General features: G+C 32.2%; 2 protein-coding genes across 3 annotated transcripts; both read right to left on the reverse strand.

The window, feature by feature from the left end:
• Positions 1–8,889: 8,889 nt before the first annotated feature.
• Positions 8,890–94,541, reverse strand: LOC143249210 (enhancer of polycomb homolog 1-like). Of its 2 annotated transcripts, XR_013027632.1 has the most exons (15): positions 93,811–94,541; positions 73,964–74,123; positions 63,181–63,326; positions 47,252–47,347; positions 44,959–45,066; positions 42,606–42,673; positions 38,806–38,886; positions 35,135–35,279; positions 31,226–31,384; positions 30,243–30,329; positions 28,806–28,957; positions 27,641–27,766; positions 24,208–24,632; positions 21,479–21,649; positions 8,890–9,266 (listed from the first exon to the last, which is right to left on the reverse strand). XR_013027632.1 is itself a non-coding variant. In XM_076498690.1 (14 exons), the coding sequence occupies exons 1-14, from the start codon at positions 93,961–93,963 to the stop codon at positions 9,010–9,012; spliced, it is 2,163 nt and encodes a 720-aa protein (XP_076354805.1). In that variant the 5' UTR covers positions 93,964–94,541; the 3' UTR covers positions 8,890–9,009. The 2 variants fall into 2 exon arrangements, 1 of the variants encoding a protein (XP_076354805.1); XM_076498690.1 differs by lacking the exon at positions 21,479–21,649.
• A 6,827-nt stretch (positions 94,542–101,368) lies between these two features.
• Positions 101,369–111,952, reverse strand: LOC143249212 (leucine-rich melanocyte differentiation-associated protein-like). Its single transcript, XM_076498693.1, has 4 exons — positions 111,670–111,952; positions 104,701–104,961; positions 103,900–104,020; positions 101,369–103,736 (listed from the first exon to the last, which is right to left on the reverse strand). The coding sequence occupies exons 1-4, from the start codon at positions 111,825–111,827 to the stop codon at positions 103,662–103,664; spliced, it is 615 nt and encodes a 204-aa protein (XP_076354808.1). The 5' UTR covers positions 111,828–111,952; the 3' UTR covers positions 101,369–103,661.
• Between the last annotated feature and the right edge of the window lie 32,227 nt (positions 111,953–144,179).

A 144,179-nucleotide genomic window follows, 5' to 3' on the forward strand; every position in this document is an offset into this window, starting at 1 on the left:
ACACTAAATATCAAAATATGTCAACAAATGACAAATAAGCCTGAAATTTACTACCTCCATACTAATTTTTCCAATTGTCACATTATTTATGTACCATTGAAGAGTTTGCTTGATAAAGATTTCATGTAACAAAATGAGTGTGTAGTTTAATGTGAAACATTGTATACTGAAACTACTTAAAAATAGAACAAATAATAATAGTATGAATGAGGCTTTCAATTTGAGCTGAATGTATTTTTTATTGATGAAAATATGTAAATAGTAAGTTCAACAGTTCAGTTGAATAACTTTAAAATAATCAACCTAGAGCTATTCATGTAACACTTTATTACCAGATACCTCTAACTAATAGTCTTGATAATTTATTTGTAACTTTCTCTGTAAGTGATCCTAGATCTGCAACATCTGCCACTATTATTTATTCCAAAAAATAATAATTTTAAAGCTTCCCAGTGGCATGTCAGTATATCTGCAGATTTACAACTCTAGAATCTGGGTTTCAATACCCATGATGAACATAGCACATTGTGTAACTTTGTGATTAATTAAAACAACAATAATTATAAAGAATAAAGTCATCCTTAACTTTAAAATGCAGAGTTGTGATGTTATAATTTTTTGTTATTATTTGAAGCTAATGACTCTACACAAACAGCTGATTAAAATATGAAAACTAGATTTTAAATGTTTTTGACTAGTAAATTTTGAAGAACATTCAGATTTGTTATTACAGCTGCTTTTTCTCTTTAGCTTGCACTGAAAGTTCAAAACCACTTAAGAAATCTACAAAAATAGAAAATACGAATCAGTGAGAATACTTGAGATAAATATTGTGAAATATGAATTGCATAATGCATTACCATAGAAAATGTGGGTTGAAATATTTTATCAGCTCTGAAATACAAGTGACATCTGTTTAAACCAACTGAGCCAAAGATCAGCACATATTACCATTCCATTAGTTTAAATTATTTTATTCAACTTTCAGTATACCTTGAAAATAATAGTATTAGCTATGTTGTGAGATGTTAATAAACTCAATACAACTCTCGAATTGTAGTATGTCAGAGCTGTGTTATCAGAACAATTATTTAAACTTTCAAATAAAAATTAAGAGTAATGATGTATTTTGTAGATGTAAGAGCAAGAAAACAATACATTGCCACCACAAAAAAACACATGGACACCTTTTAAACATGAGGCATGATTTATCCAGTATGCCTTATAGAAAAAATGTGGTAAGTATAATAAATACAAAAAAACAATTAGTAGCTAACTGGTGTTGAAGTGTGTACAGAGTATGCCAAACATTTGAGAGGGAAGAGATGATAGGCTGCTTAAAGTGTAGAAAATCCAATGTGTAAATTACTTGCAATACTCATACAAGTGCAATATATTAAAATTGTGCATAAGGTTATTCAAGTGTATCCAGAACTTACATTACAACTAAAAATAATGACAAAATATGTTGTAGCAGTATGACTGAGGTAATGGAAGTGTTAGAAATCATCTGTGCAACAAATGGACATTGATTATTCCATGAATATAACCATATATGAAAACACGCCATCTCTGAAGATTCTGCATTTTTTAGTTAATTAGTGTTCATTGACATTAAGAGGTCATACAGTATTTCTTTGTTAGTAGTCAGTAGGACAATGTGCAGTTCTTGCCATGCAATACTCGACACAAAACTTACTTGAGTGTGTGTTTTCTTGTAGCAAAGCTACAGGGGAATATCTACTGAGCCCACCGAGGGAAATGAACCCCTGATTTCAGCATTGTAAATCTGTAGACGTACCGCTGTGCTAGTGGGGGGCCAAAACATGTACAACTGATTTAAAGTAGGAATGTCAACATGTTATAACCAGCCTGAAAAGATTAAACTGACTAAATCTGTTACTCTATGTTAGAACACTGATCACTAGATCTTTCTGCTGTGAACACATTTGGCAAGGCAGTAAGTGTATGTATAGCAGCTCTAAGCCAAAAGGAAGTTTGTTAAACTTAAATGGTGTTTTAATTAAAACTGCAATAATTAATAAACAGTCAACCTTCATTCATATAAGTTTCTAGCTCTTAAAATGGAACTTTTCATTAAAAGACATCTAGTTACAAATAAAATTTTCTAAAGGTAGATGCCTAGGTGCAGTAATGAAGTATACTGATAACTAACAGATAAATCTATAAAGTATGCAAAATACAGATTCAGGAAATATGATGCATAGTAATATTTCAAAAATGAACAGCAAGGAAAATTGAAAGTCACAGATAATTCTTTATTCACTAATATTTATTTGGTGAGCACCTACTATCAATTTGAAAGCTTTTTGTACGTAAATGTACCTTACAGTTCTGTCTTCTTGCACTAAAGCTGTATTTATTTTAATTATCCTTCATTTTGTTATACATATAGTTTTCTGTAGCATGTGCTTGAGAAATCTGTTACCCTCATCTCATTCTAAATATTTCATTCCTTGGAGATAATAACTGTTTTGCCTGCTGTAATACTGTATTGTCTTCCAATGGTAAGTCATGTGATACTTCAAGCTTTCAATGTCATTGTGAGATTAACCAACACTTGATATATGTAGCAGATATGTCCCAAAAATACAGCATTATAATTTTTTCTTAAATAATTCTAAGATCTCCTAGCTAGCTCTCTCTCTTTCTTTCAAGCTGGAAATAAGAACAATATGGTAAAATTTGGAAACTGGTCTTTACTAGACATGTTTAATCAGCATCTAGCTATCAACACTTAAGTGGATTTGGGAGAAATGGGTGTAAGAAACCTTTTATTTTGTCACACAGAGATTGTCATTAAAACCAGTGGTTATTAAAACTTTGATCTTCAAAATCGTGGAAACTCATTTTATTACCACAGTATTAATGAAGAAGTATCCTCACTCTGATAATTAGGAAGAAAGGATTGCACTGTTCAAAACTGAGGCAGCCGATGAGGTCAAAGTTTATCAAAGATGCACTTACTGTCTGGGAATGTTTAGCATTAACGTTTTATAATGAAAACTACAGAAATGTGAGGTATTTTCTGTTTTGAATTTGATTTGGCTCTTGAATTTTGACTTTCAATCTTTTTCTATTATGTACTGAGCTCCCAGTTCCAGATCTATACTTTAACCATTGGATTTAGTTAACAAAAATGTCATGACTAACAGAACACCTGCATGAAAAATTTATACTTTACGTAAACCATACTAGATATGTTCTAATCTGTTTATTGAATGATAAATTTACCAGTTATTTCAAATGCAACAGTCACATAGCTACGTACAAAGAACCAAAGTACAATATGGATTCAGTATACCTACTCTGCAATCATTTCAGAACACAAAATTATTATGAATAGATTCAGGTTTAAAACAAACACAAAAACTTAAATATGGAAAGGCATTAAGAAGGATCAATGGAATAGAATAAATTGCTTTTTATATAAAGACAAACAATGAAGCACTATTATTTACTGATGGATGAAAATCCAATAGCAACACAATGTAGAGAGCATGTTTCTAGGCAACCTTGACTCACATAATGCATATTTCAAGATGAACATAATTATATCGGCGACAAGTACACATTAAAATTGTGAAAGTCACAGCCTTTATGAAATTACTATTTTCCTCATAGAATTTTATCTTTCCCTCCCATTCCTTAAATTTTGTTTATGAGATTTAGAAAGTTATAAGGTAATATGTGCTTCACAGTTGAGGCTAATTTATACAGAAGCCCTGTATGGCAAAGTGAAAAATAAAAATCATTTGACATGTTTTCACTAATAGAAAGATTGGCACTTCAAGTATTTTGATGTTCTTTGAAATGTTTAATGCTTGTGTAGATGAGGATAAGGGTGTATCTTTATTTTCAGAAAGCATTTTTACAAAGCACCATATAAAAGGCTTGTAAAGAAACTTATTTCCATTGGTGTGGGAGATAAGTTAAATAATTGGATAGAAGAGTGACTTGATGGAAGAAAGCAAGGGTTGTTATAAATGGGAGTTCAGTCAAACTAAATTAATGTTTAAGTGGTGTACCTCATGGCTTAGTCTTAGGACATTACTATTTCTGATTTACATTAATGGCACAGATGAGGGAATAATCAATAAATTATTTGAATTTGCTATTGGTATAAAGGTCTTAGGTGTTGGTAGCTGTAAGGAGAATGCTACTGCTTTATAAAAGGATTTAGATCATTTAGTTGGTTGGGCAAATGGGTTTTAATTGTGATTAATGCAAGATACTGCATGTGGGTTATCATAAGTTGAATTACAAGTATAATTTGAATGAGAATAACCTTAAGAGTGTCACGAAAGAAAAGGATCTTAATGTAATGGTTGATTAATATTAAGCCATCCAAGAGAAGTGCTGTTGCTAGCAGTTAGGACAAACAGGAATCTACAGAAATACTGAATACAAGTCTAAAAATATTACAACATCACTGTGTAGGCAACTGGTTAGGCTATATTTGGAATATTGTGTTCTGCTTTTGGTTACTTATCTTAGGAAAGGCATTGGATAGTTGGAAAGGGTTCAGAGGAGGGTTACAAAAACTTTACCTGAGAAGGAAGAGTTTTTGTGTGGAGAGAGATTAAGATTCTTAAAGTTGTTTTCTCTTGAGAAAAGAAGTGATAATCTAACTTAAGTGTTTAAAACTGTTTAATCAACATTTTTCATACATAACAGATGTAATAATGACAGTCTTGTAATTTGATAAGTACAAACATTGACATTTACAATATTATATATTCACTAAATCCTTCACAAAATATAAATACTATGCCACTGAATTTGAATAGTTTAATTTCCCCTATCAAGAGTATTTGAATACAAGCACAAATATTCTCAAAGGTGAATTTGAATGCATTCAAATATGAATACTCTATGTTTGGAAGCTACTAATTATATTGTGAATTTTTTAATAAAATTTGTGTTTAAAGAAATGATATATGCTGTGATACAATACCTGGAACATACAGTAAATCCTTAGCTTGTAGTTTTCAGTATGCTCCACATACTACGGATCCATGCTGTCACATATGGAGTAGTATTAACAATTGTTGCAAACTCCTCAAAAGTGCTTTTGTCATAATTTCACCATAAAAGCATTGTTCTCCAAAGTTTTTTATACAGAACTTTTATGTTTGATGGATATGACTAAACTATATTATGTTGAATAATTATACTACTGTTGATGTTTGTTATTAAACACAAAACCACAATATATGCCCTGCCCATCAGATATTATAATTACTTACTGTGTTATATTTCTTTTTAACATTTGAAGAAGAGGATAAAGTGTAACAGTAATAAAAAAACCAAACAATCAATATTACTATAAAAACTGTATTGATGGTCACTAACTATAAAAGGGTTGTAAAACAAGATATTAAAAATATTGGGAGAAAATACATTTAATGCTAAGTGTATTTGTTACACATATTTGCAACACTGTTTTCACAGTTTTCCCATATCTTTTACTGTCAAAAATTCCATTCAGCATTGTTATTTGCATTCCTCATGGGAAAATTTTATAAATGTTACAAATATTGTTAACATGCTATAAGAAACTGTCAATTTACAAGAACAAAACATGTTAACAATGTAACTATGACATTATTGTCTACTTACATGGTATATAATGAAAGTGGAATTATTTGAGAAGGAAGACAGCTAAGGATGTGAGTAAACTAAAAATAAATGCACTTGAGAAGAAAGCTAGAAAAGCTTTTGAGCAGTTGGCAGACCATTATTGTCATAAATTTGGATAAAGTTAGTTACTTGTAACACAAAAATAGTATTAACAAGGTAAACTCAATAGTTTCTCTGCAGTTTCAACATAAACAGGTGGTCCAGAAAACTGTTAAACTTACCTTGTTCTAGTTTCTTTTCTTTTTCTATGACACAATGTAACAAAATTTTTATTATTCTTGTTCCTACGGTAAAAGTGTTTTTTTCCAATTGCTTATGCCTAAAGTAAATGAAAAATACCTATTTTTCTCTTCAAACTTTGCTTTTGTGACCTGAGTAATAAAATTTTCAAATTTACCCATTTTCCAGAACATTCCAGGTAGATTCAGTGCTGAGTAACTGATAGAGAATTTTCTCAAATTTTCAAGAATGTTGTAAAACTTATGAGAATTTTCAAGAACCTTTTAGAATTTTCTAGAACTTTCCATAGTAATATATATATACAGGGGCTCACCACTTCAGTTTAGTTCTAGCTGCCTAAGTGAACACATAGACCTATTTGATTTTATTAAAGATGGCATCAAGAAGTTGCAAGCATTCTCCAGACCCATTCTGCTATGCACATGGCCAATTTATCAAGACAAGAGCAAAAAAGTACTCTGTGACAGCATCTTCTAAAATATGTGAAGCCTACAAGGCATATTTCAGCATGCCTGTCGGGGATCAAGACAAACCCTGGGCACCTCATTTTACCTGCAAGCACTGCAAACATACTCTAGAATAGTAAGATTTTATATTATACAAATTTTAGACCTTTTAAAATTTAAATATCTTTTAATTATTTTTTTTTTAATTTTCAATAGTATAGAAAAAATATCACATAAAATATTTTGCATGAACCTCTTACACATTAGTTGTGGATAAGACAAATTTATTCTTCATAATAATTTTATTTTGCTCTTTTGCAGGATGGTACAGAGGGGAAAAAAGAGAGCCATGAAGTTTGCTATTCCAAGAATTTAGCATGCACCCTTCCAACTGTTGGGCTGGCAAGAATTCATTTGCTATTACATATCTGGACCTTCCATCATCCATCATCCCAGTACCCCACTGCCCTGAACTCCCTGTACCCACTCTGCCAGAGAGAAAGCAGCCATTCTCAGAAGAGAGAAGCAAATCAGAAGAGGAGGTAGACATTGAAGATCCTGATTACAATTTCAGAGCTGCAGCTGGTGAGAGAAACCCATACTATCCCACAAAAGAGACTTCAATGACTTTATCAGAGATCTTGGTCTAACAAAGTCGAATGCTGAGCTTTTGACATCTAGGCTCAAGGAGTGGGACTTGTTAGATGAAAGTGTGCAAGTTGCAAGTCAGAGGAAGCATCACTGACATTTTATAAGCTTCTTCCCTTGTCAAGATGGGCTCTGTTTCTCCCACAATGTATTCGATCTGTGCAAGGCAATTGGAATTGCCTGTAACCTGAAAGAGTGGTGCCTATTCATTGATAGCTCATCCAGAAGCCTCGAAGCTGTCCTGCTCCATAACTGGAATAAGTATCTGTCTCTTCCCCTGGCTCATTCGGTGTACCTCAAAGAGGAATACAACAGCATCAAGACCTTGCTAAAAGCCTTGAAGTATGATGAGTATGGCTGGGAGGTTATTGAAGACTTCAAAATAGTGGCATTTCTGATGGGTCTCCAAGAAGGCTTTACCAAGTTATAACATTTTTGTATAACTTTAGTATAAATGCTTGTAAATGTTGATTTATATGTTGTTTTGTTCAGACCTTATGTAAATGAAAATGTGCAAATTTGCCTGTTTTTACATAGAAAATAGGTTAACTTCTAAACTTCATTATCTAGGTCACAAAATTCAAAGTTTGAAGGGAATAATGGCCATTTTATGTACGTTTACAACATAAGCAATTAAAAAATGACACATACTATCCAGGAACAAAATCTGTGTTACATACTGTAATAGATAATATCCACTCTGGCCAAGGAAGGGAATGTTGTAGTATATTTCACTTAAGTGTTAAAAGGTTCAATAACTACATTGTTCTTTGCTAGCCAAGAGGATAGTATCTATATGTTAGAGTCAGCAAATGCTGTAAGAGAACAAAAGTCATGTGGTGACAACCTCATAAAAGAGCATGAGCTGTCTTGCAGGATTGAAGCATTTATTTTTTGTCAGTTCTACCATTTCTGGTCACAAATAGTACATCAGAGATTTGTCTAGAGAGATAAAACCTGGTAATATATCTAGGAATCCCATAGAAATAACTGTCAACTTATTTGTACAAGTATGCATTCTGCATTTTCTTTATATTTGATTTAGATAAAGTTGATGTTCATTTTCTTTCAAGCTTTTCAAGTCTTTATTTTTTTAAATAAGGTTAAATCTCAGTTAACACTTGAAATGCAGAATACCCCTCAGATTTCATGTTCAATCCTGTTGATAAAACAAACATATCTAACACTAAAGAGGAAAATAAGTTTTACCTAAGAATTCCATAGTTATCATTACTAGTACATTACTTAAGATCACTCAAGGATTTAATTCTGTTAAGCTTTTTTTGATAGTTTAATCTGTGCATAATACTAAATGTGGGATTATTTGTAGTAGTTGGATTTGGTGACATTCAATCATGCTGAATGTGCATATTCAAATAAGGTTTTCAAATACAAGTTATAAATTTGAAACATATTTTTGGTTAACACTCCCCTGCTGTTACCAACTAAACCTTTTATATAGTTTATTCTTTTCCATGTTATTTACATGATGTTCTAAGTTATGTCTCATATCATAAATGAGACAAAGAAATATAACTGATTTGGTTACCTAGGCAGGGTTGCAATTAGGGATAATTGTGGTTGATTCTTGCTGATTTTGGTGAACTTGTATAACCAACAATCTGAGTTTTGTGTGTGTGTAATAATTTGTTTTATACCATAACGATACCAAGTCCTTGCTAAACATTACACAATACAATGCTTTAAAACATCTTTGGTAAGTTATGAATGTAGCACAATCTTAATTAAAAACTTTATAACTAATATATTATAGTTTCGACTAAACTGAATAAAAATAAGATAAATTCAAAGTTTTAGTTTATTACTACAACAGATTTTTTTCAAGAACTAATATTTCTTGTGTATTTATTGGAATAAAACTAAAAACTAATTTGTTTTCATAACACCATTTTTTATTTCGTTCACTTATTTTACACGATATACACTAACCACCAATATTTAACAACTCTACCTTCATTCCACATTTTAAACACTTGCTTGGAATGCTTATCTAACTGACTTGGTGATCAATATTACTAGAAAAACTGTGTTGACTTTCACTAACTATAGAAGGGTTGTAAAACGAACTTGGGTCTTCATCACCAATGTCAGAAGATGGCAGCACCTGGAAACACTGTGAATCTGAAGAAGTTAATGCTGGAAAAGTCAGTTCAATGACTGAATCTGTTGATGGGTTATGAGAGGACCCTTCGTCATAGCTTCCATTTATGACAGCACAGGTTGTGCCATTCATTACATCATCATATCCTGCATGAAAGCAAAAAAATATATAGAGCATGTGATGTCAGTGTTAATATTTATATAATTTAAAGCTATTGCTAAACATTCTATGTCAGTATTTCTCAACCTTTTTGCCATAGCACCCCCTGCAGCAAACAATGATGCCCCATGTGTTGCTGATTGTTATCAAATTTTAGATCTGGGAGAGTCAGGCTCTTCTAATAAATTTTTAAGACAAGTATAGAAAATGGTGCTAAATTAGGTATGTTTAATGAATAGGCAATATTTACCACAGACACATCCACACAAAGATTTTTGCTCAAATGTGTGGAAAGAAAATACCCCTATTTCTAATGATTTAATTTCAATAAAAAGAGCTCTGAAACCCTCAAACAGTTTCTGTCCATACCCTCATAGCTTACAGCCCTCTTGAATTTTAAAAACATACACTAAATGTTAGTACCATCTAGGTTGAGAAACACTACTTTATCTGAAAACAATTAAGCAACCTGTAGCATATTCAGAATTAAAAATGTTGGGTTCTTTTATGAGCAAGATACATCTTCTTTAATAGACTGTATGTCTTAACAACACTCAAGTCATATTATTTCCCACTTTGTCCACAACTTGTATTTTATTCACAATTACAGACGATTAGTGTACAATAACAATACTAACATACACTTCAAAATCCTGCAGAATAACTACCCAAATATTCACTTCTTGGTTATTTATCTGGATATATTTTTAAAATACCCTTTCAGCTTGGTTTTGTTCAACTACATAACTTGTTTGAACAAGACTAAATAATTTTGTGAACTGAATTCTGACAAAATGTTAAAACAAAAATAGTAGTTTAAGTAAATAAGCCTTAGCAGTATATGAACACTAGAGTCTAAAAAAAGAAATATATACCAAGACTTGATTCACTCTGGTATTCTCATAAATTTTATAACATCGTCCCAAAAACAGTTTCATCATTTATATTTTATAAAACATAAGTTATTTCAAAAACATATTACAATGTTCACAATGGTTTACCCAACTTGGGAGTAATAGTACTATCTTATTGCATAAATATTTTGGTTTATCATTCAAAATAATGCTTGTATCAAATTAAAAGTAAATTTTGATGTTAATCTCAAAGGTTTTCTAGTTTATGTTTTAACAACTATTAACCTTTTATACTGTATTGTTTTAATCAGCTGAACTGTTTGCAAGAAATGTTTAGAAAGAGCATTAATTTGTGTGAAACACTTCTATAGCAAGTGATTTCAAGATGTACATAAATATAGCTAATAAAAATTAAAGTGAATTATATAAATTCTAATATTTCATAAACTTTCTCACTTTAACAAATCAAATTTAGACTTCAGTAATCCAGATATTTACTATCACTACTAAACTATGACCTCTTAAGAGTTGAGGAAAGCTAACTGAAAAAAAACAACAAACATATTCCTTTTGTCTAGACTGCATACTAGAAAAGTGAGACTCCCATACAGGTGAGTAAATAACAAGGATAAAATCTTGTTCATTATTAAAAGTATAAAGAATTAGTGAGTATCCAGTTTGTTAGTTGTTTGCCTAAGTCTTGCATTAAATGAACAAGATTTTATCTTATCATTTAGCTGTAATATGGTAAATGATAAGGCCATATTATTAAATGACAACTTAATAATAAATATACTGCAACAAAAGATGAAAGAAATTGATATAAAAACCACATAAAACATCCTATATTTCTTGGTTGATCATGTTTAGTGTTTACGATATTTCTTAACGGGAAGAAAGTGAAGTAAATTTTACTTCTAAGATATTTTAAATTCTTGTAATTTATATATTCTGTTCTATCTAAGCACATTACTACATAGTAAGTGCTTTGAAAAATTCCAATGCTTGGTTAGTTATAGCTAAAAATCAGATGGCCACATATGAAAAGAGTAATCAACTCTTAACAACATCCCATCATTTTACATTAAAACATTTATGTTGTAAATTTGGAAATGATGAGGAAACTGTCAGAAATTTGTAGGATTCATAGTAAGACAGTCTCATCACTGTTAATATATTTAAGTTTTAAAAAGGTAAAGACAAATGGGGTGAGGCAGTTCTCAGCACACCATATCTCTAGTATTAAAAACACAAACAACAACAGAGAGAGAGAGAGAGAGAGTGACAGAGACCTAAGGCTGGGACAGTGACTATCATAACACTAAACCTAAAATATACCAGAAACTATTATATTTGTATTCAATATTTTGCCATGACAGCTTTGAATAGAAAAATACTTAGCTTTGTGTGCATGATAGATCAATGTGTATGTCTCAAAACCTTTTACAGAGTTACCTTCACATTCTATTTAAATGATTTTATTACCAATGTATTTACTAAGCTTGGTATCAAAACATATTTCATAATTCATTTCATTTCTATATTATCCAAGTTCTAATATCTCAGTTTCAAAAAAGTTCAACCTTCACTTCTTGGTGTAATGCAACACTTGTGCTCTGAATTCTCCATCTGTAGATTTTATATTTTCCTAATATGGCTTTCAGTGTCCAGCCAATAAGAAATAAAAATTCAAAATAATTACAAAAAGGAATATAGGATTTGAATCTCCTACCTTCTCAAGATAGTGATTTATCAATATATTTGTCAAACCCACCCGAGTAGCCCCTCCTATCTTTCCAGTTTTCAGGGCAATTAGCAAATCATGTCCTTATCTGATCAACACATTTAAACCTATATAAAGAGCATTTTATCCTTTAAAAAGGCCTTATTACAGTTACTTCTATTTAATGGATATATATAAATAGTTGATCTTAGATTCTTTGTCTGTAATCATTTTTGTTTAACTTTAAGTAGCGAATGGAATTTTTAACTTAATCATATTCATAGTTTAGTTAGAAATTTAATTAAATTATAGTAGTTTTTAGACATTCTGTTCTAGTGCCTGATGTATTTTGTGAATTCTAACCTATATTGAGTCACATGAACTTTTATTTAAATAAGTAACTTAATGAAGTAACAAAAAATAATGAGGCTTAGCACAATCACTCTATGAGTGTAAACACCACGTGGGTAACTCACTTTGATTATTCATATGTGATAGTTATTGTTCAACTCTGAACAGCTTATGAAATTAAAATAGCTTTGAGACATTCTGTTCCAGTGTCTAATGACCTATACAGATCAGAACTGGGTATAGACGAGAAACAGAGGGAAGGGAAATAGGCAAAAAGGAGGAGTTACCCTCACAAGTCACTGAGGTTTTAGGAAGAAAGAAACAAATCAGATAGGGAAGAAGTTATCTATGGTGGTAAAGTGTGCATGTACTGTTGATGGCAAAAAGTCAGACCATTAATTTCTCTAGGCCGAGAGGAGAAGGAAATACATTTTGAGTGACAAGTGACACAAAGAACAGGAGAAAATACATTTGAGCAGAGGCAAAGTAAGGAAATGGAGGAGCACATTAACATCTAGAGGAACAGGTTGCTAAATCAGGAAAGAACTGATTAACATGGTAAATATTGGTGAAAGAAAAAATCCAGCAGTAACAGGAAAGATGAAAGAAAAGAGAGAAATCTGCATGCTAATCTGCAATCAAGGAGACTGAAGTCCCTTAGTTGAAAAACCAGTTCAGTAACTTGGGAACACCAGCAACATTAAAATAAACAGAAGGTAATACCCACCAAGCCTTGGCCCATGTGCAAAAGATCTTCCATTTGCACTGATACACTTCTCTAGAGGAAGGGAAGATGAATTGAACCAAATGAAAAGCTAAACAGCTGAAGAAATCAGAGCACCTCACCAAGGACTGGATAAAAACTAGGTGTGAAGAAGGAGGTCATGAAGTTTGGAATACAGGACTGGTGACTGTGGTTGATGAATTAAGTCAGGTAATAAAGAAAATGGTTCAAGAGAGAATAATTATAGATGGAGAAAATCAGCTGAGTAGTAGGGCACAATCAGAAAGATGCAGCATGGATAAGGGAAATTACCCAATAAAGCAATCAGATAAGAGTTGGTTGGTTAGTTTGGTGTTTTTATGGCGCAAAGCAACTACGCCAAACGTCTGGTAAAATGTTAAAATCAAAGTAAAATTGTTAAAATTCATAAAACAAAATTAAGGTAAAACAAGACAATGTTTAATTTTTGAATTAAAAACATAAATGGCATTAAATCCAATTTTTACATCTAGTCTACAGTGGTAAGAAGAAAAACTACAGAAACACAAGTTGAAAAGGACTTTCTGTAGCATAACTGTAATTATCATAACTTGCCAGGAAGACTAACAGGTAAGTTCAAAAATCACCGTTAGTCACCTGGAGTTGGCCTTTCCAGTCCTGGTTTTGACTTATTAGACATTATGGCCATTTTCTAATTTCAAATCGAACTAGATGTACTTTGATTGCTAAAAGAGAATCATATTAAAAAAGGTGTAATGTATAAGTTAAAAAAACTTAAATAGCATTAAAAAGGTTAAATGCCTTTACAAAACTAAAAACATTTCTTAGGTGGACAATGTCACCAACTCCAATAACACTGTCTAATGTTACGGAAAAACCTTGGGACAGAACATGTTTAAAATGGTGCCGTCCTTCAGAGTCATAACCACAACAAGACAATAAAATCTGGCTTATTGAGACCTAATAAAATAAAACAATGAGTTAAAAAACTATGACCAATGCACAGTCTGGTTAGAACAACTTTCTCTTTCCAATCCTTTTATTTGGAAAAGCTTGTTTTCATGTTACTCACTCCAAGTCGACTGCCAACTAGCACAGAGCTGAGCCTTGAATACAAGACTACAGTCCACAGCAGTGACAGTGCCAGAGCAGATAGATTTAGTTGTGGTGTCGGTGAGCTCCTTCCTACGAATACCAGCATGGTCCAGTATGCAGAAACACTGGATAGAAATAGATGTTAAAGAGAAATTGGCCAGTCAGTTTTGAATAACGGCAAGAACAGGGTGAGAACTAATGTGAAGCTATTCCAGGGCCAGTAGAAAACTAACCAAGTCAGTATAAGTAATGTTTAGCTTCTATGTGATCCAGGGCAAGAAAAATGGCATACAGTTCAGCAGTGAACACAGAAGTTGTAGAGGGGGTTCTGCTCGCAATTACCAAACCATGGCAGAGCCCACAGAGTCCTCTGATTTCAAACTATTTGTATAAATAGGAATGGAAGGATGGTTTGAAAGATGTTCAGCAAATAACAGACCGAATTTCCAATCAGGAGTGTCTGCTTTTCTCAGATGACTTAAAGATTAGTCACATTTGGGAACTGTATCAAGCCATAGTGAGATGGGCTGACCAGTGGATACAGCAATGTTATCCAAGGACAGAACTAATTCATCCAACTACTACTGAATACGAAGGCCAAAAGGAGCAATGACAGACTCTCTGTTCTCAAAAAGCATGGCCCACTGAGGAAGGAAAACACAACCCCAAGTGGAATGTTTTGGTAAGGAACAAAGTTTCGAAGCATATAGTAAAGACAGTTTCCTCTGGTAGAGGTGCAAAGAAGGTTCATAAGACTATCTATAAGCTTTGAACTGGGAAAGTGTGGAAAGAAGCAGTGCAGAGCCAAAGTTCTTGATGATGAATGGGGTCCAGCATCTTTAAGGTCAAGGTCCTGGCAGAGCCATAGACCAGTGATCCATAGTCGAGTTTTGATCAAATAAGAGTACAATATATCTTTAGCATAGAACAGTGATATGCTCCCCAAGGGGTAGAAGAGAGGACATGTAGGATGTTTAGTGCTCTTGCACATTTGAAACATAGCTGCTTGATGTGTAGTACAAAGGTCAGCTTACGGTCAAAGATAAGCCTCAATAACTTTGTCTCAGGGACTACAGGCAGCACAATTTCACAAATACAGAGTTCAGGATCAGAGTGAATACCATGTTGGCAGCAAAAGTGCATGCAAATGGTTTTCGAGAGTGAAAAGTTAAAGTCTGTAGCTGCCACTCAATATATCTCATGTTCGACAACTGACATGAGATGTGAAAGTCATCAACATAGAGAACTTTCGCAACAGTAAGAGGAAGTGATGCCATTAATCTTTATACTGAAAAGTCTGACACTCAAAACCACAGCCATGAGGGACTCCAAGTTCCTGTAGAGAACAGGAAAATGTTGAACCCACAAAAACTTGGAATCACCTGTCCATTATAAACTTTTTAATAAAAATGGGCAAATGGCCACAAAACCCACATAAATGGAGGTCTCACAGAATGCCATACCTCCATGTTGTGTCATAAGCCTTCTTAATGTCAAAGAATATTGATACAAGATGTTGTCATTTGAGAAAGGCTTCTCTGGTTGGCATTTAAAGTTACATCAGGTGGTCCATGGTGGAATACTGTCATTAGAACCCACACTAAGTGGGAGAGAGAGGGTTGTTTGATTTGAAGAACCAAACAAGATGAGCAATAACCATCCTTTCTAAGTTCTTACAGAGACAACTCGTCAAAGCTATTGGACAGTAGTTTGAAGGAATCTTGGGATCCTTGCCGATGAAGGGTCAGTTTGAGTTCTACCAGTGTAAAGGGATGACTATAGTCATAGAGACAATCAGCTCAAAAGGAAAGAGGTGATCCCTTTGTCTGAGTCTTGATGGCTGTGAAGGTGGAAAATGAAGCAGAAGTGATAGGTACTTGGCAAAAGCTTTCACCTAGAGTATTGGCAATGCTCTGGGTATCAGTTACTTCCTGGCCATCAGAGAGCAAGATCGAGAGGAAGACAAAATTATATTGCCCACTAACCTTTCGAATCTTGTCCCATATGACTTTGGAACTGGTAGTAGAAGATATGCTGGTTGTGAACTTAATCCAAAAATCCTTCTGGCTTTGAAGTCTCACCACCAAGCTTATGCATAAGTCTGCTGAAAAGCAATGCATTATGAGAGTGTGGGATAGCTACGAAAAGTATCCCAAGTCCATTTTGTAGCCTTCCATGCCACATGGCAGGCAGGATTCCACCACAGACGAGGATATTGTGGAAAACGTGTCAAGGTTTTAGAAATACACTGAGCAGCTGCCTGTATAATACAGTCAGTTACTCTGCCACACAGTCATCTATTGATGACTTACAGATGATGGCAGGATAAAGTTCTGTGAGAGCAATGAAAGAAGGCCAGTTTGTTTGATCCAGCTTCCATCGGGACACACAGGTCTGGTGGCATTGACTGTGGGCAGTCTCTCTCAAAATTATAGGAAAATGATCACAGCCTTGTGGGTTATTGTCAACCCTCCATGAAAAGTGGGAGAATAGTAAAGGTGAGCAAATTGAGAGATTAATAGCAATAAAGGACTGACTAGGTGCATGAAAATGAGTAAAAGAACCACTAATGAAAAGAGAAAGGTTGTGATCAGAGAGCATATGCTCTTCAGAGGGACTCCTCCCATCAATATAATTTCCACTGTAGTAGTGAAACAAAGTGCATCAGCATACTTCTGAGACGAAGTGGTGGACAGCAACTTTTGAGCCTCAGGGTAAGTAATGTTTTGAATCACTTTCAAATGCTGCACCTCTTTTTCTTCCAACAATGAAGGTTTGTTTCACAGTCATAAATATTGTGGTCTTTGCCATCGCAACAAGCACGTCAAGGAACCACAACATGATGTCTTCGAGTGACCGAACCACTGACATTGGAAACATCTGAGAGGATTTGGAATGTATGGCTGTACCTAGCAATTATCATAACCTGCCTTGATGGTGGCAGGTGGATGTGGTGATGTAAATGTCAGAATGAGGACATTTGCCAGTATTATAATTCTATCTTTGTGAGTGGAGATACGCCTTACTGCAAAAATACCTTGGGTGGAGAAACCAGCGAGAATCCCTGACTCGAGATGTACTTCATATCCATCTCAACAATAACTCCTCATGACGAATTCAAAGTAGCATGAGGTATAATCTCAATAGGTATATTCCCAATTGCCTTTGAATGCAGGAGGAATTCACTTGTTGAGGTGTGGATGTTTCCACCAAGATGTCACCGGAGTGAAGCTGCTTTACTAACTGTGGAGAGCCAGCACGTTCCTCTGGTCCCTCCTGAAGGAAAAAGGGAGTCATCTCCTCTGTAGGTTTGTCTCAAAGAGAATGTAGTATAAGAAAATGAGGTACAGATGTTGAATATTGCTGCTCAGAATCTTTAAGACATGGTGGTTTACCTATGGACTGTTTTTTTCACTATTTAAGTTTTTATTTAGAGTATCCATGAGGAAAAAAGAATATTTTGGTGCCCACTGACCCTACCCACCATGGAGCCCTATGAGGGGATGCACTACAATGCCAAAAAAGGACACTGCATCAATGCCAGGGTTTCAGCATCAGATACAGTGTCCACAACACCTGTTGAGAATATGCAACACTGATACTTGGTTGACCCTAACCCAAGTGGACCAGCCCATCTACAGGAATTCAAGGTCAAAGTGGTGTGTTATGGTTAGACCCCTCAACTCCCTTTCATGGGTCACCATGCATAGCAAACACGTGAGTGGATGTTTAGATCCCAGAGGAGATAAGCTGAAAGAACAGTACCTTTCCTGGGAGGTCCCCTCACCACGTACAGGAATCTATACCAAGGGAACAGATAAGAGAATAAGCACAGCTGAAGAAATCCATAGCGAAAGTTTGAAGATGAGATCCAATGTAATAAAACGATGTAATCTGACCAAATGCTTCCTTGGTGGTTGATATAAGGCAACCCCATCTAATTGTAAGAATGGACCATTACCAGATGATGGGAAGAAAGTGCTCTAAAGCCCAACAAACAGCAAGATGCTCTAGAATGATTGCATGTACAGACCATTCATCAAAAGACCAATAGTACAAAGCCTCCTGATGATTGATCTACGTACCCCAGCTTTGATGGAATGAGTTGGTAAAAAGATGTAAACTTGGATGAGGAGGAAGATTGTTTGTTTGTTTGCTTTTGAATTTTGCAGAAAGCTATACAAGGGCTATCCATGATAACCCTCCATAATTTAATAGTGTAAGACAAGAGGGCAGGCAGCTAGTAATCACCACCCACTGCTAACTCTTGGGCTACTCTTTTACCAATTAATAGTGGGATAGACCATATTATAGTGCCCCACGACTGAAAGAACAAGCATGTTTGGTGTGATGGGGACGCAAACCCGTGGCCCTCAGATTATGAGTCAAGCACCTTAACCACCTAGCTATGCCAGGTCAAGGAAAATAGTACTGAAATACTTTATGTTATGATGGTTGTGCACTGAGTTAAGTAAAAATGGCATCAGTTGAAATTTCTTAAAACAATGGGAGCTTGGGCAAGGTTTCATTGATTGTGCACAGTCCACTACAGGAAGTGTATACATACATGACTGAGGGGATTAGTGGGGTATTAGAAGACCATATCTCCAAAAGCAACAGAACCTCATGAAAGTGAGAGAGCAGACAGGGTGTGGTGAACTGACAGTTCCATAGAAATGAGTTAGAGAAAGAAAGTTGGGCTCTACTGAGGCAAGCAAAGACATAAAAGACACCTAATTGCACAAGGTATTGAGAAGGATGTAGCAGCAACATCAGCTTTGAGAAGGAGCTGATGAGTATGATTGGCTGACACTTTTCGAAATGGGCCAGAGGTAGCCAGTCAACCATGTGAAAAGAGAAATGTAGTCTCAGTGCATAAATATGAAGAGCAAAAGCTCTCATCACTTGACAAAATATATAAGGAGCTAATGCCAGCCATCTGAGACTCCAAAGGCTAGAAGACCAAACCAAATATCAAATGTCTTAAAAACAGATCCAGATGCAAATCTTGGAGATGAGAAAGTAAATGTGTTCAAGATAAAATAGCATCAAGATCTAAAAGGTCCCAACAACAAATAAACCATGTTTGCAAAACCATGGCTGATGATGATAAATGAGTCAAGATAGAAGTAAAAAAGGGAGAGGATGCCCATAAAAAAATCCCTCAAGATTTCTGTGGAGAGCCTGAGGTATGAGATGAACTGTGGAAAGGGATCACAAAAGAGTTATAAGGGTAAGATGGTGGCAGAAAAATTGGTCATGTGTGATACTAATGGGAGACTTAGGGCCCACCTTTCAAATGGCTAATATCTCACCCAATAGATGTTTGCTGAGATATGGATAGTCAGTCCTTTGACATGTGAGGGTAGACTGATCCAAATCCCTAAGGGGTAAGGCGTAACAACAACAACACCCAATTGGCAGGTAAAATATTCAGCATGAATCTAAATGTCAGAAACCTTGGAAAAAAAACACTTAGGATTGGGAAGTATATTCCTGAAAAAATGAAGGACTCAGGTCATAAGATATAGAAGCAAGGGGTAAAATATCACATACCTGAGAAATGAAGTACAAAAATCCATGAAAGGCTGAACAGAATCCTCAGAAAAAGTATATGAAGGTATGGCAAATTTAGGAAGTGGAAACAGATAATCAAATTCCTTATTAACCTGTTCAGGTTTCACACATAAGGAGGAACTGGGGCAATGTCTGGAGATAAAGATTAAGCCTTACAATATTCAATCTCCCTGCAAATAAATGTAGATAAATCTCTTGATGGGTCAGCAGCACCTGAAGCTTGTGGTAAGGCATTTGTCAAATGTGAGACACCGAAAATGGTTACATCAACTTCAGAATTTAATTTGTGTTGTATCAGTTTCAAAACTGTTTGAAGTAAGAAATATATGTGACTAGAACAAAGATAATGGAATATGAATGCTTTAAGAAAAATGAGCATATTATATTAAACCAATTCAAGAATGAATTCAATACAAAACACTAATCAAGAAAAAAAAAAGAAACATGGTGAGGTGCAAGAGCTGCCAAACAAAAAGAGATAGTTTGGTAGAGGTGCATGGAGGGACTCACATACATCAAGTGAGTGTGCCATGCTCCTACTGATGGAGATGTGACACATGATGATTTACATGAGAGACACACTGGAATCATTTTATTCCAGTGGAAGGTGCAGAAGTATTGTGACATATGTAATAAAAAACATAGAAGTTAACAACAAATGAGAATAACTAGTCTTGTGAGTGGAGGAAAGTACTGTACCATAAATTCCAATGTTTTGATCCATGTACAAATATCTGCTTTAAATTATTTGAAAAACACCAATGATATTAATGCTAAGGTACCTAACAAAATGAAATATTTTGGCATTTTCTATAGTGTCACAAACAAAAACAAATTTAATTAAAGAGGTTAACATTCTGAGCAAATGCAACATGTCTCCACCATACAATTCAAGATGGCCAAGTTTGGTCAAAAACTGTGCCATTGCAAGGGACCTGCAAAAAGCTATCTTTCTTACCAAATCCCATGCAAGTTAGTTGACATACACAAGTGGTTTACAAAAACATAAAACTGTGCTCTCCTTTCTCAGAAATTAAGCAAAAAACAAAAATTCCAAAATGATTACTTCGTACTTGTTTTAGAAAGCTGAATTTCTGGATACACCATAAATATACTCCCTATTACCCATTTTAGATAATATGTAAAAGCTCTACAAAAAATATCACTTTGTTTAAAAAATTTAATAAATCTGCCTAGCTTTCTGCTTATGCAGATTCCCATCTTATGAGTGTTACTAATTTCTTAAGTAGACTTGGGGTTATAACTCTTTTGTTAATACAGACTCTTTAGTTTTGATGTGCAAAACTATTCATATGTCATTTGAAATAAAAGAATAGAAGTTCTTATGGGTATTATTTATGACCATCATAATAAGTTGAATACCATCCACTACTTTAAAGAGCAATGTTGAGTTGATTTATACAAACACATTATACATGTACCTATGAGAAAAAATATAGTGGTTCAGTTTGCTATGGTTTTATAGATAAAGCACAATATAAAAGCAAGCATATATGATTAAAGGCTGATGGCAAACAATGAGAAATATGTTACCATTTTACTGATGATATTTTTGGAGTATATAACTAATATCAAACTTTTGAGTAAATTTCATTCCTTTCTAAATCCTTTCAAGTATAAGTAGATGATAACGAGCAATAGATGATGTCTAATGCTTCAGATATCTTAAATTTATCTCTTAAAATAGATTTATTCAAAGCATGCCACAGTAGAGGCTTACAATCAATAGAATGAATCAATATCCAACACTCAATTTTGTGAACATGCACAATTTACCACGAACATATAAATCATGCATCATATTACTGTAAGGGAAACTATATTTACTTTTTCAATAGTTTTTACAGTACTCACAAGTTATCATACGCAATCATTCAGTGAAAAAATGAGAAAATTGTAGAACACTCCTACAACCAAGAATAAGACCACCAAGAATGATCTTGTAGCTTATAGATTTCTTTTGACTACTGTGCTTTTAGACATCAAACAGATGCAGGAAATACTGTAACTTGCAAGTTCAAATATCTGTGGAACATAATACAAATTATTCAATGTGAAGAAGTAAGCATGACAGTAGTGTTAAAAAAGAATTTCCATTAATAAAGAAACTAGGAGAAAAACTGGAAACATTCAGTTATAGGTAATGTAAGAAAATGTATGTTTTAAATGTTACCAGAATGAGAAACCACATGAAAAACTGCAAAAAAAATGTCCTAACAAAATTAAGACATTTTCATTATGAAAGATAATAGACTCAAACATTACCAGACCAAATAACAGATACAGGCTTACTATATATCACAATCAGAAAATTTCAGTTAAAATTAAGATGAAATTACAAACATGAATTTGTTCTATGCAGCTAATATTATGTGTCAAGGCAACACAACACCTTTCCATTGCTAAGTAACTTTTTCTTGCCAATCCTTCACTGTTCAAGCTCCAAAATGGAAAAGTTTGCTGACTTTGTGACAAGAGAGAGAATTAAAATCATGCAGTGCAAGCCACAGGTTCACCAATGAACGTAACAAACAGTACACATAATTTACTATTAACCTAGTCATCTCTTCCATTAAAATATGGAATTCCAGAGTTAATTGTAAAGTAAAGTTGAATGTATAAAAGTGTGCACTCTGTAGCTTCAGTATGATAACTGGAATAACTTACTTAATGAACTAGTGAACTTTATAATTAGTACACCAATGTCATTTGTCTATAGGTCAAGCTGTACAACTGTAAAGAAACACAAGAATGAATATTTAGCTCTTAAAATAATGTGGTCATGGAAGAAAATAGTGTTCCAAGGTTTATTGGATTATAACATACACTAATACTAACATGAAGTATGCTGATTGTTATTTTAAGAGAAATATCCTGTTCATGTCTTAGCATTGTACAGCTGTGCTTTTTTTTACACCATTACCAATGACATCATAGAGATAAATCATGTTCTACACAATCAAGCTGTAAAACAAAGATACTGTAAAGCCTATCAAATATTCACAGCTTCTGGATATGTTGTTCAATGGCATGTAGAAGAAGAAAAAATCAAGTATTTTTTTGAGACTTTCAATGAAAACATAATGAGCTCCATTGTACCCTGCCTAACAAGTCTGGTCTAAATTAAATTTAATCTCCAAGCTCTGGCAAGAAGCTATGACTAAAATGGACAAAGCAATCAAAGTCAAAATTCTGGAAAACAACTTCTTCAGGGTCAGATTTGAGAAAATGGTTGAATTTCAGAAAACTGTCACTAAGTGGATTACCATTTTCAAACCAAATTACAAAAAAAAAGCCTTTGTACATTTTCAGAAATCTTGAAAAGCACTTGATAGCTATCTTCTTCATTAGTCATTAATGCTGAAGAGTTGTTAATCCATGACAGCTTTAAAGGTTTAAAAAAGCTTTCACATCACCAAATTCACATGGTCACAACAAATCTGGATGTTGCATACATCAGAAAGTCTCTCCCCCAAGAGACCTGGTGATTTGAGAGTATTACTGTACTAAAAGAAAAAAAAAAGACATGGAAAGAAATACTTGTGTGGAAATGACTGATGATTTAGTTTTCTAATGACACTGCTGTACTCAAATAAAAAAAAAATCAGTAGCCTCAAGAGATGAGTTAAAATGGAAACAGTACTTAGAAGATAAAGAACTATGCAACAAAAACGAAAATTCCTACTATATTCTCGAAAGAAATTTGTTCTTTAATATAAAAAAATTATTTTTGTTTAAAAAATACTGCTACCTGTGATTATGACTGATTAAAAAACATGCACAATGTTTAACAAGTTTTAATCTGTTTAGGATTGATATACATAAAACATCACAAGGTACTGCCCTTTATTAACAATATTTAAGAAGACAATTGAAGAGTAAAAAGTGACCATTTTGTAAAATAACAGTTCATGAATATTGTACATAGTAACAGAACAAATGATATGCTGCTTTGTATTAAATATTCTATAACTATTGAAATCCAAATAAAATGTTTAATTATGGAGTTAAATTATGGAGGAAAATTCAATTGTTTTGAACAAATATCTAACTATATACAATACTTTCTGTTTAGAATTACACTAACTTTTATTACTGTCACAACAATGCTAAAATAAAAAAATTAAAGGAGTAAGAACTCTTATGAGAGAATGAAACTACTGCATTCCAATGAAGATCACTCTTGATAAAATCCCAGCTTAACTACCATATACAGTTCTTTTAAGGATATGTAAATGGTAGTCATGTATAATAGCACATCATTGATATTCTTTGTTTAATTAAACTTATCAGGATTAAAAACAAATTATAATATAAACTTGTTTTTCTTATATTAAGAAATATAACCAATGATTACCTGCTGCATTCAGATCTACAATATGCAAAGCAACTTTATTTTATACAGATGACACTAGTATAATTTTTAATTGTATTATAATAACTGTATAAATATTCAATTTAAGGGTTTAGTTGACACCTCTGGAAACAGATAAAAATAAGATTATATTACTTTCTTGTATGAACAAAATCACAGTTCTTTACGTTATCAATAGAATGCTCCTGAAAACACAACAGATCCCTACCTTCACGAGTGATCCCATTACAGGATGGCAGAATGCATCCGTCTGGTCCTAAGTGAGCACCACCTGAATTTACTGAAGAAACTACAGAGTTCACTATCCCAGATACCTCTGACACACTGAGTAATGCTGATACAGCAAACTGAACACTTGCAGAGTCTAGTGTGAAACGAGAAGTGGGTTGAGATGAAAAGGAATGATCAACACATTGTGAGATTTCTGTACTAAGTTCTTCCTGTTTTAACCTTTCAAGTTGCTTTCGTTGCATTTCAAACAGTTCTTCCTGGTGATTTTGAAAACTTTCAAAGTCTGTTTCAGAAGGCAGTTTTTTTATTGAGCTATAAACCTGAGTTGATGAATCACCATCTAATAACACAGTATCCTCTTTCAGATTCAAAAGTGGCGGTGTTTGAGGTCGAAAAAATGGCCTGATAAAATTAAAAACAAAATTACTTACAATGTTCATCTTGAACAATGGTTTCATTAACACAAGCAAAAATAAAAAGGCATAATACTGTTCATACCTTGCAATCAATTTAACCAAGAAAGATACTGACAACTTTCATAGATCAACAAAATCTGTATAAACAGTTATGGGTACATAATACTGATTGAACTGAAAATGAAAAAAGTACCACAATATCAAGATAAAAGTGTATGTGTGATAAACCATGGGATATTAAGAAAAAGTTGAATCAATCTTCTCAATACTGAATACCATAAATTAATAAATGTGATGAGCAGCATGAGACATGCCAATAAAAGTATATTTAAAGAGGAACTATACTTCTGGATCTAACGATTTAGGGAACATAATTAACCATTAAACTAACTTTAAAAATAGTTGTATTTATGAATAAGCTAATAAGGCCATCTGCCACTATCCTAAGTTTGAAATACTGAAATCTAGAAATTTTTATTTTATTTCAACCTCTTCATGGTCATAATTAACCAAAATATAAGTATATAGTTGATCTGGCAACTTAAACCACATATTAAAACAATTTTGTTTTTGTAAAACAACACCCCTATTTTTCATAATCATAGATTGTTACTGTTTAAATATTCAAGTACCAAATATATGTGCCATACAATAAGTGAGGAAAAGCTTAATTTTCAAATTAATGAAAATCACATGCAAATTACTCATACCAAATTGCAGTTAGAATACACAAACTTTAGCATGTCACTTTTATCTCTCACAGGATATTTTAACATTAATATATACATCTGATGATAAATATGATTACAGTATCTGGTCCTTTCAACAATATTAAACTAACAGAAATACAAGTTATTCATTCCATGATAAAAAACAAAATATTCATCAGATATTTGATGTTACATTATTAATATGAACAAATGTTAACCTCTGTGTGTACAAGATACTTGAAATTACTGTGTTAGCAAATTTTTATTGTATATCAAAGTATAACAAATTATCATCACTCGAGATATAATCTTTGAAAGATGGATGTTGGTGAGTAAGTTTTCTGCTAATAACAATTTAACATAATTTTCTATACTTTCTTTACACATTGTGTGGTAGAAGTTTTAACTGAAACATCAAGAAAACTCAGGTTTCTGAATGAATGTTGGTAATACTATATTGCCACAGACATGTTGATAAAACCCAATGTATCTTCAACATTAATTACAACTAATTTCAATATATAAGAAATACAATAATTAATTTGCAAATACAAGTTAATGTTTTTAAGTAAGCTGAAAATGTTTTGCTTAAGCAAGAATTTCAAAGTCATTCCAGGGATAAAACATTATTTTTTGTTCTTTATATTTTTTTTAGATTTATTGTGTGATTTTTTATCTCTTACTACAGCACAAGTAGTTTTAAAATAAAAACTTACATTTTAGGCTAATACAAAAATCAATAAAATTCGAAAATGAATCTATTAGTGTTGCAGGCTTCTGTTTAATATCTTTAGAACATAATGTACTTTACCATTCATTTATAACTTGTGTCTGACATCTTTGGATTATAGTACACTTACCATTTATTTATAGCTTCTGTACAAGATCATTGAAACATTATATAGTAACTATTCATTTATAACTTTTGTCTAACATGTTTAAAACATAATACACTTAACCTTCCAAACATGAGTTGATAACTTTACACGAGCTTGTAAATAATGTTGATTTAAGTAACTCAATTGTTTATTAAAAGTATCCTCATTACAAGTCCATTGTAAGGAAGAATATTATAATTTTTAATGAAGTATTTATAGCAAACATTTATCTTTGAAATTCCAAAGTCTTTTCTGAGTCATTCTAAATGGAAGGTGAGCTTTTATGCAAAGTATAAAAATACTTATTTTCATCTTACAGTTTTTCATTTACTTAGCATATATAATCTCCAGAATGAATATTAAAATAATTAAGGTTAAAAGTTTACATTTAATCAGTTATTTTCTCCAATGATATAAAATTTTGAAACAAAAGAAACACTCTACTTTTTAAAATTATTCTTTGAAATAATTAATTGATGTTATATATTCATTTTAATCACTTACAGAATTTCAACTGTTTACCTTTTTACATATATTTTTAAAATATTGTACCCCATGTCTGAAGAGTAACACATCACATTAACAAACTTGTATACATTTACATACATGCACACCCAGCTTTAGATTCATTCACTTATAATTAGTTACTAAGCCTAATTTTTGTTGAGACAGATATTAATTTAACTTTCAAATATGTATTTTTAAACATAAGTAATACATAAGCCACTAAAACAGAATATTAAAAAAACTATAAATTTGTTTTCAAATTAAGCTGCTTAAGGTAGAACACATGAAATAGAATGAGCACAAGTTTACATACCAAAGGTACCCAATAAAATCCTGTATTAGTCTAAAGTCTGTTAGTATCAATTCCAAATTGACCACTTAAAGCTCTAAGTTCAAAATAACCTCTTTCCATTGGCCATAAACACATTTTGAAAACCTTCAAGAATTAAGAATAGATGGGTGGGGTTTCACTATTGGAAGAAGTTATAATGCTGAACCTTATATTGGACCTTGGGATTATTTATAGACAGTGTCTAGGAAAAGTCAGACATTGTATTTTCAGTAACAATAAAGGTATAAAAAGGAAACAAAGAGAATTCAGAAAGCATATGCATCATAATACATAAAAATGAAAACTGAATGTTTTTATAAAAATTAATATATAAAACTTGGATTATATAAAAATGAATTATAAAACACATTCTGATACTGATTTACTGATCTACATTGATAACAAAGTTTAATAAATTTTTAAGGTAGTTGTGAAACATTGTGACATTCACCAGGTTTGTATTTAGGGCATTAATATTCATTTATAACTTCTTTCTGATATCTTCAGAATATACTAAACTTACAATTAATTTATAAGTTCTGATGCACTTAGAAAATAATAAACTTACCATTCATTTATAACTTCTGATAAAAATGTATTTGATGGAATTCCATTTGATAATGAACTGTTGAATTCTACATCTAAGTTGCTCCAATAATCATCCAAGGGCGTCCAGGCACGATCAAGAAGAAGCCTTAAAATTAAAAATGATTTGCTATTGTGAAACATAGTTTCAGAAATTAAATAAATTGTTCAATGTTTTTTAAGCATAGGAAATAAATATGGCTCACTGTAATATATTTTCAAGAAAACATTCTGTGCTGTATGAAAAACAATAATAAGGTGAGCACTTGTTTCTTTCTATTTCATATTAAAATCAAGTTTTTGCTACGGTTTTAATTGTGCTTTACCTAAATAAATATATATTTCTAAACCAACAAAGTTTACATGTATTTTAACTTCAGTGATATATTTGTGTTGAGCAAGATTAAACTTTTTCCTTTAGAATTTTCTAATAACTACTGCACTTAGAAACCTATATCAGAAATTATTAAAATATCTGAGTGCAATGACAATGATAAATTGCTATTACATACACAAAAATATTTAATATTTTGTCATTTTTTTGTGTTTTCAAAATAATTTTAAGTTTCTTAATCTCTTTCTCTTGTAATGAAAAATTGCAGTAAATTGTTTACCCGTAGAGGATGCTACATTCAATGCATATTTACTTTAAAAACTTCTCTTGCCCATTCATTACTGGGTTATGTTTCTAATGGAGCCTGTCCATTTATTTTAAAACTTAAAATAACTTACTGAATATAGTAAATTTTAGGTTACAATACCTACTTATTAATATTATTTTTCTTTTGCAACATGCTTTAGATTACTTAGTGTAACATTGGATACACTTCAACCAGACAAGAGCCCAAGGTTTAAAATAACAAACATGAACTGGTGAATCTATTAATGAAAATTCACTTCCAAATAATATATTTCCAGAAAGCTAAATTAATATATTTTTCATTGACACAGAAAAATCATACATATTGTGTTTTTAAGTGGAGATCACTGATGGCTTCAATAAATATCTTGGATGTGTACAATGAAATGTTGTACTTTAAATATTTAATAGATTTTAAATTTACAGAAGTGCTTAATTATTCATACATAAAACAGTTTATACCACTCACCAACTTCAAAACAAGTGTATATAAAGTTTAAGTCCTTACCTGCCACCTCTACCTAATCTTCTTCTTGCAAATCCTATACATTTCCTTTTTGGAAATAGTAAAGACGTTAAGCAGTACCTATATTGATGATCACCTTTACCTTCCTCTTGAGGATGACACCAAGGCCAGTTTCCCAGTCTTTCCTTCAGAGGCTTTTACAAAAAAAAGGTTTGGTAAAGACCATTCACTCTTATCTTTACTACAGAAACTTAAAGGTATTTTAAAAATATTTAACATTGGTGATTTTTATTAACAGTGTACATGCTTTTAAGAATTGTAAGGAAACCTAAAGATTGAACAATAAGTCAACAGACCTTACAAACTTGTATGTTACATATTGTGAGGTTAAACAATTTTGTAACTATTAATGAAATAGTTACAAGATAAAACATTAATTCCAGAAATGATTGATAAAAAATGTATTTTTTTTTCCAATTAATAAGATAGTGATGACAAATTTAATAATAAAGTACTCACCAAAAACTGAAAAAACAAGCTAACACTTAAGTATGGTGCTGTTATTTGCCATTAAGTATAAATTTACTGTCATTAAATAACACAGACTGATTATTTTTTGTATGTTTTCATTCCTGTTTCAGGAATTTTGTTTGGAAAGAAGAAATCATGATTCTTCATTTAACCAAACACATACCTTTTAACTATATCTAGAATGACTACATATTCTAACACAAGAAAATGCAAATGTTTATTTCTAAGTAGCTTAAGTCTCATAACTCTGCATGTATGTGTGTGTGTGTATATATATCTGCAAAGATTGAAGAGCTAGAGTGGGAAAAAATTCCATGTCCTCCTTATTCTCCAGACCTTACCCCATCTGATTATAATCTATTTGGAAGTCTGCAGAACTATCTTGATGGAAAAGAGCTTGGAACATATGAAGATGTCAAAACTACTCTCTCTACATTCTTTTCTTCCAAACCCAAAATATTTTGTAGAAGTGGCGTTCAGAAGATTGTGAATCATTGGCAGAAAGAAATTAATAACAATGGAACATACATTATTGATTAAATAACATTAAAAGCATTTGAAATCCTTTCTCTTTTTCTGAACCTAAAACTGGACATTACTTAAGGGATGACCTGATATATTTAGGTGTGTTTTTTAATATTCACTTTTATATTGAGAAATTAACTCATATATAACATTAAAGTTTGAATTATGATCTTCCATTTGATTCCAAACTTACTGACATAAAATCATAAAATATTAGTTCAATAAAATTTTGAATGCAAGTCATCAAAGACAATGATGTGACCTTTGACTTGTGACCTATTGCAAAAGGGTTAAATTATAAAAACTATGTTGAAAATTATGTAAGAGGTACTAAGCAACCAACACATCCTATTATTCTAGATAAATCATTACTGACTGTGGAAGTTTACATCTAATATACATCAGATTTTACTGTTAACTCACTGCATGATAGTTGCAAAACTTTTTTCTTCTAAATGCAAATGGTCCATCTGGATCATTGTCATCCTCCACATCAGATGGTGAGGTAGCCTACAAAATAGACACATTATTTTCACTTAGATACAAAAAAATCAACAGGCCTATAATAAAAAATATGTCATTATACTTCTTTATTTTGCAATACATTTTAATAAGTAAGTATGTTGCTGGCATGTAAGTAATAATTAACTGAAGTACACAAAAAATTTGAAATATTAAGTGATATTAACTTTTAAACATGAAACTGGATTAAAACTAATTAGTAATACTTTTGTTCTAAATGAAGGTCTAAATCTTCTAAAACATTAATATTTGCCACTAGTCTATATAATATTTATTTCAGCCCTTCTACCTAAATGAGCTTTGCTTGCTTGCTGTCAGACAGATTTATTTATTTAACGAGATTCCATAAAGTAAACGGAATAAAAGAAAACTTAAGTTTTTCTCAGCTAGAAAATTCCTTCACTAAGTTAAATTTCTCTCATTCTTATAACTTTTCTAGTGAAATAAGGTATCTCATACAGAAACAAAAATACTACCTTTATTAATTATTAAAAGAAATGTGATGTCTTTGGAGAAAACTTAAAAAACAAACAAAACAAATGTCTAATAGTAAGCATAACTATTTTAATATCCATTATTTTAATAAAACATTACTTTATATATAATCCATAAGTGGAAAATTTATACAGAAAAATTTAATTCTATATATATTTGCAGAGGTTTTAACGTTTTAATTTTATAATCACAGCTTCAATTCTTAATCAACAAAAGGAAAAAAAATAATAATTTCCTCTTTTCCTCCTTTCAGCATTAACCTAAAAAAACTGTTGTAACAAATAATCCTAAATTTAAAACCCAATTTCAGTCACTGTGGATTAGTTTCACAGAACTACAAATGGTAGTAAAAACTTAAGTCAAGACAATCTTTATAACAAATATCTTACTGGGGAAAAACCTTCATCATCGGAACTAAGTACATCTGAAAAACTTGTTTCTGCATCATTCTTCTGTGCTGATGAAAGCTGTCGACGCAAAGATAAAGAAGTTTCTTGTTTGTACTTCTTCTTTATATATTCTCTTTTTCTTCGGGGTATTCCTTCATCCTATTTTTAAAAAAAGACAATCATTCAACAACAACAATAAATACATTTGTGGTTATAAAATGTTAAATGAAAGCTCAAATTCTGAGAAATGTTTCTATAAACCACAAGCTCACTTTTTACAGATGACATGGCCACACTTTCTTAAGAACATAAAAGGTTTTACTGAAAGAATATTCTCATGCATACCTCAGCCACTGAAACTACTCCCCTACCTGCACACTTCTTAAACCAAAGTTATTTCAGTGACAAACAATCATAAATTTAAATATTAAGTACTGATTAAGATTACAATTGATTCCCCCAAAAACTGATCAAAAATTACTTTTATACTTGTTACTTTGAAACAAACTATACTGAAAACAAAATGTTAAAGAAAGTTTTTGAATATCTTCTCTGAAACCAATTAAGTGAAGATTACAATCATTCTTATTAGTGGATCAGTAGACACTGATAATATCTACATGTATGTTAAATATATCAATACGTTAAGTGTTTTTTGCTATATTCTTCATGGAAAATGTTAGGTACCCATACTAACTTTGTACTTTAAGGATCACAAAAATACATCTCCATGAAACTTGTATCTACTTTATTCTACAACACAGAATAAATTCACTCTATACAGTTTGTATCCACAATATCCTCATGAAACTATCTACTTAATTCTGTTAAAGAGAACAAAATCCAATTTACAGCATTTGTATCAACAGTATTTTCACAAAACTTCATTCTGATTCACAGAATAAATTCTCTTTATAGGGTTTATATCACAAGTATCTTCATGTAATTTTTTACTTCCTTCAAGTATGCTGAGGAAAATCCACATCACAAAAGCCTGTATTAGCTGTCAGTAAATGACAAATTATTCGTTGTTGTTGGATATACAAGAATGTTTAGTTTAAGAGTTATTATTTCACTTATTTTGTGATTTAATACTTAATAATTATCTAGTTTTTGTAACAAGTGTTAAAAGATAATTATTTTAAAAACAATAGTTATGACAGACTTTGTTACATAACTATGCATGAGTTGCACACTGTGTATGTAGTTATAATTGTTGTTCTTGGCTTTTGTAATATTGTTGATATAATCTTACTCAACTCTTCTAAGTTTTCTCATTATGTGTCATACTGTTCTTACTAGAAGGCTAGATATATCTAGATTTTTCTGTCACATGTTATAAATATGTGCAGATAAAGAAAGTACAGTTAAGTTAGTGAAACTGAGAGTAAAAGTGAAGTTAAACAGCATACAAATTAACTGTAACAGGTAATTTTTAAAGGGAGTTTCACAGCTTTTGTAGTAATAACACAGACAGAGGAAAATAGTTTGTCTTGTGAAAAGGTGTTCTAAAATAACAGAAACAGCCTGTATCGACTTCTGACATAAAAATGAATTATTTAATCTTTTTGCCTTGAGTATCTTTTACTGTACATGATGCAAGGTTTTAGTGTCTTACATTCAAAATTTTATTAAAATAGTTTTTATGTTATATCAATTAGTATAGCATAAAAACTTAACTAATAATTCACACTTTAAGAGTATACAAGTTTTTTAAGTTCTTAATTTAATATACCATAAAGGCAATATTTTAAAAAATCCTGAATTTCCCCTAGTGTGACACATGCAACACATTTTCTCTAGGTTTCTTCTCATTTCTATTTTATCCACCCTCCCAGAAACTACGAAATTACATGTATCTTACTCAACATAAAATCGTCATTGCTAAGACAAACCATAATTTTCGTAGCCTTAAGTTTCATTTGGTTACAGAGCTATCATGCAGAAAATCAGATCCCTCCTGCACACCCATGTAATATGTCCTCTCTTTCAGAATTTCTTAACAGTTCTCTTGTATGTTTAATTTTATATTACCTATAACAAATAGAAAGCCTAAGTTTCATATATCAAATGACATACTTTATTACATTGTGTTCTGAACACAGTATAATAAAATTCACTTGCAATACAACTTGGGTTCCCATGAAGGTCACAAGAGCTAGCTTGAATGAATTTGTAACAGCTCTTGTCACATAATTAGAAAGCTTGAAAAATTGTGATTGTGTAAAGAAATTGTCTGCTTTTTTCATGTTATTAATCTGTGTGTTTTGGTCCATTGTTTAATGCACTACAATCATTAGTATAAAATATGTAAGGTTAAGTATAATCAATACTCCACAGCAAAAAAAAAAAAAAAAAGATTCCTTGAGCAAGTAATTTATTTATTGTGTTTATTCTTTACTTATTATAATAAAAGTAACTAGAATGCAAAAATAATGATCTCTTTAGGTTAGTTAAGATTAGATTAAGTAAAATAAGCAACAATAATAATAAAAAAAAATATTTCATAAGGCACACACTACAGCAGCTTGGAGTAACTCATAAGTCATGTATTTTTATAATGTAGCATTATTTGCATATTCCTCAATCAATTTACAACTTATAAGGGCTCCAACAGTAGTTAGGCATGGTTCAAAGGACAATAAAACAATAAAATTTAATTATAAGTAGATGTACACTGTTACAAATTTAAAACAACTTAAGATAAACAAATGTAGTTTCACTCTACATTTGAAGTCATTCTGGAAAGAAAAGGAGAGTAATTTAGGTTTATTTTTTTGGTGGTTACAAAGTAAGTTAAATTGATCAACCTTGTAAAGAGTTACACAGTAGAGAAAATAACAGATAAAATATAAAATTTTACTGACAACTAATACACATTTATATTTTGTAGGTTTCAAACATTACACAAATAAGATGAAAAAAGTATTTTTTATCCTAACATGAAAATCACTTTGCATATGGACAACAAATATTTAATACATTCAAGGACAAATTTTTTTTGAGTTTAATAAATTTACTTCACTAAAAAATACAATTTTTTTGTATTTGAAAGGCTTATAATGTTCACTGAAAGATTGCCAAATTTGGTGAAGATATACAAATTAAATTCATAAAGACTTTATAAGAGTACAAAAACATCAAGTGATCATTCAATTTTGACTATGCCTGTGTGGATAGAGTAAAAGGTCTGAATATAACTGTAGCAACTCACAGGGTAATGTAAATGAATTTATCACTGATCATAATGTGATAACAGAGAAGAGATTAAATAATTTGTCTTGTCAGTTGTGTTCTAAAGTCACTGAACCATCCTGTGTGGACTTTTGACAAAAAAAAAACAATTATTCAAATCTTTAGATTCAACTGTAGTGACCAGTAGTGTAAAGAATTTTTATACATACATTTAGACTTCTTTCAAATATATCAATTTACAACAAGTGGATTGTGTGCTGTCTATTTATTGTTGAAATTTACTGCCAACAAAGTTCAACAATAAATGAAAAGAATCATAGTCTTTATAAAAACCTGATAACATATATACAAGAGATGAACATAAAAATTTAAAAACTCATTTAGGTTGAGAATTTTGAATGATAAAAATTTATCTGGACATTTTTAAAATAAATATGTATTTAAGCAAATATCATATAGAGATAATTACAACTAACATATAAAAGTTAATGTTTTAAGTAATACTTTCACTACTCTTTACAATTAAATGTTGTATGAATGCCAACAGCTTAGGTTTTCAAAACTTAAACTGATCAATCACTACATAGAAACTCACGTGGATTCATGGTGGGAACAAGTAACAGTGAAACTCAGGTTGTATAGTTTATTAAAACAAATATTAATGTCATTTTAGCATTCTTAAATAATTATACAAAAATCTATTCTAATACTTACTGTATGTCTCTTCACTTTGTGCTTGGTTACCCGTACATCATGTTTAGAAGCAGTTTGATTATTAAATGGAATATAAGGTTGTCTTGTATGTTTTAATGCTGACACTTCTGCTAGGATTTGTCCTGTATAATCTCCAACTTGATACCTGCATAAAATTATTTCAAGAATGTATCTTAAGTGAGAATAATTTTTATAAGACACAAAATAGCTCCCATAAAAAATAGTTCCTTCAGATATCTAAGAAACTAAACAAAGACAAAAGATACCCTTTTTTATCACATTCCTCTGTTTACTTTTATGTTTGCATTTTATACAATTTACAATAATTTGATTTTCATGTTTTGTATTATAAATTTTAGCTCAATTTGCAAATGAGCTGTGTAAGTAATTTTATTATTCTCATTCTTGCCAATGACTCACTGCCTTTATTTTGATTGAAAGTTCTTCATTCTGAATGAAAAGCAAAAACAGCAAAACCAGAGCCTAATGCATTAAGATATTTTACAAAAACAGTAGCTTTTTCCATACAAATAACACTGTTTATAAAGACAAATATTTTCACATCACACACTATTCAAACAAAAATATACAATAATATTAACTTTTATAGTTAGTGTTGAATAAAACATCCATTACTCAACTGTATTATTCTGTGAAGATTTTAGGTGAATCTGAAAAAAAAGGGCATTTCTTGCATTTAAGAAAGTACAACAACTCCAAGCTTTAATATTGTGAATCTACAACATGTATTTAATAAATAAAAAAATAATATATATATGTATACACACACACACACATACACAAACAATTTGTTCATATCTTATTTGTATACAGATGTACAGTAATAGAAACATTATCACATAAAAATACAAAATATTAGGCTGTCCAGAAATAAATGTCATTTCTGAAATACAAAGTTTGGAAAGGTATGAACCAGTGTTGTGAAACATGCTTTAACAAAAGTAAGCACTATTTGCTTCAATATACTTTTGCCAACTTATAATGATGCTGTTCGTGCCCTTGCTGTAGAAATCAGAGTTTCTATCAATGTGCCCTTTGTGCCCCTGAAAGCTTCTTCTGCAGCTGCTTGGTTTTGAAAACATTTATTGCTCAAAAGTTGTCAAAGTGCTTGAAAAAAGGAAAATCTGTAGGGGAAAGATATGGGATTTAAGGTGGAAGAGGCAGAACCTTGATGCCCAATTCATTCAATTTTTGGAGCATCATGCTTGTCATGTGGGGATGAGCATTGTCATGATGAAGAATAGGGTCCCTTTGATTGACCAGAGTTAGTTGTTTCTTGTACAATTTTGGCCAATCACTGACAGTATTTGTCTACTGTGATTATTTTCCCTGGATTCAAAAATTTGTAATGAATAATGCTGGCCACAGTCCACCATCTTTCCAATTTTACTGATCTTCAGTCAACTCATGTGAAACCACTTACTGACTTTTTCATCTTTCCAATTTTGCTGATCTTCAGTCAGCTCATGTGAAACCACTTATCCAACTTTTTCATCTTTTCAATTTTACTGATCTTCAGTCAGCTCATGCAGAACCACTTGTCCATCTTGTTCGTCTTTCCAGTTGCACTCAGGTGGTTGGCAATACTTGACTTGCTCAGCTTTCTGCAAGCTCACGTACTGTTGTGCGAGGATCTGTCTCAACTACTTCCCTTAATATGTTTTCATCTGAGGATGGCTTCCTTCAACAGCCTTCATGGTCTTCAAGAGTTTGATCTCCATGTCAAAACCTTTGGAAACAATGTTGCACTGTATGTTCAGTAATAGATCTATGGCCAAATGCCTGTTTGATGTTCCATGTAGTTTTGGTCGCTTATCATCCAACCTTGAAGTCATAGAGGAAAATCAGACAAAAGTCCTTCTTGTCCATGCTGCTAGGGTTGCAAAACTTACTCTGAGTAGAGTTGGAACAGCAGACAATTAACCTTGTAAGTAACAAATGTTGGATTAAACCAACCAACCAACAATAAGTTACTCAACATTCAGCTTCTAAATGTCATTGTGAGAATTCCAACACTTATTTCTGGACAACCTAATAAAATATGATGTATAGTGCATTCATATTTTGTATCTGAGCACTTAACAGAACACAGCATCTTGTTTTTACACTGCCATACAGTTTGTCAATGTGCAATTATGGAACAGTTCCAAATGTTCTGCTCCAAACAATTAAGTGAAGCTGTTTTGATTGTCTTTTGGACATTCTCAGTTTTTACATAAGCCCATATAGCCTTATGAATGTTCACATAACGACTTCATACACAGGTCAAACCATGATTACGACTGATCCATTTCCGTATTTACTATCAACACTGTTTAAAATAAATATTTCTCCTTGTCAAATGGTGCCAAACAATGATAAATATTTGTGTCCTTCATGTAATCTTCTGTAGTCTCATACATGAATACCAATAATTTTCAAAAATGCTCACTGCAGCTCACTTCATTTACTCATCAAATATGTTTAAAATAGTTTAAAACTGTGACATAAAGTTGAATATTATGACACCAAAATTGTGAAAACAAAACAGCCAAAACATTTTTGCCTCATGTTGACCACAATTCAGGATTCTCTGGTGTGATTCCGTATCCTTTCTGTTTTCATCAGACACTTTCTACATCTTAAGAGATGTTTCTACACTGCTTAGAAAATGACACAACTTACTTTTGCAACTTGTGCAATGACTGATTACTATGAGCAGTCTGTACTAAGCCCAAGGATCAGTGTATATTCAGGCACTCTTTAGTTGATTGGGCAATAACCAATAACAGCATAAACAAACAATACAAGACTATTCTGGTGCAGTTCACTTTCAAACAAAATATGGTGCCATTACCATAGTTTTTTACTTATACCATTTTCCTTCATTGCTTACATGAATAGTTTTAATTATATTTTCACTTTATCCATTTTTAGACCAGAATGGTGTCAGTGATATTCCTTGATTGTTTTCCTTCTGTATTTAACCATACAGAATGAAACTTGCAAAAAAAACTCACTACATAGTTCAATTTTTTGTCTTTAAAAGATTGATGTAATTTTAGTTTATCTACACTTTTTATGTTCTGAAACACTTTCTTGAAAAACATGAACAATAATTTATCTTATGATTTCACTTTTTTGTTCTTGTTGATCAGAAATCTTATTTTATACTTTCAATTATTTTCAACCCAAGTCTGATATTCTCTACTTAATTTCTATTAATATATTGTTAAAAGTTGACTACAAAAAATATACATGTTATATTGAAGTATTAATGATTTATTTTAAATGAACAGTCCTTCACTAGAAAAAAATGTCATATTGAAAAATTATACATGTCCTGTTGTGGAATTTTTTTTCTGTTGTTACTACTATAAAAATATAGGAGATACACAATACAGAACACTAATGTTAATATTAAAGCTACATGAATATTTAAATATGTTAAAATTCATTAGGTTTCCTTGGCAATAGTTCATTTCCTACACCACATCATCCCCCTCTCCCTTCACATTGTGGGTTAATTGTGGCCTCAGTTGCATTTGTCATTAACCTCCACATTTTTTCAGCTGTAGCTGATTAAGCTAACAGACAAAAACAAAAGAATTATACTTTTACTTGTACAAGTTAATATGGATTTGAAGTGCTTTATGTAAACTGGCTCTCACCTTTTTTCGTAAATCTCAATAGATAAGTGTAGATGTTCTCTTTTTGTTTTTTCTCTTCTTTTGACCATTTCTAACAGAGTGCTGTAAAGAAACAATAAAATATAAGCAAAACCACACTGGATTGCATAATAAATCTAACCTTTATAATGAAACAAACATTTATATTAAGACTTTAATAACTACATCTTCATTATTGACACTCCTAGAGAATTTGGTTACTGATTATGCAACAGCTTTTTACAGAAACAGAAAAATCTTGTATAATTTAATTAAACAGCAACATCATAGTGTAAGATAATTAATTGATAAATAATAATAGTATAAACATATTAAACCAAAATTTCAATGTTTTATCTACTGTTAAACATTCATAGCAACACTAATACCTAACATGCAGTTTAAAATGTCCTTGCCAATTTCACCATTTGTAGTATATGTTTCAGAAGTTATTAGCAGTATGGACTTCTTATTAAAAATACAGAAAAAGATATTGAAACAAACATTATATCAACACAGTAACTAGTTACAAATTCAGAAAAAAAATTAAAATCTTATTTCTATTTTAAATTTAGTAAAAGATCAGTGAAAGCCGTGATGATGACAAAACCCACTTGTAGAGAAAATTATATATTTAAAAACGGTTGGTATGGGTAGAGAAAGCACTAGTAAAGGAGCGAATAATGTTTCAACCTTCTTTGGTCATCGGCAATTGTTCGCTCCTCTAGTGCTTTCTCTATCCATACTAGCCTTTTTTAAATATATAAGATCAGTGAAAGGCAACAAAGTGAATATCTAGTATAAATAGCATAAAAGAGTTTTTGTAAAACAGCAAGGATCAAGACTACAAATAATGAAGGAAAGTTTATTTTTATAAACATATACAAATTATACATTTCCACAGAAATTTAAAGTGCTTGAAAAACTGCAAGTGCAAACTAGATAATTTAGGCCCATCAACTACTTAAAAAGGGGCTAATAATAATATATTAGTCCAATAACACATCTAGAATTGAAGTTGCAAACTTTCTTTGTTAACCTGAAGATGATCTAAAAGATGATCTTGATTTCACTTCAAGTGGGTTTCTTGTCATCACCAAATAGTGTACAAAAGTTTAAATTTTTGTATTAATATGGTATGGTAGAAACTTACTATTGCATTTGTAGTTGGTACTCAAAGAAGTGCAAAAATAGTAACTTATGCACATGTACATACAATAAAGTTATAAACATTACTAAACAGAAAGTTACTTATCAAAATACATTTACCTGTGTGTAAAACAAGTGTCTATACACTTCAAACAAACATAATATTATAATGAGCATAAGTAAAATGAAATTTATACCCACTGTTTTAGGAAGTAAAAAGGATGAGTTTCATTATATGAATAAAAGAGCACATTACAAAACAATAAAATGGGGCTGAAGTTTGGTTTCAGTCAATGTAGAGAATCATCAGTACACAAAATTACATTCTGTTCATGCCACAATGACATCAATACGTTATCAAGTTCGCATGCAAGAAAAAATGATATGACTTAATTTATACAAGTCTTTGCAGAATGTGGAATTGATACTAACAGGGAACTTTATATGTGTGAAGACATTTGTTTGTGGTAAGTTTGAAGTCAGTACCTCTTGGAAAACTTGATCTCAAACTTCAAAGAAACAAAACATGGGTGGAAATAGCAAAACATGGTAAAATATATGAAACACTAAGTATACTCACATTTGGGAAGTTCAAAGAGAGCTCACCCATAATGAGATCAGTAATGTTAGTGATATGGTTTGGTGCTGTCTCCAGCAGAATTCACCCATGATATATTCCCGCCTCTTACAACACAATGACGGAAGATATGCAAGAGCAAGCATATACATTTGGAGAGGTGGAATGGTTCACACATTAAAGGTTCTGTAATGTTAGTAGTCTGGATTGATGCTGTTTCGAGCACAGTTTACTTCATGACATATTCATGCATTTTCCAATATGACAAAATAAGCATATACTTTATGCGGTCAGTAAAGATATACTCAGCTGAACAAAGTGATATGCAAATGCAGATGACTAAATGGAAGAGCTATAAATTCATTCAGTCGCTGAGCAGTGTTGGATACACAAGACTGCTTAGTTTAAGAGTTAATTAGTTTATTTAATGATTTAATATTCAATGATTATTAATTTTCATAACAAGAGTATTTGACGTTAATTATTTCAAAAGCAATAGTTGTGACAAATTTTCTTAGATAACTCAGCACGAGTCATACACTGTGTAAGAAGTTTGTTGTATATATTAGGCTTTTGTAATGTTGTTGACATCACATCACACAAGGCTTCCAGGTTTTTCTCGTTACATGCAAAATTTTTACAACTAAATGGCTAGATAAAGAAGGAAGAAGAAAAACGTTAAGTTAGTGAAAGTGAGATGAAACTATGTGATAGCTAGTTTAGCTAGAAATGGCAATATCTAAAGTAAGTCTCACAGTTTAACAGAGATAATGGAGAAAATCTGTCTCGACAAAGAATGGTCTAAATTAATTGAACCCATTGTGGGCATTCTTGAAAAGGAAACAATTATTTAAAATTCTAGATACAACTGTGGTAACCCACAGAATAATGTAAGTGAATTTATAGCAGATTTAATAGTAAGAAACAGAGTAGGGCTCAAATGGGCTCTAAAATAATTGTTTGTTTCTAGTTAAGCACAAAGCTCAACACTGGGCTAACTATGCTCTGTCCACAAGTATCAAAACCCAGTTTCTAGTGTTGCAAATCTGTAGACAAATGTGTCACTGAGGGCTCTCAAGTAATCGAACCGGTCTGTGTGGATTTTTGGCAATAAAAAATAATTACTTAGAATTCTGGATACAACTTTCATACCCTAAAATATAGTGTTTTTGTACATACTCTTGACTTGTTCTGAATAAAACCAGTTCCCAACTTGGCATAATGAAATAAATGCCTCCACGTGAACTGATTTGTATAAGACTTGAAGACACTTCTTTTTTTGCAATAACTACTGAAGATTTTACAACACAAAATATACCATGATTAACAGATTAGTAACATCTATCCTAGAAATCAAACTATGATGTGGCACAGATATAACATATCATATGCGAGTTATCATGTCTGTCACTATATTTTTGCACATTTTGATCTGAAACTCATGATGTAATTTCAGACCTTTACTGGTACTCACACTTCATGACCATTACACAGACTGTAGTATCTTTGACATATACAACACAGTTCTAAAGGTTTAGAATTCTCCTTTAAAAATTTCTATTGATACAAACTAAACATTTCTAAGTTCCAGAAAATAAACAGCTCTTCCAGGTATTGCTTATTCATCTATCTATTGTCAAGCTTTATTAAGTAAACTCAAATTCTGAAGGAATTTTACTTCAAGTTATACTGTCTTTTTAGCTTCATACCAAACTTGTTAACATTTATATTACACATTTTTAGAAGCAATTCCAAGGTATTTATCTGGCACACATTTGTTGATTTTACTCCATTAGTTATACTGTTGACGTTTTCTGCTCATCATATAAAATTCAATAAAATCAGTACAGAAACTTCAAACAACATGTACCCTGCAAAACATCTGTTAAAAACAACATATTAAGAAATAAATGTGTGTTAAAAATTAATTTATGCTTTTCAAGTGTCATTTTAAAGGCATCCATGTCATAATTCAAATACCTATATAAATTCTACCCAATGATGGAAGTCCTAAGTAAGAAAGCAAATACATTTCATCTGAAAAAAATAAAGCAAAAAAATGTCAAAATTTACTCACACAGCTCTACTGAGGTCTCTTCTCAATTTTAACATTTTCTCATATGATGCTTCATCATTCTTTCGGTTCTGCACCAAAAAATGAGAAGACAATCAGTACATTTCTTTATTTAAGAATTTTAATAATGAATAGCTTTTACTTCATAATTAGTTTTTTTATTTAATGACATCCTTCAAAACTGATGACTCTATGGGTTTTCTATTTTCTTCAAAACTACAGTTGCTTTTAATTATTTTGTTTAAATTACCTTTAAGTACTTTGGTTGACATATAATTATTTAATATAGATATTTTTTTATATTCTTTAATTTAGGTTTCACTTTATTTATGCTAACCTGACTACCAGCTTTTGAAAAATGTAATAGGAAGTCTAATGAATAATCTTCTAAGAGTGCTAAAAGAAATTTTGACAACATAGAAACTACAAAAATCCAAAACAATCAAATAAATATCTCACCTGATCACATTCATATAGCAATACTAATACCAGTTTAATTAAATAAAGACAAACAGCTACTATTAACAATTGTAAGCAATGTATTTATAGATTATATTACAACTTTTGTGCTCATTATAAAGTTTGGGTTTATAATTACTGTAACAGTATCCTCCCTCAAAAATATAATTCATGTCTTGCTTTTCATGAGATTTTCCTTTTTTGTCAGTGTTTTATTATAAAAATCCTTTACTGCCATTATTTTATGATGTTACAGCATGCTTTCTGAAAAATTGTTAAATAGCTAGGAACAAATGTTAAAAATGACTGAATAAAAGGTACTGTAATCTATTTTGATAATATGAAGGATATTAAGTAGTTTTTGTAGTAATTATTGGCTTTTTGAAATATTTAATAACCTGGAACTCTTGTAGGAGTGAACAAAGGATTACAAGGCACATTTTACAACACATATGAACAAACTACTGGCTCTGAATTTTTTTTTGTAATTTTGTTATTTCCTGAAAATGTGTTCTTTTTAAGTTATATTTGTTTGGAAGCCACATAAATCTTTCTTTAGTGATGAGACACATAGTAAGTTTAGTTAAGTTTAACAAGAACAGTAAGCAATGGCAAAATATTCTAATGACTTGAAGGTTTGGGTAAAGCACAACAACTTTCATGAATTTAGGAAAATGATCATTATTTATATTCCAAACTGGAATGACAAGAAGAAAGTAACAATTCATAAAAGTTGGCAGGTGCACATCCTAATGCAAAATCTTGAAACAGATCTGAAGAGTACAAATACAGCACAAAAACAGAATATGAACTGTGTTGTTGCCAAAAATCTAATTATTTTAGTATGCTTGAATAATTCTATTTTAACATTCATATTAGTAGAAAATATTAAATCACTTTAAACAAGATAAGAAAACTGAAAACAATACATTGATACTTTCTTCCTCATTAAAATTACAATCAGTTTTATGTTTTGAATGCTGGGTAAAGATTTTTGTCTTCTTCTCTCCTTAGAACTAATATGTATGTATATGTTTATTTCATTTTCATATGAAAAACACACATTGTGTAAATTAGGACAGAAATACTTTTTTAAACTATGTTTCTACAAAATAATTTGTTCAATTGCATATCCTTATAATGAAGAACATTATGTTAAAAAAAATCCACAATACTCTTCTAGCCTTGCACTATTAAACTTTTTAAAATCAAGAACCAATAGATTCAATGCTCCTCATGTCCTTACTGCTTTTATATCCATAAACAATGATATACATTCTATTAATTTAGTTTCTAGCTTCTACAAGTACATCTATCTAAACAATACAATTTTTCAACAGTAATCAGAAGTAACAATCCAATTGTTAGGATATAAAGAAATATTTTTTTAGTGTTACTTTCATTAATAATATTGGTTAGAATGCTTAATATGTATTATTACTTTGTACAAAAATTATTTTACATTTTTAGCCTAATACTTTAATTTCGGGATAATCTAAATTTTTACTGCTGGTTGAACCTTGTGATAAGTTATTGGGTTTACAGCCAAAAATATCACTAACAGTGAAAGCATCCAATAGATAACAATGCATTCTAATCATTATAAGGGAGAGCCTAAAAACAGTAAATTTATTTAGCCGTACTCTTTACTGGATCAATTTTTAATTTTGATCTAAGTTGATAGTTTTCTTTAATTGAAAGTTAATACTAATTTGACTAATTAGAAATAACATTCTTTTTCTTTTCTTTTTACAATAAATTACTGGAACCTTTACAATTACTTTTAGTTTTTTGAAACCTCATGAAATACTTAAACAATGTACAATACTTTAATGACATGTTTTTTTAATCCATTTAAGTGATATTCCTTGCAATAACACACGAAAAGTATAAATACCTTTCTTGTCTGCATTTTTTCTGTGCGCCTTCGAAATGCAACATATGGATTATTTGTAGTTGAACCATCCCTTTTTTCTGTTTTAACTTGTGGAATTAATGGATGTTGCTAATGAAAATAAATGAAAAAATTAATTGGCTATGTAAGTTTAACTAAAATTTTAATTATAACAAAACAAATATTCAGACTCATTCAAAAGGTAATTATTACTTGCTTTTCCAAAAAACTCTACCTACAGATTATTCAACAACTACATACTTAACGTATATGCATTTGACATGTATTAAACACAGTGACAAAAGAAACGTTTTTATTAAGGGAAGTCAAAATTTATTACTACAAATATGTATATTGCATATTTAAGTAAATTTGTTTACATTTTTCATTGGTAAACACTCTAGTTAAACATAAAATTTATAACTTATACCTACTTATATAATTCAAACTATTTGTATATTAACATGTCATTAAAGTAAGAAAAATTTAGAAATTACTGAATTGGACTTAAAGAAAATATACAATTAATGAAACAAATTAAAATGAATCTATTAGAAAGTCTGTATTAATTTATATATGAATAACTAAAAATACAAACTTTAACAGGGTTTCAGTAAGATGTTGAAAGACTGTTTCAAAATCTTCATGTTTGAAGCTCTAATAAATGCTTGAATAAATATGTTCATCTAAATTCTTAAACTTTACTTCAAAGTGAAAAAAGTTACTTAAGAAACATTTATTCAAGACATTGATAATGAACACAAATTAAGATACAAGAGCTGAAAATAAGAAAATTTTCAATTATGTTGGGATATTATTCAAGTTATGGATTAACAGTTCATTATTGAAACACACCATTAAAAACATGTTAGTACATCTGAATCATGTAATGTCATGAACACATGATTGGTCAGAAACAATGGTGCATGTTTTTTAAATATGAAAATTGTTAAAAAAAATTCAATTACAATGTTTAAATATCATCTGTAATGGTTGTCTAACTTAACTTCCTAACAACATTGAGAATAAAAACACAACATTTTTGGCACTTCCCAGTTATGAAACTGCAGAAATTTACATACTAACATTTGCTAGCCAGTCACTCAGTAGAAATGCTTGCATTTACTTCTTTTACACATAAAGCTCAACAGTAAATTACTTACAGAAATCAATGTTATTCTGATGATTTATATAAGACATGTTTATTCAAAGATAAAACAAAATTGTTCCCCAGATTATTTGTTTTAATATGTTATCAAGAGAAAGCAGTTATCCCTCCCACTTCAATAACTTGGGTGCACCATAAAAATTTAAGATTTGGCTTTTAAATTTACTAATCATTAGGCCAATTTGATAAAGGAAATAAAATGTATTTTTAAAACATTAACTCTACAACATATAATGTGATATGGGATAAACCACCTCTGGACCAAAATAATTTCAAAAATTTCATTTGATCACTCTGCTTTAGCTTTGGGCTCACAACAGACACAAATGAATGGTTTGTTTTTTGTTTTTGAATTTTTTTCAAAGCTACACGAGGGATATCTGCATTCACAAATGAATGGAATGATTACCACACTAACAAGAGGTAAGTAAACTATATAAAATATTCCAAGATACATAGAAGAATTTTCACAAACAGTTAGCATTATATTAGGATTATGTAACAGCAATTATAGAAATGGGTGGATCATGTTCAGACACTAAGTCAGAAAGTGAGATGAGGAAGGGATGAACCAGTACTGATAAATCACCCACCTGCACTGAGAAATTGCAAGGGTGGATAGCTGGCAAGAGCAAGCAAAAAATGGGACACCCTGTGAGAAATATCTACCCACCATGCAAGAAATAGAAAAAGCCATAGATAAAGATGAAGTGTGGAACACTGTGGCAAAAAATGTATATTTTGGTCAATGTAAGAAGACAGATGAAATATTAGCCCTAGAACTGCTAAGAGCAGAGGAATGAAAACCATAATTTGGCAGGCAATAAGATGAACCTGACAAAAAAAGGCTGTCAATTAAAGTGCCTGATGAGGGGGACAGATATATAGAAAAGTGTTGATCACTTTAGACTTATAGGAAATACCATGAGGGGCATAAATCCTGACAGCTTAATGTAAATGGGGGTCATACAAGCAGTCCGACTGAATTGCCCACAACTACAGGATATTAATTTGAACAAATACATGTGGCACAAGATATTATTTTTATGTTCCATAGAGAGGTAAGCAGTGTTTCTAAAATAAACAGTTTTTATATACTTAGTAAAAACTATCAAATACGGTACTTACCATTCTTAATCGTTTGTTTAACCAGTAGTCATAAACTGCTATAATAAGATCATCATCTTCTTTCAAAAGAAGCTTAGCTTCTTTGAGTGTAACAACCTATATAAAAAGAAAAAAGTTTTAACATGTGGGAAAAAAATTACTGTAAAAACAGAAAAATGAATAATCTGCATGACATTAAGTTGGATATTTCTACATATCTCTAGCAATCCTGAACAAAAAAAGGAAGCAACCACTTTTATGCAGTAAAAGCAGTAGGTTATCATTTTGCTTAAAAATTGAAAGTATTGGTATGCAAAAATATTTGTGGTATATCTAAAGCTTAATAATTTTGCACTTTACCCAGTGTAAGCTGACAATTTTCACAATAAAACCAATTGTTCTCCAATTTTGACAGACATTTTTGAGTTTAAAATGGCTACCATTTACAATCTATAATACCAAATATCATTTGTTCCAACACATTTTGAAATGTTATACTAGTGTCAATATCACACTTTTAAGAACTAAAGGTGTTGAAAACAATATACTGGTGAGAGCAAAGTTTAACTAAATAAAATAAAACTGAGATTTTGAGGAAAGTTTAGCATAAAAAATCAGTATAAAAGTAATTATAAGAATAGGCTTAATTGTTACTATTGCAATGCTAGAATTACAATAAATAAAACAAGGTGACTTTATGGCACTGGTAGTAACAGATTTTGACATAATTGAAATAAATGAAACATGATTAAATGCAGGTGATTTTGATGATAGAAATTTCTTTGAAATGCATGTTTATGGGTTAGTTAATAGGAAAAGAGCAGTAAAGTGAGGGAGAGAAGTGGCTCTATAGGTAATGTATTAGTTACAACCTGTGAAAGATGAGAATATTAAAAATTATAGTAAGGACAATGAATCCATTAGTGAATACTGAAGAAAGAAGCTCAAGTAGGAATTTGTTACAGACCTCCAAGATGAAACTGATGATATTAGTGAGGAACTATACAAAAAGATTAATATTTTAGACATTAATGAAGTCATAATTATGGGTGATTTTAATTTCAGACATACTGACTGGGAAATGCTACAGTCAAACCATGAGGAAGATAGGTTTTTGGAAACTGTTTAAGATGGATTTCTTCACCAGTTGGTCAAGAAACCTACTAGAAATAACATTATTTCAGATTTACTGTTAATTTTTAATATAGAAATGCTTGAATGGATGGAAGTTGGGGAACACCTATGTAGAAGTGATCATTGCTGTATTAGGTTTGATGTTTTACTGCATATGTAAATCAGGAATAATGATATTTTGATTCAAATTGGACAGCTAAGTTATCTGGAGACACTGAGGAAATGTGGAATATTTTTAAAGAAAATTCTTCAATGTTCAAAAAGAAAGAAAAGAGTAGCTTCAAATAAAAAAGTAGGTTGGCTCACAAAGGGTATAAGAGATAAAAGAAAAGCTTCACAAATTTACAAAATTTAAATTGAATGGTATTATAGAAGATTACAGGTCAAGTAAGTTAATAAAATATAAAATTAGTATATCCAAAAGGATGTGTGAAAAAAGAAATTGGTTGAAACCATAACACTTAACAGCAAGTTTTTTTTAAATATGTTAGAGTGTGTTTTTCGTATAGCAAAGCCACAAAGGGCTATCTGCTCAGCCCACCGAGGGGAATCAAACTCCTGATTTTAGCGTTGTAAATTCAAAGACATACCGCTGTACTAGTGGGGGGCTAAATATGTTAGAAATAAACAAAATGTTAGGATTGGGTGGGACCCTTAAGGGATTGTAAAGGAAGGCTTGTATCTGATGATTATGAAATAGCTAGGTTATTAAATTCTACCTTTTCTTTAGATTTTACTTATGAAAAGTTAAACAGTATCTTGAGCAATTATAAATGAAAACAAAGTTGAACAAGAAACTGCCTCTGATATTGTTAAAGTAAAATTGGGAAGTTTAAAGAATGATAAGTCTTTTGAGCCAAACAATACTTCCTAAAAGGTTAATGTTTTTGTAATTCCTTTAATAGTGGACAAGTACCAACATATTAAAAATTAGCTAAAGTCACTCCTATCTTCAAGAGAGGTAATGGAAGTTGTCCCAGTAATTATATGCTTATCAGTTGTGGGAAAAGTTTTACAAACTCTGATAAATGATACTTCACAAAGTCATTTAACAGAGGTTAGAATTTTACTGAATATCATCATGGTTTCATTAAAGGAAAATCTGGCCTTACAAATCTTTTGACAAATGTTACTGCATATGTAGACACGGGTAATGGTGTGAAGTTAGTGTATCTGATTTTTCAGAAAAATATTTAACAAAGTGCCACATAAAAAGCTTGTAAAGAAACCTATTGTTATAATTGTATTGGAGAAGTTAACAAGTTGGATAGAAGAGTGGTTATATGGAAGAAAGCAGAGCTTTGTTACAAATGATGTTCAGTCAAACTGGACTGATGTCACAAATGGGGTATCTCATGCTCAGTCTTAGCACTTTTGATCTTTTTGATTTACATCAATGAAATAGGTGACAGAATGGTCAATAAATTATTTACATTTGCAGATGATATAAAGGTATTGGTAGTTACTAACTGTGAAGAGGAGGTTGGTGATTTACAAAAGGATTTAGATCATCTAGTGAATTGGGCATACGTGTTTTAATTACAATAAATGCAAGATAATAACCTTAACAGTGTCATGAAAGAAAGGAATCTTGGTGTATTAGTTTAGCAGTGTGCTGCTGCTAGTGGTAAGTCAAATATGGCTTTAGGTTGCATCTACAGATATATTGAATACAAGTCTTAAGGGGTTATAATATCTTTGTTTAGGTCACTGGTTAAGCCACATTTGGAGTTTGGTTTTTCAGTTCTGGGCTCCTTACCTTAGAAAAGACATTAAACTATTGAAAAGAATTCAGAGGAAGGTTACAGAAATGATACCTGGAATGGAAGGGTTTTTGTATGAAGAGAGATCAAGATCTTTGAAATGTTTTTCTCTTGGAAAAAGAAGAGTTATAGGGGATCTGACTGAAGTATTATAATTCCAACATGCCCTAACCTTGGATTCCAATATGGTAGCAATCAAAATATATTATAACTGATAGACTGACTGTCAAGACACCAACAAACCAAGTTCTCAGTGGCTAATCACCATTTTTTGCACTAAAGAGTTTGAAAGAAATATCTTAGATCCAGGATGATAACAGGTCTTCTTCTTTGTGCTCCAACTACAATATCACTATTATTCATGATTAGCATTAAAGTAGTAAAAATAGTCTGAACATCTGTTGGTAGGAATCAAAACAGTAACAACAATTCCCATATATGTATAACAACATTCATTCATAGAAGAACTTGAAATATCAGCTGCCTAGGTAAATGTTACCACACTTATTGTAGCAGATTCATATGACACACCATCTATTTCAATCACATCAATGTGCACACCTTCAGAAAAAATACTTCACTGAATATGTGTATGTCAAGTAAGTCATGAGAAATATGCAAGTTTTTTGTTGTTGTTTTTTTTCATTTCTTCAGGACACCAAGCTTCTAGATACTTAACAAAATTTCCCCAACATGGGTTATACAAGTAATGCCCAAAAGGGTTAATACCATAAGTACATTGTGTTTCTTTAAGGTCTATTTTCAGTGGTAACACTACAGATGCAAAATGAGAATCACTGCAGGTTTATTCTGGCAAATGTACAATGGAATTGGTTTAGATCATCTAAATAAAAAATCAGACAGTTATTATTACATAATGAAAAAGTATGCCCTTCTTTTTTTCTTAAAAAGTAATACAAAATGTTCATTAGTCTTCCTTACTGCATACAGCTAAAGCAATTCATTTTTCAACTTTCATATTTTCACTGTAACTGTCTTCAATGTTAAGACTTTCCATGCATTTGTGAAGCATCTCCTGATGCATTATTTCATGATTTGTTTATGAAATACCAACAAAGCGTAAAACACTTCCATGGTTTCTAAATTCAGACACTTCATGTTGTGGATGGTAATCTCTTTGTTTGTATTATTTATACGGAGACATGATAAGCTGTCACACAATACCTGAAAAATAGCTCCTAGAAATTTTAAAAGTTAGCATTTTCTTACTCTGAAAATGTAATTATGATAGATAATTTCCTTCTCTTACTCAAAGTTAAAGCTACCTCAATCCTGTTCTGCCCCCTTAAAATTGCTAAAACACACCAGTCTTTATACCCCATCAGTTTTATACCATATGACAACACATGCTCATCATGTGACTGCTTTCCACCAATCATACTGCACCATCTATATTGGCCTAGCTGACTTCCTCTATTGTTCTAGAACAATCCTTACTTTTGAGAAGTGGAGGGAACAAACAATAAAAACCTGCATCCCAGTAGGGAAGAAGGTTGGAATGTGGCTGAGCAGAGGTAAGTACCTAATGGAAACATATTTTGAAAATAAAAAAATGTTAACTTTTGAATCAGAACTACTTCTTCTTACCCAAAATAAGAGTCTCACATTGCCAAAGTGGAGGGGCTGGTAGAAGGTGCATCAATCTCAAATCAAGTAGAAAGACTGCACTGAAAGAACTGGTGTGCTAGAATATGAAAAGAATGCACACTACTTCTGGAACAGGTATACTCTTTGCCCAGCAATGAACACACTAATACAATTGGGGCAGAACTGAACAGACAGGAATAACTGAAGTCAAAGAAGATATGTACAGCATTGAATCAGTGTAGAAAGTGATAGATAACTATGACATAAATCAATATGGAGAAGACAAACAAGGAAAGGTTCATGTGTTTGTAATCACTTTCCCTTGTATATATACATACAAATAAAGTGTTTATGTCAAGGCCAGTCCATTCAGGCCAAACATCTTTTGGAAATGCCTTGTATAAATCAAAGTGATCAATAAGTGTGGTCCACCCAAGCAAATACATTCTAGGAAGTGTCTTGGATATGTAGTTTTATGAAAGATATAAATTACTGTTATGAGTGCAACAGTGAGGGTTAACATAACTATTCCTCTGTCCACAATCATGTCATAAAAGGCCATCATAGGAAACAGTTAGTAGTATTAAACAGTGCTAGTGAGTCATAGTACAGTAAAAGTAAATAAGCTATAACAAAAAACAAAATAATATGTGACTAGGGCTTAAGAACCACAAAATCTATCTGAATTGGCCAAGTGCAGTCCAACCAGATAAAAAACATCCAGAGTAAGCACTTTGGATACCTATGAATAGGTCAAATCTTTGCTGCCCATGTAGAAACATCTACAGTAAGCAACTACATTGGGTTATATTGAATTATGCCAAGTGAGGTTACTCTAAGAAGAAAACATCCAGTGCAAGTGCCTTGTATATAAAGTATATGATCGACAAAGAAGGTATGCCTGGGGAAAAACATCCAGGGGTGAAGCACCTTGAATACTGAATATATACATTATTGTATAATTCATTGTTCAGTACTGTAATATTTTTTTCAAAATGCACTCAGAAGGAAACCCCCAGACTGCACCACTCCAGAAACAGGGAATAGATAAGGACTCCAATGTTCCACTAGAAGAAAATGGGGTGGGTGGGATGTGATATACAGTGGTAGTCCAGAAAAACAATACAAAGGAGACAGTGAAATGGGTGTATGCATTCCCATATTTTGAAAAGCAGACAGACCCCAACTGCAAAATCACAGATCAGTAGAGATGGGCAGAAGTCCCCATTGCTTTTGTTCATGAGTGATGGTCCTCTATAAAAGAAATTACCCTTTTTTAGCAAAAATATATGGATACACATACCACTGGACAAACTTCAGGAACAATATTCAATATTCAGCATTACAGAGTTATTCATATCTTGAGCAAGTATAATATGAAGCATACCTGACTAGCCAAGTGATATCCTAAAATATCTGTATCAATTAAAAATGTATAGGAAAAATAAAAGGTTAACTACTCCATTCAAATGAGGACAGACATGTAAAATCACTACAGAAAGAAAACAATACCCGCCCAAGGAAGAAACATCCAGGTCATGTAGATAATGTGCAACAAATGTACTGGGAGGTGTTAACATCCCAGCCTGAATGATATACAACAAAGATTGGTGAAGACGAGTAGCTGAATAAAAAAAGAGTAAAATGAACTGAATGTGAAGAAATACTGAGCAGATGGTAACCTTCCAAGGACAAGTTAGAATAAGCCAGTAGTGTGAGTTGATGAACAAAGCCAGTGTGTGCAACAGGTGACAGATTACAGGACATAAAGGGAATCTTTGGCACAATCAACTGAAAACAATAACATGAAAGGGGACAGTACAAACAATATAACACAGCAAGGAACAAACCAGACAAAAGATTTATCTGGAGCAAAACAGTAGTATAGGTTGGAAATAGAAGGAAAAGGAAGACCAAACCATCTGTCCTAGCAGAATACATCCAGAGAAGGAAGGCCTGGTCAGGATAAAATATAACATAAAAGGAATGATAAAGAATTCAGGAAATATAAATGGCATAAATTTTGGATAGACAACAACTGCAAGGAAGGAAGAGGAAGAAGACTTAGCCCTCTTTGAACAGCCATCCTTTACTAAGCATATCACAAGGTTTTCAGCAACTTATATGGGAAATTTAATTAAACTATTTCTTGTATACTTCATACCAATTAATATATCATAAAATTTTAGCTAAGAATCCAAATTTTAATATAAGTTTTAAGTTCTTAAATTTAATAAGGCAATATTCAAAAATATCCTGAATTTTCCCTAGTATAAAAAAGTCATATATTTTATTTACCAGTCCTCAATTAAATATGAAATTTCATGTAGATTAGTCACTGTAAAATTATCATAAAAAAATAGTAACTTTTATAGCCTTCAATCATGTTTGGCTACAGAGCCACCAAACATAAAATTAGACCCCTCCTGTCACATTCTCTATTTCACAACTTGTATATAGTTCTCTCTCACATTAAATAATATATTATTACAACAAAGAGAAATTCAAAGTTTTCATCTATCAAATGACAAATTATGTTGTTTTTTTTTCTGAGCAGAGAATTATCAATTTCACTTTCAGTACAAGCTTGAAGGAATTTGTAACAGCTCTTGATGCATAAAAAAATTGGCAGTTAAGGGAAATTATCTGCTTTTTTCATGTTAATTACTGTGTGTTCTTTGGTGCATTATTTAATTAAATAAAAACTATTCAGTGCATTACTACCAGTAGTACAAAAAAATGTAGAGTGGTGTGTCCTTGACAGCAAAAACCAGGTAAGTAATTTATTTCTTTTTTCATATGTATTCTTTATTTGTTATTACAAAAGTAACAATAATATAAAAACAGAAATCTTTTTAGGTAAGTTAGGGTTTGATTAAGTAATAATAAAATAACAAAAATGTTTCATAAGGCACACATACAAGCAGTTTGGAGGTGGTCATAGGTAATGTAATTTGATGGTGTAATATGAGCTGTAAGCTCCACATTACCCAAGTGATTTACAACTTAAGATGGCACGATGAGTAGTTAGACACAGTTCAAACATCTATATGACAATAACGTTTAGGTATAAATACATGTATACTGTTACAAGCTACTTAAGATAAACAAATGTAGTTTCATGTTACAACCTGAAGTAATTTTATAGATAATTTAAATATATTTTGACTTTTTTGGGGAGTTATGGGTAGAGATACAGTAGAAACAATAACAGATAAAATATAAAATCTTCCTGAAAATAAATGTATGAAATGTATTTAGAGGCTTTAGAGATTATGAAAATGAGATTTGCAAATTTTGAGTTGAAGAAACATATTTATAATCTCAACATGAAAAGCTCTTTGCATATAGTTAAAAAAAATCAATATATTCATGAGCAAGTCTTTTTTTTTCAGTTTAATACAAATACTTCACTAAAAATATGTACCTTTTATTATATCAAACCTATACCTGCAAACCTCTTATTTTAGTGCTATTAATAAGAAGACTTATCACTGTCCCACTGCAGGACACTAAAAAATCTGATTTTATATACATGACAGTATTATAATGTTTACTGAAAGTCTGTGAAAATATACATATTATATTAAAAGTAAGTGGTATCAAAACTGTAAGACTTGAGATAAAGTGTGGCAAAACAAAGGGATGTGAAGGATGGATCAGATGAAAGGAGCAGAAAAAGAGGGAAATCACAGGGAAGAAGAAAGCTTTCCTGAAAAAGGAGTTCAAAAAAGTTCAACAGGGGAGCCCTCTAACTACAAACAATACACAAAAATAAACTTGGATCAAACAACCACACAAAGAATCAGGAAAGATGAGGTACTGAAGGATGGCAGGGGCTGAAGTCATGATAAATAGACCAAGGTTTGAGGGTATACTACTGCTTCTGATACACAGACAAGGAGGATGGTTGAATAGATTGGGAAAAGAATGATGTTACACGAGGGGTAAATATCTGAGCTGAGGCAAGGTGCTGGACAAATTTTATGCATGAAGATGGAATTTAGTGGCATCAGAATAAGCAATGTGTGATCAAAATTGTCAAAAAAAAAGACTAGAATGGATGTAAGGGTAAGGGACACTGCTCCAGTAAGACAAAGCAGGTAGAACCATATCTGAGCAGGCCAATACAGAGAAACAAGCAAAACACAACATGGAGTGGTTTGAATAAAAGAAAAAACTCTAGAGAGGAAGCTGATCAGATGGTAGGCATATTGGTAAAGATTTCTCCCAGTCTGCCTGAACATGTCTACTGCTTCCAGAGCTGAATGAAGGGTGAGGCAACAGAGACCAAAATGAAGAAATTTTTGTCTTCCAGTGGCCAGCAAATACATCTGTATGTGATGTTCCCAGTTAAGAACACAACCACCAAAATATGCATGAAAGAAGGGACCACTCCATGGAGAGAACCTTCAAGATTAGTGATTTGCCACCAGATTATAAATATGGGAACATGACACACTAAGATAACCATGTAGTGGTCAAGGGCTCAGTAAAAAAGATACAGAGCCTGAAAACACAAAATCTGGATTTTATTCCTCATTGCTTGGAAATATAGCCAACAAATGTGGAATTGTCAGGATGAACTTTAATTACCTGCCTCCTCAAGAGGGGAAGAAAATGATACAGAGCCCAATGAACTTTCAAAAGTTTCAGGATAATGAAAATGGAGAGTAACCTCCTCAACAGACCATTAACCTGAAATCTCCTGGGAACTGAGACAAACTCCCAACCCACCAAGGGTGCATGTGTAAAGAAATGAGAGTGAACAAAGTGGAGGAATGACAACCATAATCATGGTCAGTACCCTATCAAGCTACAAAGCAAGATCAGACCTGATTCAAAGGAAGGGTAATGGGATGGTACAAGGGACCACGTGAGAAGTTCCACTGGTTGAGAAACATCCAGTGAAGGGAATATGAGTGTTCAACCTAAGGAAATTAGAGCTTCCAGGGAAGCACACATCCCCAAAAGAGGGAAAACCCCTCATGCAATAAGAAAAGGAGAAGGTAGGATCATTAAGACTGTCTGTTCCATATCTCGTAATCAAAGTGGAAAAGACTTGGTCTGACAAAAATGGAAACTGAAGAAAAACCCCAATGAGATAACATACTGAGTGGGGTTAAGAATGGTATTCTCCAACTGGATCAGAAAACCCCATCCAATTAGCTAACTAAAGAAGTAAGCATGCATGGCTGACTGACTGGCATGGGAATAGGCATGCAAGAACCAGTACTCCATGAAAAAGATAGTCCAAAGACCTAATGAGTGAAAATGACAGGCAAAAGAGCATACCACTCAACAAAACACATGGAGTTGAAAAAGACCAAATAGTAGCACCATAAACTGGAAGAAACAACACTCTTGGATGAACTGAAAGAAATAATGTGACAATGGAGCAGTTGGAATAGGAAGATAGACATGTACCCATCATGACAATATGGTCATCTAGAATCCCAGGAGAATAAAACTGAAGTGAAAAGTAAAACTCTATTGTGAAAGGCGTGGATCCAGATAAGAGCTGAGCCAAATCTGAGAAAAATCTATGATTGTTGCCAATCTCCTGTCTTTCAAAGGACAACAATTATACGAGAGAAAAACCTTGTTGATTGGGAACCATCCTTTTGATGTTCCCTTTGTGTAGTAGCTCTTGAACAGACTAGGCAATATGATTGGAAGAAATACAACCCCAAGGGGAAGAAATGAGATAAGGGGAAAGGGGAACTACAGGTCAAAGCCTTCAGACAGAACCCATAGAACCATTGTAACTGTTGCAAAATGTAGTTAAAAAGACAAACTATTATATTTAGAGAAAGTACTCATTACTAGCAATCTCATAAGACCTAGAGACTTGTAGAATCTATAAAGTACATTAAAACAACAAATGTGCAAAACTTTGAAATTTGACCAAAAACATAAAAGAATAAGTAACATTTAAAGTACAAAACTATTAAAGGAATTTAGAAAATAAAAAACATGTAAATACTGAGTTCATGTCCACTCAAAGAACTGACAAGACAAAAGACAGAAAAGTAAAACGTATTCTAAAAACATAAGAATGAAAAAGGCAAACAGCTAAAAATAGCAAAATCTGATGCAAACCTAATCCCTAAGATGTGGCTAATAATAAATAATAAAGAAAAACTTAGAAACTAACAATAACCATAAAAGAGAGTATATATATTGAATTAAAATACCTATAAAAATTAGACAAAGTTACAAATACTCAAAGAGTAACTTTTGTGCAAAACCTGTACATGTATCGAAAATTAAACAAAAACAAAGTAATAATCAAATTCTAAATGCAAATTTAAATTCATATAACTTAGGTGATAAAAGAATTATAAAAATTTAACTCATCAAATACTAAGCAGAGAAGACATGAAAGACCTGAATTATCATTGAAGAAAATTAAGTCAATCCTCACAATCTCACATAAACTTATAGCAATAAATATTAGCAGACAGATATCAAAGAGGATCACACCTTCACCTTCTCACTAGACAGCACTGGAAATGTATTGTCAGGTCTGTGGTAGGTGGTGGTTACTCAGTCACAAACATATGCAAAAATGTATGTGACTGGACCAGCTCTCATCATCATCATACTCAAAGAAAGCCAACATCCAAGAGATGGTAGTAAGAAGGAGGATTCAACCATAGGAGCAAATTGCATGTTCATAGAATACTCCATCCCACATTTGTTGACATGTGAAATTGTACATCAGGTCCATGGTAAAATGAGTGTTGATGTTACCTACTCTGGAAGAACACCACTGTGCTACTCTCAGCTGAATGAGGCTTAACATACTTAGAAGGATGCATTCATGGGTCACCACCCCTGGCCTGGCATGTCCAGGTGGTTAGGGTACTCAACTTGTAATATGCTGGTTGCAATTTCAAATTCCTCTCCCATGAAACATGCTCACCCTTTCAGTTGTGGGGGGCAGTATAATGTGATAGTCAATCCACAATTCATTAGTAAAAGAGTAGCCCAAGAGTTAGTGGTGGGTAATGATGACTATCTGCCTTCCTTCTTTCACTGCTAAATTAGGAATGAATATCACAGATAGCCCTCATATTGCTTTGTGCATAATTCATAACAAACCAAATCAATCCACCACCTCAATAAATATGAACTGGCAAGTGGCAAAGAATCCCACACTGTACTAGAAGAAAGGGAGAAACAGTATGATGGAGGATATTCAAGAATATTGCAATGGGTGACTATGATAACTTATTTTGAAAAGTATACCAATTTTGTGACCTATAATATACATATCATCTGATGGGCAGTAATCCAAATCTGTTTTACTCATGTTAGTTCATGAGAGTACTGTTTGGGACAAACATCTTTATGAAGCAAAATATCACAAGATCTTATGGACCATGGTGTATGAATAGTAGGGTGTGTATGACACACAGCTGAAGAAAATAATAAACAGTAAAGGTGTGGGTAATGGTCCACATAATGGTAATGGCTGACTCAACTCTGGACTGTAAAGAGTTGAGAATGCTCCCAAAATCATCCTACTGTAGAAAAGGTGTCATGTAAAAAGCAAGCAAACAGAGAGGTAAACAAACCCAAGACAAAAGAGCATCCAGACCCAAAAGATCCCAACAACAGAATAACAATGCTTGCAAAACCAGGGCAGAAAAGAAGAGGTATGCTAATGTGGAAAATGGGAGATTCATAATCTCTACCAAAATCTAATCCAGGGAGCAATGAATAGCCTCAAGCAACATGTATAAAAAGGGCAAGGAGTGGAGGTGGGCTGAGAAAATGAAATCAAGTATCAAGATTAGATTCTCACAAAGAGACAAGTGACTCCAAACAATGTGAGAGTTAAAAGAGAAAATCCAAATAATAATATGAAAAACCATGCTTGTCCAGAGCGCATGGATGTTGAGGCATACTGACAACTAAGTGCAACTGGTCCCCAAAACAACTACTGCGAACCCTGATATCTGGAGAGGAAGGAAACACTATGTACTGACCCAAAAACATGTTATTGAGAAGAGCAGCTTGGTGTGCAAGGACAATCATCAGGTGATGCAGGAGACATCATAAAAGTAGCTAACTCCCTGTGAACCAGAGCTATTACTTTGTGAGCACATAAAGCTTGGCCATACACCACTAAAATGGCTGGCAAATCAACTGTATTAGCAGCATAGAAGTGATTTTGGACAATATGGAAGAGAGAACACTATTGACAGTAGGAGTTATGCTGCACTTCTATTGATAGAGGATAGGTGGGAATATCAAGGATAGTGGCAAACAAACATTTGTACATATAGGTTGTAATATAAGTCAAGAAAAGTTATTTGTGACTGGAGGTAAGATATCATACCAAAATACTTTGTTTGTTGTTAAGCATCACGCTATACAATGTGTAATCTGTGCTGCTCTCACCACAGGTATCTAAACCTGACTTTTAGCATCACAGGTTTTCTGACTTATTGCTAAGCCACTCACGATGGTAGAATAAACCCTGAAATGATTTTTTTTAGAAATAAAAATATACAGAAAATATAGACTACATTTCAAAATCCAAGACAGCCACTATATGAGTTTTAGAAAAATGGAGAACACTTTCTGGATTCACCATGTTTAAAAATTATGAATTATAAAATTGGTTTTAGTATGCAAATCGATCCAGATCCTATTACACTACACATGGCACTATGTAAATTTAGGAGTTATGTAATTTTAAACTTTTCAAAGGAGCAATATTTGAGAAGGTTAAAAATATATAAAAATAAAAAAGATAAACAAAAAGTTGACATAATGTGGTATGTTAAATTTAAATAATTAAACAAAATTACAATTAAATCACTGTTATGAACAGAGCCAACTGACTGAAATTAGCATTTCTGATTATTTACTGTTTTAGTTTATTCCAAGTATCCAAGTAATCAAAATATTGCTGTTATTTTTGTTTTTAAATAAGAACAAAGGTACATAATAGTTACTTACTTAGATGACTTTTGTTCAACACTGTCTAATCCAAAATACTACACTATTATAATGGAAGTCTTCTAGTCTTTTACAACCAAGTTTTCAGTATCTTTATAGTGTTACAAACTTTCAAAAAATTAACTACTATCATACGATTATTGTAAAAATTAAACATTTCTGCAGGTAGTGTGAAGAAACTAAACGTTGTTACTTTTCGAAACAACAGTACTTTACTACTTGAAAAATCTTTCTAATTTTTATGGTTTTAAAACTTTGTAAAATCATAATAATATCAAAAGTATTAGTTTCCAAAATAAATTGATGTTATTCTAATTTTTGTATACCTTATCTTTAAATTCAGGCTACTTTACAATACAATATTTCTTCTTTGATTGTATACTCATTTGTTCAATAAACAAAATAAGTTATGACTGTTCATTTTTCTTGGTTAGTTATAAAGCTTTTGAGTAAGTAAGTGGTCATAGATACAACATTTAAGGTCCATAAACTGTTATAAACAAGCATGTGAACATATAGAGTAATATTAATCTATCTGGCATAAAATATTTGGAAAAGTGCATAAACTATAGTGGCAACAGGTGTCTGATAAGTGAATAAAATATTTCACTGTTTCCAAACATTCAATGGGTGTATAGTTTCAAGAGATATCCAGTATCCCATCTACCAATGTGCATGCACTTGGTGTTCAGGTGTAAACAACAGCCACTGTTGGTGATGCATTAATGTTTTTATATTAATTTAGTAGTTCTGAAATAATGTGAACATGAAAATTAACAATTTAGATACAATCTGTAAAAAACATGTGTTACAGATGATTTTTGAAAAGCCTGTGTTCAAGAAACAATTTCTTAAAGAAAACAACACAACTGCTGATATCATATTTACATTCATAATTTACCAGATAGATGGTATATATTTTACTAATTTTGTGTACTTCTGCTTTCACAATATATTTTTAAAGTGCAACATTACAGTTTGAATCATACAATGGTAATGATACTTAATTTCAAAATTGTATAAAAGAATTATAAAGTAAATTGAATAACTTGCCCAATGAATAAACTGTAATGATAAAAATTGTTGCTCCTGACATAAATTTTATTGTCTAGGAGGATGCCAAGCAACTTTAAGTGATCAACCTTGTTCAGCTAACCTGTTATTAACTGAAAACTGACTTTATATGCTACAGACAATCTTTTAATTCAACACCTTTGATTCCCTAGAATTAACAAGCAAAGTATATGCAATAAATTCAGACTACCCCTATCAATACGTACATTTAACAAACTGTTTGGATTATACACACACACATACATAATTTAAGGACAACATGGGATCTGCTGGTCTATCTAGACTATACCATTCATTAAAACAAATTTTAAAATGAAATTAAAACATTTCAATCAACCTTTTACCATTCAAATATTTATGAAGCTCTCCCTTAAACTCTCTCAAATTCACTCCATCCATCACATCTGAAGGTAACCCATTCCAAAATGCTAATCACCCTGTTAAAAAGTTAAAGTTGTCTTATTTGAAGAAGAGTCAAACCCTGCCAAAATTTGCATTTGTTTCAATTTGCCCAACCGTTCTCACCATTAAGTATTAAAATAAAAGATGGTGCATCAACACTATGAATCACTAAACAATATTAAATACCTCAACCAGATATGCTCTAACTTTTTTTTTTCCTTCAAAAAAAATTTCAGATATCTTAATCTATCCTTGTTTGACAACCCTTCCATCCTTCCTAGTAGCCCTCCTATAAACCCTTTACAATAATTCAATATCCTTCTAAGATAAGGCAACCATACCTGAACACATTGTTAGAAATGTGGCCTGACACAAAATACATGATTATTAATAAAAGTAACAAATAAATCTATTAATGTAACAAAACAATCAACTAATCAAAATCAGTATTTTCAATGTTTATTATTTTCAAATAGTTCAACTATCCAAATAATTGAAATATTTCCATTATGATATCTCATTATAACCTTTGATTCATTTTAGGTTATTCATCTCAATAAATTAGTCTCATAATTGAAAACAAATAATCAGTTAATCAAAATGAGTTTCCAACCATTGCTATTTATGATTCTTCCAAATATTAAAGTATCTTGTGAATAATCAATTTGTTGAATGTAAAAGATTAACAATTAATCATATATATGTGAACCTGACGATGACCAAAGAAGGTCGAAACATTGTTCACTCCTCCACGTAAAATATTTTCTCAACCCAAACGAGCCGTTTTTACATATATATTTTTCTCTACAAGTGGGTTTTCTCAACATCACTGATTAACAATTAATCAATTAGTAAACTGTACTAATCAATCAGCTATAAAGTAAATGTATATTTCATTACATATTTCAAATGTTATAACTACATAATGAGAACATTTCTTTCTTTACAAAATTTTCTTATGACACTGGGTTATGAAAATAAACATTAGCTTACTTGTTGGCCACTACTTTTCTCTAAACGATCCATCATTTCTTCAAACTGCAGAGGTGTAACTTCCATTTTCTTAGCTTGTTGTGTCAGCCATCTTTCATCTTCTGAATCCATATCATAGTCAGGAATATCATGATCAACTGCAAAAGCTGTAGGAGAGAGAAGAAAACAGAAGTGATCAAATAATAAACATTATTGTAATAGTCTCCAATGTTTCTGGTAATCAACTTATTTCTCCAGTGGTTAGATGAAAAAAAGAAGTTTAAAACCACCAAAGAAATGTTACAACAACAAGAGACCCAGAACATGGTATGAAGGAAAATGTTCACAAAGTGAGAGCAACGTTTGAACACAACAAGCACAAACAAATACTATATTTTTGAAGTAAACTGAGTTTTGAATAAGTACTCACCTCTCACAATAAATTATACTGTATCCTGTTAATATATATTGTTTTTTGGCTCTCAATAAAGTTGAAAACATTCCAGTGATGACATCGTTGTTATTTATAAGCTTCTTGGGATACATCATGTTTTTTGACAACTAGTAACCAATAAAGACCATCTACCTAGATAGTCTATAATTCCCTAGCATATTTTGGCATCAGATTCCAGCAATCAGAGAAGCATGGAGCTAAGGAGAGGACTCAACTTCAGTCCATTTATCAAGAAATGTTAACAAACGTGAATGGATGAACTAAAATAATACATTGAGAGGATCATTATATAAAGTCCATCATAAATAAACTATGAGAGAAAAAAAGCAGACATATGCATTTTATAGATAAAATTTATTCTGTAAGACTTTTCAACTGAAACCCAAAAATGACATGAAAGAGCAGCTTTATGTCCTGCAAGCAATAATTATGAAACAAGAAAACAGACATCAACCATCAATCAAGCAGTGAAAATCAAAGAAGTTAGTATGAATTAGTATTAGAGAAGAAGAAAGAAATCACATGAATTGTGAAATCAACTTATTCAAGATAACTAATATCAGAAGAAACATCACCAGAAATCATGGAAGGAGTAGCTAGGAACCTTTGGGATGAATGAACCATGAAATGGATCAAATAAAATTCCTCAGAAAACAGGGAGATTAACATACACTGAAATGTGCTAGGCCTACAAAAAAAAGAACCATAAGGATTAATGTCACAGAAAAGAATGTAAAAAAAACTGCTACCTTTGCCAAAAAGTGCAACCAATGTTCATTTAGTTCAATGGAAAATATGACACACCCACAAATATTGAGATATGTACTCTTTAACTGCTGAAAGTTCACAACACAATCTATAGAGGCTCCACTTCTAAAGTTATCTTACTATCATTTCAGAACATATAAAACAGCATATGACATACCCATCTTTTGTCCTAGTTATGAATTAAAGGAATGTGGGTTGGATACTATGATAAATAACAAAAAAATTTCATAAATTTTATTAACAACATATTATTACAGGATTCATTATTACATCACCAAAGGTTTTATATAAGCTTTAAGAACTCAGTATGTACATATGTAAAACATGATATACACTATGCAATGGTTAGAATGACTGTAATAAAAAACAGCCAAAGTAGTGTAAGCATGGGTGCTTTCTGTTACCATCATTCAACACCAAACTCTTTACGCTGTCCCAGGGGTTAAAGTTGAAACATCATGAATCTAAGAAGGAAGTTAATATAATCCAAGAAACTACTCATCACATCAGCCTTAAGGTAGTTGTAGTAACAGAAATTTCAAGTGAGTTTATGTATTATTACAACAGTATCAGCCATTTTTCTCATTGTATTTCTACATTGAGGGTACTAGCACACTGTGTATGTTGTGTTATACATAATAATATTTTGTGCAAGGATGTGGTGTCATCAATTTATGCAGTTAATGTTAATTTACATCAAAAACAATAAATGTTTAATAATAGAAATAATGAGGTGTCAAAAGGGTTATTAACCTCATTAACATGCCTCTTTTTATTTATAACTAGCAATAGAAAGCAAGAATGAATTACAGTTTTGTAAGCACCCAAGTTAGAAGTTAACAACACACAACTCTCATAACTTATCACATGGTGATGAATTACAGAAGCACACAAAACCTTTGCCAAATTTTTGAAAAGTGCAGAAAAAGATAAACAGTCAAAATGAATGAAAGTATTTGCAATATTTTTACTTACTATTTAATTCTTATCAATTTATGTCACTGTGCAGGTCATTTGAAATAATGTTAGGTGAGTCAACTGTTTGACCATAGTTAAAATAAATGCAGTATGAATTTTAAAGTGTTTGAAAATCATAAATTTGCTTTTGAAGGGAGAGAATTTCAAACTAATTTCAGCTTAAATATTAAGATTTTGACCAAAATTTACTTCAAATCGAAACAATGAATTTAAGCAATTTCATAACTGAAATTGAATCAAATTTTTATAATTCTCTTTTGCACAACCCCATTCAGTGTTTCTTTATTGTGATAACATGGGTTTCCCCTTTTGTTTTTTATTTATCTTAGTTTAAAGTTACTGTATTAATGTTTCATTTGGGTCTCATCTAAACTATTATCCTATGTTAACTCAGCATGTGCTTTCTTCACTTTCTTCTAACTTCATGGCCATAGCTCTGATCTCTTAAATCCTCTTAATATTCTAAAACATAAATTTCAATATATACACATTCAATACTGAAAGATAATAATTCCTCATTGTGTGAAACAATTAAATTTAGTGTCATAAGAAGCACTGCCATAAAAACCAGTTAATGAACTACAATATAATTTACTGTTAGAAAATGTTTGGTGAAAAACATAAGTGATGGACAGGGAAACTTAGTTGTTTTTGGTCAAAATACAGATATTAATAAAGCTTAAAATTCATAATTTTCTTACACTGAAAATATATTTCCCAAAGTTCCAAAAGTGATTAGTTTTACTCTCATACATAAATATTCTCATTTAATGCTGCCTCTATTTACAAAACGTTTTTTTTTGCATGCCACAAGCCTTTCACTCTCATGTTCCCTTTGATTCAAGTGGTTTAACCAATTCTCACATGCAAATTATCATGCAAAAAATCTCCATCAACAGTAGTGCCATACACCCCCCATGACTGATGTGTTCCCTCTATATTATTCTACCTAATTATCAGTTTTAGTTCAGGAAGAAATGTAAACAGTGGTTGACTGTGAGGAGGAAGAATAGAAAGTGCAAGCAGAAGTAACTGTCAAAAAAACATTTTCAGTATAGGAAACTTATAACTTCTGACAAGGTACCTTACTTCCAGTCTAACACATAGCTAGAATCCCACCTTAAACAGGTGGAGGGAGAAAAAGTATGAGCATCCTTTGAAAGCTTCTAATGAGGAAACCCTCTAATAAGAGAATTATATGTAAAAGACGGCACTACTTCTGTACCAGGTATACTCCTCCTTCAGATGTGGCAAAGCTATGACAGAACCAGGCAGAAAATTATAAGGAGCACATTCCAATGGCATAGAAAACAGTTGGACAGTGATCCTAACCATAATATAATTTCAATTTCCTTAATGAACAGAATGCAGGTGAAATAAGGGATGCTCCCCAAAGTGTAGAGTGGCTGGGGAGTAATGAACCATACATGGCAAGTCATCTGCATCCAAACTTGACCTCTGGAAACCAACATCTATGTTGGGGTAAGATGAGAAATATACCATTTGTTAGTCAACTTTAATACAAAACTCAACCTCTGAAAACTAAAATCCATGCTGGGGTAGAAAAAGAATATCATACCCTTTTCACCTAAAGATCAGCTGATTGGAGGGAGAAATCCTATCACTGATCTGTGAACAGCATAAATGTAAAAAGAGTGAAATGCAAAACTATCCCATTTAAATAAAACAGATAAGAAACCTTAAACACAGCAAATTCTCTGCATAAAGACATCACAGGATGGTACAAGAGGAAGAAATAGAGCAACCGACAAGTGCACACACTGTGATCCACAACAATAGGTAGTGTACTTAGAGCAAATTAAATGAGGAACTAGAAGATGTCTTGAACAGATGTCAGGGCTGATGTTGGTTCAGACCAAAATTCAAAACTCAACTGCTGGAAACCGACATTCATGCAGAAATAGGAAGAGAGATCCCAATCAAAGGGGTAAATGGCATTTAAGCCAGCACACTACATGTTTAAGTACATCACATCAAGTGGTTTAACTCTAATCCAAAACTCAGTTGCCTGGAACCTATGGTTATGTGGGAGTATAATAAGGGATAGAAATTGCTTGACAGGTGGGAGGACATTATAGTGACTGGTTCAGCTCTAAATCCAAAACTTAATTACCAGAAACTGACATTCATGCAAGGGTGAGATGAGAGATCCCAATTGGCACAACACGAATATAGACAATATGTTGATTGTATCACTTCTAAATCCAAAACTCAACTCCCAAGAACCGATTTCCTTACAGAGGTGGGATGAGGGATCCTAATCATTACAATGGCACATTCCAAAGATACAACATCCCCTCAAACAAATCTCTGCAAAAATGGAGAATCCATTTGGAGAGCATCTTATCATCTACACCAACAGCAACCACCACCCTACTCTTAACTGAACAGAATCTTTACTGTTAATTTTGTACATCTCTCATTCACACATCTGGTACACACAAAAAAAAAGCTAACTATAAGTCCCTATCAGAAGTGCATAGTAAACAAATGATATAAGACAGTGTCCCACCCTAGAAGATCTCATAATGAAAGAAGCCATGCATGGAAGGAAAAGACTGAAGATGACAGATGCCTCAACATGGAGGGAAGGAGGAGAAGGTATCCCACAAAAATCCCCTATATATAGGTGGAATGCTTAAGAAACAAAATGTAAGATCAATATTTCCTATAAGAGAGTCAATAAGGTAAGATGTAGCTTGAAAACCAGGTAAAGAATAAAATGGTTAGAATTAACAGAGGCTGCCTGCCATACACACAACAGAGATTCTAAGTTAATGCAATCAAGGAGAAATATACCTGATGGTAAGCTAAGGCAAAATGAACCAAAGCCTGTATAGGGCAAGACATGCAAGTACCCTGTCAAAAACAGAGACAAAAATGATAAACATGAAACATAATATCTCAAGGAGGGGAAAATATTATTGTGAAAGATGTTTTAAAAGGACTAGACTAAATTCCATAGTAGAGGCCTAGTAAGGCAAGACATAATTGGGTGGCAAAAAACTGACAAAACTTAGGCTGCCATGAAGGTTAGGTGGGTTTGGCATTGTAGAAAGAAGGCAAAAAATACTGGAAGACAAAACCTGAGACAGTGTAATTGGTTACCATAAAACCCTATTCAATACAAGGCATGAAATGAATGGGTAGTCAACCCCTTCTGCCTTACCCATGTAGTCTATGGGTGAGTTGGGTTTAGAATGGGCAGACTAATGAATCAATCATTTTGAGAGGATAAACCTTCAATCAAATTTATGTGGAATAACCCATTTAAGTAGTGTGCATTTTTTGGATGTGGAAGTAACTATTTGTAAGTTGGTATGTTCATACAATGTAGATTTAACTAACTTAACTACATCTGAACAGGAACAACTTGCCACAGATCAGGATCCAGAAAGAAAAAGAGTGACATGCCTTTGAAAAATAGGAGGTATAGACACTAAAAGGTGACTTACCCAGTCACTGTCTCACAAAAAAGATCAGGGTGACAATAGGTGTTTGACATTACCCCAACAAGGGAGAAACAACTACCCAAAGTAGATAAAGGAAAGTGAATATATAAAATGTAGTCCAAATGCTTAACAAACAAAATACCTGCAGGCAATGTAGTTAACATACAGGGAAAAGGGAAGATTCATGATCAGAGTGAAAACAACAGGAAGAGATGATGGGAGGAAGGAGACCAGAAATAAAATGCTAATAAAATCACAATCTAAGTAAAAGGGAAGGAAAAAAAAACAGATAAAGCAGCAAATTAAGGGAAGAAAATTGTGGGAAATGGATTAAATGGAATATAACACACAATCCATAAAATATATTTAATAAAATCAATCCAGAACAAAAGAAACAAACTGAGCTTAAATAGCTCAGAAATGCAAAGCAGTGTAACTAGAAAAGATGAATCAGTAATACCTGAACCAAAGTGACATGGATGAAAATTTGTTTCAGAAAAAGACAAATGGAATGAGAAAAAACCTAACATTATGAACAGGAAGTAGACATTTCTGAACTTAATGACAGCCAGGGCAAGCAAATGATGAACCAGAGATCAAAAGTAAAAAACATAACTAACTGGGAAGTAATAAAAGGTTCTAAAACTTCATGTGGAGGAGTACCCTACATGCAGTAGGCATAGTCACCACAAATTAGGAAGATCAATAAGTCACTACTGGAGAAACCTAATGTTTACCACAAAACAAACAAGAATGAGTGTCCAATTAGCAAGTGATATAAGCCACCATCATTAAAAAGCTGAAAAGAAGCAAGATTAGTCAAATTCAGATAAAATTAAGGGAGAATGAACTAAACCACCTTTAACTAGTAGAAGTAGAAGTGCTGAAGTGTCCTGGTGTGAATGGGATAAGACCTTTCATCTATATACCATAATCCTGAAGCCTCCTACTGACTGCACCTTTAGAGATGAGCATTAAAGAAAAGAAATAATCCATAAGAGGGGTAAAAAGCAATAAACTCAACCTTATAGGGGATATGTTCAACTATCAAAACATATAGATGAAAACTCCTTTAAATGCATTCAAGGAGGAGAATGGATGATCATGATGATGAAAGTGGTGTGTTTAAGAATACACACTCAAAAGAGACTATAATGTAAGGTATCTAATAAGAAAAAAGTATTTAACTGGAAAATGCAACTACCTGAGCTGATTGTGGAAGGAGTAGATGACCATGTTAAGACCACCCCAATTTGGAAGAAACTAACAAGGCACCCAATTAATGATGTAAGAAAAATCTCCTAAAATGTGGAAGTCAGATATAATGCAGACCACTCCACAAAAGACACATGGAACCGAAACAAGTCCAAAAGGTAGAAAATCATGTGATGAAAATAACTGATGATAAGAACATGTACAGTGGGCATTCGCAATCATGCAGCAAGAATACCCAAATGTGATCAAAGAAAACATGTGAAAACTGGAAAGACCCAAGAAGTGATTTAGGTGGTACCAACTGATCCAGGGCCCTAGTAACATCAACCATATAAGATGAATGAAGAAAACCTGTAAGTAAAAAAGGTAAAGGACAGCAAGGTGCTAAACTTGTAAAATAAAACAGGATGATATCTCAGAATGAAACAAAAGAGTAACTAAAAAAAAAACTGAATATAGTATAGCAAGTGATAAAATAGGTAGGATTAAAAGAAATGCAAATGACATAAAATTAGGAGGAAAATCTACCTGATTACAAGCTATGATAAAAAAAATTAAAACTTGTACAGGGCAAAGCATGCAAATACCCACTCTGTAAAGAAAGACAAAAAGATCATTATGAAACAATGTCACAAAAAGGGGAAAAAGGGGAATATACTGTGAAACATGTCTAAAAAGAAAAAACTGAGATAGTCCAAGCAGATTCTGCAGTGGAGGCTTGGAAACCAATTCATGATAAGGTGGAAAAAAACTGAAAAAATCTAGATCATCTAAAAAATGGGTTCAGCCATTACAGAAGGAAGGCAAGCAACACTGGGAGCAGGTAAGGTGAAACATGGCCCCCAGAAGCCCTTATAAAGGAAGTTAATGGTAAGAAGTATAAATCTGAAGGAAAAGACAAAAATGAAATAGTTAGTGTAGTAGAAAAGTTAAGAAATTCTGCAGTGAAATAAACATGTCTGTGATGTTATGTGTTGAAGAAAAGATATATAACCTAATTATTGATTAATCCATGAATATAACTACAGTTACATTGAAAATAACAGACACTTGACAAACAGCACAGAACTTAAGATATCACTAAGCCCAAAATAAAAATCTTAAGCTAACAGTATGTACAATATCAGGAGAAGATTGTATGGACCTTTCTCACGGGAAAAGGATAAAAGACAAGCAATATTGGAAAAAACAGTAAATGTGCTGATAGACGATATAAAATCTAAAGTGGTAACTTTAAATTTGGAATTCATAATTCAAAACAAATAACCAAACACAACCGCATTGGCAGAAAGAAATAAAAAGTATCAAAAAAATTGTAATGAAGTGATAAATTCCAAAACTAGGTAGAAATATAAAATAACTGTTGTATAATAAATGGTAAAATTGATGAGAAAAACTGATATGATGATACAAAAACTTGAAGAGAGCACAAACTAAACATTTCAACACAAGCATTGTCAGATGAGAAGTAACTGTTAGGTAAAATAACATTGAGGGAGGGAGTCATAAGTCAGATAGGTGTGTGGCACTACTATTGGTGGAAGTTTATTGCACAATAAGTTGCATGTGATATTTAGCTAATTAAGCTATGTGGACCAAAGATCGCATGGGAGAGAAAGGAATGTGCCATGCCATTTATTAATAGAGGGCAGCACTGAACAAGAATAGCTATGTACATGAAAATGTATTTCCATTTGATACTTCTTTACACAGTAAACTATCACCTCTTCATGTCTGCCTTAGGAAATTGTATGCCACCAGCCTTTAATGAAGTCCTAATTAAATGCATGAGAGTTTCTTATGAATTGCACTAATGTGTATTAACATTTATGCAGCAAAAGGTTTTTACCACTAGGAAGGCAACACACCTCCTGACACACTCACACCTTCTATTCATTTGCAGTCATGAGTCTCTATTCTTTGACAAAAAATTAAGAAAACAGACATGACAACTGGAAAGGTTGGGTTGAAACGTGTGAGGGGTATCTATCAAAAATAGATTTTCAGGTATGGAAAGTATTAAATTCTGAGACAATACCATACCTCTGCATACAGTAAACTGGAATACTACATTAAAGCAGTGGAGGCGTGTGTGCAAACAATTACCAAGATTAGTTCACCTCAGAAAGTGCCTTAACAAAAGCCACAGAGTATGAAACTTGATAGTATAGGATCCATATGGGGATTCACCCATGAAAGACTATAAATCATCTCTTTCAGGATATTATACTCTTTGCCTAGAAAAAAAGGCATATGAGCCCCATGTGTTGCAAGGATGGATGAAATAGGAATACTGCCATCTAAGTATTTGCACACAAGAAGCCAGAGAGCCAGTATGTGTAGCATAGTTGGAGCACATTAAAATCATACTCTGTGCCCACTTCAACTTTATCATCAGGCATAAACAGACTGACACAAGTTGCAGGAAGAAGAAACATTAGACATATCACAGAGAGTGGTATAATACTTGCACATTTTGACTCAACTACACAGATATCAGCTGCCAGAGGAATGAGCATGCACAGAGTGTGCTCACCTCAATTCTACTGAGCATATGCAACAATAGGAAGAGAGGATGGACAGTGAACACACTCAGACTGAATAGTATAGTCATACAAGAGGTAACCTGCACTATACAGTGTCACCACCACCCCACTTCTCATTATATTAGCACTATTGTTTCTAGTCCCATTGGTTAGGTCTCAACTGGTGAAGATTCTCTATGGTCTACCACTCCAGGGACTAGAAACTGATATGTAGCAAGGGTGTCCTAGGGTTCATTCAAAGAGAAAAAGGGGAAAATAATATGCAAATGGAAGACCCAGAGATAATGAATGAATGGTGTGATAAATTTGATGAGATTAAATGTGGAACAGTCTGAGGAGTATACTAAATGTAGAAATATTTAGACACAACCTGTAACAGCAGAAGGAGAAATGTCCCTGGAGAAAGATGAATCCCAGGAAATGAAGAGTAAGGAACAGGAGCTTAGAAAGTGTGATGTATGAGATAAGTAGTCACAAATTGTACAAACAGGACACAATTATTTGTCCAGTTCTGATCAACTATAGAGGTGGGAAACAGAGAGAAAGAGTAGTCCCCTTCCTGAGCATTCAAACTCTTAGAGAGGCAGGACCAGTCAGAAAAGAGAAAAATATAAGAGTGATGGAGGTTAATAGAAGAATCAATAGCATAAATATCTGAATGACAGTGACCCCAAGTGAGAAGTAAGAGAAAATTAAGTTCTTTAAATTTTGCAAATCCTGTTAAGTTAAGAAAGAAAAATATCTCAGTTCTGGTCACTGCCAAGGAAGGAAATGAAGATTCATGAATGCAAATGTACAGAGAGAATGAACTCAATGAGAACACAGTACCTAAGCTAGAATAGAAACACTTAAGCTCTATATGATAGGGCAGTCATACATACCTGATAGTGAACATTCCTCATCTGAAATCTCTCTCTGTATATATATAATACATATATACACACCAGGGATGAGGAATGCTGTTTCTATGCAAGGAGTTGTGTCACCATCCTATTGGTAGAGGGTTTTTCGTGCATAATAACATCATTTCTCAATAATGAAATTCACAATACATTCTTATGAGATTAGGTTGGAGTTCACTGAATATTATTAGCATGCAAATTTCTAAGGAAGACATGCAAAGAAGACAGTTACTGTATAAACAGGTATAGTATTTTGTTGAAAATATAAGGTTTATAGAGCAATGTAGGGATGGTGGAAGAACTGCTATTAACACATTACTGTATTAAGGTTACAGCACATTTTCATAAAAGGTAGGAGGAAATCCAATAATATATGTAACTTTAGACACACATTCTTCACTGTTCCACAACTGTTTCCAATACCTAACATGTGTGTAAACCAAAGACACACAAAATTCATGTACTTACGCTGCATGTGTCTAAGCTGTCTTGAAACCTTATAGTCTGCTGGATACAATGATTGATATAGTTCTTCATCTGTAGTAAATACCTCTGGTGTTGGAATAACCAATTCTCCTGTATGTCCAAAAGCTTGTTGAGCAGATATCGCCCTTTGCAAGTGATGTTCCTAACGATAATAAAAATAATTCCATTCAACAGAATGACTAAAAAAGGGAGGTATATAATAATAATTTCATATTTAGATTACAATAACCTTTTTAAAAATTATCTTTTAACTCTTCTTAACTAAGAAACTTACAAAATTGTTCATATTTCAATCAATAAAAGTACAAGTTAGGATTTTGCATGACATACACTGGTGATCAAACATTTCTTTTTGGTATTCAATGCATTAAAAAAATAAAGTATTTTCAAAAAATTGAAAACAAAAGGAAGTCAAATTGCATTGAAGTGTATTAAAAAGTACTGATGATAGTAAAGGAAAAATTAACACTTAAATAAAGATAATTCCTGAGTAAGTAACCATAAACTACAACTATGAAGAGAAACAGTACAGTACACATAAATAGTGGAGACTGACACATAATCGAAGTGAGCATTTTCAAAATAAAATAGTTTATGAAAATAAACAGTGAAGAAAAGAAAGAAAATAGCATATAAAATAGAGAAGATATAGGATACACTGCTACAGGAAAAGACAATTACAGAAGAAAGAAAATAAAAAATAGAAGAACAAAAATCAGTATGAAAAAAATTACAGAGATAAGAAGACAATATATATATGAAGACCAGACATATTCTGGTTAAACAAAACCAAATGACAGATAACTGAAAATTAGAGAAGATTGGAAGGAAATAAAAACAGTTTTATCAAATTTCAAGTTTATTGTTAAATAAGCTTAAAGAAGAAGCATTTACAAAATATACTAAAAATCAACATTTTTCTAAACTGAAAATGTATTTCCAATAGTGTTTATCTCTACTGAACATATAGCTATTTCTTGATTTTCAGTGTTCCCATTCTTTGCCCATCCAGGCATTTAAATATTTGTTCCATTTCATATATTCCACTCAGTTTCTAGTTTGCAAAATTCACCAACAATTAATATACCCTCTATCTATGTACCGTATTTAAGCACCTTATTCAGATAATAATATAACCACTTTTTGAAATATAAATCAGCTTTTAATGGGGAGAGTGTCAAAGGAGGTAAGTATTATTGGAAACACATATTCAGTTTAGGAAAATAACTTCCAAAACATACTTCCACTGATGATATAGCTAGAATCCCACATTCAGAAAGTGGAGGGGCCAATGCATGCATGATCCATAAAGGACATGTCTGTATAAAACAGGAGTGTAACAAGATAAAAAATGGTACAAGAGTTGGGGAACTATACTACATCCAAAACAGGTCTGCTCTTCACCTGGAATTTAGTTCTTATATCAAAAGAGGAATAGAATATACTTATTACAAGTATAAGCCAGTCCCAACTGGAAAGCTGAGGTTCTACAACTCGGGGTTGAAATTAAGTAGTTATTGTACCTATATCCCATGTTGGTGGTTAGATCTATTGGACCACAATTCTATACACAGACACACAAACACACACACTTTTGATTGGATACCAACCAGTAGTCAAAGAGTGATGGGTTTCATACCACTGGAATCATGACGTGAAAGTAAGCAACACTGAATTTGACAAACTTTTTCCTCCATATAAACCAGCCATGAAACCAAAAAAAGAACTGAAGAAGAAAGTCTGAGTGAGGTACACATAAGCAAATTCCCCAACTCATCCTCAAAGTTCTGAGGGAAACATTGACAAGCTTTAGACAAAAGTTAGATTGAAGTTTAATACCTCAGGACAGTTGTGAGCATAAAAAAAATCTGAGAAAATTGTGATCTGTCTAAATTGATCACAGGTTCCAACCTAGACCCTCACATGTCCAAAAGTAGGATCCATCCACTGACAATCTAAATAGTCCTCCTGGCCATGCAAAAGTATGTTGATTGGATAAAAATGGGAGATAAGACATAGCTATCCCACTGCACAACTGAGCAGCAAATTAGGCAGATACTGAAAGAAGGTAACAGAAAAAGGTATATAGAAGCTGAAAGAGATATTCATATGTTATATACCTTACTGGCATTTGACACAGTAAACAAAAAAATGTTGCTTGAGATGATTCTTAAAACTTAAAGGAAGAATGCTGAGTATGATATAAAAGGTCTATAATAATGTATAATAGCAATGGGAAGAATTTTAGACATGAGGAGTCAGACAAGAAACTGAGGTATATTAATTGGAAGTAAATTTTACTAATGGAAATTTGCAAATGATATAGTGATAATGGCAGATGATATGAATGAATGTACAGAGCTTATTGGAAAGTTGAAAATATAAATAAATAAAATAATTAACAATGAAAACTGAACTAAGATAAATAAAAAATTATCCTACTTCAAAATCATGGAAGAAAAAGTAAACAGTGATGGATGTAAACAAAATATTTGAGATTTTGTTTCGCTTGTAAAAATACACTAAATGAACAATAAAATATGAGAGTATCTAAAAGTCCAAAAGGCATTCAATGTAACATGTAGTGTAACAAAGAGAAATGGAATAAAAGATATAAAGAAGTAAATTAAACTTTTAAAATGTTACTTAGATCAGTGATCACTTATGGAGCAGAAATAGGTGGTGGAAAAATAAAAAAACATTAAAAAGTACAGAGGAAATATATGAAGAGGATGAAAAAATTATAGGAATACATTGCAATGATATAAAGTAATTATGAATAAAAAGCTTGAGCACAGAAATAGTTTGGATGAAGTGAATTTGGACATACATTTTGGAAATAATAAAATGAAAAAATAGGTGGCAAAAAGAAGTGCGTGATGAAGGCAGTAGGAAGAATGGAGAAAAACATGAAGACAAAAAAAGGTATTAAAGATGAAAAGAGCACTGGAAAAAGATGAAAGAACATAATTAAAATTTATTATATACAGAAAAAGCAGATATAGGATAGATACAAACAACGTTTGAAGAAGCAATGCAAGAAAGATAGAAGAAAACACACAGGAGAGATGGATAAGAAGAAGAATTTACCTTTTTTAGACATTCTCATTATTTATAACACTAATGGATTCTGTACATACATTAATCTACACAAAAAAGACACTTACTAGACTTTTTATGGAATTTGACAGCTTTATCTCATTCATATATATACAAAATCTTCTAGCGTATTTATTAAAAACAGCTTACAACTTGTGTTCCATGTATCTTAATCTACACTTAGAAATTTCTTTCATACATTATACTCTATATTGTAATAGATATAACACTTAGTACAAAAGATGTTATACCTTTCTTACTATGAAATTCACAAATCCACCAAGACTATCAAACACATACAAACTTAATATATATACTTTTGGCTTTTATACATTGGAAAAAAATTCTTAACTTTAAAAAAAGTCAAATACCTACTTTATTGCTACCACCACCATCCCCTTCCCCAAGCTGATTTCAGACTAGCTTTTAAATTCATGTCCACATACAGGATTTTTTCAATACTAAAAATATCCTACCAATTTATTAATGTACTTGGCTTATTTATCTACACACATGTGACAACTAACACTTCTTACATAAGAAAAACCAAACACCCTCTAAAAAATAGAGCTAGAGCTAATGAACATATAGGAATTTCTGTGAAAATGTAATAAAAGTTGAGTAATCCCTGTGCTTTCTCTATATGCCAACACAGGTAAGAAACAAAACACGAATTTATCAAATTTCAATATCCTTTGCAAGGCCAACACTGATCTGAAACCATTTATTAAAGAAACCCTCCACATCAGACAACATTCTCTAATTAAATGTCAAATTCTTCTCATAAAACTTCCTTTACTTTGATGGCATTTTGAGATTTTTTAAAGTTATAATTCTTCAACATACTGAAAATGCTTTTTTGACAGGTACCTATCTCACATAAATAGCTATTCTTGTTCAGTGCTGTTCTCTATATACAAAATTTGTTTGCAGATGCCACAACATTGAAGTTTCCACCCATTTGGAATTGACTGATTCCAATGCATCTTTTATGTATATCACCATGCAACAACCCTCCACCAATGAGAGTGTAATACACTCTCTTGATACACGTTACTATCTCTATCCAATTCTACTGAACAACAACTTGAAGCACCACTTTTCAGTGGAAAGGAAGGTTTGAAAGTGTAAGTACCTACTGGAAATACATTTTCAGTGTAAGAAAATTATAACTTCTAACACAGTGCATTACCATCTCTCATACAAATTGTTAGAATCCCACACTGAAAAGTCAGAGGGACTTGGGCAAGGAAAGAGGAAGAATCCTTTGAAAGCAGTCTAAGAACACTAGAAAAGAGATCTTCAGAGCAGAAGATCAAACATGGGGGACAGCCAACTTTTGTATAAGGTATTCTCTTTGTCCGGCGTAGTAAAAGGTGTCACAGACACGAGCGAAAATAGGGAGTAGTATATCCAGTAGTAATAAAACTATTATTGGATAGAAATCCAAACCACACAATAAATGAATTTCAATCACGTAATACATAAATATGGGTGGGAGTAAAAGGATGTGCTTCCAGATGTAGAGCAGCTGGGGCTCAACGGACAATACATGGCAAGTCTACTATATCCAAAATCAAGGACTGATATCCATGTGGTGGGGATGGGGGAAAAGAAGATCATATTACTTCCAAGTTAACTACAATCCAAATCGCAGGCTACCATGAACTGACATCTACATAGGAAAGAGAATTATATTGCTTTCATCTCAACTTCATAAGCAAAGAGCAAATCTCATACTCTTTGACCTGTGAATGGGACAAGAGGTGGATGATAGTATCCCAATAAGAAAAAAATAGCTATCCAATGCAGACAATGAGAGATGAACTTATGAGATGTAGTCCAACTGCAGCCAACACCAAGATTACTGGAAACCAAGTAATCTCAGGTGCCCTACTCAGAACAAACTTCTAAAATCTATGTGAATTACCTTAGAAGAAAATGTAGAGACTGATTAGAAAATGAAGCAAAAAAGACCTTCAGTACCTATTTGAAGGTAAAAATGGACAGTCACTTTTCATCATTGTCATGAATACTTTCTTCAATAAAAATCTGTGTTAGGCTAGTAATCATTTAAGCATCCTAGAAGCAACATAGGGATACAGTTTGAATCATAAAGCAAACTTATCTTGGGATTGCTGAAAGCAATGAACCATAAATAGGCAATGTCACCAATATACCATAAGTATACCTCTAGTGATTTCAGCAAACACTCCATTTCAACAGTGAGCACTGGTATAGCCAGAGTGAATGAGTAAAATGCTTTCCACTACTCCTGGCCCAGTGCAGATTTTTGAAAGTAAGCATACTATAGAAGGCAATACTATCTACATGGCAGGATCCTATAAAAGGGAAAATGGTAATGAAAAAGGAGATGTAGTTACCCTTCTCAAAGATGGTATGTAGTTTTATTGAAGAACAGTGACTGTAGGAGTGAAGTGAAAACAGCCAGATGATTAAGATAATGATAAGCAAACATGTGTGGATTCATTCACATACAACCTGAAGGATTTCCTCCAAGGGTTGGTAAAAATGTGACGTAAGAGAGTATCAGTTAACAAATCTGATGCAATGAAATGTGAAAGCATAATTCTCTTTTCAAACAGTCAAACCTCAGGAAAGAAGACCCAGTCTGTATAGAGGAATAAAGAAGTACAGTAAAACAGAGAGCAGGAAATATCAATAGCATATACATCACAAAGACAGCCAAGAATAAAATGCATTCCAAGAAAAGAAGATATAAATAGCATGTAGTTAAGAACTCAAATGGAGCATGTAAAACTATGCCAAAGTTTCAGTCAGGCATAGGAGTAGGAAGATGGTATCAGAGAAGAAGGAAAGAACAAGAGAGAAAAACCAGACAGTGAAAGGTGAAATGTTCAACAACAAAGTAAAATAGGGCATAATAAATGGCCTTGAGGAAGAGAGAGACTGATGGACTTGCATCAAAAACCCACAACTTCTACTAACAAACTGACAGAGTTGAAGGACAACAGAAATTGGATTACAAAAAAGGCTAAATAATCAGATAGTTTAACCCTACAGGCAATGGACTGGACATATCCCACACTTGAAAATGAAGTAACAATAAGAATCAAAAGAGAGACATGGTTAGACCAAGGCAAAGTGCAAATGGAGAAGAAAAGGAGGGGGCCTGGATGTCAATTAATGAAGTAAAAAAAATTAGGTTTGTGTGGTTAAAGAGGTGCCACCAACTGGACCTAACAAACAATGTGGCCTACCAAAGTGGAACATAAAAGAGAAGAGGAATAACAGAATAAGTTAAAAGAAAAAGGTGAGACCAGTACTGGCTAAGAGAATCAACTGTCAGAGACAAAGAATAAGGAACTGGAGACATAAAAAATCAAAGTTCTGATGTTAAGAGTGGCAAAAACATTGAGAAGAGGAATTTACAACTGAAAGCAAACCCCCCAAAAAAATCTGAGGGTGGAGAAACTATTCCATGTTTAGAATCCTTTCCAACTGAGAAAGGTGATCCACCATATGCATAATAAGCAATAAGCTACAAGATGAACCAAATGGTAATAAGCCTCAAATAGCAGGTAAAATACATGGAAGCAAGAAGTCTTGAAATGGGTACTCTTCAAACAACTGTGGGACTGTTTAAGTGGTTCATGTCCCCCTCATCTATAAGAAAATAAAGGAATTTGGAAAGTATCTAGCAGACAAGAGGTTCAAGAACACTGAGTTGCAGTAAACCTTCACCAGAACTCACATGTCTAAAGTTATATTGTCATCCAGAGAAGCCCTCAGACCAACAAAAAAGAATCTGTGAAGAGATGAAGATCTGCCTCAGGGTATCAAGAGGATATCCACCATGATTTTAGCAGTGTCGAAGGACCAAAACAAGTCCTTGAGAAGCTAATAAAAGACAATGGATCCAAAGAAGGGTACCACTGATCCTGTCTCAACAGCAAAAAGAACAAAGGAAAGAAAAATACAGCACTAGTACCATGTGTTAGTGCAATGAAAAGAACAAATCTCTCCAAAAAATTATTCCTTAGTGTATGATGAAGTGCCTCAGACATAATGTGAAGTGACAAGAGGAAGCATAAGAAAGTGGCAAGAAAGAAATGAAGGTGCAAAAATTGAATGTTAGAAAGGAAAATAAAAGTTAAAGAGTAAAACTGATTCCATAGATTGAGAATCAAAAAAAGGAAACAAAGAAAAACTTTAAGCAAGGACAAGGGAATCAAATAGACAAGAAAGATAGAAACTGGTAGTAATTGTGTGTAGTTGTTCAAGAAACAAGTCAGAAAGACCCTATAATCAAGGAAAAGAGAAAAACAAAATAGTCTTGAGTATAGGGTTCATGCAGTAAAGCATGTGGGAAAATCAAAAGACAAAGAAGTAAAAGAAAGTACATATCAGTGAAATAATGTTAAGGGAGAGATTAAAAGGATGAGGAATTTCCTCGAAAGATACACTACTGATACACAAAAATATAAAATGCAAGATAATAATGTGTATTCCATTTTTCAAGTATACCCCTTTACACAATGAAAATACACACCCAAAAGCAGCTTATGTATGTTAATACATGGCCAATTAAAAAGAAATTAAGTTAAAAGCACACACTACTTGGACAAACGAAGTAATTCATTTAAATTTTAACAAATAAAAACAAGAAGCATAAAGACTCATAGAAAATAATGTAATAGTTATATCACTTCTTACTCATAACACTTAGTAAGTTAAGATCAACTGAAGTACTTGACGTTTATTATCAAGTAACTCTGCTGCCTTTATGCAAGAATATATGATGCACTCTCTCAGTACCAGCAAACTGTTTGTCTGGTAATAATATATTTTTCACAAACATTTTCTCATATTTGTATCAAGAGAAAGAAATCAGTAGTATCAAGGGTGATATTTTCTAACAGAATGAAATGGTGAAATAACCATTTTATAAATAAATTTTAATAAATAGTTCAACATACAAAATTATTATTACTGTTATATGACTTCATTTCACAGTGCCAGCAAATTAGCAACTGTATATTCTTACTCAAAAATGATAAAAATGTTAAATGCAAATTCAAAACAATTCCTCAGTTAAAAGGAAGACTTATGGTCTAACAGCAAAAGTACATACACATTTTTGCATATCTTCACATAGTTAAAAAATCTTTAAATTAGGGATAGTGTTGAATTTAACACATGAACGAAAACAAACAATTTGGTCCAGCAGGTTATTTTTCATGCTTGGTCTTGAAAAATATAAAATATAAAAACACATTATTCTTTCATCTCTTCCCCTTTTAAATACTTTTAACATGTCAGTTTCTGCTACTGCAGACATCAACTGTAAGTCAGTCATCTATTTTAAAGAAAAATAAAAATTATTTTAATCAGAGCCAAGCTTGTCCTACCCAAATATTGGACTTGTGTTCTCTTGTCCTATAATAATAAGAAATAAACCACAAACTTTATTCTATTCATCACCTGGACAATCCTGTAAATTTAAATATGATCACCTATAAATCATCTTTTATCAAGAAAATGATAAGTTGATATCTTAAACTATCCATATAAGATAGCCCTTCCATCCATAAAGTCATTGTACTAGCAAGACCAACCTGTACACAGTGTTCCAAGTGAGATCTAACTAGTGATTCATACAGAGATGATTATCTGTTTTCACTTCTACTCAATCTCTTAACCTTTTTAGCTTTATTCCTATCAAACATCACTACTTTGATAGCTTGAGTAACCTATTCACTACTCTGCCATGATTCTTTTCTCTAGTCACACTACTGAATGACTTCCCTTCTATGTTAACCCTTAAACACTCGAGTCTTTTAACATTCCAATTATACTTACTGCATTAAAAACAAACTTCAAAAAAGTATTGGCTAAAATGTTTAAGAGTTGAGGTGAGCTTCCTACAGTTTATGTAAATTATCTAAATTATAATTTTTATTTTTCTTACGAAGCATTTAAAGATACCTTTTTTGTAAATTTCAATTATTGATCTTATGTCTTCCTTCCTTGTTGTAAAGCATTCAAATACTTTTTATTATATAAAATTATACATCTTGTTTTGTTGTGATTGTCATTTTAAATATCACATGTAGTTTAAATGAAATACAAAAATAGATTTTTCCCATTCTAAAATTATAAGCCCAATGTTTTACTCTTAACCACACACACATACATTTCACCTTTCATTTTAGTGATTTTCTTTACTCACTGAAGCAGTCACTTGGTCACTGAGGTCTTAATGTATGACTTAACAAAGACCAAATTTGTTAATGAAATGAAACTTGATACTGTCAAGATTCAAGTGCAAAATAATAACTAAGCCTAACAATTCTCAACCTGATCTTGTTAGAATCAAAAAGATATTTTCATGTCATACTGACTTTGTTTATTTGTTACTAAGAGCAATTCTAAGCAATGAGCTATCTGTTCTCTGCCAACTGTAAGTATCAAAACCTGGTATTTATCATTATAAACCTTTAAGTTTACCATTTAGTCATCAGGTAGATATTGTGCTGAAAAACATATAGTATAAAATGATGAAACAATTTTTGAAAAACGAAACATCAAGAACACACTTATGGTGGCTGTTTACAAACATCTTTTTTTTAGGAACATATAACTGCACCATCAAAATGAAAGCCTCACTGACTTGTACATTTAAAAAAAAAAAAACTTTTATTACATGTTTGGATCACTACCTTGTGACTTTATAATGCTGAGAAACAGGCAGTTTATGCAACAACTAAGAGTAATTTGATTCAAATGTTTATTACTGGTCAAATGAATCATGAAGTTAGGTCACACCATGCTTGCCAGTATGCAAACCAAATAGTGTGACTCAATTCATAATTTATAAGCACCAGCAAGCAACAATCACATTTGCTTTTCACTTTATTATTATGATTTTTTTAAAACACAGATCACTCAGTGTTAATTAAGCTATTTCAAGAGATGTTGCAATATCTTACACATTCTATATGATATGAATTACATGTATGTGAAATGTTAAAATATCAAAATAGCATTATATCCAAGTGTAACACCTATACTGTATTTGAATACTGAAACATTTATCAACAGTTTAGAAGATTACTTCAAAATAATTATAAATTTACAAAATACTGATGTATGGTTCAGCACTGTTGAGCTAAATGTTTCCACTTCAGGTACAGCTATATCTGGAGAAATAATGTCTGGAAATTTTAAGGTATGAAATCCAAGATAATCTTCATAAAGCTATTGCGGCTTACATGCTCTAGGTCAGCGGTTCCCAACCTTTTTTATGCTCTGCACCCCTCACAGTAATTATTTATTTAAGAATAAAGGTGAAGGTGGCCAAAACAAATGTTATCTCACATCCCTGGTTGGGAACCACTGCTCTAGGTATAAGAGATAGACACAAAATACCAATACCAAACTTCATGTATTCTGAATACCCACTTCAAGCATTATTGCTGCTAAAATAAATAAGCAAACTGTAGTATATTTTAAGATTTATTTTCATTTCTTATTATATTCCTTTTCTTTGGTACTTACATTTCTGAAACATACCTATAATACCAGCAACCAAGTCAATAAACTACAATTAAAATTACATGGTTCACATATGCATTGTTTTATTAAAAGCTGTACTGACTTTCTTCCTAGACAGTAGGGTGTTATGATTAGACAAAAATCAAGAGAATTTATTAACACTAATGCTTTCATTTGGAGTGAGTTAGAATCAGCCCCAAATCAAAATTTGCAATTAAAAATTATATATAAAATTAAATAAAAAAATATTTTTAATAAAAAATAACTAGTGTATTAAAATCCTCTTTTACATAAAATGTCTTTTCTTTGGATAGCTCTTAGTGTTTTACCTTATTATAAATCAATATAAACTCTCATTATAATAAACTCAAAGATACAGTATATTTCACTGCATCATATGTACACATAATTTAAAGGACAAAGAACTTGTTTACTCATGTATGCCATCCCATCTGTTACACTAAATTCTGATATAAAGCACTCAAAGCCAGCCATTATCATTCAGTATTTTTAAGCTTTCACTCAAATTTCCTTATATTAACTGCATCTACCATATCTGATAACAATACAATCTGCAGGTCAAACATCTTGTAAGAGAAATAAAGCTGTTTTAGCTAAAGATGACTCCTATCCTGCCAAAATCTGTATTTGTGTCCTCTAGTGTTACCATTCTAACAACTAAATATAAAAAAACATATTGCATCAACACAATAAATCTTCAACTCAATCATATTCCTTATAAGTCTTTTTTTTCAAAAGAAAACAATTTTAGAAACCTTAACCTATCCTGGTATGTTAACTTTTTCAACCTAGTAGTCCCCTCTGAACCCTTTCCAACAATTCAATGTCCTTTTTTGGGTAAGGAACTCAAAGCTGAACACAGTACTAAAATTGCGACTTAACTTGTGATCTATACAATGAAATTATAACCTCTATAGACTTGTATTCAGTATTTCTGCATATACAAACTAAGATCCTATTTGTCCTACCACTAACAACAACACACTGTTTGGATAGTTTAAGATATTGATCAGTTAGAATACCAAGATCTTTTTCTTCCAAAATCCTATTAAAATTATTCTCATCAAAATTATGCTAATAATTCAAATTGAAATACATCACATATGTGGCCTTAAATATATATATATATAATAGTTAAAAGTAATCTGCCTTTCATTTACCCAACTCATTAAACAATAAAGATATTTTTGTAAAGCAGCAATTATATCCCTACAATAGCCAGCAACACCCAAAACTTTAATGTCATCAGTAAATTTAAATAATTTACTGACCATTCCTTCATCCATGTCATTGATTTATAGTGCTGGCTCAGTTTCAAAATTTGAAGGTTGCAAAAATAAAAACTGCAACCTTTTTCAATTTTTTAATATTTTTTCAGGTTTAGAATACAGAATACAAAAATGATACATGGTTAAAAATACATAAAAATACAAATATTAGTCTTTAGAAAATGAAACCTTATAAGCCTTTTACATGGCAAAACTTTTCCTTCATTTCTCCATATTAATTTCTTTGGTAATTTCATTTTCTATAGGAATTATTGCAAGACCATTTAGTCTCTCTTGTCCCCCTATTTTTATAAACTTTAATTTCAAAAAGAGTCTATCATTACTTGCCACACTAGTAAAATTAATGAAAGTTTAAAATGATAAATGTATTTGAAAAAATATATCTTATATATGATATATGTGACATCCAAAGTAAAGAAGATCTTATTTCAAATCTAATTTTCTAGCATTCAATGCATTATTATTTACATTCTGTATACAAACTTTCACCACCAATATCCCTTTTCTCTTTGTTTGTTAGTATTTTTTCCTAAATTTTTACAATTTTTACCTCCCTAAAATTTTGAGGTGGACTCTTTGAGCCATTCAAATACACCTTGAGCTGGTGCTGCTAATGTAAGTTAAAAGCAGTAAAGGTCCTGATACTGAACCCTAAAGTATCCTACTTTCAAATTAATACAGTTTGACTGAACTTCATTTATGATAACACTCTGCTTTCTTCCATCCAGCAAGTTTTCTATCCAATAAAGCAACCCATTGTGACACCTATAAAGTTAACTATTAACAAGCCTTTTATGTAGTACCTTGTCAAATGTTTTTCTGAAAATTTTAGATACACCAAATCCACACACACATTCTTATCTAAAAAAGCAGTAACCTTTTCAAAGAAACTCAAAAGATCAGTAAAGCAAGATTTTATCTTTGTTAAACTATGCTATCCAGCAAAATTTTAAGTTTTTTTCAATGAATTTACAAAGCATCTTTTTTTAAGATATTTGAAAACTTTCTCCATTACTGATGCAAAACTAATAGACCTATAATTACAGGAGAAAATTTATCACCTTTCTTGAAAATACGACCAACATTAGGCAACTTCTAATCTTCTGGGAACTGCTCATTACTCAGGAAAAAATAAATAGCAGCAAGCAGCTCACATATCCTATCCTTAATTTACTTCAAAACCTTTAGGCAACTATTATCTTGCCTGAGAGCTTTATCATTCTTTAAACCTTTCATTTTCTCAACAAACTCAAAATTTTTTATCCTATTTTTCAGTCTTGTTTACATCTAGCAACTGTTCAGGATGATGAATATTGCTTGAAGTTCACATTATTAAAAACAGAAGAAAAAGTAAAATTTAAAAACCCAGTAATTAGATATTAATCTTTATATATCAGCCCTTTAAAGGTCCTACTAACATTATAACACTTTGGGTACCCTTGGTGTATTTAAAGAAATCACAACTATTAATTTTCATATTTCCAATCAACCTTTTTAATATAGTTTATTATTTCTTAAATTCCAATCTCACCAATTTTCTTTTACAATTCTCCAAATCTCCCATCACTACAGTCAATTTAAACTTCTTTATTCATAACACTTTTTAGTTTTAACCCTTTATATTCTTTAAGAACCAACTTGTTTTACTTGCAGAAACCCTTTTTCCTCTCTAAGGATCATGCCTATCTTGAATATTAAGAATTTATTTTTAGACTTTTTTAACATGTTTTTTTTTAATTTTGCACAAAGCTACTTGAGGGCTATCTGCACTAGCTGTCCCTAATTTAGCAGTGTAAGACTAGAAGAAAGGCAGCTAGTCATCACCACCCACTGCCAACTCTTTCACCAATGAATAGTGGAATTGACCATATCATTATAATGCCCCCATGGCTGAAAAGGCAAGTATGTTTGGTGTGACGGGGATTCAAACCCATGACCCTCCGATTATGATTCGAATGCCTTAACCTACCAGCCATGCTGGGACCTATAACATATGATCATTCTTCTTTACAAGAAACCCACTTGAAATAAAAATGTATCTCAGAAAAGCTGGTATGGGTATCAACATTTTTACAAATAAAGCAGAGAACAACATTTCAACCTTCCTAGGGAATCTTCAAGTTGAAACGTTGTTCTCCACTTTATCAGTAAAAAGTGTTAATACCCATACCAACCATTCTGAAATACATTAATATTTGATCAGTATCTCCAATTAATTCAACTACCCAATTCATTGCAGATAATTCTTGTCTAAGCCATTCAAAATTTGTTTTTGAAATTTTGAACCAAAATCTCATTATTTCTTATTTCCATATGCAGCAAAATTCCAAATCTAACTGAGCAATGATCACTTATATGCAAACATTCCCTTAATTTTCACCCTATTAACTGTTTCTGTATTAGAAGTTAACAATAAACCTAATATAAAATAGTATTGTTCCCTGTAGTTTCCCTAAGTAAATGGTGAAAAAAAAAACATCCTGAACCATTTCTAAAACTTGACTTCTTATGATTTGACTCTAACATCCCCCTACCTAAATGCCTGAAATAAAAATATTCTGTAACAGCTTAACTGTATCGTTCTTTTAAATTTCATCAACTGCTCTTGGTATTCTGTAAAGAATTTCAACTCTAAGTCTTCTCCCCTTATAATTACTAACAAAAATAATAGTTTAGCCTACCATTAAAACTAATTTTGTACTTTGTTCCTAAACAATACTTTTCTCTACATCTCAATGTTTCATTATTTTGGTCCTCACCAGTGTCTATGCCTAGTTTAAAGCTATCCTACCATTGAGTTATTTAATAGTCCATGCAATCAAGCCAGTGATGAGTCAAGTAGACATAAAACATAATTGTATGATTAAAACAAAATGTATGTGAAAGTAAAACAGAAGTTTATTTTCTAAAAATGTTAATGTCATAGTGCAATTCTGTCCTCAAGCAACAGGTACACCACACAAGGTACCACATAGTTAAATGTGTGAACAAACTCAAATTAACCCAAATATAGAAACATTTACCATACATAAAGGTCATCTGTTAACTAAGTGTCCAATTTACAAACTGATCCAAGTCATTCGATAGTACCTCAACATCTTCAATACAGCTATAAGTACGTATACCCTAAATTTTGATGTCCTCAGCAAACTTTACTAATTTATTAATTATGCCCCCATCAGTGTAAATATTCAAATGAAAAAGCACAATAATAAATCCCTGAGGCACTCTACTAGTAACAAGGGTCCAGTTCAATTGGATCCCTTTAACCTCTGTTCTGCATTATGCTGTAGAAACTATGGTATATATATGTGTGTGTGTGTGTGTACATTATAGAACCATGCAATTAACTCAATTAATCAATATAATTGATTACCTATGAGCATTGATTAATGTCATATAAGATAATAAATTAATCATAAATTTCAGTAATCTATTATTCTATGAAATGCATGAAGAATGTTTGCAAACTGTACACTTTATATGGCACACTTACATTCAACTGCTGGAGGCAAACCATATCTTATACAGTAAATCAGCAGTCAATACGTTAATGTCACAAAAGTAATCAACAAATGTTTCTTATTATTATTATTCCAACTATTAAGTATCAAATTCATGACTATGTCAATTAAAGTCACTAAAATAATCAACTAAAAAAAATTAGTGTTTCCAATCATTACAACTATCCAATGATCAAAATTACGAACAATTCAATTAATTAATGTAATGAAATAATTAATTATTTAAAATATTACCTTTATGGTTTTTCATTGTTATTTTTGATTGAATTCAAGTTTGTTCAGCTTAATTGATTAGCATCACAACTCGCAAAAATAATAAACTAACTGAAATATTACCACCCTATCTGTTGTTAAAAGTTAAATGTAACTGATTAATAAGCCTGACCATTAATTGATTAGGAAATTCAACTAACTGTTCATTAGGCTTTACTATCTATAACATATATTAACATTCTTTCCCTGCATCCCTCTACAAGTGCATGAGGCACCTCAAAGGAAACCTCAAGTTTTGTACTTGTCATATTATACGTATCATGTTGATGACATGAAAGTCGTAATGACTGCATCATATTTTCAGCTAGATAACATGCTTTTACAGAAGTTTTAGGATATATCTACAGATTTCGTTGGCATTCTGTGCTTCATTCATGCAACTGCATATTTCTGTTTAACCATAATAGATTTGGCTTTAATTATTATTATATTCCACTAAATGATTTTGTAAAATTTCTTTTATCACACTATAATTTTTCTCAATGTAAAAGACTAATATGCCTATGATTTCCAGAATAATTTTTACCTACCCTTTCAAAATGAGATCAAAATTAGCAACTTTTTAATCCTCTATCATCTGTCACATGAACTAGCAAAAATGAAAAGAGACTCACATGATCTTTGAACCTTCTTTAAATCCATAAGGAAACTATCTGGTCCCAGTGCTTTATCTACTTTTATCTCCCAATATTTCCATTTGCCATAGTGGAGTTAATATCTGTGTTGTGCAGATCAGTTACAATATTTAACATTGAATGCTCAGAGTCAACAGTACTGGTATATTTTCTCTTGTAAAAACAGAAACATTCAGAAGCTCATCCATCTCATAGTATTCAACAAAAACAACCTTGCTACCATCATCCTTTAAAGGCTCAATTCTGATTCAAACATTTTTCTCACCTTTAACATTGATAAACAAATCTTTGCTGCTTAATCATTATTAGTCAACAGTTTTTCATAAACCTTTTTATTTTTCCTAACTGTTTTTTAACTAAACACTAGCTTTCTGTTTCTTCTACAGATTTTCCATCTTTCTGTAAATTTGAACTTCTCAAACTAGTGACTTATATCCATGATTTTTGCCTATATATATTCAGTAAGCCAATTATCACATTATCCTTTTTTCTCTTTTTTAGAAATGTGCTCATCTTAAATTACAAATAATTAATTTCTAAGCATTCCCTAAATTTGTACCACATCACATTTTAATTCATTATCCCAAATATTCTCACACAGCCCTGCAACTGGCTTTCTGAAAATTAAGAACTGATAAAAAACCGAAAAGATCACAATAACAAAAAGTCAGTATTACAAATAGTATTTAAGTTATACCTCATAAAATGCATAAGAAATATGGAATTTTCACACCAAATTCAGGTCAGTGGGATTAACACAAAAAAATGTAGGATATTTATATTTTGTTCAGAGATAACTGTCATGCACTAAAAACATTTTTGCCTATGCAAATAAGACATTTATAAAAAAGTCATTTTAATAGCTTTGAACAGTCTAACTACACAAAATTTCATGCAAAATTATATTCCTACTTTAGTATGTTGACTTCTCACAGTAGTATTTGAACTTATGATAAAAAGAAAGGATGTATTACTCAAAGGAACAAAATATACAAGCATTTCCTCACCGTCTATTATTATGCTAAATCCATAGTTCTGAGTTTTTGAGCAATGAACAGAAAAACATATATGACAATACTTCAGAACTTATAAATATATCTGAGCAAGGTCAATTTATATTTGGATGTAAATGGCCCAAAAGCTTATGTAACTGTTATGAGGTAAAATAATATAGTACTGGCAATATAAGATGTGAATTTGGACTATTTAAATAGGAATTTTATGAGTATTATGTTTTATTCTTGTTATATGTACCATAATGCAATGCTAATTAAGACAAACCATCTTTTGCTATATTTTTTAATTATTTGCCCAAATTTTATCACATTTTACCATGAATTGCATTTAATACTCACTAAACAACATTAGAAATACTGTTTGTGCCGATCTTCACTCGATTTATTCTGTATTATGTATCACAAACACTGGCAAAATACATTCTTTTCTGTAGCTTCATTGAAATTATATCCCATATAAGTCCAGATATGTATGATTTATAAACTATACTTTGTGCAGATCATAAAAGAACTTTGGTTCATTAACATATATAGGCTGGCAAAAAGTAAAATAAAAAACATGGTTTTTCTTAAGTTCATTTCCAAAGAAAATCTGACACTGAAGAGGTTAATGACCAATATTATTGAACTTTGGTCTTTGTTATCATTTATTTGTCTTCAAATATTGTTAATGTATTTGTATGTACTTACAGCCATTTCTTTATCATTTTAAATTTGAGTGGCCCTAAACACATTATCAAATGAAATGAAATTCAGTTAATGTATTATTACAAAACATGTTACAATAATAAAACAGTCACATATAATACATGAAAACACTCTTTAAACAGTTTAAATTTACCTCTTACATCACAATTCAAACTTTGTACTGTATGGTGATATTTCCATATTAAAAACTAGCTCAAACATCATACTGTAGTTCAGTAATTTTTAGCTCAATATGTTCACATAATTATTAACCTTTGACCTATCGTGTTTCAACTTCAAAATTAGACCTTTTGATATGTCTTTAAGTAGTGCATGGAAATATTTCTATGTAAAAAACTAGCTCAAACACTCAAAACGACAGATTTGACATTATGGCAAATGATGGTGAAAATGTTTTTTGTACACAATAATTACCTATTTGGACAAAATACAAATTTCTATTAGTTTTTGATTTAAAATTAGTATCCGAAAATGCAATTTTTCTGTGTGTTTCAAGCTGATATTTTTTTAAATTATTAAATATGATAACTTAATTGAAGATCCTGCCGGTTTGTTTCATATTTATTTCTACATCATCATGTACAGGGTGGCCCGTAAGTCCCTTCCCATCCATATGTTATAATGTTATATTCAATTACGCAAGTATTATAAACTTGTCTTTTTTTCAGAGAAATATAGCCGATGTAAGCCCATTTACACTTGTAGAGCGAATTGTGCATAATATTATGCAGCGAGAATGAGGGACAGCACACAGATACACTGGTGCATAAGATATATGGGTGGGTAGGGACATACGGGCCACCCTGTACAAAATCTTGGTTTATTCTCATTTTATCTACTCTCATATAATCATATATTGAAACAAATGTTTCATATTTTTACTGTGAACTTGGTATAGCACTTTATTGTAAATGAAAAAAACTTTAGACCAGTACTATTTCTTGAGAACAAGCTATATTTAAAAGTGATATACATTTGTGGTGTATATGTGCATGTACTTAAAAAAATATTGATGTGTGAATGTTTTAAGTCTATTGCATCACACTGTACAGAATATAAATATAAAAATTACCTATGATTTTGTTATTTAAATCTTATTCTATATGTGATCACACAGTTATTGTATTTTTTTAGGTTTCTTCTATTTTCATCTATTCCTATTCAGTCTATTGCCAATGGGAGTACACTAACTTGGATGTTACTAAAACATAAAACATATTTATGAAATTATTACTTATCCTCAACTGTTCCCTCATTTATGGTTAACAATAAAACTATAATTGTATCTTTCATATCTGACAATTTGTATAGAATGTCATCCTTCGATAATAACAATATTTGTTAAAATTAGAGTTGTTGTTCAAAAGGATAAATTAGTGTATTTATATCAATGTAACATAACAACCTTTCATGAATGAACTCATGGTTGGAATGCCTTTTCTAATTTAAACATCTTCAACAACACCAACAAATAATGTATGAAAAGGCAACTGAAGTTTCGAATGAATTCAGTTGAAGAATATTTATGAAATCTACGTACACATGCTTGCACTACATTCACAAGTACTTTTAAATCACATAACTTTTTCTAAATAAAATTAAAACATATTTCCAAACAGGAATATACATTTAATGTTATGGGAATATATATTTGGGTTTTTAATAGTCACAAACATGCTCTACATAAACTTAAGACTAACCATTATAACATTTAGAGGTACTCACACATTCTTCTTCTTTTTCCATTCCAGTTGGCATCTGAGGTACTGCTCGATTGATTGCTGCAAAATCAGGCAGGTCTGGAATTTCTTCTGACCTGAATATTGGCATTGGTTTTGAAGCATCTAGTGCACGTGCTCTGAAGGATAACTTACTCATCTTCAAGGAACAATTTGACAATATCAAATAAAATAACCTCAATACATACGTGGTATTCTTTTCTTCGATAAAAATGTCAAAATCGTGTTTTTAACTAACGAATGTTTCATCCAAATGAATGATGAAGCTATGATACAATGAATGATGAGTTTAGAATGTCGAACAAAACGAGAAAATAGCACATACCAAGCCTAGATTAAGGCTCCTTATTGGAATCAAAACTAACATCAGAAGTGATTATGACGTTTGTACGAGTTTGAAAAAAACAAAACGAATAATCACAACTGTCGAGCTGACCCTCCTGATGCCCAAATCTTAAGATTCTTAGGCCTAACGGTAGTTGATCAGGCCCAGTATAACAGAAATCTTAATTTAAAATATCATTTTTATGTCAAAATAAATAGTTTTAAAATAATAAAAAATAATGTAATATGCCTAATAGTTTAATGGATAAATTATCTGCTTTGTCCTAAATACTCATGAGAAAGCTATAAAATAGTTCTCTTTACTTCTTTAACAAACCCCAATAATAATAACTTTACGTTAGGCCTAGCCACTCTACGACATTTTTCAAGAATGTTTGTTACCGGTTCTAACTTCTTGTCACAGTGAAAAATACTCATTAAATTTACAACTGAATATTTGAAAACAGATCTAAATAGCAAAACTTACAGCTTTGTAAATTTTTAATGTATATAGGTTTTACTGTGTTTGAGATAATACATTTTGACTAAAAACAACGTTTCATTTTTATTAAAATTAAATCTAGCTTGCTCATAATCAGACCACGATTACAATCCACACCCAAAATTAATTTTAAGTTTCTGTGAATAAAACTTGTTAGTATCAACTTTTGTCAAAGAAAAATGTTATTCAAAATTTTAAATGTCTATGTTATTCTTTCTTATTTCCTAATTTGACATTTTTCTTATAATATTTTCAAATAAAATCTTATTTTTTTCAACAGTCAAAGTAGAAAGAACTTTTATTTCAATTTAAGCACTTTTAACTTCCAGTTTGTCACTTCTGTATTACTGACAATTAGTAGTATGATGTTGAGTACAAAGTTGACACTATGCATAATATTATAAACTTGAAAAAATTGACAGTTTCAGTTGATATAAGATATATGCAGATTAATCTTTGGAACAATTTTTCTTTTGCGTTTTATTAGTTTAAAAAATAATTTATTTTATAAGCTTATGTTTCTCTTTAGTATTTTGCAACAATTTTCAATGTTTGTACTGATTTTTAGTCTTTTTGAGTGTGATATGGATGTTGCTGCTTTACAGATAGATTTATATTGTTCGGTGAGTTGTGTAAGTAAATGACGAATATCTTTTAATCATAATAGATGCCCAGTAATGCATGTGTTTTTAAGTCAAATTAAAGTATAATTTTTGGGGGAATAACCTGGATAGCGTTATGGAAGAAAAGAATATTGGTGTTTTGGTTAATTAAATTCTTAAATCATCCAAGTAGTGTGCTATTACTATAATGAGAACAAATTGGGTTTTAGACCATGTTTATAGAAATGTTGAATATAAATTTAAAGATAGCATATCTTTATTGTATAGGTCATTAGTTAGATCTCATTCGGAATATTTGGTTTTGGGCTCCTTACCTTAAAGAGGACATGGAACTGTAGGAAAATGTTGAAAGGAATTCTACTCGGTTAATACCTGGGATGGCCCGCGAAAGTGTTCTGAAAAAAAAAAAAAGAGTTAGCGAGGTTCTCTTTAAAATGTTTAAAGTTGTTAATGAAATTGGTAATGTCGATGCATCATATTTTTTTCGTATTTAATATTGAAAATGGCAAAACAAGGTAACGCAAAAGTAAATTTCAATAGCAGAGTTTTATTTTTCTAACAGGATAGTTGTTTGGCCTTTGGAATGAATTATCTTCAAATGTTTTAAGTCTAGTTTAAATTAATGAACAGGAAAGCATCAATGAACCAACAGTCTCTTTGGTGCCTTTAAATGCTATGTTATATTTTAAATTAAGAACTTTAATTCAAATATAAAATAAATGTAGAATTCTCCTATCTTTACTAGAAAGCGAAAATTACACTCATTTTCACTATTTGTTATCAATTACAATCGACATGTCATTTCAATACCACACCCAGGCAATATATAAAAATTGAAGCTCTTTGAAAACAAGAGAAAAACCGTTATGAGTAAAAATATGAAAATAATTGAAATATAATTTTTAGAAGTGTCAGATTAAGTGGTTCAACACTGAAATAAATCGGTTATAAAAAAAAAGCGAAACAACAAATCATCTCCCAAAATATTTTGCCAGTATACGATTACAAGTATGGCTTTTATATGCATTTCATTGTGTCTTTATATAAAAAAGACAACATGCATTCGTTGCTTTAATGCACCGTTGTATAATTTATTACTGAGAGACAATATAAAAACATATGTATCTATTAAATATTAATATTATACAGTCTAGAAAAACAAAATCAAAAGGAATAATTGCGTTAAAAACAGCAAATTAAAACCTCTGACTAATGATAATGTATCTTAAAACAAAAACAAGCCCAAGTAATCAAAAAGATACCCAGAGCAAAGGCTGTAATGTGGGGAATAAAATGTACTCTAGGTTTTAGAGGTGCTTATAGAAGTAGGCTCTACATTGCAATGGGGATACACTGTCTATCAGTCTTAATCTACATTCGCCAGTCTCGCATGAAGAATAATAAAATAATTAACGGAATATAAATAGAAATTAGAAGATCGAAATGTGGGTGCTCAAACCCACAAAGTCCCACATCTACATAACCCTTCACTGTCTGCAAACAGTTGTAGGATTTGTTTGTTTGTTTGTTTTTGAATTTCGCACAAAGCTACTCGAGGGATATCTGTGCTAGCCTTCCCTAATTTAGCAGTGTAAGACTAGAGGGAAGGCAGCTAGTCATCACTACCCACCGCCAACTCTTGGGCTGCTCTTTTACCAACGAATAGTGTGATTGACCGTGACATTATAACGCCCCCACGGCTGAAAGGACGAGCATGTTTGGCGCGACGGGGATGCGAACCCGCGTCCTTCAGATTACGGGTCGCACGCCTTAATAAAAAATGAAGAAAATAAAACAGAAATAAATGATAAACAAAAAATAATAAGGTATTACCACTTGAGAGGTAAGTAAGTTAAATAAATTCACCTCCTGAAGCTGGCATTTCAGATCCCATTATGGTGGTAAAACACTAATTAGTAGTCTAGTTAACAAATTGTGCTAGTATAAAGGGTTTCAACCAGTTATCTAACCGATGCATCTCCCAACCACCGCCCATTAAGTCTACTGTAACTACCATTTTTTTACTCTAAATAAGTCTATATATGCGATAAGGTAATCATCCGCATAAAGTAGTACAAAATTGTTTAAATGACCTTATCGACAACTAGAAATAGTAACCAGAAATTTTTAGTAAAATTTTCTTAACGTTTGCTTCTAATATATATATATGTATACATACGCTCACAAAAGCAGCGTCATTATGCATTTTATAGCACGATTGTCATTACATGAGCGGAAAGTTAACAAGAGAACTAGTTATAAATAAACAAATTAATATATACACAAACAAATTTTTAAGGTCTTAATAGTAATTGAGAATATATCAAAATGGCACTGTCATTGTCAAAATAATTTCATTGTAAGCTATTAAATGTATAAACTACATTGTACGAGCCCCTAGCTTCTATAATACTATTGTAGATTATGTTTATTTTTTATTTTATATGCTTACTTTTTGTTTGGCGCTTAGACAGAATTCTGAAAAGAAAGATGCTATCTTTAAAGAAAGAAGAAATGAGTAGCAAATCCATACTGTGTTATAGCGGGGCAAGCCTCCCTCGGGAAAGTTATGTAAAATTTAGTGAAAGTTGTTATTCTGACGGTATCTGAAACTGTTTTAATCATAGCGTTTGTAGATGTGAGTGAAATTTCGGAGCTGTATACACTCGTGAATTTATTCAGTTTTGTGAATCCTGAGTTTTTTGACAAAGAATTTGAAATAAGAGAAGTACTAAGTACAAAAGACAATTAGTACGAGAGTGAAAGTGTGATGACAGCAATGAACTAAAGCCCACCAGTTAGCAGTAACGTTAGCTGAATAAATTGTAGAATAATAAATAAAGCTTTTTGGGTTGTTGTTATCTTTTCACTATATTACTTTCGTTGCTTGCCTGGCACGGCCATGTGGTTAAAACACTCGACGTGTATTATAAGGATCGTGTGTTCGAATCCCCGTCACATCAAAATGCTTGTCCTTTCAGCAGTGGAGGCGTTATAATTTTATGGTCAATCGCACTATTTGTTGGTAAAATAGTAGCCCTAGAGTTGACGGTGTGTGGTGATGACTAGCTGCCTTTCCTTTAGTCTTACACTGCTAAATTAGGGACGGCTAGTGCCAATAGTTCTCGTGCAGCTTTGCGAGAAATTCAAAACAAACAAACCATATGTTGCTTACACTCGCTTCTTTGTTGATAACGTTCAAATAGGCTTAGTGATTTTATCTTGAAGAGAAATCTCAAGTTCAAATCCCATAAGAGTGGGATTTTTTATAACTTGTTTTTTACTTAAATCATGTTTAGAGGAATATATTACAAATTAGTGAACATCACAATAACGTGATAACTTGCATTAGGGGTTTTAATTATTTGTTTATAAAGACTGGATATCAAAGAGATTATAATGTGGAAGTTTATATTCAAGTCTTTGTGGAATCAGGATTTTTTGTAATTTTTTATTAACTTACCTATCTTTTATGTATTTATTCTTACACACACAGCAAGAGTTTTGAATATAAGAAAAACAATTGTGGATGTATTATAAACGCACAATAAACACCAGTAAAAGTATCTTTTCAATACAATAGCTGGCAAGACAATATGTTATTACTCTTGTTTTCACATGCGGTAAGAAATTTGTATAGATTTTGTGGCTTAGTTTGTTTTGAATTTCGCGCGAAGCTATTCAATGGCTATCTACGCTAGCCGTCCCTAATTTAGCAGTGTAAGACTAGAGGGAGGGCGGAAGGTCATCACCACCCACCGCCAACTCTTGGGCTAGTCTTTTATCAACAAATAGTAGGATTGATCATCACATTATAACGCCCCCACTGTTGAAAGGGCGGTGTAACAAGGATTTGAGAACCTGCGACTCTGGAATTACGAGTCGAGTGCCTTAACCATCTGGCCATGCCGGACCTATAAATTTATTGAAACAATTTTTAAGAATATTTCTAAGAAAAGTTATACCTTCGTGCATTTACATTCGCAACCGACAAATTCTTTGTCTTTACAATTAATAAATCGAAGCGTCAGTCATTTTACTAATTTATTATAATATAATTAATTTTTAGAAAACATGTTTATGAAACATTTTTTATATTTAATTTTTAGAAAAAAAATCAGCATTTACCATCAAATGAGAGTTATTCAGATAATATACCGTATTTTCCGCCTAATAAGCCGAATTTCTGGCCCTAAATTTTGGACCTGATTTTTGGGGGTCGGCTTATTGGCCGATCACTCCTTTCGGAAATTTCTTCTTCTTAGGAAATGTTTTTCTTTTGAAAATTACCATAGGCGGTAATTTTGTCCCATCAGCAAAGCACGTTAAGACTACAGTGAAACGTTGTTTCTGGAATTTCATTGGTTACCTAATTACAGTGAGTGGAGCCAATAACGAATGACATATTGATTCCATCTCTGTCTCAATACGACACGTTCTGCTTTACTACAGAACGCCAATGATCACACACAACATGCGTGCTGACGCTGAAACGAGACTAAGAAATGATTTTGAAGAAACTTGTCACTTCTTAAAAATGGCTTCGGGTTATTGGGCGGTAATAAGCAAAAACCCTCATTTTCAGAGCTGAAAATTGGCCTCGGCTTATTAACCGGAAAATACGGTAATATATATATATATATACATCAGAGTCTGAAATTCGCATTATTCAATTGGCTCTCACCCGCTAGAGGGCCCTGAGCTGCCTTGAATAACAAAAAATATTCTAATCGGTTCAACAGGACAGATTAGAATTATAAGCATTTTTACTTTTTATCTTATCATGAACCTTGAATTTTCAAAACTTTTTCTTAACACCGTAGTTATGTTTTTGACTCTTCTAAGTATCTTCTTTATTTTAATCTCCCAAATTAAACATCTGGCTTTCTAGGTTTTCCTAGTTTATTTTTACACATTGTGAGAATATATGACGTCTGAAATGAAAAGAACATGTGAATGATGGGACCGATTCAAACGAAGTGTGACGATTGTTAGCACTTCACTTGAAAAATAACTTTTGGTCAGCATTAAGAAGTGATCTCAAGATACATTATTTTAGTGTATTTGCCTGAATTAATTTTAAGATTATTTACATTTCAAGAGTATTATAATAAAAAATGTTGTTTTCAATTAACTGACTTTGTATTAAAGTTATACATATTTTCGATTGTATATATATTTCTTTTAAAATTTGCACTTACAACTGATGTAATGGAATGAGCATATGTGTGTGTGTGTACAATTTGTTAAAGTGATCCAGTTGAACCTGATAAGAACCAGTTAATATTTTTGACGGATAAATTTTAAATTTTGTGAATATCGGAATATGATATATCCATATATTTGATGAGCAAATTTAACATTAAATATAACGAATATACATGTTTATTAGTACATATAACACAGAGGCAAAGGGATGAGCAAATCTTTTTTTTTAATGCAAAATGTTAACAAAAACATAGTTCTTAGACAAGCATTAGGCGCATGTATCACAGTCATTTTCAATGAAAATAGTCAAAGATTCATTTCTTTGTCTCTTTCTTTTTATTGTGTCTTCCACGTGTTTTCAAGTTTGCAGATCACAAATACGGCTCAAAAATAGTAGTAGTCGTAGTGTACATATGTTATGTCTCAATACAGGTGAATTTCAGAAATGAAAGGCTTTATTCGACCCAAACATAATACACTCCCCTGACAGCAACACAATGGGACCTTATTTCTTGGAGTTCCAGTATGGCCAGATGGTTAATGCACTCGACTCATGATCCGAATGTGGCGGGTTTGAATCCCCGTTACACCAAACATGCTCGCCATTTCAGCCGTGGAGACGTTATAATGTGACGTTCAATCCCACTATTCATTCGTAAAAGAGTAGCCCAAGAGTTGGCGGTGGGTGGTGATGACCAGCTGCCTTCTCTCTAGTCTTACACTGCACAATTAGTCATGACGGTGAGGATAATGATTAGTCTTTGTTTTTGTTTGTTTTGTTTGAATTTCTCGCAAAGCTACAAGAAATCTATCTGCGCTAGCCGTCCCCAATTTAGCAGTGTAAGACTAGAGGGAAGGCAGCTAGTCATTACCACTCACCTCCAACTCTTGGGCTACTCTTTTACCAGCGAATAGTGAGATTAACCGTAATATTATAACGCCCTCACGGCTGAAAGGGCGATCATGTTTGGTGGGATGGGGATTCGAACCCGCGACCCTAGGATTACGAGTCGAGCGGCTTAACCACCTGGCCATGCTGGACCCTGAACTTTTTTATTGCTCAGTAATCCAAATAAATACATTTTTTGCACCTGCAAATTACAAATCCATTTTACTCGGAAGTTTTGGCAGTTGTTGCATGAATGCTTAATGAATACTGTTATATCCCGATAAAATTATAGGGTTTTTTTTTCTGGTAATATTATTTATTCACTCCTGCAATCTGCTGGCGGCCCTAGGTTTAAACTTGGCAGGGATGGTTAGAGCTCCTCCACCAGTAGCATTGTTAGTCGCTTTATTTCTCTTCTTTTCTTCTCTTATGTTAATTTATCAATTATCTTTTCAAATTCTCCTCCAATATAATACTAATTTCCTACAGCACAAGCAAAACATGGCTTTCTTGAAACGTAGTGATCCTTTCATATATTTTAGAGCCTTACATTTCGTCTATTTTTCCGTTTATTTTTATGTGCTTTACAACTGAGTGGACCTAGTTTTCAAACTTCAGAAAAAAAACATTAGTATTGGAACGACAAAGCATATTGGGATCTCTCACATCAACAAAAATAAAGCCTGTTATGCGATTAGCCTTACTTGGTATCTCTAGATGAATTTATAATTCTTTTTTTTTTTTGTTAAATAGATAAATAACTAATGAACAAATAGGTTTGTTTGTTTTTAATTTCGCACAAAGCTACTCGAGGGCTATCTGTGCTAGCCGTCCCTACACTACTAAATTAGGGACCACCACCCACCGCCAACTCTTGGGCTTCTCTTTTACCAACGAATAGTGGGATTGACCGTCACTTATAACGCCCTCACGACTGAAAGGGCGAGCCTGTTTGGTGCGACGGGGATGTGAACCCGCGACCCTCAGATTACGAGTCGCATGCCTTAACACGCTTGGCCATGCCGGGCCATGAACAAATACGTGGTAATGTTGTTTAATGGTGGAAACAGTGAATACTTCTAAAATTAAAAGAGATAAAACGCAATTAATTCATATGTAGAAGTATGAGCTATATTCCAGTTTCTAAATAGTGAAAACAATCGAGTTTTTATAATTTAAGATCAGATGTAGTAACGTTTATATTTTACTAGTTTACAAGTTTTATTTACGTTTTGCTTACTATAATCCAATCAGTCTTTGCAGTGTGTTTAATCTAAGTGGTAAGCTTGAGGGCTTATAACTCTAAAATTCCAATTTAAATACCCGCAATGGGTAGAATACAGATAACCCATTGTGTAGCTTTGGCTTTAATAAAAACAAACACACATTTGTGTGAAAAATGCAGCTTTATTGGTGTTTTAACAGACGAAGAGAAATAACCCTAATGAATCATTTCTAGATTTGATGTTCTTTATCTACTCGAGTTGTATTTAGCATTTTAACTTCTATTTATTTCTGAAGGCTTATCGTTTGTTAAATATAAAATCTAATAAAAAACAGATGCTGTAAAACAACAAATCAGTGCAACGTTACATTATATTGTTGATGTTTCTAAGTACACATTTATCATCTGTCTTGTTTCTTTTAAGAAATCACAGTATGACGGGTGTTTGTGGAAATCTTGCCGTTGATTTGCGGTACTGTTTAGAACACACTGATTAACATTTAAATACAGCCTTGTACGTTACAAACTAAAGTTCATACATGAGTGCTACCTTTGTCTCCAGCATCTTTTGTATTTATGAGATAAGATAGTATACGCTATGTTCCAAATTGTGTCAGATTTGTTTAGACTAAGTTCAAAGGTTTTTTTTTTTTTCCATTTCACACACTCGACTTTATTAGAATAATGTTTAATTATACGCTGTACACTTAAATATGCATGGTGATTACTTCCATCCATGAGATGCATCCAAGTGCAGTGGAGATTTGTTTAGTTTTATTTGTTTAATTACATTGGGGGAGGAAAACTTTAGCTAGCTTCAAGCAGTAGGTTATGGAATAATATATTTTGAAAACCTCTCTTTCAGGTATGCATAACAAATTTTGTGTAGGTTGAGAATGATGTGAAAGAAACGAAAATATGATTTTGGTACAACTTCCTGATTTATCACATAAAAATCAGTTTCACCAGCGTATGAAAACATCAACAGTACAAACAGAGGAGTAACATAATCTATAAATACAGTTGAATAATTCTTCTACAGTACCCCGCTGGTACAGCAAGAAGTCTACTGATTTAGAAGGCTAAAATCATGGGTTCGATTCCCTTGGGTGCTCTCAGCAGAAAGCCCAGTTTGATCTTGCTATAAGAAAACACACACAACTTTCCAATATAATTCATTTCTGCCACTAATATATATGTATATATATGTATTTACAAGGGAGATTAATCCAATAACAATAAAAGTTAAATAGTATAGTTTCCTAAAGCTTGAGGGTAATACGTGCCAAATATTGCTGTATTACCTTAAAAGCTGATAAAGACAATATTTTGTCATTCTGAGTTCTCGCGGCTTGACGTTCTGATGTTGTGACGTCCTGATCATCCAAGCGATACAGCTGAGGAAATAGACATATTACACGATACCTGAGTAGAAGAAACATATTAATGTTATTTTCAGAGTATTTGTATATTCTTTTTATATTATCAATAGCTCTTAATTTTTAATATTATATTATATTTAATACATTAAAAGAAAAGGAGTTTATTGTTTAAGTTTTCTAAACTAGTTTTATTACATAACTTTTTTAGGTTGAAAAAGAGTTTAACTAGAACCTAGAAATATCCAGTTTCTCTATGGTAACAATGACAAGTACACAAAGCAATTAATTATTCCCGATGACGTGAAAACCCACTTGTAGAGAAAATTATATATGTAAAAAACGGCTGGTATGAATAGAGAAAGCACTATGTAGAGGAGCGAACAACGTTTCGACATTCTTCGATCATCATCAGGTTCACAAAGAAAGAAAGAGGTAACTGACCGATAGCTGACCACATGTTTGACTCTGATAACAAGTTGCAGCCTATTAAGGTTGTTTGTTTTCATGTAAATGACATAACTTCAAGTTAAAATTTTCAGCAAAAACTTTATTTCTTATATTGATGGCATTTCTATCTTTTGATCTGTTATAAAAAGTGTCGTTTACTGCAAGGAACGTACTTTTTTTTCATCTTGAAATAAACATTATCCGTCAATTCGTTTGTAGGTAATCGAAGTGTTTGTGTGAAAAATGGTAACATAATTGATGAAAAACAAACTCTACCTGTATTTGAGATTTTCTTCCAGTGTCTTTCCATTGAAATAGCTTGGAGCTGCATCGTTTCCCACCAAACTTAATATATTCAGTGCTGGACAACTACGAGCTAAAACAGGTATGAAAGTACTAAAGTCAACGATGAGGTTGTAGTTCAACCAGAGCATGTGGAGCCTGGGTAGATAGGGGAACACTGTGTTACTTCCTACAAGATTGTGATCAAGTACGACCGTTCTTAGACGCTGAAAGCCAGTAAGGAATGACACATCACTGAAAAACATTTCTTTGTTACTACAGAAATAATTCTGAAACATTTTAATCAGACATTTCAGTTTACTTTTAAGTAAAACGTTTTATTTTTACAAGCTGTGTTAAAATGATTTTCTATTAGCAAATTACACGAAAACTGGGGCCAATACGGTGTTACTGTGGAACGGAATATATCAAACCTGCATTTTGGCATTATTTGGTGTTTCACAGGTGGCATAGTGTGATGTCATCGAAAACTAATCGGGGTTTTTTTTGGGGGGAGGGTATCTGACAACTATTTTCGACGCAAATATTCATATATACAAATCATACAGATGTGTTTATATTGGAAACTTACAATTTTCAAAGCAGGGTTAGCCCTCCTTATTGTTTCTGGAGAGTATCGCCACTCATAAATAATGTTGGACTAAAAATAATCATGATTTCCTCTCCCCCTCTTGTATCAGTAGCTATGGATATTGTCATATCTGAATTGATTGTTATATGGTATGGACTTAGAGGACAGATAAGAAATCTGCTTGTAAAGACTTTTAAAAAAGCATTTCCCTACTCAGAAATGATAGATGTGTTCTTTAATGAATTTTAGTACGAAGAAAAGATTTGTACAAGATCAGTCTAAATCTTGTTTTGACCTACTCTTTAATTTGTGATTCAAAACATATTTCAACATTTTTGTACTTGTCCGAATGCAAAGTGATTTTCATAGTGATTTTCATGTTAAGATTAAAAATACTTTTCTTCTTCTCAAATATTTCAATTTTCATTTGCATAATCTTTAAAACTTCATAAATATATTTTAAACATCTGTTTTCAGTGAAAGTTTATATTTATCTGTTATTTTCTCTAACTTAACACTACACAAGGTTGGTAATTTTGCCAGACCTCGTAACCACCACCAAAAAAAAATTGAAACTAATTTAAACAAGTCTTTCTTCTTTATATAAGGCCTGGTATGACCAGGGGGATTAAGGGGTTCGACTGAGAGGTCGCGGGTTCGAATCTCCATAACACCAAACATGCTTGCCCTTTCAGCGTAGGGGCGTTATAATGTTACGGTAAATTCCACTATTCTTCGTTAAAATAGTATCCCAAGAGTTGACGGTGGGTGGTGATGACTAGCTGCCTTCCCTCTAGTCTTACACCGCTAATTTAGGGAAGGCTAGCGCATATAACCCTCGTGTAGCTTTGCGAGAAATTCCAGTCAAAATCTTTACAGAATAACTTGAAACATTCTTGAAATTATATTCGTTTATCCCGATTTGCTTTAAACTCCTAACAATACACACATATTTATACTTAAATTCTATTGTTGTGTTACCCTTTGAGCCGTGTCTAACTATTATTCGCGCCTTATAAAGTTGTAAATCACTAGAAGGTGGAGCTTACGTTACGCTATTAACTACATTACCTATGACCCACTCCGAGCTCCATGCACAGTGCCTCGTGAATATTATGTGCCTTTTTATTATATTATTATTTATTTTACATTACATAATTTTAACTGTGCTAAATATTTTTATTTACATTTCAAATAATTTACAATAATAACTAAGGAATACGCATGAAAAACTAGAAATTAAGTACTTACCAGGGTTCTCCTTTTTTGTTGTTGTCGACTGTCAATGATACTTAACCCTACTTTTTATACTAACGGTGGTAGTACACTAAATATTTTTTTATTTAATTAAATAATGCAACACAAAACATAAAATAATTACATTAAAAACATGCAATGTTGCATAGCTATGAAAATTTTCGAGCTTTCTAATTGGGCCACTAGAACTGTTATAAATTCATCCACGCCAGTCGATATATTTCCCGTTGGAACGAAGCTTGTACTAAAATAGAAATTGGCAATACTCTGTTCAGAAAACAACATAATATAATACTTCACTTGATAGATGAAAACACTGACTTTCTATTGGTTATGCTCCCAGTGGCACAGCAGTATGTATGTGAACTTACAATCCAATAAACCGAGTTCCTATACTCGTGGTATACGGAGAATCCATTCTCAATGGTACAACTTTACGGGCTTAACGCTAAAAATGAGGTTTCGATACCCGAGGTTGGTTTGTTTTGAATTACGCGCAAAGCAACACGAGGGCTATCTCTGCTAGCCGTCCCTAATTTAGCAGTGTAAGGCTACAGGTAAGGCAGCAAGTCATCACCACCCACCGCCAATATCGCAATATTATAACGCCCCCACGGCTTAAAGGGCGAGCATGTTTGGTGTTACGGGGATTCGCACCCGCGACCCTCATATTATGAGTTGAGTGCCTTAACCAGCTAGCTGTGCCTGGCCCCGAGATTGGTAGAGCACGGAAAGCTGACTGTGTAGCTTTTTGCTAAGTTGCAAACAAACTTTGATTATGTATAGCATAATGTTAAGAGAGAACTATTACCAAATCATTAAAGAGAAGATATGATAGGTGGGTGCAACCAAACAAGTTTGAAAACTATAATAATTATGTTTTGTTTGAGTAGTTAATAATTAACGTTAAATTTCGTACTTATTGGAGGGGTGGTGAAGAAATTACAGAAGAGGGTATACCTAGAGGTAAATGTTACGTTTCTCACACTAGAGGTGGTGAAGAAATTACAGAAGAGGGTATACCTAGAGGTAAATGTTACGTTTCTCACACTAGAGGTGGTGAAGAAATTACAGAAGAGGGTATACCCTAGAGGTAAATGTTACGTTTCTCACACTAGAGGTGGTGAAGAAATTACAGAAGAGGGTATACCTAGAGGTAAATGTTACGTTTCTCACACTAGAGGTGGTGAAGAAATTACAGAAGAGGGTATACCTAGAGGTAAATGTTACGTTTCTCACACTAGAGGTGGTGAAGAAATTACAGAAGAGGGTATACCTAGAGGTAAATGTTACGTTTCTCACACTAGAGGTGGTGAAGAAATTACAGAAGAGGGTATACCTAGAGGTAAATGTTACGTTTCTCACACTAGAGGTGGTGAAGAAATTACAGAAGAGGGTATACCTAGAGGTAAATGTTACGTTTCTCACACTAGAGGTGGTGAAGAAATTACAGAAGAGGGTATACCTAGAGGTAAATGTTACGTTTCTCACACTAGAGGTGGTGAAGAAATTACAGAAGAGGGTATACCTAGAGGTAAATGTTACGTTTCTCACACTAGAGGTGGTGAAGAAATTACAGAAGAGGGTATACCTAGAGGTAAATGTTACGTTTCTCACACTAGAGGTGGTGAAGAAATTACAGAAGAGGGTATACCTAGAGGTAAATGTTACGTTTCTCACACTAGAGGTGGTGAAGAAATTACAGAAGAGGGTATACCTAGAGGTAAATGTTACGTTTCTCACACTAGAGATGGTGAAGAAATTACAGAAGAGGGTATACCTAGAGGTAAATGTTACGTTTCTCACATTAGGGGTAATTTAAAATTTGATACATCGATAACAAACATTTATAACAAGTGTTTTCTCTATAGTCAAAAATATCGTTAAAAGCGAAGGTGCCCAACTGATTCATCATTGTAATCTCTATGAATAAAAAAGCAAGAAAAGTATATTTAATTACTGTATATACAACTTTGCCTGGTTTATTTGTCAGTTTTGCTATTAGTAGTCAGCTTGCTCTAATCGAAAATTAATATTAAGGTTATATTGAATTACACAGGAAAGGTTTGGTTTGTTTGTTTGTTTTTGAATTTCGCGCAAAGCTTTGTTTGTTTTGTTTGTTTTTGAATTTTGCACAAAGCTACTCGAGGGCTATCTGTGCTAGCCGTCCCTAATTTAGCAGTGTAAGAGTAGAGGGAAGGCAGCTAGTCGTCACCACCCACCGCCAACTCTTGGGATACTCTTTTACCAACGAATAGTGGGATTGACCGTCACATTATAACCACGGCTGAAAAGGCGAGCAAGCTTGGCGCGAAGGGGATTCAAACCCGCGACCCTCAGCATTACGAGTTGAGTGCATTAACTGCCTGGCCGTACGCAGAAAAGGTAATTTTATTCTAGCTTTCAATAAAATATTGTAATAACTTTCCTGAAAAATATTCCCCTATTTTGAAGCTTCTTACATATGATACACTTTGTTTTTAGCGTAGCTTTAAGTAAAAATAAAAATATAAACAGTACTTGTTACATATACAAAATTTTGAAATACTGAGCTTATAAAAACGGAGCCTTCTAAATTAGTAGATTATGTGCGAAGAAATGTATGAAGATTCTAGAGTAAAAATGTGATAGTGTTATTAAGTTAAAATAAATATGTTCCTAACCTTAATGTTACACCTCTCTATTATCTCAACCCTTTGAACTATTTACAGGACATTGCAGTTTGTTTTGACAGGCATTTGAAAGTAAAAATCGGATGTTTGCTATAAGTAATTAGAATTAAATTCGAATAACATACATCAAATTTTAATGCTTTGTAATGATTAAAAGTCAAATCGCTTTGTTAACTTAAATGCAATGAGAAACATGAACAGTTATCAAATTCTGGTTAGGGTGGGGAAAACTTATATTTTTGTCAATAAAAAGTTGAGTGCTTCTCACCTTTGAACCGTGTAAGTGTATTTCTTTTAAGGATACCATAAGAAAATCTCCAATGTAGATAACCTACTATTTATAAAATAAATATGTTGGAATTAATTATGGTTTCTGAAAATAAAGTAAGATAACATTTGATGAAAGCTCGCTATCACTGTGTCCATATAACCCAGAAAATGAGGTAGCTGTTAATTGTTATGTTTTTGTTTTCCTCAACGGTAGATTGTTAACTTTTAGGATAATGTGGTGGTTATAAATTAAAGCTAAGACAAATTTCTCAATAAAAAAAAAAATTGTTTTTCACCTATTTCTATTTATCATAGATATTTGTCACGAGGCATTTGTTTATTTCAGTAACAGTAACTATTATTATGCATTTTAATAATTAACGAGAATCTTTGATATTGTGCGGATTATGAGATCATGATTTTCATCTGGTGTATTAATAATGAAATCTTGTTGAAGTTATGAGACGTTTAAAAATAAACAAATATATTATGCTTTAGGAAGACGTTGAAGCTATAATAATAGAAAAGTAATGCTGACAAAAGTTTAAAATTGGTTGCAAAAGGGGACCTTAGTTTTTATTAAAATATATAAAATAAATAAGCGTATCACTTTGATTTGGATAAAAAATGAACTCTGTTGATTTGTTCTTAAACAAATCACTTATATTCAACCCTTATTTTCCTACATTTTTATGAAGTAAAATTATCTGGGAAAATAAAAAAAAACAAAAATATCAGTGTTTCATACAACTTTTATTGGAATAAGGCTGTCCATTTATGTCATAATGAAAATATTATGTTCTTATCAGCAGTTGACATAATATATTAAAAGTGCTTCACGAGTTTCTCACTAGATGGCAAAACAAGAAAATTATAAATCAAGGGACTCGAGTGTGTGTTTTCTTATAGCAAAGCCACATTGGACTATCTGCTGAACCCACCGCAAGGGACTCGAAAAATAAATATTTGTTGACAAAGGTCATTTTAGTGGCAGATTTTTAAAATGTGACCCAATTTAAAAAAAAAACAGTATAAAAATGGTATGACCCTAGTCACTCTCCCTAAATCCGCCACTGGATTTTTTTCTGAATGTTGATTTTTTGTTTTAAAGTTCAAATAACATTTTATCTCTGTTAAAATATATACACTTTATTAACGTATAAGATTTAGTACTTGATAGCCGATCGTTTACGATTGCACATTGTCAATGGGATCGGTGGAACCTACTGTATAGAAATATATATATCAACATCTATTACTAAATTATTTATTCCAAAATTTCATACGACTCAGTGCCTGTCAGAGAGTTACAAAACGCATATAGCGTAGATAGCTTTCGTGTAGCTTTGCGTGAAATTAAAAAACAAACAAACAAAACGCATAATAGAATATGAGTCAAATGCATAATTTTAAACCTAGATATCATCAACATGACAATTAATTCCACAAATTACTGCTAATGTACGTTAAGAATTTTACTTTGACAATAAGTAAATTCACTTAATTTTCATTCTTAACTTTGTTTAAAACAAACTTTGTTATGAGACATTACTATAAATATAAATAAATTCACCACCAATATCTTCAGAATGTAACTTTATTAGTTCAATATTTCACTGTTACACCTTCTTCAGGAATCATCAGTAAACTAGAACTTGGATAACTCGTTACATTTCGGAGGCATAGGTCGTGATTTTATTTACATTTATAAAAATGTCACTTTACGCCGAATACGACGCAATATGCGGACCCAAAAATACAATTAAAATCAATTTAATAATTTGAGAGTAAATCGAATTGTAAGGTTCTGAATCGATTAACTATTTTGAAGATATGAGGCAAGTTTATCCTGCTGAATATGTATATTTGAAACCTAAATTATTAGTCTTCGTTCCACCAAGATTATTTACGTGTTTTATTAAACAAATGGTCTTGTCTAAAATGAAAACAAAAATCGATGAATGAATTTGTGCACACAATCTCATCATAAAGTTTAATATCAAAAGTTATTTAATAATACTGAATGTTTCAATTTTTCTGTTATACTTTATACGTGTCAGGGATATCAAAATTTTGCTTTGAGTTACCAACATCACCTTAACGTAATGTCGTCTAGCTATTTAATTATGAACAAAAAACCCACGTGCTTACTTTAGTAGCAGGGCTGTTTACCTGATTTCATTGTGGGAGAGGTCCAAGATTTCTACACATTCGTATTCACTTTTCTTATCTTCAACCGTCAATTTTGAAATTCCTTGATGTGCTAAAGAAAGATAATAGCCATTTTCTGATTGTGATTTTAAGTCCAACGACTTAGTCATGTTCTTCATGTATGAAGACTTACAAATTTTTACATATTTCAAACCTTCAAACTCCTACAAGTTTCACAGAGTTATGACACACCACACTACTCTGTTATCTGAACTACGAAAATCTTTACCACCATTGTCTTTTCTTGATAAAAGGTATTGTATATGTGAAATCTGATAGATAAATACATCTATAGAGTGGAGAAACTAATCAATCACGTAAAAATGCCGATATGAGTAGCAAATAATTTTGTAAATTAAATAGTTGTGAAAACTATGATGAGCTAAAATTAATTAAATTTTTACTGCTATCAACTACATAATTAGATTGATTTTTTCTCACTTTACGTAAAATTAATAATTAACGTAGATTTATTTCTGAATTAGACAAAAGTATTAACAAAGTTAATATCCGCTTGAATAGACAGGAGTAAAGTATGCTTCTAACAAGTAATGATACAGGATTTATCATTCGAATTTTTTTTAACATGTGGCTCAATAATGAAGATAATAATTACAATGGCTATTAAACATATTGTTTTGTTACTCAACAATTGGTCTAATAATGTTTTGAAAGGCCATTTCTGTTACTGACAGCAATATGGATGTTTTAATGTAATACACAAACCTTGGAATATAACCTTCTAAATATATATATATAGTGCATAATGTATTACTATTTTGAGACTGGTTGTGAAGTAATTACGAAACAATTAAGTTACTAAAAAATAAAATTAAACTGTGAAATTCCCGAAAAACCTTATAGTAATATTGAATTGACGAAAAATAGCCTGTTTTAGTTAGATGGATTTATTAACTTTTTAAGTTTAAAGTACATCGTTTTCACAAACAATCCCATAAAGCTGGTGATCAACAGTTACCTTATATCTTATAACATCTCCTCTGATGATTAATAGTTACCTTAAATCGTAACAATGCCTTCTTTAGTGACCAGCAATTATATTAAATCTTTATATATTCTACTTTGGTGACCAACTGTTGTTTTACATCATCATATCTCTTCCTTCAGAGACCAACAGTTACATCACTTCTGGATATCAGTTATTCTAACAGCCAAAAGTTACGTTACATCTTAATATTCCCGTTTTTGATAACCAACAGTTACCTAAAATATTGAATTATTATTTTCTAGGTACTAACAGCTACGTTACATATCGATGTTTTCTCCAATGACGATTAACAGTTACCTAATATCTTAATACGTCACACTCGGAAGTCCAACAGTCACCTCAGATCTTGATCTTTTCTACTTTAGTGCCTAAGTTCTTGATATCTGTTTTTTTAATAGCAATCTGTTACTTTAAATGTCGATATTTCCTCCTTTAGTGATCAATAGTTACCTTATATCTCAGTATCTTCCCATATGGTGATTAGGTTGTCTTACGTTGTGATATCTTCTCCTTTGGTAACTAACAGTTACCTCACATCCTTATGTTTTTTCCTTTAGTGACCAACAGCTACGTAACATCTTGTTATCTTCTTCTTTAGTAACCAAAGGTTAATTTACATCTTAAAACTTCCCCTTTGGAGATCAATAATTGCCTTACGTCTTGGTATTTTTCCTTTAATGACTAAAAGTAAGTAATATGTTGATAAGTATTATTTTAGTAACGAAAAACTACCGTACATTTTGATATTTCTTACTCTGGTGACCAAACCTTACTTAATATCTTGTTATCTTCGCTTTCGATCAGTAGCTATAAGGTAATATTGTGATGTCTTCTCCTTTCGTGACCAATACTTAAGTAACATTTTTATTTCTCTTCCTATGTTAACTAAAAGTTATTTGTAATTTTTATAGCTTCCTCCCCTCCAGTAGCGAGCAGCTAATTCACATCTTTATATATTTGCCTTTGGTGATCTGTAGTAACTTAATATCTTGACCTCTTTGGCAACTAACAGTTCAATCAGACCTATGTTTCTCCTTTTGGTTTCTGACAGTTACCTCGCATTTATCCTCCTCAGATGACCAACAGTTAATGAACTACCGATATTTTTTCCTCTGGTAACCAATAATTACCTTATCATCTTCGTATTGACCCTTTTGATGAATAATAATTGTCTTACGTCTTGATATATCCTCCGTTAGTGACAAATGATTAGCTAATTTCTTCTATATTTTCTTCTAGTAACCATTGACTATCTCATATTTTGATATATTTTCCTTCAGTGACTAACGATTATATAATATTTTTATATGTACTCATCTAGTATCCAACAGTTACCTCAGATCTTGATATCCCCTCCTCTAGTGTCCAACAGTTACCTAAGATCTTGATATCTCCTCCTCTAGTGATCAACAGTTAACAAACATCTTGATATCCCCTCCTCTTGTGTACAACAGTTAACAAACATCTTGATATCCCCTCCTCTTGTGTACAACAGTTACCTCAGGTCTTAATATCCCCTCCTCTTGTGTACAACAGTTAACAAACATCTTGATATCCCCTCCTATAGTGTCCAAGATTACCTCAAATCTTGATATACCCTCCTGTAGTGATCAATAGTTAACAAACATATTGATATTTTGTTCTCTTGTAACCAAAATTATCAAATATATTTATATCTCATTCCATAATGATAAACAGTTACATATCCTCTTATGTTTTTCTTTTGGTAATCACCAGTTGGCTAACATATTTATATCGCCTCCCCTAATGCCCAACAGCAGACTAACATCTTTATATCATCTCCTATAATGACCAACAGTTGACTAACATCTTTATATCATCTCCTATAATGACCAACAGTTGACTAACAATTGATATCATCTACTCTAGTGACAACTGGCTAAAGGTTATCTATAGTGACCAACAGCTACTTCACACCTAAGAAACTTCCAACAAGATAGGAGAAAGCTTGTTAATTAAGGATACATTTTTATGTTCTTCCTCCTTTTCTTAGTTTCCACAATATGAACCTAAAATAACTGTTAAGTTTTATGACTTGGTAAATCATCCTTTGGTGATTAGTAGTCGCGTATAATTTTAATATGCGCTGACAGTTTCCTCACATCTTGATTTTTCCTTCTTTGTAGATTAAACTTTATATAACAACCAGATATTTCGTTCTTTAGTAGTCATCACTTATCTTGCAACAGTGACCAGCAATTTCCTCACATCTTAATATATCGTCCTCTAGTGACAGACAGTCTCTCACTTTTTTATATTATTCTACTTTTGTTACAAATAATTACCTAAAGATTAACTATGCTTGTTACAAGACAATAGTATTACGCCTCTTACATTGTTAACATTTCATTCTTGACATAGTACGTTAGAGATTTTCAAGAATCAGAAGAGTGTATAATAATAGTATCCTAACTTCACTGTCAACAACGCGTTTTGCTTAATTCAGAACTCATTATGTCGACTAGGATACAAAAATACACTAGTTGTTGGAACACCATTTGTATAAGCTTTTGCTACAACAACAGTTGTTATGGAATGAAAGTATTTTCGAAAAGCGTAAAACATGATTATAATTATACCCGGCATAAGATACTAGTATTAGGTCTATTATGTTTATTAATTGATTTAAACTTACTTTATTATACTTGTCTTAAAACATTCTTCATTCATTAGTTGGAATATTATATTTATGTTACTTATACGGAATTTTAATAATGCTAATTTGTTTACATTTTTCGTGATATTCAACATAAAGGTTTTACATCAACCAACGCATTTTTGTTCTGTTTTCTTTGCCCAGTGTGATGGTGTTCTTTTAACGTATAATATACTCATTCAAACAGAATGCTTGCTCCGTTTTTAACATTAGTTTCATTTTTAATGTAATGAAGTCTTCTGTATAGTAGCAGTTGAAATATGTTTTTGCAAAAAGATTTTGTTGTTGCTTTAAAATTCATTTCTTATGTATGGATTTGAGTATGAAATGCGTTTAAAAACACATTTTGTCAACTTTAGTAAACAAAATAACTGTGGACTAATGTGTGAACTTCTGCCAGTGATTTGGGAAGTGAATCATTTTTTCTTGTAATAAGCCGAAAAAGAAAACAATATTTTTAGGTTTAGATAAATGTTCGTTTCATTTTAAGAATGAAATTCAAATGTAGAGGAACTTATCGAATCTGCTATTGATATTTTAAGATAAGAACCTTATCTCATTCCGTTATCTATTTATGTATAAAAGTACTCAGACAGAAATGAACATTTACTTTGTAGTAAAAACTGTAGTAATGTAAAAATTTTGTGAACTACAGTCGTCCTCCTGTACGTGAGAGAGCACTTATCCATACACTTTTAAATACACACACAAGACGGGACAAACTTTGCCATACAGTTGATACTACACAGGTGTTGAAGTTGGTATTAGAAAAAAAACGCAAAGACAAATGAAGTGAACTTAATTATTGTTTCTTCAACAGCAATAGTTAAAAATTAAACTATTCTCTAAATGAATCAATTGTGTAACCACTTTTGTCCCTCCTGTATGTTTTGAAACCTGAATAAACTACCGTTGTTGTTTAACAGCATACATGTTTTTCCGAACTTTCCACTTTTCAAATAACATTTTCGCTACTTAGTTATTGCATGTTTTAAACATTAATCTAACATATTTTTATCATAACATTATTAGTATTATGTTATGTAACTTCAAGTCCCCCCTTTTCTGCAGTTCTGCAAATATTATGGGATTGTTACACTCCAGGACCAGCTCTAGCGGGGGTAACTCCCCTGAAATGTCGCTGTCTCCCTGCCTGATGCCGTTCATTAACTTAATTTTTAAATGGATTTTAAATATGATCCACTGACACGTCTCATTTCCTTCTCCTCCATTTGAAAACAAAAACAAAACTAGAGTCAGTAATGCTCCCTTCTATTGTTCAAACACGAAATGCACCAAAATACAGTCACGCACTGATAGTTTACATTGTGGTATTGTCAGCTAACCAAGGAAAAAAGTGCCATACTAGTTGTTGTAAAAGTATATGTAATCCTACTATTTCCGGTAGCTTAGTTTCGTAAATGAATTCTTAGTTAAGATGACAAAATTACCATATAACAAAAGTGTAAGGTAAGAGGTTTGGCTGGTGAAGACATATTCTCGAAGTATTTCAAACAAAACCTCAGGTTTCAGTATGAACTGTATGGAAAACTCTGAAAATTGCGTATAACGGTAGCATACTTGATTGTAAAAGTGACCGAGATAGAAAGTCCAAACTCTACAACAATATAGTAGAGATATTGCAAATGATCATGTTGTAAGTACACGTGTGAATATAACTTCTAGGACAATAAGACAGCTTCACCAAAAGAGTTGAAATGGGTATCAAACTTGAAAATATGGGCCGAACAAAGACAAAGAAAATTGTTCCGTGCAGATGACGATATTATTCAAATATCATTCAGTTTCAAACTGTTTGAGAACAGTTGACGATAATTCGTTTGATGGCGGTGAGGATAGAACCGTATCACGGTGAGTGTAGAACGTCTACAGTAAAGCACTGTTAGAAGCGTAAACTGCATCTCGGCCAATGGTGTTCGAAGTCGACACACATTTGATGACGCCTTGAGTGCAGACAGGCCAAGCAGATTCTTTCTTATCCATCATGTCATTTCCTCAGGAACAATACCTGTTGGATAGTGTTTTAATTTCAAGCAAGATGGTAATTTCAATAATTCATGAAAGGTGAAGGAGGCAGGAGGAACACTTGCAGTCATTATTTGGTCTGTACATAGTCTGAACATGAATATTATTAAGGCTGTATTAGTTTAGGTTTAAAATGAGAAGGTTTAGTGACAAAGATACAGCTGTTATAACTGTAAATGGAGAAACTGTACAGTTTGAGTAACTCCTTTGGTTTTATATTTATTTTCTACAATAATGTGTTATAGAAACGATAAATTGGCCATTTAACTACAATTATTCATTACTTTTGACTTCTGTATGTATATCAGCTTGCCTTTCTATCAATACTTATAAAATCATATATCTGGCATGAAGAATCATATTTAATCGTAAAGGACCTTCAGATAGTGCCTATATATATATATATATATATATATATACATATATTTGAGAAATTTTACCTCATAAAAACGCACAAATAAAAAAGTGGCACTTTCAAACGATACTCTATTATCAGGAAGAAATTAAAAGTTGTATAGATAGATGGCAGCACATATATTTCCACCAGTTTCAATTTTTGCGTAATGCGATAACGTTAAGTAGATGCTGTTTAAACACTTGTTCACAAGTTTCTTTGAATATATTGATGAGTTTGTATGATAAATAGTTGGCCTTTTAATGTCATTAATCTGTAACCACATCAATGTATTATACGACACTGGGTTATTCACTAAGGCCTTTTAATTTGTGGCTTTCTTTCCTTAAAACTTGTTTATAATTTGCTCAAATTACATAATTATCCATTACTTGCCATAAAAAGATATATAAACTGTCCCATTCATTACTTTATTTTCTAATATTAAAAAAACACAATTGGTAGAGCAGTTGCTTATAAAGATTATCTCCTAATGTAAATAAAAGGATGTCAAGTTATCAAAAACGTTCGTTGTTCACTTTTAAAAGATTCACATATTTACAATAATATAAACACCAATTAGTCACTGAGGAAAATATAATGTTTTACTATAAATAAATCTTTAATGTTATTAACAGTAAACATGTATTTCATTGAGATTAGACAAAACTACGTAATCCATATATATACGTAAACTTTCAGGCTATTCATTACTTATCTTGAACCAAGGTGGGATAGGAAACAAATCTCCAGACATTACGTATGTATAAATATTTATTCATGGTTATAATATCTTGGGTATGTAAATCTTCATTCAAATTAGCACGGAGTTCTTGTTATCCACTTTTTGTCACTAACGCAATTAGTAATTCATTTAGCTCAATAATTCATACACACACACGTTGACAGTATTCAAACTATAGAAAACAATCTTCCTTTCTGAAAAATAAAATATTTCATAATTATTTGTCTATAGTTTTTATAGTTTGTTTTATTCATTAGTTCAAAAATGCAGGATCATTTTATAATGAAGACAGGCTTGGCTAAGTAGTTAGCGTGCTTGAATTGTGATACCATGATTATAAATCAAATAACGAATTGTTTAGTGTGTTAGAGATACTCTATTTTTAGAGTTTCGGATATTTTACCAACTTTACGGTTTATAGTTCAAAAACATATTGGTTAGGACTAGCTATGTGTAATAAAAGTTTAAGAAAATCCTTTTATCCATATCTTTGGAAAGAGGTAACGGCACCTTTCCTTCTGTGCACAGTGAAGTAATTTTATTGTCGAGAGAGTTTGGAATATGGGTTCACCCAGGACGGAGCTCACTTGGATAACCACTGTTGAGTGAAAAAATTCAGTTCCCGAGCGAAAAGAAAAATTATGTTATTGAAATAAGTCCAGTTTATATAAATCATATTCTGAAAAATTAATTACCCTTTCAGGAAATCAATCACTACCGAGTTGACCACTCTTATCTATCTGTAAAAGTTTAATCTTTTAATAACTCTAGTAAAGAAGTCTAATCTTTAACAGTTTACAGTATTAAAGAATTCTAGTACCTTTACATAAGAAAGGAAGTCTAGTCTGATAACTTTATATAAGAAAGGAAGTCTAGTCTGATAACTTTACATAAGAAAGAAAGTCTAGTCTGATAACTTTACATAAAAAAGTATAATCTTGAACAGTTTTACAATAGAAAGGAATTCTAACCTAATAAACTTACAACAGAAAGGAAGTCTACCTAATAAACTTACAATAGAAAATAAGTCTAACCTAATTAACTTACAATAGAAAGGAAGTCTAACCTAATAATTTTACAAAATAATTTCACAAAAGAAACGAAGTATAATTTTTAATGACATTACAATAAAAAAGTCTAATATTGAATGATTTTACAAAATATAAAAAAAATTAATTTATGATAACTTCACGGTGGTAACAAAGATGAAAGGTCAGGTAGATATTTATGGTTAAATCAAAAGTGAAGTTAACACGTGAAAAATCACTGTAAAAAGGACTGACGGTGTGGAATATTCACATTTACTTCCACTGTGCAGCGACGTAGCTCTAATGTTCTGCATCATCACCGCCGTACCGTTTATTTTGGCAGGAGTAATCACAATGATTAGCTCTTGCAAATCAGGCCGACGATGATTTTTATGCAACATTCATAAAAAGATTACCAGCTTCATGCAACGTGTGTAGACTTCAAGCGCTATGATCAATTCGTGCAGCCATAAATGGAAGTAGACGGGTCGGTAATAAGAAATGTAATAATGATGATTGGGGCATGTGTGTACTCTGAAATATCGTAATCATTAGGTGCCTCACTAATCATGCACACGAGGTTTTGACAAGGTTAACCTGTTAGGATTACAAACAAGCGTTCTTATTGTCACCGAGAAGTTTATCTTGGAGATAAAGTGTGTTATTTTCCTATTACCACTATTTTTCTATAGCTGTTCAATACAACGCTGCATTGTGGAGAAGACGACAGGTTTGGGAGGATATTATAATCTAATTTGCGTTGGCCTTTTAAAATAACTAGCCTTTATTAACTTTGAAAGCTGTTATTCTCCAAGCAAATAACGTTGCCAAGGAGCATATCATTTACTGGTTATGAGCTGTACAGTCGTTCAGTTCTCTCTTTCGAGCCGGACGCCATGCTGTAGCTGATCTGCACGTTGTATCAAATCACCGCGTTTGTAATGATTCTGTTTATTCTCACATTGCTGTATATGATACCAGAAACGTGTTTAATGTTTGGTAATTGAAACATTGGTCCTCGTCTTATGAAGTGCCCCAATTTCTGCTCACTTGATTTTGAAATACTACAAACATTTTGATAATTCTATTGAGTTTTTAAACGTGTTTTTTCTTATAGCAAACCCACATCGGGCTATATGCTCAGCCCACCGAGGGAATCGAACCCCTGATTTTAGCGTTGTAAGTCCGGAGACATACCGCTGTACTAGCGGGGGGCAATTCTATTGAGAAAGTGAAGACAGTAAGTAGCTCGAATCTTTTATAATACTACAAACTAGCTGTATTCGGCGGTTTCTAATAACTAACGTGTACTCTGAAGAGCCAATAAAGCATAAAAGTGATTACATGTCTTCAGGTTAACATGGTTGTAGAGGTACGAGTTATTTATACTTACTAATTACGGAGCTGAATCGGTTTGCATACGTGTACATAAACTTATTGCTTTGAAACTGAATGTATACAAGTGTATGTCAGCTTTAGAAAATAGTATATGTATAAATAGTTACGTATCAGTATCTTCCGAGAACTGTGCTCTAAATTCACGATTGTGCTTGTAAATATTTGTATTCTGCGTGTTAAACAATTTACTGCATAAAACTTGTAATTATAGGAAATTATTTGAACTGTGAAACAATATACACAAAAATGAGTGTCATAGGTGTATCGCCAAAATTTCTAAAGCACCGCATTTAATAATTTGTGTTCAACGTAAGAGGAAAAATAAAATTAAACATACCCTGTAACTTCTGCACGGAATTACTTGTAGACAATCGATCTTGTGTATTACCGTTGAAAGTAATAAAGTTTATTTGTAAGAAACTTAAAAACTTTGGTTATGGAATGATATTATAATTTTAGCCAAATCAAGATATTACACTGCTTTTAGTATTAAATAATCTTTAGACGTAATTCGATTTTTAAAATTTTTAAGAAAGGATAAATGACCCTACGGTTAATATTAAAACGTGGCATAGCTTGTGGTGAGTATACCAATTATAAGCATAATCATAAAATTTATTGGAAATATAGTAACCTTGTGTCTGTTTAAAATATTTCAGTTGTTACGTTTTCTTTTTGCCTTTGAAAATGAAGCGTTAGAAGTAGAAACAGGTAATAAAATATCAGAACAGGATAAATAAAAAGTATATTAATACCAACTTGAGTGTTATCACAATAGTAAGAAATAATATAATTATTAAATTTCACCTTCTTAAAAGAGTAGACCTAACTTGAAACTAAAAATTTTGCGCAAAGAGAGTAACACTGCCATATAACACAATATTTTGTATAAAAAAGATTAACACTGTTTTCTAATATTTCATTTTGCGTAAAGAAAGTGACAAAGCTTTATAACATAATATTTTGTATAAAGAGAGTAACAATGCCTTATAACACAATATTTTGTATAAAGAGAGTAACAATGCCTTATAACACAATATTTTGTATAAAGAGAGTAACAATGCCTTATAACACAATATTTTGTATAAAGAGAGTAACAATGCCTTATAACACAATATTTTGTATAAAGAGAGTAACAATGCCTTATAACACAATATTTTGTATAAAGAGAGAAGCAACACTACATTATACCTTTTATTCGTTTTAAAGAGAGTAACAATATCTTATAACAATATTTTGTTCAAAGAAAGTAACACTACTTTCTAATATTTTATTCTGTTTAACAAGATTAATACTGCTCTATACACTCCTCTACACGCTACTCCTCAACACTTCTCTAAAAACGTTACGTCATACTGAATCTATAGCACATCTAATTTCAGTCACTTATCTGGATTTGAATTTCTTCTTAAGAATTACGCGTCTTTTCTTCCCCGATGAAGTAAATGACGTTCGATTAAGTAGCTATTGATATCAAAATATAATTTCAAAAAAATGATTTTGCAACTTCTATAACCGTTCTCGTTGATGCCAAAAACAATAGCACCTTGTTGGAGTATAGAAGATGAAGTTTGGCGAGAAGAAAGGCGGGGAGTAGCAAGCCCGAGTTTTCATGATAAATATACCCAAACCATGCGCCTGAGGACGGGATTATAGAGTTTATGTTGTTAATATCGGGTGTCTTTGAATGGTAATTCCTGCGTGCAAGAGAGGTTAGAGGTGCATCTACAGCTCCGTGCATTCTTTCGTGGAAGAGAGAGAAAGAAAGAAGAAAAAAACTTCAGACGGAAAGGTCAGAAACGGCGGCAGACTGAGTCACGATTTCTTTCAGAACAAAATAACTGTCATTACATTCTTACTAACCCGTCATTAGGCCTAGCGTCATCTTTCCTGCACGGCAGTCGCCTCCCCCTCCGGGAAGACAGACTGCAGATCGGATTGCTTGCAGTGTTTCTTGGACATCAATGACCGCTACGTCATGCCTGTTACCAAACCATCAGCTCGTGTTACAAAGGCACTGAGATTGAGATGCAGCCACGTGCTTTATGCCCAACTGATACGTATACTTAGAACGTGCGTCATATCTGATTTGACGACCAGAAAAACATTACAAAAACTTGTGAAACGGAAGCATTAAACTGGAAGATTAAATTTCAAGAGAAAATATTTGACGTTATGGTCTTCAGATTTAACATTGATTACGATATTGTGAAATGAAATGAACCTTGGTATAATTATCTGTGTGGGTTAGCTCGATATAAACGGGAAAGCTCAGAAGTTTTTTGATTATCAAAAAAGAAGTATTAGTTTAATTGGTAAGATTTATAATAGCTGACATTCAGAAGCTATTTTGTTTTCCACGTGTATAAATATACATATAATACTGCTGTAAAACATGCTACAAATAACCACACTATTTGAGTCACAATTTGTAATTCAAGGAAGCTTGAAAAGGCGTTTCATGATAAATACGCAAAATAGACTAAAAATAGGTACGTTTTTCAATTGTTATACGCAATTCAACGATTAGCCTATTATATTGTGAAATGCAACCTTAAATTAGATGGAATTTGAGCAGTTTTACACTTCACAAGTTAAAATAATTTTACCACAAAGTGTTCTTTATAAACTTTCTAGAAATAGCTAACCTTAAACAATTCTATTGTCTAATACATCATATAACTGGGATAGCTGGGGACGTACGAGCTTTAGGGAGGTTTTTTTTGTCAATTGTGGAAGAGTGTGTGTATTGTCTGTATATTTGATTTATTTAATATGAATTGTAAAAGAATGAGTGAGTATGCTTTTCTCAAGTTTTTCGAAGAGTATTGGTTTATATATTTCTGTCACAATAACAATAAAATAATGTAGATTCATTCCGGTTCGCTTTCCTTCGAAATAAAGATTGCATAATTTGTAATGCTGACACAATATTACTTTTTTTTTGTCTCTGATAGTTCAGATATAATCACAAGTCTTTAAGTCAGATAACAAAACAGAAAAACCTTCTTTATGGTAACATATTTTCTTTATAGTAATGAAGATGTATTAAGTAATATATATATAAAGTAATAAAGTAGTAAGTAATATATATACTCATTACTGTATATGTATATATATGTATATATATATATAGAGAGAGACATTACTGTATTTAACCGAAACAGTCTGCTTTCGACAGCTATGAAAAGGAACAGAAAATTTGATAACGACGACTTTCATAAATTGAAACGCTTTTTATGTATTTATTTTTTGAAAGTTATAGTTTATGTTAGTAATAATAACTAAGTAACTAATTAAGTTTCAGGTAACTTACGTTAATAATATGTGCGTAATCATTACATTTTTCTTCATTGTAAACAGACATTATATAAACAAATTTACAACAATAAATTTACTATTTATACAGCACTGTAATAGATTATGGTAGAGAGTGTTCTTGTGGAACACTAAAGTTGAAGCAACTTGAGCAGAATTATTAAATTATTTTCATATCAGCACTTACTTAAAGTTTTAAACTTGAGCAGAATTATTAAATTATTTTCATATCAGCACTTACTTAAAGTGTTGTTATCAATGGGCTGAACAACTTTTCAAAGTAAGTTGTTTTTTGTTGTTGTTTTTTATTTTTCTGAAGAAATAACCAAATAGTTCTCAGTATTCTCTGCTCATAGCTTCAGGACTTACGCTTTAATGAAAATGAAAAGTACATAGAATCGTGTTTTACTAGAAAACGTACAGTTATATGACAGTACTGCAGCATAATTTCCACACCAGCTACTAAGAAAGATTTGGCTTGTACAACAACTGTTATGAAACACATGTCACGCCTTATGGCCTATTTCTAACCTCTGTAGGGAACAAAGACCGATGAAGTGATATTACAGAATGAAAACCATCCGTTTTTTATAACTTTATGGTAATCAGGTACGTTAACATCCTGAATGAATTTAATCTTCCCGCAAAAACGCAAATCAACACTGTTAAGTGCGTTGGATACACACATTAAAGTCAAAACAAAACAGAAACAAACACAAGTAAACGTACAATCAAAATCTTTAATCACAATAGATGAGGCCATGGGTTCGATACACTAGTTGTTGAGGTAGAGAGAAGCTTTTCAAACGTCCACAGATATGACGAGTACAAAAGACATACTGTACTTTCAAAATGCAGTATTCAATCATATCAGATAATATATACAAAAGGGAACCTTCTCAGTGTGTATAGAGTTACTCCTGCACATGAACATACACATTGGGTCCAAGTGAAAGAAGATTCTAGCTATTGCTATAGGTAACTCTTTTCTTAACTATTAGCAAATGTTATTATGCCCTCTAATAAGTACAAACACGGTTGAGAGGAGGGAAGACATTTTATTTAAATAATTCATCGAATATTTTGGAATATACTAATTTCATCACTAGCGAAGGCTGAAAATAAGGTTATATATGTATTTACAGTAACAAGAGTACTTAAGAAGTAATATGTATAGAAGATGTCCTAACCTAGTTAAAATCCACAAGTTGATCACATGAAGAAACTACATGTCACACTATACATCAAGTTTACCATCTTTACTCCTGAATGTACTGACTTAGAACTTCTCACTAAAATGTGCTACAATTGAAGGACTACTCTGGTGTTAATAACCTCGGATGGTTTTATTATCTTGAAATTTTTTGCATGTTCCACAGTAACTCCAGCACGCTGAATTCGAAAATTATTTCTTGTTTTGTGAAAAATCTAAAAAAATAATAAATAATATGTACTTTTACATAAGTGAATCATTTTTATTCAAATTGGGTCTCATTTTGCTACACTTAAAATGTTGACAACTACTAGCTATAGATTTTTCTAGGTCAATCGCGACGTGAGTCTTATCGATCGTTCTAGAACCCACGAGAAACACACCGCTAGTATGTAAACGGTTAACGGGCTGAAACGTATCATTCCTAATTAGTATTTGTATTGTGCGTACACTTTGATATCATTATTATACATTTTCAATATTATTTATTCGTCGCTATGGTAACAAGAGGCTATGTAAATGACCCAAACATATCTCATATTTATGATAAATCTGATATAATTAAAAGTTTTTCTTTCCAGTTAGTAAAAAAAATACTTATTATTTTCGAAATTTGCATAGCTGAATTATAGAAAATTCGTTATTAAAACCAAAACAGCTTTTATAAAGTTTCAATTCGCAAGTCTGTATAAATGATGAATCAAAAAGCGCAGATGGCCCTCGTGTAGTTTTGCACAAAATTCAAAACAAACTAAACCAACCAAATATGTTTTAATCAGTATAATAAAATTAACTTCTAATCTGTTATTAACGTCTTCTGTTATGTAACTGATGAGTTAGCATTTGTTCTGAGTTTATATTTTTTTACGTTTGTCCTATTGTTTACCACTTTTAACGTTTTGATTGCATTCTGTTGCTTACTTTGTGGTTTATGTGTAATTTCTACAACTCAGTGCCACTTAATGTTTTAAAACACCATGCTAACCGATATTATTCAGATTTTAGTTAATTTTCTCTTACATATATCAATACACCTTGATTTCAGACATCACTGATTGCAGAATAAATGTGTCCCAAAGTGTTCGATTCATGTAAATAAATTATTTTCAACTTTACCATGGAGATTTTGTTTTCTCTCATAAGGCTGTGACTGATACCCATTGAATCATCATGTATTGGACAATACACAAAATCCTTAACAATGAAAACATGCTTCGAAAAGTATCATTTGATGATTGTAAGTTTAAAACATTACAGGTGATTAAAAATGTTAAACCATCTACCAGGTTTATGGACTACTTTTTAAAGGAAAAGTTAATGTTTTGTACGACGATGTTTTAAAATTATATTTTCGTTAAACAACGTCAAACTAACAACTTTATAAAAAACAAATCCAAATAACTTTAAATAGTAATAAGTCAGTTTCGAAATTTATATTTATAAACGAGTTTGATGAATTGCTTTGTTACATTTTTCCATATTGAGGAGAATTTAGAAACAAATCTCCAATCAATATTAAATACTTGTCTTATGCTTGATAAAGTTTATTATTGTTGTAATTAAAAAAACAAGTTTTATCAGTTAGAATAAGAGCTTTTAAAGAGATACAGACTACACACAAGTTCGTGAATTAATGGTCAGCAAGACAAAGCATTTTCAGTAAATTCTGACTTAACTGTTAACAGCAAGAGAACAACGTTAAAAATTAGAAAAAGGAAGTTGTTGTGAACAATTTCTTGGTCATATCACGAGAGGCCCAGCATGGCCAGGTGGTTAAGGTACTTGTTATCATACCAAACATACTCGTCCTTTCAACCGAGGGGGCGTTATAATGTCACGCTCAATCCCACTATTCGTTGGTAAAAGAGGAGCCCAAGAATTAACGGTGGGTGGTGATGTCTAGCTGCCTTCCATCTGGTCTTATGCTGCAAAATTACGGGTAGCTAGCGTGATAGCCCTCATGTAGCTTTGCGCGAAATTCAAAACAAAGAAACATATCACGAGATTGTTATGGATGGAGGAAGAGGTCAAAGCGTACCTAACGCTCTAGGGTACATAGGATCACCCAAATCCTGAGAGAGAGATTGTTATGATTACTGTTTTTGATATATCCTTTTTACTGTAAATAATGAACTACGTTAATCCAATAAAAACCGTATCACAAGCTCCACCCATCGCCAAAGAAGGTCGTTATGAGGCGGAATCAAACTGTTTCACGCCGTAGGAAAGGGGCCGCGAACCCTGAAAAGGGTGGGAACAGGATGAGGGAAATATAGGCGGAGTTTTCTGTGTTTCGCGTTAAGTAAATACCTTTTCTTCCCACTGAAAATACCTAGCGTATTTGTTGAAGTTGATACTGTCTATCGTATTTTTTATATAATATATATATATTTTTTCCTATGGTCGCGTGACTAGACACAAAACAAAATAATCTTAAACATTCTGAAGCCTTAGACCGTGTATACTCGATTTTATTTTCACACTAACAGCTAAAGTGTAAATTTGTTAAATTGTTTACCATTAATTACTTTTCAAATAGATAGCTTTTTTACTTTGCATATTCAGCTTTTAATTCTGAAAATATTTAGTAGTCAAAATTTCCTATTAGTGACAGGCACGATGTGCATATGCTTGTTTTTTCTTCTTTTTGCGAACGCTAACATATCTTTCTGTATCATTCGTAAAGGGTTGTTTTTTTTCGCTATTTTTCAACATTCTCGTTAGGTTTACAAATATAGAAAATATTTCAAAATATTACAAATATCGCTTACGGAAATAAATCAAAAGCATTACTTGCCATAGTAATATCTATAAATCTTGTTTATGTCTATTTTTTCTGGCTGCTTTGCTTTGTTTGTTTGTTTTGGAATTTCTCACAAAACTACTCGAGGGCTATCTGTGCTAGCCGTCCCTAATTTAGCAGTGTAAGACTAGAGAGAAGGCAGCTAGTCATCACCACCCACCGCCAACTCTTGGGCTACTCTTTTACCAATGAATAGTGGGATTGACCGTAACATTATAACGCCCCCACGGCTGAAAGGGCGAGCATGTTTGGCGCGACCGGGATGCGAACCCGCGACCCTCAGATTACGAGTCGCACGCCTTAACACGCTAGGCCATGCCGGGCCTGGCTGCTTTGCGAATCAGATATACAGAAGCGTAAGGGAACACTCTATAAATATTATTTTAATAATACTGTTCACTGTCATAATAACACAAATGGCTAATAACACACACATAAACTTACTAATTTAATTTATTTTTTCATTTATTTATTTTATAAAACTAAAACAGTTTGATTGAATTTTATGGGAAAATTAAGGCTGTTGACAAACAGCCAGGTGGCAAACACTGAGTGTGTGTTTCACATCTGGTTTACAGCAGGTGTAGTGTTTAACATATAACGAAAAATAAACTATTTCTACACGCACGAACAAAAACAGGAAAGAGGTGCAGAAAAAACTAACTAAACAAAACTAAGCAATCGTTATGAAAAAACAAATTTACGTTATTAAAGAAAAAATACATACGTACACTCTCGAACAAAAACCGTCTCGACAACAAACCTAAAATATGTACACGAACTTCTAGAACAATCTTAAAACGCCGCATTTGAAACTTGTCAAACTGAATTGTATAAAAAGAATGCATATTTGATACTACACAAGTACTTCTGATTTTGTCGGTGTCCTTGATGTATTGTTCCCTTCTCATTGATGTTATATTTATTGCTCTGTTGCAATAGACATATATCATCTACATAAAATGAATAGTCATATATTTATTTGCTTGTTCATACTTTGTTTGTTTGTTTGTTGTTAAGTTTAAAGATACGTATTGAATTGTCTTTGTTCTGACCACCACGAGCATACAAACCCGAACATAGCGTGTTAGATTTTCAGAATTACCGCTGAGGCGCTGGAAGCTCTTTGTTCATACTTCAAAATGAAAAGAAAATTTAATTTTCTAATAAATTAAGTCTTTTTTTTTCTTATACGTGTCCTCTTATTATCAAACATAGATAAAGTGGAAATATTAAATCTGTAAGACTGAGAATTAATTAAGAAAATATGGAAGAAAACTGAAGATAATATGTTATAACTTATAACATGCCATCCATGCCATATCTACTGCCGACGAGGTCTTTCGACTAACAGTAGAGCTCATCAGACCGACTGGACAACAACAGTCATGACATTACTCTAGGTGCTTTACGTATAATAAAATTTCATGAACAACAGTTAAGGTGTGAATTAAATTAAGCAAGTGAATTGTAATTATTACAAAATTTATATAAATTATTTACAGATCCGAGTAACACGGAGTAATAATAGAACGTTATTTATTTTTGTTAATATACATTGATTATTTATGTGTCTTTTAACCAATCTTAATGTCATTCACAAGAACTTGTGAAAATGTGTTACTAAAAAAAATTAAAACATTATTTTTCACAAAAGAAATAACTATTTTTTTCAGTTACTTTAAGTGTATAATTTTAAAATAATAAAGTTGAACTACTGAAAACCCTTCATAACATCCTACAAGGTCCCAATGAAAACAATAAATCACGATACCATATAATATACTGTATATTTAACGTACTTGATTTATTTATTTTTATAGTACGGTATATATATATATAGCATATTGTATATTATCCGGATTTATTGTTTGCATAGTTTAATATATAGTATCGTGATTTATTGTTTTTACAGTACGTTATGTACAGAAATGCGTGTGACTGATATTATTAAATAAAAATTGCGAAATTCCTACTTATTCACTAAATTTGTAAACGATTCTCGAGTGTAACAATCAACAATGTGTGTTTTGCGAAAGCACTAGTGTGTCATCAAGTATTGTTGCCAACTGAAATTTCGAAAACCTCACCAAAAGTTTATAAATCGACGCGCTAAGAGTCAATTTATTTCTTACTGGTTTTCTATAATTGATATACTATAAACCTCTGAAGTATAATTGTGATTAACGCTTATTAATCAGAAAATTCAACTTTAGCGAATTCACATTAGACATCAGTATTTTTACGGAAACGTTATACAACTTCATTCGTGAAAAACACAATAAAGAACGTACAGCTAAATTAATCTGCTTGTCGTGAACCCTCAAGTTACCAAGGGAGTTCCGGATCGGATAGAAGACTCAGTATTGTTTGAAAGTTTGTGAAATTTTTGTATATAAATATTTATTTGTAATAACAATTATCACAAATTATATTATTGTTTGTACATTAAAATATATTTGTGTTAAGAGAGAAAACTGTGTATATCAATCTTGTTGACAGATATCATAAACTTGACACATATCGACATTTAATTAATTTCTAAACCCAAATTACAATTTAATTCAATTTTAGGCTATTTCAAATCGTAATTCGTAGCTTAATAAATTGAAGCCTCGTTCTGGATAAATTATAATACATAACAACATTAATTCGTGTTCGCTAAAACACTCTAAGCAATAACACCATTTCTTAATTTTTACATTATTATATATAGAGTGTACAATGCCTCTATATTTTTGCTGTATAACGGTTGTTGTTAATACAGTTTGCTAATAATAATACTTTCGACCACATCTGTATCTAACATATACCAGCCGACTTAATGAGCCCTGGTGTTAATGAAAGACAACCTCGTCAATGAACACATCAGGTAGAATGTGGTTGATATATCGTGATCCCGACTTCTTTATAATTTCAAAGAGTAACAAACACCACTTCTTGCTTTCCACAGTATATTATACAATACTTTTTGTTTGATTGTTTGTTTGAAGTTAAGCACGAAGCAACACATTGGGTATCACGGGTATCGAAATCCGGTTTTTAGCATTGTAAGTCTGCGGATATACCGACGTGTCACTGTGCAGCGCGAGTGATCTGAGGTCTGGAAACTAAAATATTTAGAATAAAATATAATGATTGTATTCTTCTCGCACACTCCTATCGTCCTTTGAATTGATTGTATGGTTCAAACAGTCCAATATATATAAGCCTTTGTTTTGATTGTATAATTACATCGATGGACCACCTAGAAGTCTTTGTGTTGACTGCTTAATTCAAATAATGAGACATATATAATATTTTTAGTTGATTATATAGTTCAAATAATGCAATTCGACAAGCCTTTGGTTGTCCGTACAGTTCAAGTAGAGCTTGACAATTTTGAAACACCTTTAATTTATATAATGATCGTTAAGTTCATCCAGAAAAAACAAGATCTAAGAATACCACAAGATATTATCTCAAGTGTAGAAAATCAACTTAGAAATAGAGTTAAGAATATGTCTACTGTTAAAATTGTGTTTTGGTAGTTAAACCTACTTTTTATGAGCAACAAAATGAATTCGGTGAATGTTCTTCCATTAAGAATAGACTTGGCATGGCCAAGTGGTTGAGGCACTTGACTCGTAATCTGAGGATCGCGGGCTCGAATCTCCGTCACACCAAACATGTTCGCCCTTTCAGCCATTGCTGTGTTATAAATTTCCTGTGAAACACAGGAAAAGTGGATCTTACAATACTTTCTAGCTATATAGTTATATTATATAACATAAATATTTATCTCTCTCGATTTCATACATTTTAGTACATTAAGTACTCTGATTTCATGTTCTTTCAACACCATTCTATTTTGCATTAAATTCAAATTCTACTGAATCAAAAGATATAAATACTGTTATGCTTCCCCTCACAATAATTCCATTTCGTTTTAGTAGCTACGTACAGATGGCGTTAGAAAATTAAAACTGTTAGAAAATTTGCTATATATATATTTTAATTGTCTCAGAAATATTACGTAAAAGTCAGTTGAAATCTTCCAGCAAAAAGATAATGTTCCAGAAGTTATTAGTTTTTAATTTAAAAAACAAAATTTCCAACGCAGAGGATGTGGGTACGTCTTCCATATTATCTCATTAATGTTGATATAGTCCTGAGGTGACGAAACACAACGATTTGTTTGTTTGTTTTTGAATTTCGCGCAAAGCTACACGAGGGCTATCTGCGCTAACTGTCCCTAATTTACCAGTGTAAGACTAGAGGGAAGGAAGCTAGTCATCACCACTCACAGCCAACTCTTGGGCTACCCTTCTACCAACGAATAGTGGGATTGACAGTCACAATATAACACCACCACTGCTGAAAGGGCGAGCATGTTTGGTGCGACGGATATTCGAACCCGGGCCTCTTACAACGGACAACGTACGAAATCAATAAAAGAAAGATGCGAAACAGAAAATTCTGGTATAAATGGTTAGACAGTTAGGAGTATTTCAATGCACGAAAATATTCTCTTCTTGTAAAATCTTCGTTTCTAATTAAATAACGCGCAGTGAAATAAATTTTGAGCTATTGTTGTTTTTTTTCAATACCAAATTGTTTAAGAAATTTTCTGAACTTTAAAGTATTTCTTTATATACATTATTGTATATCTAACTACGAATAATCACTTTTTATAAAATCGAAACGTATTTTTATAGCTGTACGTACACAGTATACGCTTCGAGGCAAACAACATGTATGCATTTTCAGTTTGTCTGTTTTTGAATTTCGCACACAGCTACACGAAGCTATCTGTACTCTCCTTCCCTAACATAGCAGTGAAAGACTAGAGGGAAAACAGCTAGCTATCACCACACACCACCAGCTCTTGGGTTACTCTTTTAGTAAAGAATAGTGGAACTTACCGTTACATTATGATGTTCCCACAATTGAAATGGCGAGTATATTTGGTCTGAAGGGGAATCGGACTCGCGATTCGTGGATTATGATGCGAGCGCCCAACCGCCTGGCCGTAGCGGGCCCTTATAGTTTGTTCAAATTTATTCATTAAAATGTACACAAACGTTATAAGATGTTTTTTACAGTTAGACGTTTACATTCCAAGGACTTTTTGGAAAATATGTTTTTCTTGTTGAATAATATTGTATAATAATATAAAACGTAACTCTTTGTTGTTATTGAGTAAAATTCGATAAGCATTATTATAAGTACTCGATTGTGAAGTGTAGACTCTTCCCAAAGAATAAATCCAGGAAAGCAGTTGAACATAGCAATTAGTGTAAATACGAAAGTGTAAAGTCTGGACTCCACGAAATCGCTTTAATTTGGCATTACTGTTGATACCCACGAAACCTTTTATCTAGTGCCATCTGATGAAATTAAATACATTAAACGTATGAACCCATATTATTCATAAAATATTGTTAGATTTAGATATAAAAAAGCATTAATAGTACATCAAGTTTCCTGCAGATGAAGGTGTCTTGGGATGAAATGGAAATGGTGAACGAAGGTAATTTAAAGATGTGTTTTCATAAAATCGTCTTAATTAACAACACTGCTATCCCTCTCTTCCCTTTGATTCGGAATGGAAATGAATAACTTTGAAATTCGGGGCTCGATCTGCACAATAGACATAACACAGATAACCCATTATGCAGCCTTGTATCGTTCTTCAATTACTTTTGACAACCTATTTAGTACAAATATATAAGGCTGAGCTTCCGCATATCGTTTTATTTCACTAATAATCAGTAAAGAAACACGTTCAAAAGGAAACGTTTGAAGTATAAATGATCATGTCAGGCCTCTTAACACTAAAAAGGTTAGTCTTACCTGTGAAAGTTTTTGTTTGTTTTCTGTTTGTGTGTGTAAGTCAGAAACAGTTTAATTTTACAATTTAACCTTATAACTATGGACGAGTGTACAGAATTAATTTTTATATGTTGTACTATGTCATATAAATTCTACCTTATCGGTAACGAAGTTAAATTTGTACCTTAAACGCGTTCGATGAATTTATTTTGCAGTTTTGCCTATTGGAAATTTTCATTCCAGATAGGAGATAGTCTAACAGTTTTTCATTTTTTTTCTAAGTAATGAAAATATTTTCTCTACTTATCTTCCGACGTTTCAAGTTTACACCTTCGTCAAATGTTAGGTTTAACTTCAGCAGTTTAAAGTCTTGAGAAAGACGTAGCACCAAAACGTCTGGAAATAAATAAAATTCTCGCCAGCAGCTGTAACCCTAGATTAAGTTGTAAAATCGAAATGTAGAGAAATAAATGAATAAAATATATTTTTCCCGAAAGATAAAGGTAATTTATTTGTAAATTATAAGAAATGCATCTATTTGAATGTATATTTGGTGTAAATGTTTTCTGTTAGACATTGTCTGTGTTCAGTGATAGTGTATTTGCAGTCTTTGAAAATTAATTATCTTTTTGATTATGTATCGAATAATAAAAATAAGCGAACAGTTATATAAATATTTTAAAATTAGTTGTTCTGTAATCAGTAGCCACCCGCTAGTACAGTGGTAAGTCTACGGATTTTACAACGCTAAAATCAAGGGTTCCATTCCCCTCGGTGGGCTCAGCAGATGGCCCAATGTGGCTTTGCTATAAAAAAACACACAAACTCTATAATAAGTGAAACAGTATATCACTATGACCCATTTTGGACATACAGATGAGGATTTTCAATTCGATAGATTAGGCCTGTTATTGGCCAGTTTTGTAAAAAACGATAAACTCGGCATATTATTGGTCAGACTTCTTTTTCTTTTTTTTGCAAGGGAATACATTTTATTTATTATTGACAAGTGGTCTTTCTCATAACGTTAAATTCGGCTTATTATTGGACAGTTTTATTTTGAAACGGATACAGTTGAATTGAATTATTATTGGTCAATGAACAATGTTTTCTTGCTCATTCACTGACCTTTGTTGGTATCAAATGAAAAGCGTCACGTTCACAAAGACCATTGTTTATTTTTTGACAAACTAAAAATATTTGTTTTCATTAAGGAAACAACAAACGACTGGGAAACGATATTGTAAAAAAGAAAGCGCATTCTCGTAATATCAATGCAAGTTTATTTTTTAATAAAAAAGACACATTTATCTTAATGATAAATTAACAAATGGTTATAATTAAGATACAACAACAAAGCATGATGAAAGAGATAATTTATAATTAAAAAATCGGTAGGTTTAAGTAAAAAACAACAAAGTGTAATAACAATATCAGTAAGTTTTCTGTTTATGGAGGCGAGTTGGAGTACAGAAATAAATGAGTCTTGTTTGAACTCCTCTGAGCGTTTACAAGAGAGATTCGAAGACAACAAAAGTAAACATATGTTTCTCTAAATCGTTGCATTGCTGTTCTCTTTTCTTTTGACCCTCAGTGACTCAGATGGGAACTTATAACATCGAAATTCAGACTCAATCTTCATGTCTGATACAACTCGAATAGCTCATTATGCAAAGGCGCTTCAACGGTTTCTGGTGACTCATTTAGAAACACCGAAGGATAAAAAACAAACAAACAATGTACACTGTGCTTCGTAATAACGTTTCCATTATTAAAAATCAATAAAAAACACTTCCAAAAGTATAAGAAATCATGTAAATGTAGTTCATTAGTAAACTGTTCTCCAGTAAAACAGCGGCAAGTTTAAGAACTTACAACGCTAAAATCTGTGGTTCGATCCTTACGGTGAACGAAGCAGATAACCTGATGCGTCTTTGCTGTAAAACAAATAAAATGATCAAAAACAAAAAAGTTACTGCTTTGAAATGTGTTTTGACATACAATGGTTTGAGAAAAATGTATAACTTTACAAACGACTTAAATTATAAACAGTGTTTCTAAATATACTTTCCTAAAAACATGTTGTTGTAAAATTCGAACGATATTTCAAAACACTTTTGATTTGTCAGCGTCGTTTAATTAAAGGAAAAAACTAAATTTATGGTTGTTCTTTCTAGTGAAGAACTCTAGACTCGAAATCCGCTGTAAATTCAGAAACATGAATCTTCTGAAAGCTGGCATATCTAACTGATCTCCGCCGATGAAGTCACTGGGGCCAACTGGGGAGCATGACGAGGGCGGAGCTCTATTTCAGCCCATCGTTACGAAGCTTCGTCTTGTCTACTTAAAGCTATTCATGTGACTTTAATTGCTTATTCAGCCGCTCCGAGCCAGATGATGACAAATGGATCAAATTGTCTTTCAAATAACATAGAAGATCATCTGTGAGCTTCACCGCTTCTACGTCAGTACGATCATAACTATTAAGCTCATTAATCATAAGTTGGAACTATCATTTTCCTGTCCACGTAAAACCAAACCAATCCTGTTTCCTGTGTACAGGCTGCATCTGTGATAGCAAGATAATCAAATTATTTTATCCCCGCTCCAACTTTGTCACCACTTATTCTTCCTGCTCCGTTGACCAGCGCTTAAAAGTCCTGAAAGTCGACTTCGCTAAGCAGTGACGGAATAGTGTCGTCTACGAAGTACCACACCCGCGATACGGGTGTGAGGCCACAGGGGAGAGTGAGGAATTTCTCTCACGTTCTGTACGGAGGTCTCTTACATTTGTTTCCGAAGTTGAAAAACAATTATAAACAAGTTCTCTGTCGTGGTTTGTTCAGCGAGTGTTAATGTCACTGATGAAAAACAATGTCAAAAACTATTTTGACGTGATTTTTTTCAATGACTGTCAATGTCACCGTTTGCGAGCTATGACAATAAAGTACCATGTCGAGATCTGCTTGTGAATATAAAAGTCATCGTTCGGAGCAATAGCAATAAAGTACTTTGTCATAGTTTGTTCAGTGACTTTCAATGTCACTGTTGAAAATCAATGGTAATAATGTGCTCTGTCGTGGATTTTTCGTGAATATTAATGGTACAGTTAGAAACAATAGGAACAAAACCAATCTGTTGCTGTTTGTCCAGGGACTTTGTTACCGTTGAGAAACAATGGCAGTTAAAGTACCTGACTTAGTTTGCCCGCTGACTGTCAATGCCACTATTGAAAAATTACCGCAATAAACAATGTGTCTTGGTTTGTTCAGTGGCGCCCCCAGTGGCACAGTGGTATGTGTGTGGTCTTATACTGCTAGAAACCCGAGTTTCGATACCCATAGTGGGTAAAGCACAGATAGTTCTTTGTGTAGCTTTGAGCTTCAATACAAACAAAGCAAAACATTGTTCAGTGGCTGTAAATATTGAGAAACAGTGGCAACTATGAATTTGAATACATTTATTCATTGACTTTTAATATCACTGGGAACCTAGAATGTTGCACAAAATTACTATAAAAGTAATTCAATTTTGACACAGCGACAAAATTAAACATTAAAGTATGTTCCCTATCATCAATCTCTTTCACTTCTTCTACTACACGATGAATGAATATGGTGTCATAAAACAAAGGAGTCATGCGTTATAAGTGATTTGTTTTATTGGTTTTGATAACATCTAGAAAAAACACGACATTAAAACAAAATTACCGAATAAGAAATCCATGTACTAAAAGGTTTTGGTTGGGTTTGGTTTGAATTTCGCGCAAAACTACAAGAGGGCTATCTGCGCTAGCCGTACCTAATTTAGCAGTGAAAGACTAGAGGGAAGGCAGCTAGTCATCACCACATACCGCCAACTCTAGGGCTACTCTTTTACCAACGAATAATGGGATTGACAGTCACATTATAGCACCTTTATGGCTGAAAGGGCGAGAATGTTTGGTGGGACGGGGATTCGAACCCGCGATCCTCTGATTGCAAGTGAGACGCCCTAACTATCTGGCGGTGCTAGGCCAAAGTAGAGTTAATATGGAGACTAAAAAAGGAATCCTGATGTACTGACAAACGTCTATCTGTTTTTTACTGTTGATAATTCTGATATAAATGTAAATGTTGAACACCTGCTAATGAGTCTTAGTAGGTGGGAACCATTTGTGGAAGTTTTGAATATTGTATATGTATAAAGCGTGAAACAGTATTTAGTCATTAGTTGTTTTTTTCTGTTTGTTTGTTAAGTTGTATGACGCAATAAAATCCCACAGAGAGCAAATGGAACTTTATAGGAATTATGTTTCAGATCTTATATTGCCCTTGGAATTAAGCTTTTCTTCATTGGTTATGATTAACATGACGACTATGATGATGAACTATTTTCATGGCGAGGTCTTGGGCACGTATCCTGACAAACGTACTCTTTTCACAGACCATAAAATATATGTAAAAAACAGTCTAATGCCTAATATGGGGATTCGATTCTTGAAATTGACACAGCGCAGTTAGATCGTTGTGTGGCTTTGTGCTTAAAAGAAAATTGTATCCTGCAAAAAAACGACTGTTAACCACAAGGGAATATATAAATAATAAACAAATGTTTCAAAAAATCTACCTATACATTTTATCTGTAAAATATCTTTGTAGTGATTTCATACAATTTGGGCTGTTATTCAGATTTATTAGACAAATAACATATAAGCTATTAAATTGACCTCCCCAAAAAAAAGCCTTTGAAACTACTTAGAATAACGATCGGTCTTAAAATGTCTACATGTAGACTAACAATGACGATAGGAAGTGTTTAAACAAATATGTAGTTTCAATATGTAACCTACTTCAAGCGACAGAACAGGATCTAATTTAGTTAGTAACCTTTGGAACTAAAAATTATCACACCATTTTTACAGAGAGTGTTTCTAAACGTTTATTTTGAAATTTTAATTTACAAAGCAATAAGAAAAAAGTCAAATGCCTTCTTGAAGACTGTATATAGAACACTATAAATCATCTATATATAGATAGATGTACGTGTTTTCTTTAGGTTTTGTGCGCTGTTACGTAGGTTTGGAAGTCAATGAGAAGTCTTTTTAATGATAAAAACAAAGGGTTGTAATGGAACAAAATAATTTTGATTCTTGAGTCTCTCTATAATGTTTTTAATTTATATTAATTTAATCATTGTTATTTTATAATGCTGATTAAATACAAATATACACGTGTCACCTATACGCGAGATGGTGATATCGGATACTTTAGACTAATATGGTTGTTGAATACAGAATGTACGATTCTGAGAAAGCAAACATATAACCTTGTGTGAAAGCTATTAAAAGATCAGCTGAGAGAAATAAACTTGCAATGATCAAACGTGAGTAATGATAATAAATTTATGGTTAAAGCCGTATCTTGATGACATCGACGTATCATACATAATTTTTAAAGTTATAGATAAGTTATATATTTAAATGTTATATCTAAGAACATATAATAGTTTCTTTCACTGCGGCCCCCCGCTAGTACAGCGGTATGTCTACGGATTTACAACGCTAAAATCAGGGGTTCAATTCCCCTCGATGGGCTCAGCAGATAGCCCAATGTGGCTTTGCTATAAAAAAACACAAACACACTTTCACTGCGGTGTGTGCATTTCATTGTTTTGTCTGAAGAGTCCTTCGTTTGGTCTGTTGTTGTTGTTGTATCGTGTTTTTGTGAACATTTTTATTAAAAACTTTAGACCAGATGCTGAGTTAATCTTTACGAAACCGTAACGTACTCACACAACTGATATAAAAGAAATATGTATTTCAGTATTAAGTATTACAGTGCAAAGCAAATGTATCACTCTCAGTGTATTAACTTGTCAAATTGTATTCCTATTTAGCTGATTTCTTGAGCTTTTGAAATATTTTTAAAAAATAAGTAAATTTGTGAAACTTCTTCTAATAACTTTGGTCGATTCTAGAAAGTGTTCAATTTGTTTAATGTTCAGAAATGGTAAATAAAAAGTTTATTCTTTTTTATGTTTTTATTACTTACTTACTAGTTTGGAAGTTGTATAAAGTGCTAGCTGTCACAACGACAAGAGTAAAAGTTTTTCACTGAATTAACAGTAGGAACGCCTAGCTTAGCGAGTCTTGCCATAATGACTGGATGGAAGTATCGGAAGACAGAAGCTGATGCCTGCGGCGGCTGCGGAAGCTAGTCTTTCCCACTATAATTACGTACAGAATGATTGTCCTTGCCGTCTTGTCAAATATCTGCTCTTGCTCTAACGGAGATCTTTGACGGCTCTGTTCTACCATTATGTTCTCTTGTACATACTGTTCCAAGAAACTCTATATTTGTATTTTATTATATATATATATATGTACATATATATTTGTTGTTGTTGTTGTTTTTTTTTTTTAACTTTAGCATCGTAAAGCAATCAGCATCAGATGGTTGGTCAGTGATATAAGACGACAGGTGGCTCAACCGTAAGTCTGAAGGCTTATAATTCTAAACAATAGGAATTCGATGTTGGCAATTGGCACAGCAAAGATAAATCATTAAGCATGTTTGTGCTTCGTAACGAACACCGATTTTACAATTAATCATTCGATTTTGTACCTCGCCATTGATTTATCGAAGCCTCATCAAACACGTTAAACAAATTACTAGCTACAATAAACCAATAAATATTTCCAAAATTTAATTTAAAAAAGATAGTAATAAAAGCAAATCATTTATACACACGCGTGTGGATGTGTGTACTGTTATAAAAGTGTTTAAAATTACTCGTGTAAATTTCCTTAAACTCAAGTAATAGCGTTGCAATAAAATCGGAACACATACAAGTACCAGAAAAGTTGCGACAGTTAAAGTATCATAGTTGTTTATTTATATGCTCCAATGAGCATGAAAGGGGCAGTAATAAGTTCTGTGGTGAGATAATGTTTAATTTACACATTGCTTTATGAAGATACACAAAACATGTATCGCAAAGTTCAACATATAGATATAAAATGTTAAGCGAAAAGTGACTGGTGTGTTTTAGTTCTACATGTAAAACTTGGTAATGCAAAAGGGCCCGGCATGACCAGGTGGGTTACATCATTCGACTCATAATCTGAGGGTTGCGGGTTCGAATCCCCGTTGCACCAAACATGCTTGCTCTTTCAGCCGCCGGAGCGTTAAAATGTGACGGTCAATCCCACTATTCGTTGGTAAAAGAGTAGCCCAAGAGTTGGCGCTGGGTGGTGATGACTAGCTGCTTTTTCCCTAGTCTTACACTGCTAAATTAGGGACGGCTAGCGCAGATCGCCCTTGTGTAGCTTTGCGCGAAATTCAAAACAAACAAACAAACAAACAAGTAATGCAGAAAAAACCAGTACCATAGAAAACACTTGGTATGTACTGAAGCTTCCTATCTCGCAGTATTAATTTTTTTTAAGGATATTAAAATTGTTTAGTACAAATTCATTTCGTTTATCTGATATTCGTAATTGGATTTATGTAAACGTTCTATATCTGTATAAATATTCAAAGTATGTAAACTCATGTCATCAGATCGTGGAAGCAAAACTTTGGACGTTCTAAGATGGAGCATGACCAATATTTAACGCAAAATTTTACCAAAGTAGAATGACATAGATTTTCTTTATAAACATAAGCACTCTAATAAAGTGCTTATTAATCGTCTAAAACTTCAAACAAGAGAGATTGAAATATGGGCAAGCAAGTTAAGAGCTTGTTTTTGTTTGTTTTAAAATCAGGAATAAATATCTAACGTATCATAAGCAATCACAAAACTTGTCTTTCATTTGGCATTGTTATATCATCTGTTAGTACCGGTAAAAACAAAAAGAAAATCGGGAAAAACCATTGTTCTCGTAATGTTAAAAGATAACACTGCAATTATATAAAAAAATGATTTTATGCTTGAGAAGTCAAGTACATAATTCTTAATAAACTGTGAGGTACTTGATATTCTATAAGTGTATACATACATTCTTCTTAGCTGCTTGTCACAGGAAGCGACACAAACTCTAGTTGGTATGATTTTCTTTTTTTTTTGAGGTAGCAAAAATGTCTGATTAAATAGTCGGTAAAATAATACTTTTCTTGAAAGATTTAAGCTTTGTTTCTGCAAGGGGATATTATTGTAAAATGATTTTGTATTTATATATGTAAACTAAATATTTCATAATTGTTAAAAACAGCTGATTCCAAGAACCACTTCAATAGAAAGCGGAATTGGAAATTCACTAAATTAAACCTTCTTTCTTTTTTTTACAAATACCACAGTCATTACAATGCATGAATAGAAAAGATAGAAATTGACTATGTGACCTACTTAGCTAGAACATTAAATACTTTTTTATTGAAAAAAATCAGCACATTATTATTTCACTTTATTTTATCCCATAAAGTATGCCATAAATGCTTTATGTTGATCAAGGATTAAGAACGCTGCTCTAACAATAGTATACAAACATAGATTCACGCTTGGAAGGTCCGGCATGACCAGGTGGTTAAGGTACTCGACTCGTGAACTGAGAGTCACGGGTTCGAATCGCTGTCACACCAAACATGCTCGCCCTTTCAGTTGTGGGGACGTAATAATGTGACGGTCAATTCCATTACTTGTTGGTAAAAGAGTGACCTAAGAGTTGGCGGTGGATGGTGATGACTGGTTCCCTTCCCTCTAGTCTTACACTACTATCTGTGCTGTACCTACCACGGGTATCGAAACCTGATTTCTAGCGCTGTAAGTTCGAGAACATACCGTTGTGCGATTAGGGTTGCATGACCATGTTTAAAGAAGAGTAAATGTTCACCCATAACTTTTGTATGAGGAGAAATAAGCACATTTACCAGTAAATTGATAACTACCTCACTGTTTTGTGAAACAAGGAAGGTGAGAGCTGCACGTCTTATACATATATGTTATATATGGATTTTGACTTTGCTTTAATGTAATATTTAAAGTAAGGTTTGTGCAAGCGATTAATTAGTTGAAAACAACAGGCCAAAATGATCATGTACATCGCTCATGCGTGGGTAAATCATTTGTGCTTGTCGCCATTTGAACAGAATAATCTTTAAGATCTTTTAGAAAGAAATGTTTAAAACAGATTTTAATGTCATGAGGTCAAAAGTTATTTTAATTGTAAACAAATATTTACTCGTTGCTGTTAGAGTGTAAAATGTGAAACTCTGCCATTATAATCTTATGCCAAAACGTACCTGCAATATATTACACATAAAAAGTAATACATTATCAAATATTTGTTACACAGAATACTAATAGTGGAAATTAACACAAAATTAATAAAAAGAATAGTACTAAAGCTTGAAATAATCTTCAGTCACTAGACACCAGCTTATCATAAACGTTTCTTTCGTATGAGACTTGTTTGAATAGTATTAAAATATGCAATCACTAACAACATTACACATTATGTGTTTAGAATAATTTATGAGATATTATATTGTTTGAATATATTAGCGTAAGCAGTGTGTAGTTGGTCCAGCATGGGCAGGTGGTTAAGGCGCTAGACTCGTAATATGAGGAGCACGGATTTGAATCCCTCTCATACCTATCCTGCTCGCCCTTTCAGTTGTGGGGGCGTTATTATGTGACGGTTAGTCCCATTATTCGTTGATAAAAGAGTAGCCCAAGATTTGGTAGTGGATAGTGATGACTAGCTGCCTTCTCTCTAGTCTTACAGTGCTAAATCAGGAACGGCTAACGCAGATAAGCCCTCTTGTAGTTTTGCGCGAAATAAAAAAAAAATACAAAATACTTTGAAGTTTTAGATTAAGCTAGTAAAGTTAGACAGGAAACAAAAGAAAAACGAATAAAAACTTTGTTTTTAACGGAAAATCTCAACGACCTATTGATTTTTTTTATTGCACACTTGGTTCTTTCACCATCAAAACAATTGGTTATTTATTGCAATTGGTTTAATACTAAAAGCGATTTATCAGTAAAAGTTATTGATATTTTTAAAACTATTTCTATTAATATTTTTATGCCTTTTAAGCT

Source organism: Tachypleus tridentatus, chromosome 4 (assembly GCF_004210375.1).
Source record: "Tachypleus tridentatus isolate NWPU-2018 chromosome 4, ASM421037v1, whole genome shotgun sequence".
NCBI lineage: Eukaryota > Metazoa > Arthropoda > Merostomata > Xiphosura > Limulidae > Tachypleus > Tachypleus tridentatus.

What these genes read in the sequence shown, in the direction of transcription:
- LOC143249210 (XM_076498690.1), bottom strand. Translation starts at nt 93,963, where the DNA reads ATGAGTAAGTTATCCTTCAGAGCACGTGCACTAGATGCTTCAAAACCA. An exon ending in ACAGCTTAGACACATGCAGC is followed by an intron (nt 63,327 to 73,963) that starts GTAAGTACATGA and finishes TCTCTCCTACAG; the next exon opens with CTTTTGCAGTTGATCATGAT. An exon ending in AGAGACCTCAGTAGAGCTGT is followed by an intron (nt 38,887 to 42,605) that starts GTGAGTAAATTT and finishes GTTTCTTTACAG; the next exon opens with CACTCTGTTAGAAATGGTCA.
- LOC143249212 (XM_076498693.1), bottom strand. Translation starts at nt 111,827, where the DNA reads ATGAAGAACATGACTAAGTCGTTGGACTTAAAATCACAATCAGAAAAT. An exon ending in GAAGAAAATCTCAAATACAG is followed by an intron (nt 104,021 to 104,700) that starts GTAGAGTTTGTT and finishes TCTTCTACTCAG; the next exon opens with GTATCGTGTAATATGTCTAT. An exon ending in TGTCTTTATCAGCTTTTAAG is followed by an intron (nt 103,737 to 103,899) that starts GTAATACAGCAA and finishes GTTTTCTTATAG; the next exon opens with CAAGATCAAACTGGGCTTTC.